Source organism: Scyliorhinus torazame, chromosome 29 (assembly GCF_047496885.1).
Source record: "Scyliorhinus torazame isolate Kashiwa2021f chromosome 29, sScyTor2.1, whole genome shotgun sequence".
In the NCBI taxonomy this organism is placed as follows: Eukaryota; Metazoa; Chordata; class Chondrichthyes; order Carcharhiniformes; family Scyliorhinidae; genus Scyliorhinus; species Scyliorhinus torazame.
Genome location: NC_092735.1, coordinates 39,862,005 through 39,989,485, shown reverse-complemented (window position 1 = coordinate 39,989,485; position 127,481 = coordinate 39,862,005). Strand labels below are relative to the sequence as shown.

The 127,481-nt window shown below is 51.6% G+C and overlaps 2 protein-coding genes across 7 annotated transcripts in view; both read left to right on the top strand.

The window, feature by feature from the left end:
* The first annotated feature begins 24,953 nt into the window (after positions 1 to 24,953).
* Positions 24,954 to 93,114, top strand: LOC140404096 (pleckstrin homology domain-containing family A member 7-like). Of its 5 annotated transcripts, none has more exons than XM_072492495.1 (21): positions 24,954 to 25,055; positions 26,847 to 26,951; positions 28,612 to 28,684; positions 29,379 to 29,479; positions 31,880 to 31,992; positions 42,414 to 42,875; positions 51,797 to 52,868; positions 53,317 to 53,406; positions 59,119 to 59,226; positions 61,405 to 61,479; positions 62,300 to 62,380; positions 63,838 to 63,987; positions 66,577 to 66,675; positions 78,115 to 78,223; positions 80,606 to 80,703; positions 81,057 to 81,359; positions 82,049 to 82,201; positions 83,805 to 84,086; positions 84,657 to 84,787; positions 89,855 to 89,985; positions 91,669 to 93,114. In XM_072492495.1, the coding sequence occupies exons 1-21, from the start codon at positions 24,963 to 24,965 to the stop codon at positions 92,088 to 92,090; spliced, it is 4,251 nt and encodes a 1,416-aa protein (XP_072348596.1). In that variant the 5' UTR covers positions 24,954 to 24,962; the 3' UTR covers positions 92,091 to 93,114. The 5 variants fall into 5 exon arrangements, with proteins under 5 accessions (XP_072348596.1, XP_072348595.1, XP_072348598.1 ...); XM_072492494.1 differs by having other exon boundaries at positions 59,119 to 59,241; XM_072492497.1 differs by lacking the exon at positions 53,317 to 53,406.
* Positions 93,115 to 107,664: 14,550 nt separating this feature from the next.
* The window catches only part of LOC140404094 (trans-1,2-dihydrobenzene-1,2-diol dehydrogenase-like), a 27,741-nt gene continuing 7,924 nt past the window's right edge, over positions 107,665 to 127,481 (top strand). Inside the window, exons 1-3 of one of the 2 annotated variants that reach the window (XM_072492490.1) lie at positions 107,665 to 107,820; positions 113,666 to 113,777; positions 119,369 to 119,532. In XM_072492490.1, coding sequence (XP_072348591.1) covers positions 107,731 to 107,820; positions 113,666 to 113,777; positions 119,369 to 119,532 — 366 coding nt within the window. In that variant the 5' untranslated portion in view covers positions 107,665 to 107,730. The remainder of the gene's footprint in view (positions 107,821 to 113,665; positions 113,778 to 119,368; positions 119,533 to 127,481) is intronic. The other variant, XM_072492491.1, reaches the window with a different exon arrangement.

Genomic DNA, 127,481 nt, shown 5'->3' with positions numbered 1-127,481 from the left:
AGAAATACTGCGTTCTGATCTTTAACCTGATTTGTGGTGTGCGAGGAGCTCCAGGAACCTTCCCACCTTATTTTTGGAAGTTTCCTGCCTTTTTGGAAAAAGGGTGACAATCATAGAAAATAGAAGAGTCCAGCGCAGTACAGGCCCTTCGGCCCACGATGTTGTGCCAACCACTTATCCTCATCTAAGATCAACCTAACCTACACCCCTTCAATTTACTGCTGTCCATGTGCCTGTCTAAGAGTCGCTTAAATGTCCCAAATGACTCTGACTCCACCACCTCTGCTGGCAGTGCATTCCACACACCCACCACTCTCTGTGTAAAGAACCGACCTCTGACATCTCCCCTATACCTTCCTCCAATCACCTTAAAATGATATCCGCTCGTGACAGCCATTCTGGCTATCCACTCTATCCATGCCTCTCATCACCTTGTACACCTCTATCAAGTCACCTCTCTGCCTTCTTCGCTCCAGTGAGAAAAGCCCTAGCTCCCTCAACCTTTCTTCATAAGACATGCCCTCCAGTCCAGGCAGCATGCTGGTAAATCTCCTCAGTACCCTCTCCAAAGCATCCACATCCTTCCTATAATGAGGCGACCAGAACTGGACACAATATTCCAAGTGTGGTCTAACCAGGGTTTTATAAAGCTGCAGCAAAACCTCGCGGCTCTTAAACTCAATCCCCTGTTAATGAAAGCTAACACACCATACGCCTTCTTAACAACCCTATCAACCTGTGTGGTACCTTTGAGGGATCTATGTACGTGGACTCCAAGATCCCTCTGTTCCGCCACACTTCCAAGAATCTTGCCTTTAACCCTGTATTCAGCATTCAAATTCGACCTTCCAAAATGAATCACTTCATATTTATCAAGGTTGAACTCCATCTGCCACTTCTCAGCCCAGCTCTGCATCCTGTCAATGTCCTGTTGTAACCTGCAACAGCCCTCGACACTATCTACAACCCCCCCAACCTTCGTGTCATCGGCAAACTTACTAACCCACCCTTCCACTTTCTCATCCACCTTTTATAAGGCTTCACTACTATACACTTTCTCATCCAAGTCAGTTAAAAAAAACACAAAGAGCAGAGGTCCCAGAATAGATCCCTGCGGGACACCACTGGTCACCGACCTCCAGGCGGAATACTTTCCATCCACTACCACTCGCTGTCTACTTTCGGCCAGCCAATTCTGTATCCAGACAGCCAAATTTCCATGTATCCCATGCCCCCTGACTTTCTGAATGAGCCTACCATGGGGAACCTTATCAAATGCCTTACTGAAATCCATATACACCACATCCACTGCCCGACCTTCATCAATGTGTCTCGTCACATCCTCAAAAAATTCAATGAGGCTTGTGAGGCATGACCTGCCCCTCTCAAAGCCATGCTGACTATCTTTAATCAAACTATGTTTTTCTAAATAATCATAAATCCTATCTCAGAATCCTTTCCAGTATTTTGCTCACTACAGATGTAAGACTGATGGGTCTGTAATTCCCAGGGATTTCCCTATTCCCTTTCTTGAACAGGGGAACAACATTCTCCTCCCTCCAATCATCCGTTTTTTTTGTTTGCAATGAGTGCTGAATTTGGTGCTTTTTGAGTGCTATAGTGAGAGTTTGGTGACCGAGGGAGTATAAGGCTTCATTTTTATCTAAAGTTTAGTCTTTCTTTTATTTAGTTAATTAACTTAAAAGTTGCTGTTTGGTTTAGAAGAAGGTGAATTTTCAATAAGCTTTAAACAGGCTTCTACTTGTAGGCACTTGCAGCTGGAGCTTGTTAATTAGTTAATTGGATTAGGCCAGTTTTTCAGAGGCTAGATTCACAGTATAAAAGTGATCCCCTACAGTGCAGACTTTGTTTGCACTGAGTGCTGAATTTGGTGCATTTGAGTGCTATAGTAAGAGTTTGGTGACCGAGGGAGTGCTGAATTTGGTGCTTTTTGAATGCTATAGTAAGAGTTTGGTGACCGAGGGAGTGCTGAATTTGGTGCTTTTTGAGTGCTATAGTAAGAGTTTGGTGACCGAGGGAGTGCTGAATTTGGTGCTTTTTGAATGCTATAGTAAGAGTTTGGTGACCGAGGGAGTGCTGAATTTGGTGCTTTTTGAGTGCTATAGTAAGAGTTTGGTGACCGAGGGAGTGCTGAATTTGGTGCATTTTGAGTGCGATAGTGAGAGTTTGGTGACCGAGGGAGTTAGGTGAGGAGGGAGTAAGGTGCTCCTTTCATTTTGTTTCCGACATCCGCAAAGAGTGAGAAGAGAGCCAGGAGTTTACAGAAAGTGTAGCTGACTGGGAGCAGAGTCGGAGGGCGGAGATCTAGTTAGTCCACACAGCAGCTATATTCTGTAAGGTAAGAGGGGATGGAGGCTAGGCCAGTTGCATGCTCCTCCTGTAGGATGTGGGTGGTGAGGGATACCACCGGTGTCCCCACTGACTATACCTGCGGGAAGTGCACCCAACTTCAGCTCCTCAAAGACCGTGTTAGGGAACTGGAGCTGAAGCTGGATGAACTTCGGATCATCCGGGAGGCAGAGGGGGTGATTGAGAAGAGTTACAAGGAGGTAACCACACCCAAGGTACAGGACAAGAATAGCTGGGTTACAGTCAGGGGGAAAAAAACAAACAGGCAGAAAGTGCAGGGATCCCTCGTGGCCATTCCCCTTCAAAACAAGTATACCGTTTTGGATGCTGTTGGGGGGGATGACCTACCGGGGGAAGGCCCTAGCGGCCAGGTCTCTGGCACTGAGTCTGGCTCTGGGGCTCAGAAGGGAAGGGGGGAGAATAGAAAAGCAATAGTTGTAGGAGATTCAATGGTTAGGGGAATAGATAGGAGATTCTGTGGTCGCGAGCGAGACTCCCGGAAGGTATGTTGCCTCCCGGGTGCCAGGGCCAGGGATGTCTCGGATCGTGTCTTCAGGATCCTTAAGGGGGAGGGGGAGCAGCCAGAAGTCGTGGTGCACATTGGTACCAATGACATAGGTAGGAAAAGGGGTGTGGAGGTAATAAACAAGTTTAGGGAGTTAGGCTGGAAGTTAAAAGCCAGGACAGACAGAGTTGTCATCTCTGGTTTGTTGCCGGTGCCACGTGATAGCGAGGCTAGGGATAGGGAGAGAGTGCAGTTGAACACGTGGCTGCAGGAATGGTGTAGGAGAGAGGGCGTCAGGTATTTGGATAATTGGAGCGCATTCTGGGGAAGGTGAGACCTGTACAAGCAGAACGGGTTGCATCTGAACCAGAGGGGCACCAATATCCTGGGAGGGAGGTTTTCTAGTACTCTTTGGGAGGGTTTAAACTAATTTGGCAGGGGAATGGGAACCGGATTTGTAGTCCAGCAACTAAGGTAGCCGATATTCAGGACGCCAAAGCGTGTAATGAGGCAGTGGGGAAGGGAACACTGACAAAGGAGAGTACTTGCAGGCACGGAGATGGGTTGAAGTGTGTATACTTCAACGCAAGAAGCATCAGGAATAAGGTGGGTGAACTTAAGGCATGGATCGGTACTTGGGACTACGATGTGGTGGCCATCATGGAAACTTGGATAGAAGAGGGGCAGAAATGGTTGTTGGAGGTCCCTGGTTATAGATGTTTCAATAAGATTAGGGAGGGTGGTAAAATAGGTGGGGGGGGGGTGGCATTATTAATTAGAGATAGTATAACAGCTGCAGAAAGGCAGTTTGAGGAGTATCACCCTATTGAGGTAGTATGGGTTGAAGTCAGAAATAGGAAAGGAGCAGTCACCTTGTTAGGAATTTTCTATAGGCCCCCCAATAGTAGCAGAGATGTGGAGGAACAGATTGGGAAACAGATTTTGGAAAGGTGCAGAAGTCATAGGGTAGTAGTCATGGGCGACTTTAACTTCCCAAATATTGAGTGGAAACTCTTTAGATCAAATAGTTTGGATGGGGTGGTGTTTGTGCAGTGTGTCCAGGAAGCTTTTCTAACACAGTATGTAGATTGTCCGACCAGAGGAGGGGCAATATTGGATTTAGTACTGGGTAATGAACCAGGGCAAGTGATAGATTTGTTAGTGAGGGAGTATTTTGGAGATAGTGACCACAATTCAGTGACTTTCACTTGAGTAATGGAGAGGGATAGGTACGTGCAACAGGGCAAGGTTTACAATTGGGGGAAGGATAAATACGATGTTGTCAGACAAGAATTGAAGTGCATAAGTTGGGAACATAGGCTGTCAGGGAAGGACACAAGTGAAATGTGGAACTTGTTCAAGGAACAGGTGCTACGTGTCCTTGATATGTATGTCCCTGTCAGGCAGGGAAGAGATGGTCGAGTGAGGGAACCATGGTTGACAAGAGAGGTTGAATGTCTTGTTAAGAGGAAAAAGGAGACTTATGTAAGGCTGAGGAAACAAGGTTCAGACAGGGCATTGGAGGGATACAAGATAGCCAGGAGGGAACTGAAGAAAGGGATTAGGAGAGCTAAGAGAGGGCATGAACAATCTTTGGCGGGTAGGATCAAGGAAAACCCCAAGGCCTTTTACACATATGTGAGAAATATAAGAATGACTAGAGCGAGGGTAGGTCCGATCAAGGACAGTAGCGGGAGATTGTGTATTGAGTCTGAAGAGAGAGGAGAGGTCTTGAACGAGTACTTTTCTTCTGTATTTACAAATGAGAGGGGCGATATTGTTGGAGAGGACAGTGTGAAACAGATTGGTAAGCTCGAGGAAATACTTGTTAGGAAGGAAGATATGTTGGGCATTTTGAAAAACTTGAGGATAGACAAGTCCCCCGGGCCTGACGGGATATATCCAAGGATTCTATGGGAAGCAAGAGATGAAATTGCAGAGCCGTTGGCAATGATCTTTTCGTCCTCACTGTCAACAGGGGTGGTACCAGGGGATTGGAGAGTGGCGAATGTCGTGCCCCTGTTCAAAAAAGGGACTAGGGATAACCCTGGGAATTACAGGCCAGTTAGTTTTACTTCGGTGGTAGGCAAAGTAATGGAAAGGGTACTGAAGGATAGGATTTCTGAGCATCTGGAAAGACACTGCTTGATTAGGGATAGTCAGCACGGATTTGTGAGGGGTAGGTCTTGCCTTACAAGTCTTATTGAATTCTTTGAGGAGGTGACCAAGCATGCGGATGAAGGTAAAGCAGTGGATGTAGTGTACATGGATTTTAGTAAGGCATTTGATAAGGTTCCCCATGGTAGGCTTATGCAGAAAGTAAGGAGGCATGGGATAGTGGGAAATTTGGCCAGTTGGATAACGAACTGGCTAACCGATAGAAGTCAGAGAGTGGTGGTGGATGGTAAATATTCAGCCTGGATCCCAGTTACCAGTTACCGCAGGGATCAGTTCTGGGTCCTCTGCCGTTTGTGATTTTCATTAATGACTTGGATGAGGGAGTTGAAGGGTGGGTCAGTAAATTTGCAGACGATACGAAGATTGGTGGAGTTGTGGATAGTGAGGAGGGCTGTTGGCGGCTGCAAAGAGACATAGATAGGATGCAGAGCTGGGCTGAGAAGTGGCAGATGGAGTTTAACCCTGAAAAGTGTGAGGTTGTCCATTTTGGAAGGACAAATATGAATGCGGAATACAGGGTTAACGGTAGAGTTCTTGGCAATGTGGAGGAGCAGAGAGATCTTGGGGTCTATGTTCATACATCTTTGAAAGTTGCCACTCAAGTGGATAGAGCTGTGAAGAAGGCCTATGGTGTGCTCGCGTTCATTAACAGAGGGATTGAATTTAAGAGCCGTGAGGTGATGATGCTGCTGTACAAAACTTTGGTAAGGCCACATTTGGAGTACTGTGTACAGTTCTGGTTGCCTCATTTTAGGAAGGATGTGTAAGCTTTGGAAAAGGTGCAAAGAAGATTCACCAGGATGTTGCCTGGAATGGAGAGTAGGTCTTACGAGGAAAGGTTGAGGGTGCTAGGCCTTTTCTCATTAGAACGGAGAAGGATGAGGGGCGACTTGATAGAGGTTTATAAGATGATCAGGGGAATAGATAGAGTAGACAGTCAGAGACTTTTTCCCCGGGTGGAACAAACCATTACAAGGGGACATAAATTTAAGGTGAAAGGTGGAAGATATAGGAGGGATATCAGAGGTAGGTTCTTTACCCAGAGAGTAGTGGGGGCATGGAATGCACTGCCTGTGGATGTAGTTGAGTCGGAAACATGAGGGACCTTCAAGCAGCTATTGGATAGGTACATGGATTACGGTAAAATGATATAGTGTAGATTTATTTGTTCTTAAGGGCAGCACGGTAGCATAGTGGTTAGCACTGTGGCTTCACAGCTCCAGGGTCCCAGGTTCGATTCCCCGCTGGGTCACTGTCTGTGCGGAGTCTGCACGTCCTCCCCGTGTCTGCGTGGGTTTCCTCCGGGTGCTCCGGTTTCCTCCCACAGTCCAAAGATGTGCAGGTTAGGTGAATTGGCCAATGATAAATTGCCCTTAATGTCCAAAATTGCCCTTGGTGTTGGGTGGAGGTGTTGAGTTTGGGTAGGGTGCTCTTTCCAGGAGGCGGTGCAGACTCGGGGGGCCGAATGGCCTCCTTCTGCACTGTAAATTCAATGATAATCTATGATTAATCTAGGACAAAGGTTCGGCACAACATCGTGGGCCGAAGGGCCTGTTCTGTGCTGTATTTTCTATGTTCTATGTACTCCAGTGGAGAGTGAGGACACAAAGATCATCGCCAACGGCACAGCAATCTCCTCCCTCACTTCCCGTAGTCACCTTGGGTATATCCCGTCAGGCCCAGGGGACTTATCTATCCTGATGCTTTTCAAAATTTCCAGCACATCCTCCTTCTTAATATCAACCTGTTCGAGTCGATTAACCTGGTTCACACTGTTCTCACAAACAACAAGGTCCCTCTTGCTAGTGAATACTGAAGCAAAGTATTCATTTAGGGCCTCCCAAATAAAAATTGGCAAGTCATGTTGCAGCTGTATAGAACCTTAGTTAGGCCACACTTGGAGTATAGTGTTCAATTCTGGTCATCACACTACCAGAAGGATGTGGAGGCTTTAGAGAGGGTGCAGAAGAGATTTACCAGAATGTTGCCTGGTATGGAGGGCATTAGCTATGAGGAGCGGTTGAATAAACTCGGTTTGTTCTCACTGGAACGAAGGAGGTTGAGGGGAGACCTGATAGAGGTCTACAAAAGTATGAGGGGCATAGACAGGGTGGATAGTCAGAGACTTTTCCCCAGGGTAGAGGGGTCAATTACTAGGGGGCATAGGTTTAAGGTGCGAGGGGCAAGGTTTAGAGGAGATGTACGAGGGAAGTTTTTTACACAGAGGGTAATGGATGCCTGGAACTTGCTGCCGGAGGAGGTGGTGGAAGCAGGGACAATAGTGACGTTTAAGGGGCATCTTGACAAATACATGAATAGGATGGGAATAGAGGGATACGGACCCCGGTAGTGCAGAAGAGTTTAGTTTAGACGGACAGCATGGTCGACGCAGGCTTGGAGGGCCGAAGGGCCTGTTCCTGTGCTGTACTTTTCTTTGTTCTTTGTTCTCCCCTATGTCCTCAGACTCAAGGCACAAGTTCCCTCCACTATCCCTGATCGGTCTCTTACTTCTCACATAAGTGTAGAACGCCTTAGGGTTTTCCCTAATCCTTCCCACCAGGGCTTTTTCATGCCCCCCTTCTAGCTCTCCTCAGTCCATTTTTGAGTTCCTTCCTGGCTGCCTTGTAACCCTCTAGATCCAAGTCAAATCCTCGCTTCCTCAACCTAACGTAAGATTCCTTCTTCCTCTTGACTAGAAGCTCCACTTCTCTTGTCATCCAAGGCTCCTTCACCTTACCATTCCTTTCTTGTCTCAGTGGGACAAAACTATCCAGCACTCGCAGCAAGTGCTCCCTAAACAACCCCTCACGCACTTCCCTCCAAGAAGACGCCGCCATTACCGAGAAACACTTCAGAATGCTGTGCTGCTAGCTCGTGAGCAAAGGCACATCTTAATTGTTAGTTCCAAAGAACAACTCCGATTCCCTCGACCGACAACCGCTTCCTCAGCTTATTCTCATTCACACCAAACACAACCTGATCCCGAATCAGGGAAGATTCCACCGCAGAGAAATTACAGGTTTTAGCTTTTAACTTTAAATTCGTGATGAACTGATCTAAGGACCTTCCAGACTTCTGTGAATGTGATCTAAACACATAGCGTTCACAAATGTCATTCTTTCTGGGGTTGCAATGGGCGGTAAATCTTTGAATGACTTAATTTAAATGTTTACTATCTTTTAATCATTCGCAAATTTAAACGTATTAAGCACAGTAATTGCTTCGGGCCCTGCCGCTGTTAGGAGCATCGCTTACTTGAATCTAAATGATTGCCTAAATTTACTGCAGTAAGAAACAGATTAAATTGTTGTTTAAACACATGCCAGTTACTGTCCACATTACCATGAAAGCTGAGACTTGGTGGCTTCAATTACTCCATGGTATAAATTCTGCAGTCTGGAAAATCCTCAAATCTCTGCGGCAGGTTGATAGTTTTTCTTTTTCTCAGTGTTTAATACCTTCAAGTCCTGGTACCATGTAATGTTCTTGTTGGGTGGCCTGATTTATTACAAGAACACTTGTAGTTAAAGTTATAAACAATTTATTAACATTAACTGAGGTTAACTATACAACACAACAGATGAACAACAGCAAATTCATGCCCATGCAAGCTCTCCCTTTTACTCCTCCAGCCAGTGTTTGGTCAGCTGACTTTACATTCACTTATATACTAGTGAGACTCCTAGTGGTCAGCCAGTGAATTACAATACAACCATGATTTCACTATGTGGAGATGCCGGCGTTGGACTGGGGTGAGCACAGTACGAAGTCTTACAACACCAGGTTAAAGTCCAACAGGTTTGTTTCAAATCACTAGCTTTCGGAGCGCTGCTCCTTCCTCCGAAAGCTAGTGATTCGAAACAAACCTGTTGGACTTTAACCTGGTGTAAAACTTCGTACTATGATTTCACTACACAGTAAAATACCGAAACCCCAGGATCAATTAGTTTGTGAAGGGGTCAGTTAGTTTTTTGGGGGTCAGTTAGTTTTTGGGGGGTCAGTTAGTTATTGGAGGTCAGTCAGTTTGTGGAGAAGTCGGTTAGTTTGTGGGGGGGCCGGTTAGTTTGTGGAGGGGCCGGTTAGTTTGTGGGGGGGCCGGTTAGTTTGTGGAGGGGCCGGTTAGTTTGTGGAGGGGCCGGTTAGTTTGTGGAGGGGCCGGTTAGTTTGTGGAGGGGCCGGTTAGTTTTTTTGGGGGTCAGTTAGTTTGTGGAGGGGCCGGTTAGTTTGTGGGGGGGCCGGTTAGTTTGTGGGGGGGCCGGTTAGTTTGTGGAGGGGCCGGTTAGTTTGTGGAGGGGCCGGTTAGTTTTTTGGGGGGTCCGGTTAGTTTGTGGAGGAGCCGGTTAGTTTGTGGAGGGGCCGGTTAGTTTGTGGAGGGGCCGGTTAGTTTTTTGGGGGGTCAGTTAGTTTGTGGAGGAGCCGGTTAGTTTGTGGAGGGCCGGTTAGTTTGTGGAGGGCCGGTTAGTTTTTTGGGGGTCAGTTAGTTTGTGGAGGGCCGGTTAGTTTGTGGAGGGCCGGTTAGTTTGTGGAGGGCCGGTTAGTTTGTGGGGTCAGTTAGTTATTGGGGGGGTCAGTTGGCCGTCGATGTGATGCAAGGTGATGCTCGCGGCCTGGATCAATCTCAGGTCTGGTTGGAGCAGCTCGCGGCCCTGACCTCTCACCTCCGTGTGAGATATAACCACTTGTCTTCCTGTTTTTGAATTCTATTTATTGAAGTTTTACATTTTAAGAAACAACACAATAAATCGCAGAAATGGTCCAACAGACACAAGAAGAGATCAATGTTAAACATCCACGAACACAGAGGGGACGGAACAAAACACAACTGGGTCAATTTAATCTGAGAAATCACTTCATTCCTCGAAAAGCCCCAGCAGAGAAGAGAAAAGAGAAACACCTCCCTCACCCCCTCCTCACCCCCTCCTCACCCCCCTCACCCCCTCACCCCCTCCTCACCCCCCTCACCCCCCTCACCCCCTCACCCCCTCCTCACCCCCCTCACCCCCTCACCCCCTCCTCACCCCCCTCACCCACCTCACCCCCTCCTCACCCCCCTCACCCCCTCCTCACCTCCCTCACCCCCTCACCCCCTCACCCCCCTCACCCCCTCCTCACCCCCCTCACCCCCCTCACCCCCTCCTCACCTCCCTCACCTCCCTCACCCCCCTCACCCCCCTCACCCCCCTCACCCCCTCCTCACCTCCCTCACCCCCTCCTCACCTCCCTCACCCCCTCCTCACCTCCCTCACCCCCTCCTCACCCCCCCTCACCCCCTCCTCACCCCCCTCACCCCCTCCTCACCTCCCTCCACCCTCCTCACCTCCCTCACCCCCTCACCCCCTCCCTCACCCCCTCACCCCCTCCTCACCCCCCTCACCCCCTCCTCACCTCCCTCACCCCCTCACCCCCTCCCTCACCCCCTCACCCCCCTCCTCACCTCCCTCACCCCCTCCTCACCTCCCTCACCCCCTCCTCACCCCCTCCTCACACCCCTCACCCCCTCCTCACCTCCCGCACCCCCTCCTCACCTCCCTCACCCCCTCCTCACCCCCTCACCCCCCTCCTCACCTCCCTCACCCCCTCCTCACCTCCCTCACCCCCTCACCCCCTCCTCACCTCCCTCACACCCTCCTCACCTCCCTCACCCCCTCCTCACCCCCTCACCCCCTCCTCACCCCCTCCTCACCTCCCTCACCCCCTCCTCACCTCCCTCACCCCCCTCACTCTATCCTCACCCCCCTCACCTCCCTCACCCCCCCCACCCCCTCACCCCCTCCTCACCCCCCTCACCCCCTCCTCACCCCCCACCCCTTCACTCCCTCACCCCCCTCACCCCCTCCTCACCTCCCTCACCCCCTCACCCTCTCACCCCCCTCACCCCCTCCTCACCCCCGCACCCCCTCCTCACCTCCCTCACCCCCTCCTCACCTCCCTCACCCCCTCCTCACCTCCCTCACCCCCTCCTCACCTCCCTCACCCCCTCACCTCCCTCCTCACCCCCTCCTCACCTCCCTCACCCCCTCACCCCCTTCACCTCCTTCACCCCCTTGCCCCCTCACCCCCCTCACCTCCCTCACCTCATCACCTCCCCTCACCCTCTCACCCCCTCACCTCCCTCACCCCCTCCTCACCTCCCTCACCTCCCTCACCCCCTCAGCCCCTCAACCCCTCACCCCCTCCTCACCCCCTCAACCCCCCCTCACCTCCTCACCCCCTCACACCCCCTCACCTCCCTCACCCCTTCACCTCCTCACCCCCTCACCCCCCTCACCCCCTCCTCACCTCCTCCTCACTTCCCTCACCTCCTCAATCCCTCACCCCCCTCACCTCCTCACCCCCTCACCTCCCTCACCCCCCTCACCCCCCTCTCATCCCCTCCTCACCTCCCTCACCTCCTCAATCCCTCACCCCCCTCACCCCCTCACCTCCTCACCTCCCTCACCCCCCTCCCGCCCCTCACCCCCCTCAACCCCTCAACCCCTCAACCCCTCACCCCCTCACCTCCCTCCTCACCCCCTCCTCACCTCCCTCACCCCCTCACCCCCTTCACCTCCTTCACCCCCCTTGCCCCCTCACCCCCTCACCTCCCTCACCTCCCCTCACCCCCTCACCCCCCTCCTCACCTCCCTCACCTCCTCACCCCCTCAGCCCCTCACCTCCTCACCCCCTCCTCACCCCCTCAACCCCCCCTCACCTCCTCACCCCCTCACCCCCTCCTCACCTCCCTCACCTCCTCACCCCTTCGCCCCCCTCACGCCCTCACCTCCTCACCCCCTCACCTCCTCACCCCCTCACCCCCCTCACCCCCTCCTCACCCCCTCCTCACTTCCCTCACCTCCTCAATCCCTCACCCCCCTCACCTCCTCACCCCCTCACCCCCCCCTCACCCCCCCCTCACCCCCTCCTCACTTCCCTCACCTCCTCAATCCCTCACCCCCCTCACCTCCTCACCCCCTCACCTCCATCACCCCCCTCACCCCCCCTCACCCCTCCTCACCCCCCCTCACCCCCTCCTCACCTCCCTCACCTCCTCAATCCCTCACCCCCCTCACCCCCTCACCTCCTCACCTTCCTCACCCCCTCACGCCCCTCACCCTCCTCACCCCCCTCAACCCCTCACCTCCCTCCTCACCCCCTCCTCACCTCCCTCACCCCCTCACCCCCTTCACCTCCTTCACCCCCCTTGCCCCCTCACCCCCTCCCCTCACCTCCTCACCTCCCCTCACCCCCTCACCTCCCTCCTCACCTCCCTCACCTCCTCACCCCCTCAGCCCCTCACCTCCTCACCCCCTCCTCACCCCCTCAACCCCCCCTCACCTCCTCACCCCCTCACCCCCTCCTCACCTCCCTCACCTCCTCACCCCTTCACCCCCCTCACCCCCTCACCTCTTCACCCCCTCACCTCCTCACCCCTCCTCACCCCCTCCTCACTTCCCTCACCTCCTCAATCCCTCACCCCCTCACCTCCTCACCCCCTCACCTCCCTCACCCCCCCTCACCCCCTCCTCACCCCCTCCTCACCTCCCTCACCTCCTCAATCCCTCACCCCCTCACCCCCCTCACCCCCTCACCTCCCTCACCCCCCTCACGCCCCTCACCCTCCTCAACCCCTCAACCCCCTCACCCCCTCTCCTCCCTCACCCCCTCAGCTCCTCAACCCCTCACCTCCTCCCCCCTCACCCCCTCACCTCCCTCACCCCCTCATCTCCCTCACCCCTCTCAACCACCTCACCTCCCTCACCCCCTCACCTTCCTCACCACCCTCACCCCCCTCACCTCCCTTACCTCCACTCCCTCCCCTCATTCCCCTTACGTCCCTCACCACCCTCAGCCCCTCACCCCCCTCACCCCCTCACCCCCCTCGCCTCCCTCACTCCCCTCACCCACCTCACCTCCCTCACCCCCTCACCCCTTCATCTCCCTCCCCTCCCTCACCCCCTCACCTCCTCACCTCCCTCACCCCCTCACCTCCCTCACCTCCCCTCACCTCCCTCACCCCTCACCCTCCTCATCCACTCACACCCCTCACCTCCCTCACCCCCTCACCGCCTCCTCACCCACTCACCCCCCTCACCTCCATTACCCCCTCACTTCCCTCACCTCCACTCATCTCCCTCACCACCCTCAACGCCTCACCCGCTCACCTCCACTCACCCCTTCACCTCCCTCACCCCTCACCCCCTCACCTCCACTCTCCCCTCACCTCCCTCACCCCTCACCTCCCTCACCCCCCTCATCCCCCTCACCCCCCTCACCTCCCTCACCCCTCACCCCCTCACCTCCACTCTCCCCTCACCTCCCTCACCCCTCACCTCCCTCACCCCCCTCATCCCCCTCACCCCCCTCACCTCCCTCACCCCCTCACCTCCACTCACCCCCTCACCCCCTCACCTCCATTCTCATCACACTTCCCTCACCCCTCACCCCCCTCACCCCCTCACCTCCCTCATCCCCTCACCCCCTCACCTCCACTCACCTCCCTCACCCCCTCACCTCCCTCACCCCCACTCACCCCCTCACCTCCCTCACCACTCATCTCCCTCACCCCCTCACCTCCCTCACCCCCTCTCACCTCCTCACCTCCCTCATCCCCTCACCTCCACTCACCTCCCTCACCCCCCTCACCCCCACTCACCCCCTCACCCCTCATCTCCCTCATCCCCTCACCACCCTCACCTCCACTCACCTCCACTCACATACACATCCCTCAACTCCAACAACATACACCTCCCTCAACGCCGAATCACTGAGTGTCTTTAAGACAGAGATAGATAGGATCTTGATTAATAAGGGGATCAGGGAGAAGGCAGGAGAATGGGGATGAGAAAATATCAGCCATGATTGAATGGCGGAGCAGACTTGATGGGCCGAGTGGCCTAATTCTGTTCCTATGTCTTACGGTCTCATGGCTACATCACGCTCCATCGAAGCTGATGTGTCCGACAATCAGAATGACTAAAGCTTGGCCACCAAGCTTCAAACTCAGTCAGGAGCTTGCCTCTCACTTCGGTCAGAAACCGGAGACACGGGCGGCACGGTGGCGCAGTGGTTAGCACTGCTGCCTCACGGCGCCGAGGTCCCGGGTTCGATCCCGGCCCCGGGTCACTGTCCGTGTGGAGTTTGCACATTCTCCCCGTGTCTGCGTGGGTTTCGCCCCCACAACACAAAGATGTGCAGGTTAGGTGGATTGGCCACGCTAAATTGCCCCTTAATTGGAAAAAATAATTGTTTACTCTAAATTGAGAAAAAGAAGAAACGAAGAAAAAAAAAGAAACCGGAGACACGGACATTCCATGCCTGGCCCCCCCAAGTCCATCAGGACATGCGATGCACCGTGCAGCCGGATTCTGTCAGGACATGCGATGCACCGTGCAGCCGGATTCTGTCAGGACATGCGATGCACCGTGCAGCCGGATTCTGTCAGGACATGCGATGCACCGTGCAGCCGGATTCTGTCAGGACATGCGATGCACCGTGCAGCCGGATTCTGTCAGGACATGCGATGCACCGTGCAGCCGGATTCTGTCAGGACATGCGATGCACCGTGCAGCCGGATTCTGTCAGGACATGCGATGCACCGTGCAGCCGGATTCTGTCAGGACATGCGATGCACCGTGCAGCCGGATTCTGTCAGGACATGCGATGCACCGTGCAGCCGGATTCTGTCAGGACATGCGATGCACCGTGCAGCCGGATTCTGTCAGGACATGCGATGCACCGTGCAGCCGGATTCTGTCAGGACATGCGATGCACCGTGCAGCCGGATTCTGTCAGGACATGCGATGCACCGTGCAGCCGGATTCTGTCAGGACATGCGATGCACCGTGCAGCCGGATTCTGTCAGGACATGCGATGCACCGTGCAGCCGGATTCTGTCAGGACATGCGATGCACCGTGCAGCCGGATTCTGTCAGGACATGCGATGCACCGTGCAGCCGGATTCTGTCAGGACATGCGATGCACCGTGCAGCCGGATTCTGTCAGGACATGCGATGCACCGTGCAGCCGGATTCTGTCAGGACATGCAATGCACCGTGCAGCCGGATTCTGTCAGGACATGCAATGCACCGTGCAGCAGGATATCAACGAATTGCAGGCGGGCCTTTATGAGGCAATGTCCTCAATCAAATTCTTCTGCACCTCGCACACGGCTACGTCGCGGTTCCTCAAGGTGCTCTCCAAATCCCTACAACAAGGAACTGAGATCACCATCCTGAACAACACTCTCAGAGTGGTCATCATCCTGATTACACTGCCCAGGGACATGCCCGCTCCTCGGAAACAACGCCACTGTGAGCTGGACCCCACCCCAGCCAACCCCGACGCCCCCATTCACACGAGGATTCTTTACGTTTCAACTCAGCTCATCGTGAAACTCCAGCCAGGATCATCCGGGGACAAGTATATATTCCGAGAAAAGACAATTATGAAATGTGCACCAGGATAAAATGAAGGGCATTGTCTGTGTGGAATTGGCACGTTCTCCCCGGGTTTGCCTGAGTCTCACCCCCACAATCCAAAGATGTGCAGGTTGGACGGATTGGCCGCACTACATTACCCCTCAATTGGAAAAACAATAATTTGGTACTCTAAATTTATTTTTAAAAAAGGATTAAAAGACGAGCAGAGCCAGAACTCGGGAAACGCTGCCACTCTCACATCACTTATCTTTCTAACCGAGGGAGATCTCTATAGTCCCTTGTGGTCTCGGATTAATTCCCAAGGAGACTTGGATGTCCAGGGTAGGAAGGAAACTGAGGAAAACTTCACATCCTAATGGGAATTGGACTTTAGAATGTTACCAGGCGGGTCATTGTTACTGGGATCAGTGCTGGGGAAGGGAGCAGGTGTATTAGGGATTGAGGAATATGGGGAGAAGGTGCGGATGGCTGTCATATTTATTTTCTTAAAATATTTTGGGATCTCGCTCATTCCCAGGGCCTGAACTCAAGCTGGCCTCAATCGAGACAAAATCTGATCCCGCTTGACCCAATGGCAGAAATCTGTTGGTCAGCGGCTATTACAATGAAGTAGGTATGTTGGTATCCTGTATATCCTGCCTCTGAGCTAAGGTCTTGATGTTCTAACACAGCGAGAACATCTGTCCAGGCCTGGGGCCTTCCTCCTTCATTACAACTCCCAAAGCAGAGCGGATACGTGGGGGTCTGGCCTGGACTCACCTGGAGGAGCAGGTGTGAATACTGGGTAGGGGCTTGTTGGCAGTGGAATATCGCTCCACTGATCTCTCTCCCTCCCTCCATCCATCCCTCTCTCTCTCTTTCCCACACTCCATCCCTTCCCCTCCCTCCCCCTCTCTCTCCCTCCTTCTCTCTCCCCCTCCAGCACCAGCAATGCTGGCTGAAGTCCAATTATTCTGTTTGGAGTTTGCAGTGACACAATGCTGAATAGCTGGTGGGACGAGTGAAACAGGGACAGCTCTGTCAACCCAGCTGATTGAATACAAGGAAGAGTTAGGCGAACAGCTACTGGCGATTAACACTTTCACTGACACATTTTGTCCGCTTCCCTTTCAAAGCTTTCGCACTAAGAGTTCCATTGTGAACATTACCAGATTGTGCAGCTCGAGCCGTGAATTCCATCCAGTGACTAAAGGTTTCCCCTCAATCTCGGCCTTTCAATGACAAAGGCCAGTGCAATAAGTTACAACACTGTCCCTTCAGCCCAGTCAATGGGCCGGTGCCAGAACGAAGGTTAAAGGCGGCTCTCAATGATGCACTGGTCTCAAGAATGTCATTCTTTCAACCCGAGGAAACAAGTTTCAATCAAAGGCAAAGACCAAAGTTTCCCTTGAACAACAGTTAAAGGTTCCGGGTTGGGTTACAGCTTCAGTATTCAGTGGGAGATTGTCCATTCAGCAGGAAGGGTGGCCGGGGTGAGTGGGAGAACAGTTCCCCATTGCAGGGCGCCATGTGAAGCAGTCAGTCTGTCACCCGCTGCGGTAACGCTGAGGGGGTGAGACGGAAATCTCAGCGATTAGACGCGGACAGCAAACTGCCGAAAGTCACTGCTGGATCAAACATTAAACGTCAGCAGGTGTTGAGCAGTGTTTCTCAAATTATTTCCGGGGACCCACTTTTACCAACGGGTCGAGATTCGGGGCCCTTTGCCAGCCCACCTTCACGACCCACGACACCTGAGCTTAACTACACACCATTTTCTCTTACCTTTAATGTGACAGGTGGGCCTGCTCGGGCCTCACGATCTCACTTGCTTTGTCGTTCAATGTTACATTTCTGCTACTGGTGTCAGCTGATGGTTTAAGTTCTCACTGCATCCTTGAAAAAAATCAAGAGGTTTGCCGTCGAACTCGCCGTGCTTAGTCTTCAAATGCCTTTTAAGATTTGAGGGTTTTAAACTTTCATTTGCCAGTACTTCCCTGCATACAGCACACATGGGCATTGCGTCCTGATTTGCATCGGCACAATTAACATACCTCAAGAAACCATCTTTATTCTGCTTTGTTCCGGATTTCAGCTTCTTCTTAATTGTTTGTTCATCAGAGACCCTGGAGTTCTGGATACAGCTCACACCAGCACCGCTCTGTCCCGCCATGGACTCTCCCGAGCAGCTCTCTCCAGCAGATTCAGTTGTGAGATCCTGGTCTGTTTGTGTCTCTGGCCCTCTCTTCAGTTCTTCACAAAGTCCTCTTGCTTGTTGGCAGTTACAAAATGGAGGAATCTCTCCTCCGTGATTTTGCACCCCGAGCACGGTGCGTGTGACCTGCACTTTGCTGCCGCTTCTGGCGGGAAGACTCCATTGTTTTTTTTTTAAATCTGGTCTTGGGACCCGCTGGGCTCTGGGCCTGGGCCCTACTAGATCAGCTGGGGGGGCATGCAAGCTGACTACGGCCGGCATTTTGAAAAGCCGGTCGCGGCCATTGGGCACTTCTTCCTGCAATCGGGAATGCCGCGGTCAATCAGTCCGCACCTCTCCCGGCACCCGTCCGCGGGGTCGTGACAGTGAGTTTGAAAATGACAGTGTTAGAGGAGCAATGAGATAACAAATCTCAGATTTGTAGAGGATTCACAGAATCAACCTGCCAGCAATCACTGTCACACAGGAAAGATCTCGCAACCATGTGGCAACTTTCAGACCCTCACAGCTTCACAAAGTGCTTTACAACAAACGAATCGCATCTTCAGAGTGTCGTCACTGTTGTAATGCAGAAAGATCCCACACACAGAAATGTACTAACTAGGAATCTGTCGTTGTGACATAGATTCGAGTAAATAGTCAGGACCTGGAGACACAAAAATTCCCCCAGTACTGACCCTCTGACAGTGCGGCGCTCCCTCAGTACTGACCCTCTGACAGTGCGGCACTCCCTCAGTACTGACCCTCTGACAGTGCAGCACTCCCTCAGTACTGACCCTCTGACAGTGCAGCACTCCCTCAGTACTGACCCTCTGACAGTGCGGCACTCCCTCAGTACTGACCCTCTGACAGTGCGGCACTCCCTCAGTACTGACCCTCTGACAGTGCAGCACTCCCTCAGTACTGACTCTCTGACAGTGCGGCACTCCCTCAGTACTGACCCTCTGACAGTGCGGCACTCCCTCAGTGTTGACCCTCTGACAGTGCGGCACTCCCTCAGTACTGACCCTCTGACAGTGCAGCACTCCAGCAGAGGGCAGTAGAGCGGAGCTGCTGATTGGCTGTTGCGGGGGAAATTTGCATCTGTGCATTGTGGTCACCGCAACTTGAAGGTGGTTTGTGGAGGAGCTTGCTGAGAAGGGGAGTAAATTTTTTTTAAACTTACTGCAGGGAGTTTCCAGCTGAATCCAGTCGGACTGAGGACAGAGTGACTGCTGGGTAAGTAGTAAAGATTTAAATTGTTTGCGCAGGCCCATATCCTGGGGGGAAATTTGCGAATGCTCTTCGGGAGGGTTTAAACTAGTTCAGCAGGGGCTTGGGAACCTGAATTGTAGCTCCAGTATACAGGAGGTTGAGAGTGGTGAGGTCATGAGTAAGGTTTCAAAGTTGCAGGAGTGTACCGGCAGGCAGGAAGGTGGTTTGAAGTGTGTCTTCTTCAATGCCAGGAGCATCCGGAATAAGGTGGGTGAACTTGCGGCATGGGTTGGTACCTGGGTCTTCGATGTTGTGGCCATTTCGGAGACATGGATAGAGCAGGGACAGGAATGGTTGTTGCAGATGCCGGGGTTTAGATATTTCAGTAAGCTCAGGGAAGGTGGTAAAAGAGGGGGAGGGGTGGCATTGTTAGTCAAGGACAGTATTACAGTGGCAGAAAGGACGTTTGATGAGGACTCGTCTACTGAGGTAGTATGGGCTGAAGTTAGAAACAGGAAAGGAGAGGTCACCCTGTTAGGGTTTTCTATAGGCCTCCGAAAAGTTCCAGAGATGTAGAGGAAAGGATTGCAAAGATGATTCTGGATAGGAGTGAAAGCAACAGGGTAGTTATTATGGGGGACTTTAACTTTCCAAATATTGACTGGAAACGCTATAGTTCGAGCATTTTAGATGGGTCCATTTTTGTCCAATGTGTGCAGGAGGGTTTCCTGACACAGTATGTAGCTAGGCCAACGAGAGGCGAGGCCATATTGGATTTGGTACTGGGTAATGAACCAGGACAGGTGTTAGATTTGGAGGTAGGTGAGCACTTTGGTGATAATGACCACAATTCAATTACGTTTACTCTTGTGATGGAAAGGGATAGGTATATACTGCAGGGCAAGAGTTATATCTGGGGAAAGGCAATTATGATGCGATGAGGCAAGACTTAGGATGCATCGGATGGAGCGGAAAACTGCAGGGGATGGGCACAATGGAAATGTGGAGCTTGTTCAAGGAACAGCTACTGAGTGTCCTTGATAAGTATGTACCTGTCAGGCAGGGAGGAAGTGGTTGAGCAAGGGAACCGTGGTTTACTAAAGCAGTTGAAACACTTGTCAGGAGGAAGAAGGAGGCTTATGTAAAGATGAGACGTGAAGGTTCAGTTAGGGCGCTCGAGAGTTACAAGTTAGCTCGGAAGGACCTAAAGAGAAAGCTAAGAAGAGCCAAGAGGGGTCATGAGAAATCTTTGGCAGGTAGGATCAAGGATAACCCTAAAGCTTTTTATAGATATGTCAGGAATAAAAGAATGACTCAGGTAAGAGTAGGACCAGTCAAGGACAGTAGCGGGAAGTTGTGCTTGGAGTCCGAGGAGATAGGACAGGTGCTAAATGAATATTTTTCGTCAGTATTCACACAGGAAAAAGACAATGTTGTTGAGGAGAATACTGAGATTCAGGCTACTAGACTAGAAGGGCTTGAGGTTCATAAGGAGCAGGTGTTAGCAATTCTGGAAAGTGTGAAAATAGATAAGTCCCCTGGGCCAGATGGGATTTATCCTAGGATTCTCTGAGAAGCTAGGGAGGAGATTGCTGAGCCTTTGGCTTTGACCTTTAAGTCTTCTTTGTCTACAGGAATATGCCAGAAGACTGGAGGATAGCAAATGTTGTCCCCTTGTTCAAGAAGGGGAGTAGGGACAACCCCGGTAACTATAGACCAGTGAGCCTTACTTCTGTTGTGGGCAAAGTCGTGGAAAGGTTTTTAAGAGATAGGATGTATAATCATCTGGAAAGGAATAATTTGATTAGAGATAGTCAACACGGTTTTGTGAAGGGTAGGTCGTGCCTCACAAACCTTATTGAGTTCTTTGAGAAGGTGACCAAACAGGTGGATGAGGGTAAAGCAGTTGATGTGGTGTATATGGATTTCAGTAAAGCGTTTGATAAGGTTCCCCACGGTAGGCTACTGCAGAAAATACGGAGGCATGGGATTCAGGGTGATTTAGCAGTTTGGATCAGAAATTGGCTAGCTGGAAGAAGACAAAGGGTGGTGGTTGATGGGAAATGTTCAGACTGGAGTCCAGTTACTAGTGGTATACCACAAGGATCTGTTTTGGGGCCACTGCTGTTTGTCATTTTTATAAATGACCTGGAGGAGGGGCGTAGAAGGATGGGTGAGTAAGTGCGGAAGAATGTTACAAGTTACAGAGGGACATAGATAAGCTGCAGCGCTGGGCTGAGAGGTGGCAAATGGAGTTTAATGCAGAAAAGTGTGAGGTGATTCATTTTGGAAGGAATAACAGGAAGACAGAGTACTGGGCTAATGGTAAGATTCTTGGTAGTGTGGATGAGCCGAGAGATCTCGGTGTCCATGTACATAGATTACTTAAAGTTGCCACCCAGGTTGAAAGGGTTGTTAAGAAGGCGTACGGTGTGTTAGCTTTTATTGGTAGAGGGAATGAGTTTCGGAGCCATGAGGTCATGTTGCAGTTGTACAAAACACTGGTGCGGCCGCATTTGGAGTATTGTGTGCAATTCTGGTCGCCGCATTATAGGAAGGATGTGGAAGCATTGGAAAGGGTGCAGAGGAGATTTACCAGAATGTTGCCTGGTATGGAGGGAAGATCTTATGAGGAAAGGCTGAGGGACTTGAGGCTGTTTTCGTTAGAGAGAAGAAGGTTAAGAGGTGACTTAATTGAGGCATACAAGATGATCAGAGGATTGGATAGGGTGGACAGTGAGAGCCTTTTTCCTCGGATGGTGATGTCTAGCACGAGGGGACATACCTTTAAATTGAGGGGAGATAGATATAGGACAGATGTCAGAGGTAGGTTCTTTATTCAGAGAGTAGTAAGGGCGTGGAATGCCCTGCCTGCAACAGTAGTGGACTCGCCAACATTAAGGGCATTCAAATGGACATTGGATAGACATATGGACGATAAGGGAATAGTGTAGATGGGCTTTAGAGTGGTTTCACAGGTCAGCGCAACACCGAGGGCCAAAAGGCCTGTACTGCGCTGTAATGTTCTATGTTCACTCCCTCAGTACTGACCCTCTGACAGTGCAGCACTCCCTCAGTACTGACCCTCTGACAGTGCAGCACTCCCTCAGTACTGACCCTCTGACAGTGCGGCACTCCCTCAGTACTGACCCTCTGACAGTGTGGCACTCCCTCAGTACTGACCCTCTGACAGTTCAGCACTCCCTCAGTACTTACCTTCTGACAGTGCAGCACTCCCTCAGTACTGACCCTCTGACAGTGCAGCACTCCCTCAGTACTAACCCTCTGACAGTGCAGCACTCCCTCCAGTACTGACCCTCTGACAGTGCAGCACTCCCTCAGTACTGACCCTCTGACAGTGCGGCACTCCCTCAGTACTGACCCCTCTGACAGTGCAGCACTCCCTCAGTACTGACCCTCTGACAGTGCGGCACTCCCTCAGTACTGACCCTCTGACAGTGTGGCACTCCCTCAGTACTGACCCTCTGACAGTTCAGCACTCCCTCAGTACTTACCTTCTGACAGTGCAGCACTCCCTCAGTACTGACCCTCTGACAGTGCAGCACTCCCTCAGTACTAACCCTCTGACAGTGCAGCACTCCCTCAGTACTGACCCTCTGACAGTGCAGCACTCCCTCAGTACTGACCCTCTGACAGTGCGGCACTCCCTCAGTACTGACCCTCTGACAGTGCAGCACTCCCTCAGTACTGACCCTCTGACAGTGCGGCAACTCCCTCAGTACTGACCCTCTAACAGTGCAGCACTCCTCAGTACTGACCCTCTGACAGTGCAGCACTCACTCAGTACTGACCCTCTGACAGTGCGACACTCCCTCAGTACTGACCCTCTGACAGTGCGACACTCCCTCAGTACTGACACTCTGACAGTGCGGCACTCCCTCCGTACTGACCCTTTGACAGTTCAGCACTCCCTCAGTACTGACCCTCTAACAGTGCAGCACTCCTCAGTACTGACCCTCTGACAGTGCGGCACTCCCTCAGTACTGACCCTCTGACAGTGCAGCACTCCCTCAGTACTGACCCTCTGACAGTGCAGCACTCACTCAGTACTGACCCTCTGACAGTGCAGCACTCCCCTCAGTACTGACCCTCTGACAGTGCAGCACTCACTCAGTACTGACCCTCTGACAGTGCAGCACTCCCTCAGTACTGACCCTCTGACAGTGCAGCACTCCCTCAGTACTGACCCTCTGACAGTGCAGCACTCACTCAGTACTGACCCTCTGACAGTGCAGCACTCCCTCAGTACTGACCCTCTGACAGTGCGACACTCCCTCAGTACTAACCCTCTGACAATGCAGCACTCCCTCAGTACTTTGCGTTTGATAAAGTTTCCCATGGCAGGTTGATGGAAAAAGTGAAGTCGTATGGGGTTCAGGGTGTACTAGCTAGATGGATAAAGAACTGGCTGGGCAACAGGAGACAGAGAGTAGTGGTGGAAGGGAGTGTCTCAAAACGGAGAAAGGTGACTAGTGGTGTTCCACAGGGATCCGTGCTCGGACCACTGTTGTTTGTGATATACATAAATGATCTGGACGAAGGTATAGGTGGTCTGATTAGCAAGTTTGCAGATGATACTAAGATTGGTGGAGTTGCAGATAGCGAGGAGGACTGTCAGAGAATACAGCAAAATATAGATAGATTGGAGAGTTGGGCAGAGAAATGGCAGATGGAGTTCAATCCAGGCGAATGCGAGGTGATGCATTTTGGAAGATCTAATTCAAGAGCGGACTATACGGTCACTGGAAGAGTCCTGGGGAAAATTGATGTACAGAGAAATCTGGGAGTTCAGGTCTATGGGGCGGGATTCTCCACCCCCACGCCGAAGTGGCCGCGCCGTCGTGAACGCCGTCGAGGTTCACGACGGAGCGGAACGGCCCCCGGTCCCGACCGATTCAGGCCCTGACAATGGGCCAGTATCGGGGCCGCGTCATCTACCCGCGCCAGGCCTTGTCGCCCGCGTAAAAGCGGCGCCGCATAGATGACGCGGCCGGGCACCGCATAACGAGCGTCATCTGCGCATGCGCGGGTTGCCGTCCTCTCTAAGTCCGCCCCGCAAGAAGATGGGGGACGGATCTTGCGGGGCCGCGGAAGGAAGGAGGTCCTCCTTCAGAGAGGACGGCCCGACGATCGGTGGGCACCGATCGCGGGCCACCCCACATTCCAGGTAAAGCCCGGTGCAGGATCCCCCCTCGCCCCCCCAGCGATCACGCACCGCCCACGACTGCAGCGACCAGGTGTGGACGGCGCCGGGGGGAACCCGCCGTTTAGGCCTCGCCGCTCGGCCCACTGGGCCTGAGAATAGCGGGGGGTGCCGGAGAATCGCCATTTTGGGTACCTCCGGCAATTCTCCGGCCTGCGGCCCGCGAAACCCGACCGGCCCGTTCTCGCCGCTTGGGAGAATCGCGGGAGGGCGTCGGACCGGCGTCCCCAGAAATTTTGGCGGCCCAGGCGATTCTCCCAACCGGCGTGGGAGTGGAGAATCGCGCCCCTGGTACCCTGAAGGTGGCAACGCAGGTCGATAGAGTGGTCAAGAAGGCATACAGCATGTGTCATAATAGCCACGCGTGTATATAATGAGATGCAGACAGGCAGTGATTGGCACACAGGATGACCAGTAAGCACACAACACAGTGCAGCCAATCACCAGACAGGACACGACCACTATAAAGCCAGAGGGCACTAGGTTTCCCGCTCTCTCGGGACCAGCCACTGAGACAGTCAGAGTCCACGAGCTAGCACAGTACAAACACCATGTGGTAGCTAGTAAGTCTGGTCAGGCTAGTACAAGGTCTCCAGTTCAATATAGTGTCGACCCACAGCTGAATATGGATGTTAGTTCTATCGTTCAATAAAACTGTGTCGGATCTTCCCCAGTGTGAGAGGTCTGTTTCTCGCATCGCTGCATCAAGTGCAGTCCACACCAAACCGACCTGCCTAACACATCAGGGTCAGTTCCCTGCCTCACACACCAGTTCCCTTCCGCAGAGAGTTGGTGACCAGGAGAGCGGCGAGCGAGGATTGTGTTTTAGTGCCTGATGTTAATGAGGTTTCTCTCTGGGTTTTCAGGCTGATTGTCCTGATGGCTGCGTTTACCGAGAGGTCTCGCAGTGGATTGAGCCAAACGTCCAGTATGGTCACCATCTCGTCCATCAACACCTCATTTGGGTCAAAGGTTAGTGAGTGTCCACAGGGAAATCTGGGGCCTTGTGCCCCCTTCCCCATCCCCTGATTCCTCCTCCCCAGGATTCTCCTTCCTACCCAGCACCCCCTCCCCACCCCGGCACTCCCTCCCCACCCGAGCACCCCCTCCCCACCCCAGCACTCCCTCCCTTACAAATATTCAACTCTTTCAGCGCTGACGGAGTCAGATTGTGGGGGGTGATGGGGGTGGGGGGTGATGGGGGTGGGGGGGGGTGATGGGGGTGGGGGGGTGATGGGGGTGGGGGTGATGGGGTGTGGATGAGATGAGGGTGTGGGGTGATGGGGTGGGGATGATTGGGGCAGGGGTGGGGGGATGGGGTTGGAGGGGATCATGGGGGTGATGGGGTGCGGGGTTGATGGGGATGAGGGGTGATGGGGGGGCGATGGGGTGGGGGGTGATGGGGTGGGGGGGTGATGGGGGTGGGGGGTAATGTTGGGGGAGGGGTGGGAGGGGGTGGGAGGGGTGATGGGGGCTGATGTGGGGTGGGGGGGGTGATGGGGGTGATGTCGGAAGGAGGGGTGGGGATGGTAGGGGGTGGGGGTGATGGGGGGTGATGTCGGAGGGAGGGATGGGGTGATGGGGAGATGAGGGTGGGGGTGATGGGGGTGGGGGGTGATGGGGGTGAAGGGGGTGAGGGGGTGATGGGGGGGTGATGTCATAGGGAGGTGTGGGGTGATGGGGGTGGGGGGTGATGTCGGAGGGAGGGATGGGGTGGGGGGTGATGAGGGTGGGGGTGATGAGGGTGGGGGTGATGGGGGTGAAGGGTGTGGGGGGATGATGGGGGTGATGTCGTAGGGAGGGGTGGGGTGATGGGGGTGGGGGGTGATGGGGGTAGGGGGTGGGGGGTGATGGGGGTGGGGGGGTGATGGGGGTAGGGGGTGATGGGGTGATGGGGGTGGGGGGTGATGGGGGTGGGGGGTGATAAGAACATAAGAACTAGGAGCAGGAGTAGGCCATCTGGCCCCTCGAGCCTGCTCCGCCATTCAATGAGATCATGGCTGATCTTTTGTGGACTCAGCTCCACTTTCCGGCCCGAACACCATAACCCTTAATCCCTTTATTCTTCAAAAAACTATCTATCTTTATCTTAAAAACATTTAATGAAGGAGCCTCTACTGCTTCACTGGGCAAGGAATTCCATAGATTCACAACCCTTTGGGTGAAGAAGTTCCTCCTAAACTCAGTCCTAAATCTACCTCCCCTTATTTTGAGGCTATGCCCCCTAGTTCTGCTTTCACCCGCCAGTGGAAACAACCTGCCCGCATCTATCCTATCTATTCCCTTCATAATTTTATATGTTTCTATAAGATCCCCCCTCATCCTTCTAAATTCCAACGAGTACAGTCCCAGTCTACTCAACCTCTCCTCGTAATCCAACCCCTTCAGCTCTGGGATTAACCTAGTGAATCTCCTCTGCACACCCTCCAGTGCCAGTGCGTCCTTTCTCAAGTAAGGAGACCAAAACTGAACACAATACTCCAGGTGTGGCCTCACTAACACCTTATACAATTGCAGCAGAACCTCCCTAGTCTTAAACTCCATCCCTCTAGCAATGAAGGACAAAATTCCATTCGCCTTCTTAATCACCTGTAAACAACAGTGCCAGAACCTCGAGTCAGAGAATTTTCCAAAGAGCCGCTGAGGTGTTTCCCAATCAGTTCAGGAGAACCTGGCCCCAGAGCTTTCAGGAATTGGCCGCAGTGGTCTCCAGCCTAACAATTATCCATTGCCCAGCTTGACCCTTCATTTGTGTTTCCTTAGCCTCTTCGTACAATGAAGAAAGTTCACACGTTCGCCAAGAGAGACCAGGCGATAAAACGAGACCCAAACTCCGTGACGGTGATGCGGGGCTGGCTCCACAAACAGGTACCGGGTGGGTGAGGGAGGTGGGAGGGGAGGAGCTGGGGAAAGGGGCAGAGGTGAGGAGCGATAGTGAGGTGGAGGGGGGGGGGGGGGGGGGTGTTCACGAGGTTGGGGTGAGTTTATGAAGGGTGAATGTGGGGAGTGGGATCACGGGAAATGGTTGTGGATTGCCGGCCAGGTGGCCAGTTTGAAACCAAATCATCTCCATTAAAACACTGATGTCACTTAATTCAGCAGAGTGCAGGGAGCTGGTTCCAGCGCCGGCGGAATGGACACAAGAGACTCCCAGAGCAAATTTCAAACATGGAGACTGGGCTCCCTCTGGTGGCTTACAGAGTACGGTGCAGCCCAGAAACTCCAGAATGCTGGGCCTGGCACAGAGAATTTCCAGAGAGAGTCAGCACCTTCAGGAACTGTCTCCCAGTGAGAGTCAGCACCTTCAGGAACTGTGTCCCAGTGAGAGTCAGCACCTTCAGGAACTGTGTCCCAGTGAGAGTCAGCACCTTCAGGAACTGTGTCCCAGTGAGAGTCAGCACCTTCAGGAACTGTGCCCCAGTGAGAGTCAGCACCTTCAGGAACTGTCCCCCAGTGAGAGTCAGCACCTTCAGGAACTGTCCCTCAGTGAGAGTCAGCACCTTCAGGAACTGTGTCCCAGTGAGAGTCAGCACCTTCAGGAACTGTCCCCCAGTGAGAGTCAGCACCTTCAGGAACTGTCCCCCAGTGAGAGTCAGCACCTTCAGGAACTGTGTCCCAGTGAGAGTCAGCACCTTCAGGAACTGTGTCCCAGTGAGAGTCAGCACCTTCAGGAACTGTGCCCCAGTGAGAGTCAGCACCTTCAGGAACTGTCCCCCAGTGAGAGTCAGCACCTTCAGGAACTGTCCCTCAGTGAGAGTCAGCACCTTCAGGAACTGTGTCCCAGTGAGAGTCAGCACCTTCAGGAATTGTCCCCCAGTGAGAGTCAGCACCTTCAGGAACTGTCCCCCAGTGAGAGTCAGCACCTTCAGGAACTGTCCCCCAGTGAGAGTCAGCACCTTCAGGAACTGTATCCCAGTGAGAGTCAGCACCTTCAGGAACTGTCTCCCAGTGAGAGTCAGCACCTTCAGGAACTGTCCCCCAGTGAGAGTCAGCACCTTCAGGAACTGTATCCCAGTGAGAGTCAGCACCTTCAGGAACTGTCCCCCAGTGAGAGTCAGCACCTTCAGGAACTGTCCCTCAGTGAGAGTCAGCACCTTCAGGAACTGTGTCCCAGTGAGAGTCAGCACCTTCAGGAACTGTGCCCCAGTGAGAGTCAGCACCTTCAGGAACTGTCCCCCAGTGAGAGTCAGCACCTTCAGGAACTGTCCCCCAGTGAGAGTCAGCACCTTCAGGAACTGTCCCCCAGTGAGAGTCAGCTCCTTCAGGAACTGTCCCCCAGTGAGAGTCAGCACCTTCAGGAACTGTGTCCCAGTGAGAGTCAGCACCTTCAGGAACTGAACCCAGTGAGAGTCAGCACCTTGTGGTGATGGTGGGTAATAAATGAAAGGCAGGGGCCTCCTACGTGATTGTACAGTGTCTCTGCGTTGAGTGGTAACATTGGCTGATGATCATTTGACAGTAATCAGCGCATCATTTCCTCTGGCTACAGAGTCTGATGAATGATTTGAAATGTTTCTCTGTGCTTCAGGATAGCTCTGGCCTTAAGTTGTGGAAGAGAAGATGGTTTGTGCTGTCTGACTTCTGTCTCTTTTATTACAGAGGTAATTAAACCTTCCCTGCTCACTGTCTGCCCGCTGTCTGCCCAGTCTGCCCGCTGTGTGCCCCGTCTGCCCGCTGTCTGCTCGCTGTGTGCCCAGTCTGCCCGCTGTCTGCTCACTGTCTGCCCGCTGTCTGCTCACTGTCTGCCCAGTCTGCCCGCTGTCTGCTCACTGTCTGCCCAGTCTGCCCGCTGTCTGCTCACTGTCTGCCCGCTGTCTGCTCGCTGTGTGCCCAGTCTGCCCACTGTCTGCCCCGTCTGCCCGCTGTCTGCTCGCTGTCTGCTCACTGTCTGCCCCATCTGCCCGCTGTCTGCTCGCTGTCTGCTCGCTGTGTGCCCAGTCTGCCCGCTGTCTGCTCGCTGTCTGCCCGCTGTCTGCTCACTGTCTGCCCCGTCTGCCCGCTGTCTGCTCGCTGTCTGCTCGCTGTCTGCCCCGTCTGCCCGCTGTCTGCTCGCTGTCTGCCCGCTGTCTGCTCGCTGTCTGCCCGCTGTCTGCTCGCTGTCTGCCCCCTGTCAGCCCACTGTCTGCCCCGTCTGCCCGCTGTGTGCCCAATGTCAGCCCAATGCCCAGTCAGCCCCCTGGCTGCTCACTGTCTGCCCAATGTCTGCCACTTCCTGTGGGAAGATGAGGATACGATCTTTCCCTGGATAAAAGGGTTTCTTGGGAGAGCTGATTCTCTGTGTTTTTTGCTCCACAGATAGTCGGGAAGAGAGAATCCTGGGGAGTATTCCAATGCCCAGTTACATCATCACTGCCGCTGATCCACAGGATCGGAAAACACGGAAATTCACTTTCAAAGTTCAGGACAAGTCAGATTTTCAATTGGAAACATGGAGGGGGGGTGCGGGGGGGGAGGGGGTGGGGGGGGGAGGGGGCGGGGTGGGGGGTACGGGGAGGGGTGCGGGGGGGAGGAGGTGGGGGGAGGGGAGGGGTACGGGGAGGGGTGCGGGGGATGGGGTGCGGGGAGGGGTGCGGGGGGAGGGGGCGGGGGGCAGGGGAGGGGGCGGGGGGGTGGGAGGGGAGCGGGGGGTGGGGGAGGGGGTGGGTTGTGGGGGCTGGGGGAGGGGGGTAGGGGAGGGGAGTGGGGGAGGTGTGCGGGGAGGGGTGCGAGGGGGAGGGGTGCAGGGGGAGGGGTGTGGGGGAGGGGTGCGGGGGGCGGGTGCGTGGGAGGGGTGCGGGGGAGGGGTGCGGGAGGGGAAGGGTGCGAGGGGGAGGGGTGCGGGAGGAGGGTGCGGGGGGAGGGGTGCGGGGGGGGACGGGTGCGAGGGGAGGGGTGCGGGGGGGAGGGTGTGGGGGGAGGGTGCGGGGGGGAGGGATGCGAGGGAGAGGGGTGCGGGGAGGGGTGCCGCGGGGGAGGGGTGCGGGGAGGGGTGCAGGGGTGCGGGGGGAGGGGTGCCGGGGTGCGGGGGGAGGGGTGCGGGGGAGGGGTGCAAGGGGAGGGGTGCGGGGGAGGGATGCGAGGGGGAGGGGTGCGGGGGGTGGGTGCGGGGGGAGGGATGTGAGGGGGACGGGTGCGGGGAAGCGTGCGGGGGGACGGGTGTGGGTGGGAGGGGTGCGAGGGGGAGGGGTGCGGGGGGTGGGGTGCCGGGGGGCAGGGGGGCAGAGGTGCGGGGGGAGGGGGTGCGGAGGGAGGGTGCGAGGAGGAGGGGTGCGGGTGTAGGGTGCGGGGGGAGGGTGCCGGGGGGCAGAGGTGCGGGGGGGGGGAGGGGTGCGAGGGGAGGGGTGCGGAGGGAGGGTGCGAGGGGGAGGGGTGCGGGGGTAGGGTGCGGGGGGAGGGGTGCCGGGGGGCAGAGGTGCGGGGGGGAGGGGTGCGAGGGGAGGGGTGCGGAGGGAGGGTGCGAGGGGAGGGGTGCGGGGGGAGGGGTGCCGGGGGGCAGAGGTGCGGGGGAGGGGTGCCGGGGGGCAGGGGTGCGGAGGGAGGGTGCGAGGGGGAGGGGTGCGGGGGTAGGGTGCGGGGGAGGGGTGCCGGGGGGCAGAGGTGCGGGGGGGGGGAGGGGTGCGAGGGCAGGGGTGCGGAGGGAGGGTGCGAGGGGGAGGGGTGCGGGGGTAGGGTGCGGGGGGAGGGGTGCCGGGGGGCAGAGGTGCGGGGGGGAGGGGTGCCGGGGGGCAGGGGGGGGAGAGGTACGGGGAGGGGTGGGGGAGGGTCAGAAGAATGTGACAGAGTGGGAGAGGACATTGGTGACGGTGGGTCTGAGGAAGGTGGGAACGGGGTTGGGATGGTTCCGTTTGCCATAATCATGGGGCTGGACTCTCCGAATTTGCGGTTATGTCCAGAGAAAGTGTCTGGCCTTCCGATGAACAGTCGCCGTTGCCCCTGCACCGATGCTCCGCCCAGTGGGGGGGCTCGCCACGTAAAGCCCCCAGCTTTACCTGTGGATACGGACACAGAATGACTGGCCGCGCGAGGACCCGGCCTGCCGGATTGTGCACCCCTGAGACCCCCTCACCACCCCCGGACCACCCCCTAGCAGTCCCCCCCCGATGTCCCCCCTGCCAGCAGAACGGCTCCCCCCTCCACCACCGACTGTGGCGACGCTCGACACAGTCCTCAACCGCCACGCGAGGTCCCCGGAAATTGAGAGGACACGCGACCGACGGTGTCGGGAAGTCGACACGTCGGGGGCGGAGAATCTGAAAAACAGCGCCGCCCCGATTTCTCCGGCCAATCACCGAACGCGATTTTGTGTCGGCAATCTGAGAATCCTGTGCGTGATTTCTGAATCACTCGGGGGTAAAACCTGTGAGATTCGTGGAAATAACTCCACATTTCTGTCAGAATTGGGTTCCGGGTCTAATCAGGAAAATCAGCAACTCCCGGGTCTCTGAGTCTCCGGGTCCAGTGATGGAGTCTCTGGGGAAATTCCTGGGATTTCTGTGTGGGATTAGTTACTTTCTCCTCCCACGTGGACTTTGCAATTCTCGCAAAGGGTGAACCGGGCAGATCAGTCAGGGTGAAGTGGGAACTCCAGTCTTTAGGGTTAGGATTAGAACGTGGAACTGACCTAATAACCGAAACACAGTAATCAATGTTTTTACTGAGATTTATCGATTTTTGCTGTGATGTGACTTCTTGAAGCAATGCTCCATTATCCATCATTCCTGGTTGAATGTCAAGAAGGATGTGAGGAGAGAGGGTTATAACAGAGAAAGGAAACATTCAATAGTGAACACTGTTTAATCTGATTTCCTGTCCTTCAGGCTGAACACTCAGGAATGAGAACCTATTATTTCAGCGCTGACACTCAGGAGGATATGAATGGATGGATCAGAGCTCTGATCCACTCCGCACGTGTGGAACCTGAATACACCAGGTCAGGAGTTCAAACACTTGTAATTATTGTCAAATCCAGAAATTTCCCAATGCCTTCCCAATCTTTCCTGTTGTAGAGTCCCAATGGATCAAACCCCTTCCCATTCATTCCTAATGTACAGAATCCCAATGAATCAAACCCCTTCCCATTCACTCCCACTGTACAGAATCCCAATGGACCCAAACCCCTTCCCATTCACCCCCACTGTACAGAATCCCAATGGATCAAACCCCTTCCCATTCACCCCCACTGTACAGAATCCCAATGGATCAAACCGCTTCCCATTCACTCCCACTGTACAGAATCCCAATGGATCAAACCGCTTCCCATTCACTCCCACTGTACAGAATCCCAATGGATCAAACCACTTCCCATTCACTCCCACTGTACAGAATCCCAATGGATCAAACCGCTTCCCATTCACCCCTCTGTAGAGAATCCCAATCGATCAAACCCTTTCCCATTCACTCCCACTGTACAGAATCCCAATGGATCAAACCCTTTCCCATTCACTCCCACTGTACAGAATCCCAATGGATCAAACCCTTTCCCATTCACTCCCACTGTACAGAATCCCAATGGATCAAACCCTTTCCCATTCACTCCCACTGTACAGAATCCCAATGGACCCAAACCCCTTCCCATTACCCCCCCTGTACAGAATCCCAATGGATCAAATCCCTTCCCATTCACCCCCACTGTACAGAATCCCAATGGATCAAACCACTTCCCATTCACTCCCACTGTACAGAATCCCAATGGATCAAACCGCTTCCCATTCACTCCCACTGTACAGAATCCCAATGGATCAAACCCTTTCCCATTCACTCCCACTGTACAGAATCCCAATGGATCAAACCGCTTCCCATTCACCCCCACTGTACAGAATCCCAATGGATCAAACCCTTTCCCATTCACTCCCACTGTACAGAATCCCAATGGATCAAACCCTTTCCCATTCACCCCCACTGTACAGAATCCCAATGGATCAAACCGCTTCCCATTCACTCCCACTGTACAGAATCCCAATGGATCAAACCCCTTCCCATTCACTCCCACTGTACAGAATCCCAATGGATCAAACCCTATCCCATTCACTCCCACTGTACAGAATCCCAATGGATCAAACCCCTTCCCATTCACTCCCACTGTACAGAATCCCAATGGATCAAATCCCTTCCCATTCACTCCCACTGTACAGAATCCCAATGGATCAAACCCTTTCCCATTCACTCCCACTGTACAGAATCCCAATGGATCAAACCCTTTCCCATTCACTCCCACTGTACAGAATCCCAATGGATCAAACCGCTTCCCATTCACCCCCACTGTACAGAATCCCAATGGATCAAACCCCTTCCCATTCACCCCCACTGTACAGAATCCCAATGGATCAAACCCTATCCCATTCACTCCCACTGTACAGAATCCCAATGGATCAAACCCTTTCCCATTCACTCCCACTGTACAGAATCCCAATGGATCAAACCCTTTCCCATTCACTCCCACTGTACAGAATCCCAATCGATCAAACCGCTTCCCATTCACTCCCACTGTACAGAATCCCAATGGCTCAAACCCTTTCCCATTCACTCCCACTGTACAGAATCCCAATGGATCAAACCGCTTCCCATTCACCCCCACTGTACAGAATCCCAATGGATCAAACCCTTTCCCATTCACTCCCACTGTACAGAATCCCAATGGATCAAACCCTTTCCCATTCACCCCCACAGTACAGAATCCCAATGGATCAAACCGCTTCCCATTCACTCCCACTGTACAGAATCCCAATGGATCAAACCCCTTCCCATTCACTCCCACTGTACAGAATCCCAATCGATCAAACCCTTTCCCATTCACTCCCACTGTACAGAATCCCAATGGATCAAACCCCTTCCCATTCACTCCCACTGTACAGAATCCCAATGGATCAAACCCCTTTCCATTCACTCCCACTGTACAGAATCCCAATGGATCAAACCGCTTCCCATTCACTCCCACTGTACAGAATCCCAATGGATCAAACCCTTTCCCATTCACCCCCACTGTACAGAATCCCAATGGATCAAACCCTTTCCCATTCACCCCCACTGTACAGAATCCCAATGGATCAAACCCTATCCCATTCACTCCCACTGTACAGAATCCCAATGGATCAAACCCCTTCCCATTCACTCCCACTGTACAGAATCCCAATGGATCAAATCCCTTCCCATTCACTCCCACTGTACAGAATCCCAATGGATCAAACCCTTTCCCATTCACTCCCACTGTACAGAATCCCAATGGATCAAACCCCTTCCCATTCACTCCCACTGTACAGAATCCCAATGGATCAAACCCTTTCCCATTCACTCCCACTGTACAGAATCCCAATGGATCAAACCCTTTCCCATTCACCCCCACTGTACAGAATCCCAATGGATCAAACCCCTTCCCATTCACCCCCACTGTACAGAATCCCAATGGATCAAACCCTTTCCCATTCACTCCCACTGTACAGAATCCCAATGGATCAAACCCTTTCCCATTCACCCCCACTGTACAGCATCCCAATGGATCAAACCCTTTCCCATTCACCCCCACTGTACAGAATCCCAATGGATCAAATCCCTTCCCATTCACTCCCACTGTACAGAATCCCAATCGATCAAACCGCTTCCCATTCACTCCCACTGTACAGAATCCCAATGGATCAAACCCCTTCCCATTCACTCCCACTGTACAGTATCCCAATCAATCAAACCGCTTCCCATTCACTCCCACTGTACAGAATCCCAATGGATCAAATCCCTTCCCATTCACTCCCACTGTACAGAATCCCAATCGATCAAACCGCTTCCCATTCACTCCCACTGTACAGAATCCCAATGGATCAAACCGCTTCCCATTCACTCCCACTGTACAGAATCCCAATTGATCAAACCCTTTCCCATTCACTCCCACTGTACAGAATCCCAATGGATCAAATCGCTTCCCATTCACTCCCACTGTACAGAATCCCAATGGATCAAACCCCTTCCCATTCACTCCCACTGTACAGAATCCCAATGGATCAAACCCTTTCCCATTCACTCCCACTGTACAGAATCCCAATGGATCAAACCCCTTCCCATTCACTCCCACTGTACAGAATCCCAATGGATCAAACCCTTTCCCATTCACCCCCACTGTACAGAATCCCAATCGATCAAACCCCTTCCCATTCACTCCCACTGTACAGAATCCCAATGGATCAAACCCTTTCCCATTCACTCCCACTGTACAGCATCCCAATGGATCAAACCGCTTCCCATTCACTCCCACTGTACAGAATCCCAATCGATCAAACCCTTTCCCGTTCACTCCCACTGTACAGAATCCCAATGGATCAAACCGCTTCCCATTCACTCCCACTGTACAGAATCCCAATCGATCAAACCCCTTCCCATTCACTCCCACTGTACAGAATCCCAATGGATCAAACCCTTTCCCATTCACTCCCACTGTACAGAATCCCAATGGATCAAACCCTTTCCCATTCACTCCCACTGTACAGAATCCCAATGGATCAAACCCTTTGCCATTCACCCCCACTGTACAGAATCCCAATGGATCAAACCCTTTCCCATTCACCCCCACTGTACAGAATCCAAATGGATCAAATCCCTTCCCATTCACTCCCACTGTACAGAATCCCAATCGATCAAACCGCTTCCCATTCACTCCCACTGTACAGAATCCCAATCGATCAAACCGCTTCCCATTCACTCCCACTGTACAGAATCCCAATGGATCAAATCCCTTCGCATTCACTTCCACTGTACAGAATCCCAATCGATCAAACCGCTTCCCATTCACTCCCACTGTACAGAATCCCAATGGATCAAACCGCTTCCCATTCACTCCCACTGTACAGAATCCCAATCGATCAAACCCTTTCCCATTCACTCCCACTGTACAGAATCCCAATGGATCAAACCGCTTCCCATTCACTCCCACTGTACAGAATCCCAATGGATCAAACCCTTTCCCATTCACTCCCACTGTACAGAATCCCAATGGATCAAACCCCTTCCCATTCACTCCCACTGCACAGAATCCCAATGGATCAAATCCCTTCCCATTCACTCCCACTGTACAGAATCCCAATGGATCAAATCCCTTCCCATTCACTCCCACTGTACAGAATCCCAATGGATCAAACCCTTTCCCATTCACTCCCACTGTACAGAATCCCAATGGATCAAACCGCTTCCCATTCACTCCCACTGTACAGAATCCCAATTGATCAAACCCTTTCCCGTTCACTCCCACTGTACAGAATCCCAATGGATCAAACCGCTTCCCATTCACTCCCACTGTACAGAATCCCAATCGATCAAACCCCTTCCCATTCACTCCCACTGTACAGAATCCCAATCGATCAAACCCTTTCCCGTTCACTCCCACTGTACAGAATCCCAATGGATCAAACCCCTTCCCATTCACTCCCACTGTACAGAATCCCAATCGATCAAACCCTTTCCCGTTCACTCCCACTGTACAGAATCCCAATGGATCAAACCGCTTCCCATTCACTCCCACTGTACAGAATCCCAATGGATCAAATCCCTTCCCATTCACTCCCACTGTACAGAATCCCAATGGATCAAACCGCTTCCCATTCACTCCCACTGTACAGAATCCCAATGGATCAAACCCTTTCCCATTCACTCCCACTGTACAGAATCCCAATGGATCAAACCCTTTCCCATTCACCCCCACTGTACAGAATCCCAATGGATCAAACCCTTTCCCGTTCACTCCCACTGTACAGAATCCCAATGGATCAAACCCTTTCCCATTCACTCCCACTGTACAGAATCCCAATGGATCAAACCGCTTCCCATTCACTCCCACTGTACAGAATCCCAATTGATCAAACCCTTTCCCGTTCACTCCCACTGTACAGAATCCCAATGGATCAAACCGCTTCCCCTTCACTCCCACTGTACAGAATCCCAATCGATCAAACCCCTTCCCATTCACTCCCACTGTACAGAATCCCAATCGATCAAACCCTTTCCCGTTCACTCCCACTGTACAGAATCCCAATGGATCAAACCCCTTCCCATTCACTCCCACTGTACAGAATCCCAATCGATCAAACCCTTTCCCGTTCACTCCCACTGTACAGAATCCCAATGGATCAAACCGCTTCCCATTCACTCCCACTGTACAGAATCCCAATGGATCAAACCCTTTCCCATTCACCCCCACTGTACAGAATCCCAATGGATCAAATCCCTTCCCATTCACTCCCACTGTACAGAATCCCAATGGATCAAACCGCTTCCCATTCACTCCCACTGTACAGAATCCCAATGGATCAAACCCTTTCCCATTCACTCCCACTGTACAGAATCCCAATGGATCAAACCCTTTCCCATTCACCCCCACTGTACAGAATCCCAATGGATCAAATCCCTTCCCATTCACTCCCACTGTACAGAATCCCAATGGATCAAACCCTTTCCCATTCACTCCCACTGTACAGAATCCCAATGGATCAAATCCCTTCCCATTCACTCCCACTGTACAGAATCCCAATCGATCAAACCGCTTCCCATTCACTCCCACTGTACAGAATCCCAATGGATCAAACCCTTTCCCATTCACTCCCACTGTACAGAATCCCAATGGATCAAACCCTTTCCCATTCACCCCCACTGTACAGAATCCCAATGGATCAAACCCCTTCCCATTCACTCCCACTGTACAGAATCCCAATGGATCAAACCCTATCCCATTCACTCCCACTGTACAGAATCCCAATGGATCAAACCCCTTCCCATTCACTCCCACTGTACAGAATCCCAATGGATCAAATCCCTTCCCATTCACTCCCACTGTACAGAATCCCAATCGATCAAACCGCTTCCCATTCACTCCCACTGTACAGAATCCCAATCGATCCGGCTCTTTATTATTTAATCCTGTTACTTGGTATCAAACGTTTTGCAATTTGCTGCCAGGTTTCAGGCGTCAGGCAGCTGAAGGGACAAAGTCCTGGGTAAGGCGACCAAAACTGTGCATCGTACTCCAGCTGCACATTCACCAATACTCAGTATCAGTGTAAAATCACCATAGTCCCAAAGACCATGAGCTGCTTTCCCCTTTGAGGGGGAGAGCTGACTGGTGGTGATTTAACCCGAGTGTCACCCACACCTCAGGCGAGGGGCGAGGTTGAGAAGGCGGGGCCTTCAGGAATAACCTCAGCCGGTATGGGGATTGAACCCACGCTGCTGGCCCCACTCTGTATTGTCGAAAAACCTCTTCTATTATTTTACTCTAATCTCTTTGCAATGTAGGCTGACATACCATTTACCTTTTTAATTGCCTACTGTACCTGAATATTGACTTCCTGTGATCCTTGTGCAGGACTAGATAGCGTAGACAGGAGGAAACATTTCCCCTTGGTGGAGGGGCCAATGACCACGGGGGCAGAGATTTAAGGTGAGGGGCAGGAGGGTTCGAGGGGATGTGAGGAGAAACCTTTTCCCCCCGGAAGGGGGTGGGAGTCTGGAGCCCGCTGCCGGAGAGGGGGGTGGAGGCTGAGAGCCTCAGAACGTTTCAGGATTTAGATGTGCCCCTGCGATCCCAGGACTATGGGTCGAGTGCTGGAAAATGGGATTGGAATAGTTAGGTGGTGGGTTTTGACCGGCACAGACGGGATGGGCCGAACGGGATTTCCTGCACAGTCGACCTCAATGACATGTAGGTCCCAGTTTCAATTTCTCAGGCTGTCAACTTTAAAATACATTCTGCTCCGAAAGGGGATAATTTCCCACTTCTCCACATTTTACTGCGATGTCTATTTTGTGGCAGCATTTTATATTCAGTTTAAAATAAACAATTTGGCTTTTCGCTCCCATCTCCTGGAACCATTACAGTTACTTTTCCACCTAGCTTTGTTACATCAGTAAACTCGGATACATTGCCCTAAATCCCTTCATTAAATCTCTTCACCGGGAATCCCAGAATGTGAAGTTAGCTCGTTAGGACTGAGATGAGAACTTCTTCATTCAGAGCATGGTGGATCTTTGGAATTCTCCACTGCGAGAGGGAGTTTGATCCATCATTGATTATATTCAATAAGTAGTCCTACAACACCAGGTTAAAGTCCAACAGATTTGTTTCGAATCACTAGTTTTCGGAGCGCTGCTCCTTCCTCAGATGAGTGAGGAAGGAGCAGCGCTCCGAAAGCTAGTGATTCGAAACAAACCTGTTGGACTTTAACCTGGTGTTGTAAGACTTCTTACTGTGCTCACCCCAGTCCAACGCAAGCATCTCCACATCATGATTATATCCAAGACTCAGGTTAGAGGGGCTGAATGGCCCACTCCTGGGGCGTCATTCTCCGACCCGGCCGTTGGCCGCCGTGAATCCCGCCCCCAGTCCCCGCCGAAGTCTCCGGTACCGGAGATTGGGCGGGGGCGGGAATCGGGCCGCGCCGGTTGGCGGGACCCCCCCGCTGGATTCTCCGGCCCGGATGGGCCGAAGTCCCGCCCAGAAATTGCCTGTCCCGCCGGCGTAAATCAAAGCTGGTATTTACCGGCGGGACCAGGCGGCGTGGGCGGGCTCCGGGGTCCTGGGGGGGGCGCGGAGCGATCTGACCCCGGGGGGTGCCCCCACGGTGGCCTGGCCCGCGATCGGGGCCCACCGATCCGCGGGCGGGCCTGTGCCGTGGGGGAACTCTTTCCCTTCCGCCTCCGCCACGGCCTCCACCATGGCGGAGGCGGAAGAGACTCTCCCCACTGCGCATGCGCGGGAAACTGTCAGCGGCCGCTGACGCTCCCGCGCATGCGCTGGGAAACTGACAGCGGCCGCTGACACTCCCGCGCATGCGCCGCATTTCCGCGCCAGCTGGCGGGGCAAAAAACGCCATTTCCGCCAGCTGGCGGGGCGGAAATCCCTCCGGCGTCGGCCTAGCCCCTCAATGTTGGGGCTCGGCCACCCAAAGATGCGGAGCATTCCGCACCTTTGGGGCGGCGCGATGCCCGACTGATTTGTGCCGTTTTGGGCGCCAGTTGGCGGACATCGCGCCGTTTCCGGAGAATTGCGCCCCTGATGTGGGTTTGAGAGGAGGAAGAGTATGTAGGTCGTGGTGTTTGAACTTTAGAGTTAAGGCTGTAGAGTTAATAAAATCACAGGAGCTCGTGGAGATTGCCAGTTAAAAGCAGTTTACTGACACCGAGCAAGGCTCCTATTGGTCGATTTACATTTTGCGATATTTATCACGTTGAATATAATCTGTTTCTCCATGTTGAGGATCAGCTTGTCTTTAACATCAGATTTTAACAGCTCTGCCCAATTATCTATCGGTCCCCAGGCAAAGTTCCCAAACTTGTGATCCCGGGTGATGCCTGATGAACTGGCTCCCTTTCCTTATTCAACCACTTTGGGGGGTCACAACAAGATTCATTTCAAACAGATTCCTTCTTTTAGGGATCATTTTCCCAGTCTAACTCGACCAGGCTCAGGTTAAAGTAAGAGTGGGGGGGAGTCCGGTGGATGATGTAGGTGGTGCTGGGGGGGGGGGTCCGGTGGATGATGTAGGTGGTGCTGGGGGGGGGAGTCCGGTGGATGATGTAGGTGGTGCTGGTGGGGGGGGGGGGTTCCGGTGGATGATGTAGGTGGTGCTGGGGGGGGGGGAGAGAGTCCGGGCCCAGGTTCGATCCCGGCTCTGGGTCACTGGCCGTGTGGAGTTTGCACATTCTCCCCGTGTCTGCGTGGGTTTCGCCCCCACAACCCAAAGATGTACAAGGGTGGGTGGATTGGCCACACTAAATTGTCCCTTAATTGAAAAAAATTTATTGGGTACTCTAAATTTATTTTAAAAATAAAAAAAGTATATAGACAAATCAGTCTTTGACTTGTCAGTGGAACCTTGCACTGTTCGGGATTCCAGTAGTGCTGACTGCAGTAGTTGAATAGTTTTTTTTTTTAATTTAAATTATTTTTATTCACATTTTTGTCAAAAACATGATTTTTGCATAACCATACGCAACAATTAACAGAACAAAATAAATGTTAACCGTATATACAAAGAAAAGAACAATACAACGTAAGGATCCCCCCCCCCCCCCCACCCCGGGATGCTGCTGTTGACCTTTACTGCTCTCCTAGAAAGTCGAGGAACGGCTGCCACCTCCGGAACCCGCCATGGACCCTCTCAAGGCAAAACTTTATTTTCTCGAGACTGAGAAACCCAGCCATGTCACTAACCCAAGTCTCCACACTCGGGGGCTTCGAGTCCTTCCACATTAACAGGGTCTCTGGGCTACCAGGGGGGCAAAGGCCAGGACGTCGGCCTCTTTCGCTTCCTGAACTCCCGGATCCTCTGACACTCCAAAGATCGCTACCTCCGGACTCGGCACCACCCGCGTGTCTAAGCTCTTGGACATTGCCTTAGCAAAACCCCGCCAGAATCCCTTAAGAGTCGGGCATGCCCAGAACACATGGGCATGATCTGCAGGGCTTCCCGCACACCTCGCACATTTATCCTCAACACCAAAGAACTTGCTCATCCTGGTTGCCGTCATGCGTGCCCGGTGGACCACCTTAAACTGGATTAAGCTAAGCCTGGCACATGATGAGGAGGAATTGACCCTATTTAGGCGTCCGCCCACAGGCCCGCATCCAGCTCCCCACCTAGCTCCTCCTCCCATTTGCCCTTAAGCTCCTCTACTGGGGCTTCCTCCGCCTCCTGAAGTTCCCGGTAGATGTCCGAAACCTCCCCCAGGTACCACCCTATCCTGCGTGGGGGTAGCAGCGGGAATGATACCACCCGTTTTTTCAGAAAGGCGCTGAATAGTTGGTTTTGATATTCCAGTGTTCCGTGGTTTAAGTGAGAATCTGCCCTCTTTCCTTTTCAGCTGTGGCTTTGCTGACTTGGCCGTCTTCAGCAATCAGAGAGAGATACCTGCAAAACTTGTAGGAGTAATGCTGGCGGCCTTTCCTCCTGTGTCACATACTGACGCACCCAGTGTGAGTCGACATTGACCACGTTTTGCAGTTGGTCTTTATCCCAGTCTTTGTATATTCCTGGAAGTTGAGATCTACAAACCGGTCTTGGACATTCCTGCGGAGATTATAATCCGCTCCCATTATCTCCACAGGAGATAGTAGTTACTTTCAGTATGGCTTCTGTGCTCTTGATGTATCCTTGGCTGGAGACAGGGGGTGATTCCATTGTCTCTCTCTCTTAGCACCAGCCACCAGCAATTCACCCAGTGATCTGGTTGCCATCCACAGCCATCTTTGGCCTCTATGTCCATTTGTAAAACCACTGGTCGTATTTAAGAGCTCAGTATATTGGGACGTAATTTGGAGTTTTCTTCACCTTCACAACACAGTTTATTCACCCTTTAAATGTTTGCTTTTTGTTTTTCCAGCGTCACCTCGATGAAAGCTCCAAAGCGAGTTCCACAGGAACAGCGATATTCCAGCTTTGAGGATTTCACAAATGCTGGCTTGCTCCAGGACCGGGGAAATGCCCAAAGCGCCGAATCACTGGAAATCGCCAAACTGTCAGCGCCAATGCAGCAAGTGGGCTGCAGGAGTGAAATGATGGAAAGGAAATTGGAGAAGGTCAGACAGGACCTGCTGGCGCCAACCGATAGTCACAGAGATGACCCACGTTTAACCATCTCCCTCGAGCAGCTGACCCCCCCACCACACAATGGTACTGTCCCCCCGTCCACTCCCACAAGTGGGGTTCAGAACAGCGCGTTCAGATTTGAGGGGGGTGCCAAGCCTGGGGTTGAGTACGTGGACCCACAGAGAAGCTCATTGTGTAATGTTGAGCAATGGGTTCGTTCCCAGAAAGAGCAACTCCCTGAGGAACAGGAGGATGAGTAAGTAGACGAGAATGCTGCTTGAATCCTTTTTAAAATCAATTTACAGTACCCAATTATTTTTTTTCCAATTAAGGGGCAATTTAGCGCGGCCAATCCACCTACCCTGCACATCTTTGGGTTGTGGGGGTGAAACCCACGCAGACATGGGGAGAATGTGCAAACTCCACACGGACAGTGACCCAGGGCCGGGATCGAACCCGGGACCTCGGCGCCGTGAGGCAGTAGTGCTAACCACTGCGCCACCTTGCTGCTTGAATCCTGATGTACAACCTCCCCAGTACAACTGCAGAGTAATTGCAAAAATCAGCGAGAAAGAGTCCAGGTTTATTGCCTGATCCCTGGTCTCATCGCCATTGGGTATTTGAAAGGTTTCTTCAGCAAATGGATGAAGAGAGTATCTTCAAAACCTGAGAAAGGCCAGTTCGAGCCCGAGCCAAAGTGACTGAATCTTCATTCCGACACCTTGAGATTGTACGGAGGAGGCTGGTGTTTGGATTGGATTGGATTTGTTTATTGTCACGTGTACCGAGGTACAGTGAAAAGTATTTTTCTGCGAGCAGCTCAACAGATCATTAAGTACATGGGAAGAAAAGGGAATAAAAGAAAATACATAATAGGGCAACACAACATATACAATGTAACTACATAAGCACTGGCATCGGATGAAGCATACAGGGTGTAGTGTCAATGAAATCTGTCCATAAGAGGGTCATTTAGGAGTCTGGTGACTGGGGAAGAAGCTGTTTTTGAGTCTGTTCGTGCGTGTTCTCAGACTTCTGTATCTCCTGCCCGATGGAAGAAGTTGGAAGAGTGAGTAAGCCGGGTGGGAGGGGTCTTTGATTAAGCTGCCCGCTTTCCCCAGGCAGCGGGAGGTGTAGATGGAGTCAATGGATGGGAGGCAGGTTCGTGTGGTGGACTGGGCGGTGCTCACGACTCTCTGAAGTTTCTTGCGGCCCTGGGCCGAGCAGTTGCCATACCAGGCTGTGATGCAGCCCGATAGGATGCTTTCTATGGTGCATCTGTAAAAGTTGGTAAGGGTTAATGTGGACATGCCGAATTTCCTTAGTTTCCTGAGGAAGTATAGGCGCTGTTGTGCTTTCTTGGGGGTAGCGTTGACTGTCAGGAGAAGAAGGTTCACTGACAAAAGTAAGATCAATAAAATGCGGAGATGATAGGTCACAAGAGGGATCAGAAATCAATTGAATAAACTCCTGTTTCAGGAACTTCTTTTGACTGAGGAGTTCTTATCAGCCTCAGCACAGAAAGGTCAACACCCCTCACAACAATCTGGCTTCAGGTCAGAAGTTCAGTACTGAGGGAGTGCCGCACTGTCAGAGGGTCAGTACTGAGGGAGTGCCGCACTGTCAGAGAGTCTGCACTGAGGGAGTGCCGCACTGTCAGAAGGTCAGTACTGAGGGAGTGCCACACTGTCAGAGGGTCAGTACTGAGGGAGTGCCGCACTGTCAGAGGGTCAGTACCGAGGGAGTGCCGCACTGTCAGAGGGTCAGTACTGAGGGAGTGCTGCACTGTCAGAGGGTCAGGACTGAGGGAGTGCTGCACAGTCAGAGGGTCAGTACTGAGGGAGTGCTGCACAGTCAGAGGGTCAGTACTGAGGGAGTGCTGCACTGTCAGAGTATCAGGACTGAGGGAGTGCTGCACTGTCAGAGGGTCAGGACTGAGGGAGTGCTGCATTGTCAGAGGATCAGGACTGAGGGAGTGCTGCACTGTCAAAGGGTCAGTACTGAGGGAGTGCCGCACTGTCAGAGGGTCAGTACTGAGGGAGTGCGCACTGTCAGAGGGTCAGTACTGAGGGAGCGCCGCACTGTCAGAGGGTCAGTACTGAGGGAGTGCCGCACTGTCTGAGGGTCAGTGCTGAGGGAGTGTCGCACTGTCAGAGGGTCAGTACTGAGGGAGTGCCGCACTGTCTGAGGGTCAGTACTGAGGGAGTGCCGCACTGTCAGAAGGTCAGTACTGAGGGAGTGCCGCACTGTCAGAGGGTCAGTACTGAGGGAGTGCCGCATTGTCAGAGGGTCAGTACTGAGGGAGTGCCGCACTGTCAGTGGGTCAGTACTGAGGGAGTGCCGCACTGTCAGAGGGTCAGTACTGAGGGAGTGCCGCACTGTCAGAGGGTCAGTACTGAGGGACGGCTGCACTGTCAGAGGGTCAGTACTGAGGGAGTGCCGCACTGTCAGAGGGTCAGTACTGAGGGAGTGCCACACTGTCAGAGGGTCAGTAATGAGGGAGTGCCGCACTGTCAGAGGCTCAATACTGAGGGAGTGCTGCACTGTCAGAGGGTCAGTACTGAGGGAGTGCTGCACTGTCAGAGGGTCAGTACTGAGGGAGTGCTGCACTGACAGAGGGTCAGTACTGAGGGACGGCCGCACTGTCAGAGTATCAGGACTGAGGGAATGCTGCACTGTCAGAGGGTCAGGACTGAGGGAGTGCTGCACTGTCAGAGGGTCAGGACTGAGGGAGTGCTGCACTGTCAGAGGGTCAGTACTGAGGGTTGCTGCACTGTCAGAGGGTCAGTACTGAGGGTGTGCTGCATTGTCAGAGGGTCAGTACTGAGGGTTGCTGCACTGTCAGAGGGTCAGTACTGAGGGAGTGCCGCACTGTCAGAGGGTCAGTACTGAGGGAGCGCCGCACTGTCAGAGGGTCAGTACTGAGGGAGTGCCGCACTGTCTGAGGGTCAGTACTGAGGGAGTGTCGCACTGTCAGAGGGTCAGTACTGAGGGAGTGCCGCACTGTCTGAGGGTCAGTACTGAGGGAGTGCCGCACTGTCAGAGGGTCAGTACTGAGGGACTGCTGCACTGTCAGAGGGTCAGTGCTGAGGGAGTGCTGCACTGTCAGAGGGTCAGGACTGAGAGAGTGCTGCACTGTCAGAGGGTCAGTACTGAGGGAGTGCTGCACTGTCAGAGGGTCAGTACTGAGGGAGTGCCGCACTGTCAGAGGGTCAGTACTGAGGGAGTGCCGCACTGTCTCAGGGTCAGTACTGAGGGAGCGCCGCACTGTCAGAGGTTCAGTACTGAGGGAGTGCCGCACTGTCAGAGGGTCAGTACTGAGGGAGTGCTGCACTGTCAGAGGGTCAGTACTGAGGGACGGCTGCACTGTCAGAGGGTCAGTACTGAGGGAGTGCCGCATTGTCAGTGGGTCAGTACTGAGGGAGTGCCGCACTGTCAGAGGGTCAGTACTGAGGGAGTGCTGCACTGTCAGAGGGTCAGTACTGAGGGACGGCTGCACTGTCAGAGGGTCAGTACTGAGGGAGTGCCGCACTGTCAGAGGTTCAGTACTGAGGGAGTGCCACACTGTCAGAGGGTCAGTAATGAGGGAGTGCCGCACTGTCAGAGGGTCAGTACTGAGGGAGTGCCGCACTGTCAGAGGCTCAATACTGAGGGAGTGCTGCACTGTCAGAGGGTCAGTACTGAGGGAGTGCCGCACTGTCAGAGGGTCAGTACTGAGGGAGTGCCGCACTGTCAGAGGGTCAGTACTGAGGGAGTGCCGCACTGTCAGAGGGTCAGTACTGAGGGAGTGCTGCACTGTCAGAGGGTCAGTACTGAGGGAGTGCTGCACTGTCAGAGGGTCAGTACTGAGGGAGTGCTGCACTGTCAGAGGGTCAGTACTGAGGGAGTGCTGCACTGTCAGATGGTCAGTACAGAGGGACGGCCGCACTGTCAGAGGGTCAGTACTGAGGGAGTGCTGCACTGTCAGAGGGTCAGGACTGAGGGAGTGCTGCACTGTCAGAGGGTCAGTACTGAGGGTTGCTGCACTGTCAGAGGGTCAGTACTGAGGGTGTGCTGCATTGTCAGAGGGTCAGTACTGAGGGTTGCTGCACTGTCAGAGGGTCAGTACTGAGGGAGTGCCGCACTGTCAGAGGGTCAGTACTGAGGGAGCGCCGCACTGTCAGAGGGTCAGTACTGAGGGAGTGCCGCACTGTCTGAGGGTCAGTACTGAGGGAGTGTCGCACTGTCAGAGGGTCAGGAGTGAGGGAGTGCCGCACTGTCAGAGGGTCAGTACTGAGGGAGTGCTGCACTGTCAGAGGTTCAGTGCTGAGGGAGTGCTGCACTGTCAGAGGGTCAGGACTGAGAGAGTGCTGCACTGTCAGAGGGTCAGTACTGAGGGAGTGCCGCACTGTCAGAGGGTCGGTACTGAGGGAGTGCTGCACTGTCTCAGGGTCAGTACTGAGGGAGCGCCGCATTGTCAGAGGGTCAGTAATGAGGGAGTGTTGCACTGTCAGAGGGTCAGTACTGAGGGAGTGCTGCACTGTCTCAGGGTCAGTACTGAGGGAGCGCCGCATTTTCAGAGGGTCAGTACTGAGGGAGTGTTGGACTGTCAGAGGGTCGGTACTGAGGGAGTGCTGCACTGTCAGAGGGTCAGTACTGAGGGAGCGCCGCACTATCAGAGTGTCAGTACTGAGGGAGTGTTGCACTGTCAGAGGGTCGGTACTGAGGGAGTGCCGCACTGTCAGAGGGTCAGTACTGAGGGAGTGCTGCACTGTCAGAGGGTCAGTACTGAGGGACGGCTGCACTGTCAGAGGGTCAGTACTGAGGGAGTGCCGCACTGTCAGAGGGTCAGTACTGAGGGAGTGCCACACTGTCAGAGGGTCAGTAATGAGGGAGTGCCGCACTGTCAGAGGCTCAGTACTGAGGGAGTGCTGCACTGTCAGAGGGTCAGTACTGAGGGAGTGCCGCACTGTCAGAGGGTCAGTACTGAGGGAGTGCCGCACTGTCAGAGGGTCAGTACTGAGGGAGTGCCGCACTGTCAGAGGGTCAGTACTGAGGGAGTGCTGCACTGTCAGAGGGTCAGTACTGAGGGAGTGCTGCACTGTCAGAGGGTCAGTACTGAGGGTGTGCTGCATTGTCAGAGGGTCAGTACTGAGGGTTGCTGCACTGTCAGAGGGTCAGTACTGAGGGAGTGCCGCACTGTCAGAGGGTCAGTACTGAGGGAGTGCCGCACTGTCAGAGGGTCAGTACTGAGGGAGTGCCGCACTGTCTGAGGGTCAGTACTGAGGGAGTGTCGCACTGTCAGAGGGTCAGGAGTGAGGGAGTGCCGCACTGTCTGAGGGTCAGTACTGAGGGAGTGCCGCACTGTCAGAGGGTCAGTACTGAGGGAGTGCTGCACTGTCAGAGGTTCAGTGCTGAGGGAGTGCTGCACTGTCAGAGGGTCAGGACTGAGAGAGTGCTGCACTGTCAGAGGGTCAGTACTGAGGGAGTGCCGCACTGTCAGAGGGTCAGTACTGAGGGAGTGCTGCACTGTCAGAGGGTCAGTACTGAGGGTGTGCTGCATTGTCAGAGGGTCAGTACTGAGGGTTGCTGCACTGTCAGAGGGTCAGTACTGAGGGAGTGCCGCACTGTCAGAGGGTCAGTACTGAGGGAGTGCCGCACTGTCAGAGGGTCAGTACTGAGGGAGTGCCGCACTGTCTGAGGGTCAGTACTGAGGGAGTGTCGCACTGTCAGAGGGTCAGGAGTGAGGGAGTGCCGCACTGTCTGAGGGTCAGTACTGAGGGAGTGCCGCACTGTCAGAGGGTCAGTACTGAGGGAGTGCTGCACTGTCAGAGGTTCAGTGCTGAGGGAGTGCTGCACTGTCAGAGGGTCAGGACTGAGAGAGTGCTGCACTGTCAGAGGGTCAGTACTGAGGGAGTGCCGCACTGTCAGAGGGTCGGTACTGAGGGAGTGCTGCACTGTCTCAGGGTCAGTACTGAGGGAGCGCCGCATTGTCAGAGGGTCAGTAATGAGGGAGTGTTGCACTGTCAGAGGGTCAGTACTGAGGGAGTGCTGCACTGTCTCAGGGTCAGTACTGAGGGAGCGCCGCATTGTCAGAGGGTCAGTACTGAGGGAGTGTTGCACTGTCAGAGGGTCGGTACTGAGGGAGTGCTGCACTGTCAGAGGGTCAGTACTGAGGGAGCGCCGCACTATCAGAGTGTCAGTACTGAGGGAGTGTTGCACTGTCAGAGGGTCGGTACTGAGGGAGTGCTGCACTGTCAGAGGGTCAGTACTGAGGGAGCGCCGCACTATCAGAGGGTCAGTACTGAGGGAGTGCCGCACTATCAGAGTGTCAGTACTGAGGGAGTGTTGCACTGTCAGAGGGTCGGTACTGAGGGAGTGCTGCACTGTCAGAGGGTCAGTACTGAGGGAGCGCCGCACTATCAGAGGGTCAGTACTGAGGGAGTGCCGCACTGTCAGAGGATCAGTACTGAGGGAGTGCTGCACTGTCGGGAGGTGCTGTCTTCTGATGAGATGCTATAGTCTGTGTGTGACTTCTCCTGTGGATGTGAGTTTGAATAATCACGGTTTTAATGCAGTGCGGAGGAGTGTTCTCCCCCAGTGTCCTGGATCCAACGATTATTCCTCAATCACTATCACAAATTAGATTCTCCGGTCGCTATCACATTGCTGCCTGTGGGATCTTGCTGTGCACCTTACTGCTGGGTTCCCGAAATTGTAACAGTGGCTGCCCAGTAGAAGTATTTTGTTGGCGGTGCAGATGCTGCCTGTTCTGAAAGGCAGGTTTCTGATTGGCGAGTGTAGCTGTGGCGAATGCCCAATCGCAGCCTCAGACTGGAAGATCCCAGTGTCCGATGACAAGAACCACCGTTAACTATCGAGCAGTGCTGACCTGTGTCCCTCTCTGGTTTCGCTTCCTGTTGCTGTTTTCACAAGTTGACCACAGGAGAGCTAACAGGACGGTGACACAACACCAATCACAAACTACAAAATAGACGCTGATGATTGATTAACCTGAGCTGCAGGGAGTTACTGGAATTATTTATTGAGGTAATTTTTAAGCCAGAATCCTGCCAGTCTGGTTGAAGCAAGCGAGCTGGAGATGATCTTTAACCCGGTAAAATAGCTGAAAATTCACCAACAACGATAACTATTGATCACAGACCCCAAATTTCCTGGTTTAGGAAATGAAAATCCACAAGTCACAGACTCCAGCATCAACGGTCTCACCATAATTCATAAACATGATCATCAGAAGCAGGATATCCCCCAGACTGGGCACAGACTGGGCAACGAGGTGGTGAGGAGGGTCAGGGTGAGGTGGACAAGGGAGTGGCATGGGTGAGGGTCAGGGTGTGGGGGGGGGGGGGGGTGCGAGGGGTGGGCAGGGTAATGAGGGGGTGGGAGTGGGGGTCAGATCACTGAAATTCCGCGAATGATTGAGTGAATTAATCCTCTGGTTGGAAGAGTTTGAACTGGAGTCCGACGACAGTCCACCATGTAAATCATTGCCCTTCCGCAGTGAGGTCCTGCCTGGAGTGTTGCTGCCAATTACAGGTCACGGTTTGATCAAGTTTACTGACTATCCAATTCACAGCACATCACCATTAACTGACTCTATGTTCCCCCCATCCTGCCTCTCATCTCTACCCAGAAAACATTCTCACCTCAGGCACTAAACCTGAGGCACAGTAGGACAAGTGGTTAGCACTGTTGCTTCGCAGCACCAGAGTCCCGGGTTCGATTCCCCACTGGGTCACTGTCTGTGCGGAGTCTGCACTTTCTCCCCGTGTCTGCGTGGGTTTCCTCCGGGTGCTCCGGTTTCCTCCCACAAGTCCCGAAAGACGTGCTGTTGGGTGAAATGGACATTCTGAATTCTCCCTCAGTGTACCCGGACAGGCGCCGGAATGTGGCGATTTTCACAGTAACTTCATTGCAGTGTTAATGTAAGCCTGCTTGTGATAATAAAGATTACTATTATTAAACATCAGCAGAAAGATTCCATTTGTGAGGCAATTCCTGTCAAACTCAGGGTCCTGAGGCTAATTGTGGTTTTTATACTGACCGGTTGGTTAAGAATGGTCAGTACTGACCGGTTGGTTAAGAATGGCTAGTACTGGGGCTGGTTTAGCACAGGGCTAAATCGCTGGTTTTTAAAGCAGGCCAAGGCAGGCCAGCAGCACGGTTCGATTCCCATACCAGCCTCCCCGAACAGGCGCCGGAATGTGGCAACTAGGGGCTTTTCACAGTAACCACATTGAAGCCTACTTGTGACAATAAGCGATTTTCATTTCATTTCATTTCCAACTGACCATTACTGACCAGTGGATTGATTGAGGGATTTGCAGAACAGAGTCTAGGTTAACTGTTGTGATGAGTTACTGCAGGATATCAGATCGACTGAGAGGCAGCTGTTCAGAGTGAGTCACATTGTTTAACACTGACCGCACTCTCTAAATAACAGCAATTAAACTAAGCCTTGTTAAGGGGTTTACAGTCACATTATTCTGGTGTGTGAGATTAACAGGATAGTGGGAGATTTTTGCATTTTACTGCCATTTCCTGCAGTACTGACTGTACTGTGGGTTTGTGTGTCCCACGGTTTCGCTCTGTGAAAGCCCATTCTGTACATATCAATAGAGGGTAAAGGATAATAAGACTGGTTGATCATAAGATGCATCACAATTCAGCCTGTTTCTGTGCATAATCCCAGCAGACATCAGTATCTCAGTGATATTTTCCCTCTTCATCTCCCTAATGTGTGGCACTGAGTCTAAATGTGTCTCGGTATGGTGCGCCTGAGTTTAGCTCAGTTGACTAGACAGCTGGTTTGTGATGCAGAACAGGGCCAGCAGCGTGGGTTCAATCCCCGCACCGGCTGAGGTTATTCCTGAAGGCCCCGCCTTCTCACCCTTGCCTGAGGTGTGGTGACCCTCGGGTTAAATCACCACCAGTCAGCTACCCCCCTCAAAGGGGAAAGCAGCCTATGGTCACCTGGGACTATGGCGACTTCACCTTTAGTAGTTACGATTAATCAGCATTAACCATCCCACCCTCCTCAGGAATTGGGATTTCAGGTCAAACCTCAAGGAATCTGAAATGACCATGGCCATTGCAGGTCAGAGAGTAAAGATTGATGCTAGTTATGGAACTAAAACATGCTAACTGTTATTGTTTGCTTGTTTGATTTTGTAACAGGCACCATGTGATGAATACTAGGTCTGGCCATCTGTATGAATACCTTGTTGATGGTTATCCAATATCATCAGTCAACTCCCATCTCTATGGGGAGCATTCAATCCCCATCGGCATCAGCTCAGGACACATGCAGCAAAATCCCAGTTATTATCTCAATCAGGAGCAGGGATTACAGCAGGAAGCTCCCTCACCAATCAGCATCTATCACAACAGACTCTTCCCATCCAACACTCCAGATCTCATCAGCTCCCGATCTATCAGATCTCTGCGCTCTAATTCTCTGCCCATTACATCTGACACTCCAAGGTACCAGGTACTGCGAAGATCACACACTCCAGACGATCGATACGTGATCCTATCGGAGCGGCAACATTGCCATCTTAGTCAAACTCCATCTGAGAGAATTTCCCTGGGGTCACTGGACAGGATCCAAATGGCCCAGAATTCGTCAGTGACATCCAAACCTCCTGTCGCAATTTCAAGGTCTTCACAAAGAGCCCGGTCTCCCTCGGAGAAATCAGAACCCAGATCTCATGAAGATATCTCCCACACAACACCGTCCCAGAAGGCCGGCCGAGCTTTGATGAGGCCTCACACTCCAGTTGGGAGGATTGACATCCTTCCAACCCCAGAGCTCTCTCCAGTGATGAGAAGCGGCTACCTTCAGATTCCACAGTCATTCGCCGGACCCCACAGTCTGCCAACCAATTTCCCTCTGCCACCCACAGAGGAACAGCCCGGAGAATATCACATCGCTCAAGGCCAAACACTGAACAGCCCTTATTCAAGATCACATCAACTCTGTGTACTGCCATCTGAGGAACATTATACTTTCCTGTCAAACAAATATCATGGTCCATTCCGAATCCAGCAAAGATCGCCAACACCATTTGAAAGGATGACTGTAGTCCCCCTCGAGGAACCAGACATTGAAGGCTTGAGTGTCACAATCCCAAGCAGACGTTCAGGGAATTACAGACCACATACTCCAGTGGAGAGATTAACTGTTTTGCCCGGGAAAGACCATCACAAAGAGATGTCTCTCAGCAGACCCAGGACACCAGGGACACGGGTAAAGTATAAAAAGATGAAAAATCTTCAATGAATTTGGAAGATGTTTAGACTATTGACTCAACTCGTTATTAATGACAATAAATCATAGTATCTCTCTCTCCCTGTCACTCCCATTGTCTCTTTCTCTCTGTCTCTATCTCTCCATCTCTCTTCCCCCCACTCTGTTTCCTGCGTTCTCTCTCTATCCATCTTTGTCTGTACCTCTGTCAATTTATGTCTGTGTCTAATTCTCCCCTCTGTCTTTCTCTTTTTCCCTCTTTCTATATACCTCTCACCCTCTTTCTATCTCATCCTCTCTCTCTTTGTATCTTTCTCTACCTCTCTCCATCTCTCTCTCCCCTTCTTTTTCTCTGTCTCACCCTCTCTCTGCATCTCTTTCTCTTGAACTCTGTCTCTCTCTCTCGCTCCGTGCCATCCCTCCACCTCTCTGTCTTTCTGATATTAAGGAGCCTTTGACCTACCAAAATAGATGTTTTCCACCTCCTTCATCTCATACTTCCCGAACAATCAGAACTCTGAGATTATCTGGAAAATCGGTGAGTTCCCAGGATTCCTATTTTAATTTGCGGTGAGATCTGTTGTGATTGATTGTGGAGGAAGAAGCTGGTGAGACGCGGGGTTTGGACTTAACAAACAGGGCCGCAACCAGGCTGGAACCAGGGACTGTGTAAACACAGGCTGGAACCAGGGACTGTGTAAACACAGGCTGGAACCAGGGACTGTGTAAACACAGGCTGGAACCAGGGACTGTGTAAACACAGGCTGGAACCAGGGACTGTGTAAACACAGGCTGGAACCAGGGACTGTGTAAACACAGGCTGGAACCAGGGACTGTGTAAACACAGGCTGGAACCAGGGACTGTGTAAACACAGGCTGGAACCAGGGACTGTGTAAACACAGGCTGGACACAGAGGGGGAGGGGAGAGAGAGGGTGTTAGGGGAGGGACAGAGGGGACAGACAGCGGTAGAGGGAAAGGGGGAGAGAAGAGAGTGAGGGAGGATGGGGAAGAGTGGGGAGAGGGAGAGGGGGAGCGAGATGAAGGTGGTAAATGCAACCCCACTATTTAAGAACAGTAAGAAGTCTCACAACCCCAGGTTAAAGTCCAACAGGTTTGTTTCAAACACTAGCTTTCGGAGCACTGCTCCTTCCTCAGGTGAATGAAGAGGTTTGTAAGACTTCTTACTGTGCTTACCCCAGTCCAATGCCGGCACCTCCACATCATTACTATTTAAGGAGGGAGGGAGAGGGAGAATGGAGAACTACAGGGTCGTTATCCTTTTTAAAATAAATTTAGAGTACCCAATTCATTTTTTCCAATTAAGGGGGATTTAGCGCGGCCAATCCACCTACCCTGCACATCTTGGGGTTGTGGGGGCGAAACCCACGCAGACACGGGGAGAATGTGCAAACTCCACACGGACAGTGACCCAGAGCCGGGATCGAACCTGGGACTCGGCACCGTGAGGCAGCAGTGCTAACCACTGCGCCACCGTGCTGCCCCAGGGTCGTTATCCTGACATCAGCAATCGGGGCTGTCAGTGCCAAATCATGTTGAATAAACCGGGCAGCACGGTGGCGGACGAGAACCACAAACATTATTTGTTAATTTGTAAAACTGTGAGAAAGGAGACTTCACCCCAGGCGCGAGGACTCTTTCCGATACGTATCTTTTATGTTAAAACAAATTTTAATTTAAACACACAATTTGCACATTGACATCAACAAAATAGCTTTACAATGAACAATCAAACAGTTCTTAAATAAAAGGAAAAACTTGAACTTACGATTTACACCTGCCACAAACTCTAATTATACAACCCAATACAGTTCAAATGCCACTTATAAATAAAGTTAACAAACAGGTTCATTGTGGTCTTCTGTGTAGATGCTTTTAAAGAGAGTTCCTTTCAAGAGCAGATCCAGTACACTTCTGTTTTGTGAGACTCAAATCCTATGACAAACTGCAAAACTACAGAGAGACCTGCTCCTCCTATTAATTATGTCATCTGTATCCCGCTAAGTTCCATGACCTGCTTAGCTAGAACTAAACACCACTCCCCCATCCCCCATAAATTACCTACACGCCAAGACATCTCCAGCAATCAAAACACAATTTCATTAGTCTGTTATCTATAACCAAGTAGGTAGTTAAAACCAATGATTACCCCACTCATTTATGACTCCTTAATTACAGCTTAAGTGTGGATACCTTAACCTAGGTTCTTTGATAATATACAATAAGCGGGCAGCATAATCAAAGATCCCTCCCACTCGGCTTACTCACTCTTCCAACTTCTTCCAGCGGGCAAGAGATACAGAAGTCTGAGAACACGCACGAACAGACTCAAAAACAGCTTCTTCCCCGGTTACCAGACTCCTAAAGGACCCTCTTATGGACTGACCTCGTTAACACTACACCCTGTATGCTTCATCCAATGCCGGTGCTTATGTAGTTACATTGTGTACCTTGTGTTGCCCTATTATGCATTTTCTTTTTCTTTTCTTTTCATATACTTAATGATCTGTTGAGCTGCTCGCAGAAAAATACTTTTCACTGTACCTCGGTACACGTGACAATAAACAAATCCAATCCAATCCAATCCTAATATTACTGCAACAATTGTATACCTTAATCCTGGATTTAAAACTATTACTCCAACAGATATAAAGTATAATATATAACAATTTCTACATTTGCCATAAAGTTAGTGAACACAATTATGGGACATGGGGTTGGAGGATTGCGAATTAACAGACAGAAAACAGAGAGTGGGAATACTGTGGTTCTCAGGATGTCAGACTGTGAATTGTGAGGTATGGCAAGGGGCAGTGCTGGCCCCAGCAACTCACAATCTACATCAATGATTTGGACGTAGGGATTAAGTGTAATATTTCCAAGTTTGCAGACGGCACAAAATGAGGTGGGAATGTGAATTGTGAGGAGAGTGTGGGGAGGGGGACAGTGTGGGGAGGGGGAGAGTGTGGGGAGGGGGAGAGTGTGGGGAGGGGGAGAGTGTGGGGAGGGGGAGAGTGTGGGGCGGGGGAGAGTGTGGGGTGGGGGAGGGGGAGAGTGTGGGGAGGGGGAGGGTGTGGGGAGGGGGAGGGTGTGGGGAGGGGGATAGTGTGGGGAGGGGGATAGTGTGGGGAGGGGGATAGTGTGGGGAGGGGGAGAGTGTGGGGAGGGGGAGAGTGTGGGGAGGGGGAGAGTGTGGGGAGGGGGAGAGTGTGGGGAGGGGGAGGGGGAGAGTGTGGGGAGGGGGAGGGGGAGAGTGTGGGGAGGGGGAGAGTGTGGAGAGGGGGAGGGTGTGGGGAGGGGGAGAGTGTGGGGAGGGGGAGAGTGTGGGGAGGGGGAGAGTGTGGGGCGGGGGAGAGTGTGGGGCGGGGGAGAGTGTGGGGCGGGCGAGAGTGTGGGGCGGGGGAGGGGGAGAGTGTGGGGAGGGGGAGGGTGTGGGGAGGGGGAGGGTGTGGGGAGGGGGAGGGTGTGGGGAGGGGGAGAGTGTGGGGAGGGGGAGAGTGTGGGGAGGGGGAGAGTGTGGGGAGGGGGAGAGTGTGGGGAGGGGGACGGGGAGAGTGTGGGGAGGGGGAGAGTGTGGGGAGGGGGAGGGTGTGGGGAGGGGGAAGGTGTGGGGAGGGGGAGGGTGTGGGGAGGGGGAGAGTGTGGGGAGGGGGAGAGTGTGGGGCGGGGGAGAGTGTGGGGCGGGGGAGAGTGTGGGGCGGGGGAGAGTGTGGGGCGGGCGAGAGTGTGGGGCGGGGGAGGGGGAGAGTGTGGGGAGGGGGAGGGTGTGGGGAGGGGGAGGGTGTGGGGAGGGGGAGGGTGTGGGGAGGGGGAGAGTGTGGGGAGGGGGAGAGTGTGGGGAGGGGGAGAGTGTGGGGAGGGGGAGAGTGTGGGGAGGGGGACGGGGAGAGTGTGGGGAGGGGGAGAGTGTGGGGAGGGGGAGGGTGTGGGGAGGGGGAGGGTGTGGGGAGGGGGAGGGTGTGGGGAGGGGGAGAGTGTGGGGAGGGGGAGAGTGTGGGGAGGGGGAGAGTGTGGGGAGGGGGAGAGTGTGGGGAGGGGGAGGGGGAGAGTGTGGGGAGGGGGAGGGGGAGAGTGTGGGGAGGGGGAGGGGGAGAGTGTGGGGAGGGGGAGAGTGTGGGGAGGGGGAGAGTGGGGAGGGGGAGAGTGTGGGAGGGGGAGAGTGTGGGGAGGGGGAGGGGGAGAGTGTGGGAAAGGGGAGAGTGGGGAGGGGGAGAATGTGGGAGGGGAGGGGTAGAGTGTGGGGAGGGGAGGGGGAGAGTGTGGAGAGGGGGAGAGTGGGGAGGGGGAGAGTGTGGGGAGGGGGAGGGGGGAGTGTGGGGAGGGGGAGAGTGTGGGGAGGGAGGGGGGAGAGTGTGCAGAGGGGGAGGGGGGAGAGTGTGGGGAGGGAGAGGGGGAGAGTGTGGGGAGGGGGAGAGTGTGGGGAGGGGGAGAGTGTGGGGAGGGGGAGAGTGTGGGGGAGAGTGTGGGGAGGGGGAGAGTGGGGAGGGGGAGATTGTGGGAGGGGGAGGGGGAGAGTGTGGGGAGGGGGAGAGTGTGGGGAGGGGGAGAGTGGGGAGGGGGAGAGTGTGGGAGGGGGAGGGGGGAGTGTGGGGAGGGGGAGAGTGTGGGGAAGGGGAGAGTGTGGGGAGGGGAGGGGAGGGGAGAGTGTGGAGAGGGGGAGAGTGTGGGGAGGGGGGAAGAGTGTGGGGAGCGGGAGGGGGAGAGTGTGGGGAGGGGGAGAGTGTGGGGAGGGGGGAGGGGGAGAGTGTGGGGGGGTGGAGAGTATGGGGAGGGGGAGAGTGTGGGGAGGGGGAGACTGTGGGGAGGGGGAGACTGTGGGGAGGGGGAGGGGGAGAATGTGGGGAGGGGGAGATGTGGGGAAGGGGGAGAGTGTGGGGAGGGGGAGAGTGTGGGGAGGGGGAGAGTGTGGGGAGGCGGATAGTGTGGGGAGGGGGAGACTGAGGGGAGGGGGAAGGGGGAGAGTGTGGAGAGGGGAAGAGTGTGGGGAGGGGCAGAGTGTGGGGAGGGGAGGGGGAGAGTGTGGGGAGGGGGAGGGGAGCGGGAGAGTGTGGGGGGTGGAGAGTGTGGGGAGGGGGAGACTGTGGGGAGGGGGAGACTGTGGGGAGGGGGAGGGTTAGAATGTGGGGAGGGGGAGAGTGTGGGGAGGGGGAGAGTGTGGGGACGGGAAGAGTGTGGGGACGGGAAGAGTGTGGGGAGGGGGAGAGTGTGGGGAGGGGGAGAGTGTGGGGAGGGGGAGAGTGTGGGGAGGGGGAGAGTGTGGGCGGGGAGAGTGTGGGGAGGGGAGAGTGTGGGGAGGGGAGAGTGTGGGGAGGGGAGAGTGTGGGGAGGGGGAGAGTGTGGGGAGGGGGAGAGTGTGGGGAGGGGGAGAGTGTGGGGAGGGGGAGAGTGTGGGGAGGGGGAGAGTGTGGGGAGGCGGATAGTGTGGGGAGGGGGAGACTGTGGGGTGGTGGAAGGGGGAGAGTGTGGAGAGGGGAAGAGTGTGGGGAGGGGCAGAGTGTGGGGAGGGGAGGGGGAAGAGTGTGGGGAGGGGGAGGGGAGGGGGAGAGTGTGGGGGGTGGAGAGTGTGGGGAGGGGGAGACTGTGGGGAGGGGGAGACTGTGGGGAGGGTGAGGGTTAGAATGTGGGGAGGGGGAGAGTGTGGGGAGGGGGAGAGTGTGGGGAAGGAGTGGGGAGAGGGGGAGAGTGTGGGGACGGGAAGAGTGTGGGGACGGGAAGAGTGTGGGGACGGGAAGAGTGTGGGGAGGGGGAGAGTGTGGGGAGGGGGAGAGTGTGGGGAGGGGGAGAGTGTGGGGAGGGGGAGAGTGTGGGGAGGGGGAGAGTGTGGGGAGGGGAGAGTGTGGGAGGGGAGAGTGTGGGGAGGGGAGAGTGTGGGGAGGGGGTGAGTGTGGGGAGGGGGAGAGTGTGGGGAGGGGGAGAGTGTGGGGAGGGGGAGAGTGTGGGGAGGGGGAGAGTGTGGGGAGGGGGAGAGTGTGGGGAGGGGAGAGTGTGGGGAGAGGAGAGTGTGGGGAGGGGAGAGTGTGGGGAGGGGAGAGTGTGGGGAGGGGGAGAGTGTGGGGAGGGAGTGGGGGGGAGTGGGGAGAGGGTGGAGGGAATACAGGTGGGATGAGAGGGGGAGGAGAAGGTTGACTTCACCGGAAGGGAAGACAATCCGAGACAATGACCCAGTGACTGACTTTACATTTGATGATCATGGATTGAAATTGTTTCAGGGATTTTCTCCTGTGTTGCAGGGAACGAGTTCCAGCTTCACTGAATTTCCTCTTCGACCTCCACCCTCACCGCGACCCAGTCCCAATGCACTGCTGTCAGCTGTCAAGAGATTGTCCCTCAGCTCTTCCGTAAATATCCTGCCAGTGCGCATCAAACGACAAGAAATAGAGGGAGGGAAACTGAGGAGAGAGATAGAGACAGAGAGAGGGAGACAGAGAATCAGAGTGTCTAACTGACTGACGAGACACTGAGGGATTCGGATGGTCAGACCAGGAGTGGGGGTTGGGGAGAGAAATTAAAAATGCCAGGAAAATGTTCATGTGTATTTGGGGTTTTGTAAAGTAAGGAAATAATGACAATGCATTAATGAAGTAATCAACATAGTATTCATTAGGCCGCAGTTAGCAAACTACATAGACTGTACCACTAATAATGTAGGGTAATGTTTGTTAGGGTGCTGCATATTTGGATACTGTGTGTTAGGCTATTGTGTGTTAGGGTACTGTGTGTTGGGGTACTGTGTATTAGGATGTGTGCGGGGCTACTCTATGTTAGGGTACTCTGTGTTGGGGTACTGCGTGTTAGGTACTGTGTGTTAGGGCCGCGTGTTAGGACACCGCGTGTTAGGGCACCGCGTGTTAGGGCCACGTGTTAGGGCACCGTGTGTTAGGGTACCGCGTGTTAGGGCACCGCGTGTTAGGGTATTGTGCTTTAGAGCAGAACCGGTTAGGGTACTGTGTGTTTGGGTGCCGTGAATTAGGGTGTGTGCGAGAGTACTCTCTGTTAGGGTTCTCTGTATTGGGGTAGTGTGTGTTAGAGTACTGCGTATTAGGTACTGCATGTTACGGTTCTGTGTGTGTTAGAGTACTGTGTGTTAGGCAATTGTGTGTTTTAGAGTACTGTGTGTTAGGGTATTTTGTGTTAGGCTACTCTGTGTTCGGGTATTGTATGTTACTGTACTGCATGTTAGGGTACTGTGTGTTAGAGTATTGTGTTTTAGGGCACTTTGTATCAGGGTACTGTGTGTTCTGGTACTGCATTTAGGGTACTGCAAGTTAGGGGACTACAAGTTAGGGTACTGTGTGTTACGGTACGATGTGTTAGGGTACTGTGTGTTAGGGTACTGCATGTTAGGGTACTGCATGTTAGGGTACTGCATGTTAGGGTACTGCGCATTAGGGTACTGCATGTTAGGGTACTGCATGTTAGGGTACTGCGCATTAGGGTACTGCATGTTAGGGTACTGTGCGTTAGGGTACTGCGCGTTAGGGTACTGCATGTTAGGGTACTGCGCATTAGGGTACTGCATGTTAGGGTACTGTGCGTTAGGGTACTGCATGTTAGGGTACTGTGCGTTAGGGTACTGCGCGTTAGGGTACTGCATGTTAGGGTACTGCGCATTAGGGTACTGCATGTTGGGGTACTGCGCGTTAGGGTACTGCGCGTTAGGGTACTGCATGTTGGGGTACTGCGCGTTAGGGTACTGCGCGTTAGGGTACTGCATGTTAGGGTACTGCGTGTTAGGGTACTGCGCGTTAGGGTACCATGTATCAGGGTACTGCAGATTAGGGTACTGCGGATTAGGGTACTGCATGTTAGGGTACTGTGTGTTAGGATACTGCGTGTTAGGGTACTGTGCATTAGGATACTATGTATTAGGGAACGGTGTGTTAGGGAACTGTGTGTTAGGGAACTGTGTGTTAGGGTACTGTGTGTTAGGGAACTGTGTGTTAGGGTACTGTGTGTTACGGTACAGTGCGTTAGGGTACTGTTTGTTAGGGTAAAGTGTACTAAGGTACTGTGTGTTAGGGTACTGTGTACTAGGATAGTACTGGACACTGTGTGTTAGGGTACTGTGTACTAAGGTACTGAGTACTAGGGTACTGTGTACTAGGGTACTGTGTACTAGGATACTCTGTACTCGGGTACTATGTTTTGGGGTACTGTGTATTAGGGTACTGTGTACTAGGGTACTGTATACTAGGGTACTGTGTACTAGGGTACTGTGTATTAGAATACTGTGTATTATGGTACTGTGTATCAGGTACTGTGTATTAGGGTACTGTGTACTAGGGTGCTGTGTATTAGGGTACTGTGTATTAGGGTACTGTGTATTAGGGTACTGTGTACTAGGGTACTGTGTATTAGGGTACTGTGTATTAGGGTACGGTGATTTAGGGTACTGTGTACTAAGGTACTGTGTATTAGGGTACTGCGTGTTGTCGTAATCCACTCGGTTTGAGTTGAAGCACAGAACACGTCGGATGAGATCACGATGAGAAGCTCACAGCAATTTTCTCTTGTAGGTATATGGGCAAAACACACTGGACCCCATCAAATATACACTGGGCCCCGTCAAAATGGCAGAAAATGAAGTTGACGTAAGTCTCCATTATAGCTACATTGCATCATTTTACAATCCACCTTGAAGAAATACTCCTCCTCAGCAAGAACATTTACACAGTCAAACACTCCCAGGACAGGTACAGCACGGGGTTAGATACTGAGTAAAGCTCTCTCTACACTGTCCCCATCAAACACTCCCAGGACAGGTACAGCACGGAGTTAGATACAGAGTAAAGCTCCCTCTGCACTGTCCCCATCAAACACTCCCAGGACAGGTACAGCTCGGAGTTAGATACAGAGTAAAGCTCCCTCTACACTGTCCCCATCAAACACTCCCAGGACAGGTACAGCACGGGGTTAGAGACAGAGTAAAGCTCCCTCTGCACTGTCTCCATCAAACACTCCCAGGACAGGTACAGCACGAGGTTAGATGCAGACTAAAGCTCCCTCGACACTGTCCCCATCAAACACTCCCATGACAGGTACAGCACGGGGTTAGATACAGAGTAAAGCTCCCTCTACGCTGTCCCCAGCAAACACTCCCAGGACAGGTGCAGCACGGGGTTAGATATAGAGTAAAGCTCCCTCGACACTGTCCCCATCAAACACTCCCAGGACAGGTACAGCACGGGGTTCGATACAGAGTAAAGCTCCCTCTACACTGTCCCCATCAAACACTCCCAGGACAGGTACAGCACGGGGTTAGATACAGAGTAAAGCTCCCTCTACACTGTCCCCATCAAACACTCCCAGGACAGGTACAGCATGGGGTTAGATGGGGAATTGTACATTCAATGGGGGATATTCTCCTTAAGGTATTCTTGTTTGATGTCACTCCTCATTCTGTGTCCACAGGTGTTGCTGACCAGGTTGTGTGGGCAGGACCGATTGCTACAGGGGCTGGTCAATGAAGCCACTCAACTGAAAGCAGAGAAGGTGTGTGAGGAACACCGTCAACCCTGCAGACCGATCCGCCCCTCATCCCACTCAATTCCTCTTCCTCCTGTCCCTTTCCCCTTCCTCCCTCACTGTATCCCACTCCGCCTGGTTTTGGGTGATCCTGCCTGCTTGCCAGAGAGGAAATGCAGTGAAGGTTCACCAGAGCAATTCCTGGGTAGGCAGGATTGTCGTACGAGGGGGGCCTGTATTGACAGGAGTTTTGTCGAATGAGGGGGGTTCTCATTGAAACATAATTCAGACCTTCCCCAAATCTGAGGAAATTTGGAAAATTGAAACCACTGCATCAACGATCTCACTAGTCACGTCTCTAAAGAATGGCCTTCACCAGGATTCGGGTTCTTGTGAGCGTCAGTTCCAACAACTTACTCAGGACCATTTCTCCAGTGACTGTAATTTTCCTGAGTTCCTCCCTCCCTTCCATTTCCTGGTTTATAGCTGCTTCAGGAATGTTGTGGTATTCTCTGTAGTGAAGCGTGATGCAAAATATCTGTTCAATTCATCTGCCATCGCCTTGCTGTCCAGCATCAATTCTCCAGATTCACTTCCTATAGGACCAATGCTCACTTTGTTTGACCCGATAGTTCAGGCACAGTCAAGGTACATTCCCTCGAAAGAAAAGTTTAGACAACAAATGCAAAGCTCCCTAGATGAAAAAAGAAATAGAGATTAAGACGCAGAAGAAAGAGTGTGCCGATGACAGCTTTCTGGTAGATTACAACCGAAACCCAGGCTGAATATAGCTTAGAGGGAACTGCAGGAGATGAATAAGAGAAGCAATGATAGAGAATGAAAAGAGTCTGCCAGCGGACACAGAAAGGAAGGAAGTTATAAGAAGCATATTAAAAGGATAAGAGAGGAGTGCAGAGGTTTGAGGAAGTGTTCCAGAACTAGGGAGCTGGGCAGCTGAAGTCGGGGGCAAATAAACCAGAGGTCCACAAGAGGCCAGACGTGGAGGAACACGGGTACCTCAGAGTCGAGAGAAGGTTACAGAGAGAGAGAGGTCCATTTACATAGAATTTACAGTGCAGAAGGAGGCCATTCGGCCCATCGAGTCTGCACCAGCTCTTGGAAAGAGCACCTTACCCAAGGTCAACACTTCCACCCTATCCCCATAACCCAGTAACCCCACCCAACACCAAGGGCAATTTTGGACTCTAAGGGCAATTTATCATGGCCAATCCACCTAACCTGCACATCTTTGGACTGTGGGAGGAAACCGGAGCACCCGGAGGAAACCCACGCACACACGGGGAGGACGTGCAGACTCCGCACAGACAGTGACCCAAACCGGAATCGAACCTGGGACCCTGGAGCTGTGAAGCAATTGTGCTATCCACAATGCTACCGTGCTGCCCTTGGAAGGGAGGGCTTAAGTGGGTCTACCTGATAATGTGTGAAAAATGTTCTTCATGTGTCTCTTGGACTTTTTCTAGGACAAACTGGAAGGTGTTTGGGAAGCAGCGCATTGTCAGATGATGGACTTTAAGAGACACCCGAATATTGTGGAGCAGTTAACGTTCCAACAGAGGATTCTTCAGGAGGATCTGATCCAAATCCGTGCCAGACTCTGTGACCTGTCCATGGTAAATCTAACACTCGGCAGAATCACCGGCTTCAGCTGCGGGATAAGTTCAGAACATGCACCAGTTTCCAGGAACAGAATCAAGCACATTTCTGAAACCTTCAGCCTCAACAGCTCTCAGTTCCAAGAGGCAGATTATGTGCTGAAGGCCCTCACTGGGTGCTGAAGGCCCACACTGGGTGCTGAAAGCCCACACTGGGTGCTGAAAGCCCACACTGGGTGCTGAAGGCCCACACTGGGTGCTGAAGGCCCACACTGGGTGCTGAAAGCCCACACTGGGTGCTGAAGGCCCACACTGGGTGCTGAAAGCCCACACTGGGTGCTGAAGGCCCACACTGGGTGCTGAAGGCCCACACTGGGTGCTGAAGGCCCACACTGGGTGCTGAAGGCCCACACTGGGTGCTGAAAGCCCACACTGGGTGCTGAAAGCCCACACTGGGTGCTGAAAGCCCACACTGGGTGCTGAAAGCCCACACTGGGTGCTGAAGGCCCACACTGGGTGCTGAAGGCCCACACTGGGTGCTGAAGGCCCACACTGGGTGCTGAAGGCCCACACTGGGTGCTGAAGGCCCACACTGGGTGCTGAAGGCCCACACTGGGTGCTGAAAGCCCACACTGGGTGCTGAAAGCCCACACTGGGTGCTGAAGGCCCACACTGGGTGCTGAAGGCCCACACTGGGTGCTGAAGGCCCACACTGGGTGCTGAAAGCCCACACTGGGTGCTGAAGGCCCACACTGGGTGCTGAAGGCCCACACTGGGTGCTGAAGGCCCACACTGGGTGCTGAAGGCCCACACTGGGTGCTGAAAGCCCACACTGGGTGCTGAAAGCCCACACTGGGTGCTGAAAGCCCACACTGGGTGCTGAAGGCCCACACTGGGTGCTGAAAGCCCACACTGGGTCCTGAAAGCCCACACTGGGTGCTGAAGGCCCCCACTGGGTGCTGAAGGCCCTCACAGGGTGCTGAAAGCCCACACTGGGTGCTGAAAGCCCACACTGGGTGCTGAAGGCCCACACTGGGTGCTGAAGGCCCACACTGGGTGCTGAAGGCCCACACTGGATGCTGAAAGCCCACACTGGGTGCTGAAAGCCCACACTGGGTGCTGAAGGCCCACACTGGGTGCTGAAGGCCCACACTGGGTGCTGAAGGCCCACACTGGGTGCTGAAAGCCCACACTGGGTGCTGAAGGCCCACACTGGGTGCTGAAAGCCCACACTGGGTGCTGAAGGCCCACACTGGGTGCTGAAGGCCCACACTGGGTGCTGAAGGCCCACACTGGGTGCTGAAGGCCCACACTGGGTGCTGAAAGCCCACACTGGGTGCTGAAAGCCCACACTGGGTGCTGAAAGCCCACACTGGGTGCTGAAAGCCCACACTGGGTGCTGAAGGCCCACACTGGGTGCTGAAGGCCCACACTGGGTGCTGAAGGCCCACACTGGGTGCTGAAGGCCCACACTGGGTGCTGAAGGCCCACACTGGGTGCTGAAGGCCCACACTGGGTGCTGAAGGCCCACACTGGGTGCTGAAAGCCCACACTGGGTGCTGAAAGCCCACACTGGGTGCTGAAGGCCCACACTGGGTGCTGAAGGCCCACACTGGGTGCTGAAGGCCCACACTGGGTGCTGAAAGCCCACACTGGGTGCTGAAGGCCCACACTGGGTGCTGAAGGCCCACACTGGGTGCTGAAGGCCCACACTGGGTGCTGAAGGCCCACACTGGGTGCTGAAAGCCCACACTGGGTGCTGAAAGCCCACACTGGGTGCTGAAAGCCCACACTGGGTGCTGAAGGCCCACACTGGGTGCTGAAAGCCCACACTGGGTGCTGAAAGCCCACACTGGGTGCTGAAGGCCCCCACTGGGTGCTGAAGGCCCTCACAGGGTGCTGAAAGCCCACACTGGGTGCTGAAAGCCCACACTGGGTGCTGAAGGCCCACACTGGGTGCTGAAGGCCCATACTGGGTGCTGAAGGCCCACACTGGATGCTGAAAGCCCACACTGGGTGCTGAAAGCCCACACTGGGTGCTGAAGGCCCACACTGGGTGCTGAAAGCCCACACTGGGTGCTGAAAGCCCACACTGGGTGCTGAAGGCCCACACTGGGTGCTGAAAGCCCACACTGGGTGCTGAAGGCCCACACTGGGTGCTGAAGGCCCACACTGGGTGCTGAAATCCCACACTGGGTGCTGAAAGCCCACACTGGGTGCTGAAGGCCCACACTGTGTGCTGAAGGCCCACACTGGGTGCTGAAAGCCCACACTGGGTGCTGAAGGCCCACACTGGGTGCTGAAAGCCCACACTGGGTGCTGAAAGCCCACACTGGGTGCTGAAGGCCCACACTGGGTGCTGAAGGCCCACACTGGTGCTGAAGGCCCACACTGGGTGCTGAAGGCCCACACTGGGTGCTGAAGGCCCACACTGGGTGCTGAAGGCCCACACTGGGTGCTGAAGGCCCTCACTGGGTGCTGAAAGCCCACAGGTAGTGCTGAAAATGCATTTTCGTGACATCCACCTCGTTTTGTCAGGTGTCTGCCTGAATATTCACAAGTTCTCTCATATTCAAAATGCTGAAACCTATTTCTGTTCTGAGGCAGGAAATAGAACAATCCTGGAATGAATATGAATTCTTGGAGAATGAGCTGCAGAGATTCCGGTCCAGTCGAGAGCTGCTCACACGATACGGGTCTCCACAGGTACCGTGTACAATTGCATCTATTCATTTGTGAACTGGATCCGGGACTAAGCACCGGCTTCCTGGGTCTCTGATTGAAAACAGACAGTGGGGTTCATCAGTATCTCACTCAGACACCCCCACAACACACACCCACACAGAGACCCTCACCCAGACACCCCCACAACTCACACCCACACAGAGACCCTCACCCAGACACCCCCACAACTTACACCCACACAGAGACCCTCACTCAGACACCCCCACAACACACACCCACACAGAGACCCTCACCCAGACACCCCACAGCACACACCCACACAGAGACCCTCACCCAGACACACCACAACACCCACCCACACAGAGACCCTCACCCAGACACCCCCACAACTCATACCCACACAGAGACCCTCACCAAGACACCCCCACAACACCCACCCACACAGAGACCCCCAAAGACACCCTCACCCTGACACCCCACAACACACACCCTCACAGAGACCCCCATGGAGACCCTCACTCAGACACACCCACACAAAGACCCTCGCACAGACACCCCCACAACTCACACCCACACAGATACCCTCACCCAGACACCCCAACAACAAACACCCACACAGAGACCCTCAAAGAGACCCTCACCCTGACACCCCACAACACACACCCACACAGAGATCCTCACAGAGACCCTCACACCCAACACCCACCCACACAGAGACACTCACTCAGACACACCCACACACAGACCCTCACACAGACACCCCACAACACACACACACACAGAACAGACCCACACAGAGACCCTCACTCAGACACCCACACACACCCACAGACCCTCACCCAGACACCCCCACAACACACACCCACACAGAGACCCTCACACAGACACCCGCACAACACCCACCCACACAGAGACCCTCACCCAGACACCCTCACAACACACACCCACACAGAGACCCTCACAGACCCTCACCCTCACACCCAACACCTACCCACACAGAGACCCTCACAGGGACCCTCACCCTCACACCCAACACCCACCCACACAGAGGCACTCACTCAGACATACCCACACACAGACCCTCACACAGACACCCCACAACACACACACACAGAACAGACCCACACACAGACCCTCACACAGACACCCCCACAACACACACACACACACACACACAGACCCTCACTCAGACACACCCACACACAGACCCTCACTCACACACACCCACACACAGACCCTCACACAGCCCCTCACACAGCCACACAACACCCACCCACACAGAGATCCTCAAAGAGACCCTCACCCTGACACCACACAAAACACACCCACACCCACACCCTCACCCTGCCAACCCCACAACAAACACACACACAACACCCACCCACACAGAGACCCTCATTCAGACACAAACACCCTCACTCAGACAACCCCACAACACACACCCACACAGAGACCCTCACAGAGACCCTCGCCCTGACATCCCACAACACACACCCACACAGATACCCTCACAGAGATCCTTGCCCTGACACCCCGCAACACACACCCACATCAGACCCTCACTCAGACACCCCCACACAGAGACCGTCACACAGACACCCCCACACAGAGACCGTCACACAGACACCCCCACAACACCCACCCACACAGAGACCCTCACTCAGACACACCCACACATAGACCCACACATAGACCCACACACACACCCACACAGACACCCTCACTCAGACACACCCACACATAGACCCACACATAGACCCACACACAGACCCTCACACAGACACACCCACATATATTTGTTTCCCTTAAAAGACACTTTATTCCAAACCAGTTGCAATATTTGCTCCTCACAGTTTATATTGAACATTACTGAGAACGGAACCCAGTTCCTGTTCTGCCCGGACAGACTGTGACTCTCCGAGAGATCTCAATACGAGGGATTTACACCGTTCACTGTGCCCTGCTGAACTAACCAACTGGGTCTGAGACCGTGACCTTCCCCCATTGCCCCCTGCAGCCCCTACCCCGAACTTCACTGCATCCCTCAGCACGAAGCCCTGGCTTTAGAATGTTCCGGTCTGCAACACCCAGTCGGGGGTAACTCTGCCCTGGAGACCAACAGGTTCCAGACCCAAGAGCGAATTTCTATTTCATTGAATATCCTCCAGCAGCAGCTGATGTTTCTCTCGGTGTGTGACATAGATACGTACACATATACACACACACATCTATACACACGCATACACACACACACACATCTATACACACGCATACACACACACACACATCTATACACACGCATACACACACACACACATCTATACACACGCATATACACACACACAACTATACACACGCATATACACACACACACATCTATACACACGCATACACACACACACACATCTATACACACGCATACACACACACACACATACACACACACACATCTGTACACACGCATACACACACACATCTATACACACGCATACACACAGACACATATACACACACACATCTATACACACGCATATACACACACACACATCTATACACACGCATACACACACACACACATACACACACACACATCTATACACACGCATACACACACACATCTATACACACGCATATACACACACACACACCTATACACACGCATATACACACACACATCTATACACACGCATACACACACACACACATCTATACACACGCATATACACACACACACATCTATACACACGCATATACACACACACACATCTATACACACGCATATACACACACACACATCTATACACACGCATATACACACACACACATCTATACACACGCATATACACACACACACATCTATACACACGCATATACACACACACACATCTATACACACGCATATACACACACACACATCTATACACACGCATATACACACACACATCTATACACACGCATATACACACACATCTATACACACGCATATACACACACATCTATACACATGCATATACACACACACATCTATACACACATATACACACACACACACATCTATTCACACGCATATACACACACACATCTATACACACGCATATACACACACACACATCTATACACACGCATACACACACACATCTATACACACGCATATACACACACACATCTATACACACGCATATACACACACAATCTATACACACACACACATCTATACACACGCATATACACACACACACATCTATACACATGCATACACACACACACATTTATACACACGCATATACACACACACATCTATACACACGCATATACACACACACATCTATACACACGCATATACACACACACATCTATACACACGCATATACACACACACACATCTATACACACGCATATACACACACACACATCTATACACACGCATATACACACACACATCTATACACACGCATATACACACACACATCTATACACACACATATACACACACACACATCTATACACACGCATATACACACACACATCTATACACACGCATATACACACACGCACATCTATACACACGCATATACACACACACACATCTATACACACATATACACACACACACATCTATACACACGCATACACACACACACATCTATACAGACGCATATACACACACACACATCTATACACACGCATATACACACACACACATCTATACACACGCATATACACACACACAACTATACACACGCATATACACACACACACATCTATACACACGCATATACACACACACATCTATACACACGCATATACACACACACACATCTATACACACGCATATACACACACACACATCTATACACATGCATACACACACATCTATACACACGCATATACACACACACACATCTATACACACGCATATACACACACACACACATCTATACACACGCATACACACACACATCTATACACACGCATATACACACACACACATCTATACACACGCATATACACACACACACATCTATACACACGCATATACACACACACACATCTATACACATGCATATACACACACACACATCTATACACACGCATATACACACACACACATCTATACACACACACACATCTATACACACGCATATACACACACACACATCTATACACACGCATATACACACACACACATCTATACACACGCATATACACACACATCTATACACACGCATATACACACACACATCTATACACACGCATATACACACACACATCTATACACACGCATACACACACATACATCTATACGCACGCATATACACACACACATCTATACACACGCATATACACACACAATCTATACACACGCATATACACACACACATCTATACACATGCATATAAACACACTATCTATACTCACGCATATAAACACAATATCTATATACACGCATATACACACACACACATCTATACACACGCATATACACACACACACATCTATACACACGCATATACACACACAAACATCTATACACACGCATATACACACATCTATACACACGCATATACACACACACATCTATACACACGCATATACACACACACATCTATAAGCACGCATATACACACACACATCTATACACACGCATATACACACACACATCTATACACACGCATATACACACACACATCTATAAGCACGCATATACACACACACATCTATACACACGCATATACACACAGACACACACATCTATACACACATATACACACACACACACATCTATTCACACGCATATACACACACACATCTATACACACGCATATACACACACACACATCTATACACACGCATACACACACACATCTATACACACGCATATACACACACACATCTATACACACGCATATACACACACAATCTATACACACACACACATCTATACACACGCATATACACACACACACATCTATACACATGCATACACACACACACATTTATACACACGCATATACACACACACACATCTATACACACGCATATACACACACACATCTATACACACGCATATACACACACACATCTATACACACGCATATACACACACACACATCTATACACACGCATATACACACACACACATCTATACACACGCATATACACACACACATCTATACACACGCATATACACACACACATCTATACACACACATATACACACACTCACATCTATACACACGCATATACACACACACATCTATACACACGCATATACACACACGCACATCTATACACACGCATATACACACACACACATCTATACACACACATATACACACACACACATCTATACACACGCATACACACACACACATCTATACAGACGCATATACACACACACACATCTATACACACGCATATACACACACACACATCTATACACACGCATATACACACACACAACTATACACACGCATATACACACACACACATCTATACACACGCATATACACACACACATCTATACACACGCATATACACACACACACATCTATACACACGCATATACACACACACACATCTATACACATGCATACACACACATCTATACACACGCATATACACACACACACATCTATACACACGCATATACACACACACACACATCTATACACACGCATACACACACACATCTATACACACGCATATACACACACACATCTATACACACGCATATACACACACACACATCTATACACACGCATATACACACACACACATCTATACACATGCATATACACACACACACATCTATACACACGCATATACACACACACACATCTATACACACACACACATCTATACACACGCATATACACACACACACATCTATACACACGCATATACACACACACACATCTATACACACGCATACACACACACATCTATACACACGCATATAAACACAATATCTATACACACGCATATACACACACACACATCTATACACACGCATCTACACACACACACATCTATACAGACGCATATACACACACACATCTATACACACGCATATACAAACACACACATCTATACACATGCATATAAACACACTATCTATACACACGCATATAAACACAATATCTATACACACGCATATACACACACACACATCTATACACACGCATATACACACACACATCTATACACACGCATATACACACACATCTATAAGCACGCATATACACACACACATCTATACAGACGCATATACACACACACACATCTATACACACGCATATACACACACACACATCTATACACACGCATATACACACACACAACTATACACACGCATATACACACACACACATCTATACACACGCATATACACACACACATCTATACACACGCATATACACACACACACATCTATACACACGCATATACACACACACACATCTATACACATGCATACACACACATCTATACACACGCATATACACACACACACATCTATACACACGCATATACACACACACACACATCTATACACACGCATACACACACACATCTATACACACGCATATACACACACACACATCTATACACACGCATATACACACACACACATCTATACACACGCATATACACACACACACATCTATACACATGCATATACACACACACACATCTATACACACGCATATACACACACACACATCTATACACACACACACATCTATACACACGCATATACACACACACACATCTATACACACGCATATACACACACACACATCTATACACACGCATATACACACACATCTATACACACGCATATACACACACACATCTATACACACGCATATACACACACACATCTATACACACGCATACACACACATACATCTATACGCACGCATATACACACACACATCTATACACACGCATATACACACACAATCTATACACACGCATATACACACACACATCTATACACATGCATATAAACACACTATCTATACTCACGCATATAAACACAATATCTATATACACGCATATACACACACACACATCTATACACACGCATATACACACACACACATCTATACACACGCATATACACACACAAACATCTATACACACGCATATACACACATCTATACACACGCATATACACACACACATCTATACACACGCATATACACACACACATCTATAAGCACGCATATACACACACACATCTATACACACGCATATACACACACACATCTATACACACGCATATACACACACACATCTATAAGCACGCATATACACACACACATCTATACACACGCATATACACACAGACACACACATCTATACACACATATACACACACACACACATCTATTCACACGCATATACACACACACATCTATACACACGCATATACACACACACACATCTATACACACGCATACACACACACATCTATACACACGCATATACACACACACATCTATACACACGCATATACACACACAATCTATACACACACACACATCTATACACACGCATATACACACACACACATCTATACACATGCATACACACACACACATTTATACACACGCATATACACACACACACATCTATACACACGCATATACACACACACATCTATACACACGCATATACACACACACATCTATACACACGCATATACACACACACACATCTATACACACGCATATACACACACACACATCTATACACACGCATATACACACACACATCTATACACACGCATATACACACACACATCTATACACACACATATACACACACTCACATCTATACACACGCATATACACACACACATCTATACACACGCATATACACACACGCACATCTATACACACGCATATACACACACACACATCTATACACACACATATACACACACACACATCTATACACACGCATACACACACACACATCTATACAGACGCATATACACACACACACATCTATACACACGCATATACACACACACACATCTATACACACGCATATACACACACACAACTATACACACGCATATACACACACACACATCTATACACACGCATATACACACACACATCTATACACACGCATATACACACACACACATCTATACACACGCATATACACACACACACATCTATACACATGCATACACACACATCTATACACACGCATATACACACACACACATCTATACACACGCATATACACACACACACACATCTATACACACGCATACACACACACATCTATACACACGCATATACACACACACATCTATACACACGCATATACACACACACACATCTATACACACGCATATACACACACACACATCTATACACATGCATATACACACACACACATCTATACACACGCATATACACACACACACATCTATACACACACACACATCTATACACACGCATATACACACACACACATCTATACACACGCATATACACACACACACATCTATACACACGCATACACACACACATCTATACACACGCATATAAACACAATATCTATACACACGCATATACACACACACACATCTATACACACGCATCTACACACACACACATCTATACAGACGCATATACACACACACATCTATACACACGCATATACAAACACACACATCTATACACATGCATATAAACACACTATCTATACACACGCATATAAACACAATATCTATACACACGCATATACACACACACACATCTATACACACGCATATACACACACACATCTATACACACGCATATACACACACATCTATAAGCACGCATATACACACACACATCTATACACACGCATATACACACACACATCTATACACACGCATATACACACACACACATCTATACACACGCATATACACACACACATCTCTACACACGCATATACACACACACATCTATACACACGCATATACACACAGACACACACATCTATACACACGCATATACACACACACATCTATACACACGCATATACACACAGACACACACATCTATACACACGCATATACACACAGACACACACATCTATACACACGCATATACACACACACACACATCTATACACACGCATATACACACACACCATTTCACCAGATTACGAAATATGTTGGGGGCGATTCTCCGGTATTGAGGCCGAGTGTTCGCGCCGTAGTGAAGGCCGTCGCGTTTCACGGTGGCGCAAACAGGGCCCGGGCACGACCTATTCTGGCCCCCACACGCCGCTCCAGCGTCCTTACGCGGCACCAAATGTGCGCCGTGCCAACCCGCGCATGCGCAGTTGGGCCGCGCCATCCTGCACATGCGTGGGGAACATCTTACGCACGCCGGCCCCTCACCAAAATGCGCCGGTGTTCTGGGGCCACACGGGGAAGGAGGTAGGCCCGGGGAGAAGAGGCCGGCCCACCGATCAGTGGGCCCCGATCGCGGGCCAGACCCCATCGGAGGCCACCCCAGTGAAGGAGCCCCCCTTCCCCCCCCCCACAGGCCACCCCCCCCCCCCCACAGGCCACCCCCCCAGCGTTCCCGCAGAGTTCCCGCCGGCAGCGACCAGGGGTGGACGGCACCGGCGGGAACCTGTCGTGTCGTAGCGGCCGCTCGGCCCATCCGGGCCGGAGAATCGCCGCTCGCCGGTTCTCCGAGCGGCCCGGTGCGAAACCAACTGGTTTCCGGGGGGAGGGATAATCGCGTGTGGGGGTAGGTACACCCATCGTGCGGTTAGGGAGGGACTTCCAGGATTCTGACCCAGTGATTGGGTTATGGAATGAGATTGGCTGATTAAACTGGGTAAATTTGATTGATAAATTTAGCAGAGACGTGTGATTGGTAGCTTGGAATCAGTCCGTGTGATTGGTAGATTGGAATCAGTCCCTGTGATTGGTGGATTGGAATCAGTCCATGTGATTGGTGGATTAGAATCAGTCCCTGTGATTGGAGGATTTGAATTAGTCCGTGTGATTGGTAGATTGGAATCAGTCCCTGTGATTGGTGGATTAGAATCAGTCCCTGTGATTGGAGGATTTGAATTAGTCCGTGTGATTGGTAGATTGGAATCAGTCCCTGTGATTGGTGGATTGGAATCAGTCCGTGTGATTGGTGGATTAGAATCAGTCCCTGTGATTGGAGGATTTGAATTAGTCCGTGTGATTGGTGGATTGGAATCGGTCCATGTGATTGGTAGATTACATGGACTGCCCGTGTGATTGGTAGATTCAATGGCAGATGCAGTATAATTTGGATAAGTGTGAGGTTATTCATTTTGGAAGCAAAAACAGGAAGGCAGATTCCTACCTGAATGGTTGTAAATTGGGAGAGGGGAGTGTGCAGCGGGACCTGGGTGTCCTCGTACACCAGTCGCTGAAGGTAAGCATTCAGGTGCAGCAGGCGGTAAAGAAGGCTAATGGTATGTTGGCCTTCATCGCGAGAGGTTTCGAGTACAGAAGCAGGGATGTCTTGCTGCAATTACACAGGGCCTTGGTGAGGCCACACCTGGAGTATTGTGTGCAGTTTTGGTCTCCTTCTCTGAGGAAGGATGTTCTTGCTCTCGAGGGAGTGCAGCGAAGGTTTACCAGACTGATTCCAGGGATGGCGGGACTGTCATAGGAGGAGAGATTGACTCGGTTGGGATTGTTCTCGTGGAGTTCAGAAGAATGAGGGAGGATCTTGTAGAAACTTATTAAATTCTAACAGGACTAGACAGGGTAGATGCAGGAAGATGTTACCAATGATGGGTGTGTCCAGAACCAGGGGTCACAGTCTGAGGATTCGGGGTAAACCATTTCGGACAGAGATAAGGAGACATTTCTTCACACAGAGAGTGGTGAGCCTGTGGGATTCATTACCACAGGAAGTAGTTGATGCTAAAACATTGAATATATTCAAGAGGCGGCTGGATACAGCACTTGGGGCGAATGGGATCAAAGGCTATGGGGAGAAAGCAGGATTAGGCTGTTGAGTTGGATGATCAGCCATGATGGTGATGAATGGCGGAGCAGGCTCGAGGGGCCAAAAGGCCTCCTCCTGCTCCTATCGTCTATGTATCTACGTATTACAATCAGTCCATGTAATTGGTAGATAAGAATCGGTCCCTGTGATTGGAGGATTAGAATCAGTCCATGTGATTGGTAGATTAGAAAGTATCCGTGTGATTGGTAGATTAGGATCAGTCCCTGTGATTGGAGGATTAGAATCAGTCCATGTGATTGGTGGATTGGAATCAGTTCCTGTGATTGGAGGATTGGAATCAGTCCATATGATTGGTAGATAAGAATGGAGAGGGATCATCTGATAACGTTTCACTTTTACAAGAGGTGATTGGTTATTTGGCAAAATAACTGCACTTTTTCTGATACGTATGTCACCGTTAACCAATCAGGAGCGAGGAGAGGCCCAGCGTGATGTCTGGATGATCGAGGATATGATCCTGGGCCTGAGCAGCAACAGGAAGAGCTTCCAGGATGCAATAGGATCAACTCAACAACCAGGTATCAAACCAGCAGTCCTGAATACAGACTTGGCCAGCAATAGACTGACCACCCAGACTGGACACTGACCAGCCAGACCCAGACTGACTGGACACTGACCACCCAGACCCAGACTGACTGGACACTGACCACCCAGACCCAGACTGATTGGAAACTGACCACCCAGACCCAGACTGATTGGAAACTGACCACCCAGACCCAGACTGATTGAAATGACCACCAAGAAAAACGATTAGGTACTCTAAATGTTTTGTTAAAAGTATTTAGATGTGCAGCAGCGATGTCGGGCAACACAGGGCTATGGGCCGAGTGCTGGGAAATGGGATTAGAATACTCGGGCCCGGGTTTCTGACCAGCGCAGGTGGGAGGGGCTGAAGAGCCTTTTCTGTGCTACAGACCTCGATGACTGTAAATTTGTCAAGTCATCCTGACTCTGACTGGGGACGGGTCCCACACACACTGACTCTCACTGGGGTACGGGTTCCACACACACTGACTCTCACTGGGGTACGGGTTCCACACACACTGACTCTCACTGGGGTACGGGTTCCACACACACTGACTCTCACTGGGGTACGGGTTCCACACACACTGACTCTCACTGGGGTATGGGTTCCACACACACTGACTCTCACTGGGGTATGGGTTCCACACACACTGACTCTCACTGGGGTATGGGTCCCCCACACACTGACTCTCACTGGGGTATGGGTCCCACACACACTGACTCTCACTGGGGTACGGGTCCCACACACACTGACTCTCACAGGGGTACGGGTCCCACACACACCGACTCTCACTGGGGTACGGGTTCCACACACACTGACTCTCACTGGGGTACGGGTCCCACACACACTGACTCTCACTGGGGTACGGGTTCCACACACTGACTCTCACTGGGGTACGGGTCCCCCACACACTGACTCTCACTGGGGTACGGGTTCCACACACACTGACTCTCACTGGGGTACGGGTTCCACACACACTGACTCTCACTGGGATACGGGTCCCACACACACTGACTCTCACTGGGGTACGGGTCCCACACACACAGACTCTGACTGGGGTCCGGGTCCCACACTCACTGACTCTCACTGGGGTACGGGTCCCACACACACTGACTCTCACTGGGGGCCGGGTCCCACACACACTGACTCTCACTGGGGTCCGGGTCCCACACTCACTGACTCTCACTGGGGGCCGGGTCCCACACACACTGACTCTCACTGGGGTACGGGTCCCACACACACTGACTCTCACTGGGGTACGGGTCCCACACTCACTGACTCTCACTGGGGTACGGGTCCCACACACACTGACTCTCACTGGGGTACGGGTTCCACACACACTGACTCTCACTGGGGTACGGGTCCCACACACACTGACTCTCACTGGGGTCCGGGTCCCACACACACTGACTCTCACTGGGGTACGGGTCCCACACACACTGACTCTCACTGGGGTACGGGTCCCACACACACTGACTCTCACTGGGGTACGGGTCCCACACACACTGACTCTCTCTGGGGTAGAGGTCCCACACACACTGACTCTCACTGGGGTACGGGTCCCACACACACTGACTCTCACTGGGGTACGGGTCCCACACACACTGACTCTCACTGGGGTACGGGTCCCACACACACTGACTCTCACTGGGGTACGGGTCCCACACACACTGACTCTCTCTGGGGTAGAGGTCCCACACACACTGACTCTCACTGGGGTACGGGTTCCACACACACTGACTCTCACTGGGGTACGGGTTCCACACACACTGACTCTCACTGGGGTAGAGGTCCCACACACACTGACTCTCACTGGGGTACGGGTCCCACACACACTGACTCTCTCTGGGGTACGGGTTCTACACACACTGACTCTCACTGGGGTACGGGTCCCACACACACTGACTCTCTCTGGGGTACGGGTTCCACACACACTGACTCTCACTGGGGTCCGGGTCCCACACTCACTGACTCTCACTGGGGGCCGGGTCCCACACACACTGACTCTCACTGGGGTACGGGTCCCACACACACTGACTCTCACTGGGGTACGGGTCCCACACACACTGACTCTCACTGGGGTACGGGTCCCACACACACTGACTCTCACTGGGGTCCGGGTCCCACACACACTGACTCTCACTGGGGTCCGGGTCCCACACACACTGACTCTCACTGGGGTCCGGGTCCCACACACACTGACTCTCACTGGGGTAGAGGTCCCACACACACTGACTCCATTGATTGATACATGCGCTATGTTGAATGTTGTGGAAATATTGTTGTTTTTTTTTAATCCCTTTTTAACCGATGATTTATGTTTTTATTTCCTCCCCATCCTCCGTAATGTCATTTCAAACCTCCCCTGTCCTAGAACATCTCTCTGAAGTTCAGAGTGACTCCCTGCAAACTCCATTTGGACTAACACCACAGCCATCTTCAACCTCCAGGCAGTCGCTGCCCCATGAACAGGTGCGTGAAACCAGTGCTTGAACGATTGACTGCTTCCCAAACCTTCAGTCAGCGATTATTGGTTACTGGTTATTGACAACAGGATTTATTGCGTTTGTGTGAAGGTAGGTGAGGTTCAAGGGTACAGCAAGAAGCTGTATAAATGAAATGGACGGACTTAGGCAAAGGATAGGTCGCTGGGGTTGAGCGCAATGGAGGCAAGGTGGGTAGATGGATTTGAGGGTTTAGGGATAGGTGAGGCTGAGGATATTTGGCGAAGGTGGGGTTGTTCGGGGCTGTTTAGCACAGGGCTAAATCGCTGGGGTTGTTCTGTTTAATTCTATTCTTTGTTATTTTTGTGCTGTGTCGTGAAGGTTCTGGATGATGTCCCGTGCAGACCACCACTCCCTCAAGTGTTACATTGCAATCATTCTGAAACAGTTTCTCCACCAAACCAATCCGAACAGAAGCACCCACAGGGGGAGAGGAACGCTGACGTCCAGGGGGAGAGGAACGCTGACGTCCAGGGGGAGAGGAACGCTGACGTCCAGGGGGAGAGGAACGCTGACGTCCAGGGGGAGAGGAACGCTGACGTCCAGGGGGAGAGGAACGCTGACGTCCAGGGGGAGAGGAACGCTGACGTCCAGGGCAGTCCACAGACAAGTTCAAACTATAAGGTATTTTGTTTTTCCTTTATTCGTTCTTGCGTCGTCGCTGGGCTGGGCCGGCATTTATTGCCCATCCCCGAGGGTATTTAAGAGTGAAACACAAAGCTGTGGGTCCGGAGTCACATGTAGGCCAGACCGGGTAAGGACGGCAGATTTCCTCCCCTAAAGGACACTAGTGAACCAGATGGGTTTCTATGACAATCGGCAATGGTTTCATGGCCATCATTAGACCTTTAATTCCAGATTTTTATTGAATTCAAATTTCACCATCTGCCCTGGTGGGATTCGAACCCAGGACCGCAGAGCAGGACTCTGGGTCTCTGGATTAACAGTCCAGTGACAATACCACTGAGCCACTGCCTCCCCTTATCTCAACCTCTTCTGCCTAAATCCCTCTTCTGAACGTTCCTGATGAATCTGCTTCCAGAGGAGCACCTTCCAAATCACAACAACTCATTTAAAAAAACGTTTTTTAAAAAATCTCTTCATCTCCCCCATTTATCTTCAATCTGTGATTACCCAATAATCAACTCCACCAGAATCCTCCCTGATGTTACTCTCCTGCCCTCATCTTGTGGGGAGCTGATGAAACAGTTCTTGTCACAGACTCCACAATAAGAAAGTGAAAGGTCTGAGAGTCATTGAAAGCAAAGAGTAAAGTCTGGGGTGTGACACTTCTTCTGCCTCTGTGATGCCAGAGCCAACGGCCGCTGACAGCTGAAGGTATTCGCAGAAAAGGAAAGATGAGTGCAGAAGAACAGCTGGAACGAATGAAGCGACACCGGGAAGCTCATCGTCAGGACCGGCCCAAGACAAGTATCCCGCCCCAAAGAGGTGTGACTGTGTCACCAGTGAGTATGACCTTGGTTAACATTCGCTAACAGGATGATTGCAGTGTCTCTCCATTCTGTGCTGACACTATTCCATCGGGAATACTTAGTGAGCAGCTGGAACTCTCGGGTTCCTCCTGTTCCCAGTGGCTGAGGTTTCTACACAATTATATTGTTCAAGCTTTGAGATCATGTCGAAGCAGCAGGTTAATGTACCTTCCGATAACCACAGAGACTTCCTATAAATACCATAACTTCCGATAACCGCAGACTTCCTATAACTACCATAACTTCCAATAACCACAGAAACTTCCTATAACTACCATAACTTCCGATAACCACAGAGACTTCCTATAACTACCATAACTTCCGATAACCACAGAGACTTCCTATAACTACCATAACGTTCGATAACCAAAGAAACTTCCTATAACTACCATAACTTCTGATAACCACAGACTTCCTATAACTACCATAACTTCCGATAACCACAGAGACTTCCTATAACTACCATAACTTCCGATAACCACAGAGACTTCCTATAACTACCATAACTTCCGATAACCACAGAGACTTCCTATAACTACCATAACTTCCGATAACCACAGAGACTTCCTATAACTACCATAACGTTTGATAACCACAGAGACTTCCTATAACTACCATAACTTCCGATAACCACAGAGACTTCCTATAACTACCATAACTTCCGATAACCACAGAGACTTCCTATAACTACCATAACTTCCGATAACCACAGAGACTTCCTATAACTACCATAACGTTTGATAACCACAGAGACTTCCTATAACTACCATAACTTCCGATAACCACAGAGACTTCCTATAACTACCATAACTTCTGATAACCACAGAGACTTCCTATAACTACCATAACTTCCACTAACCAGAGACTGCAGATCAGTCAATATTCTCTCCAAATGTTTGCACAATCCTGCGAGTTATTTCAATGGTCGAGTGTTGAACTGGATCAACACAAACCTGTTAACAGAAGCGACCAGAGGGTATGTTTTACAACTTGGTTTGGGTTTTCTTTTTTTTTTAAATATAAATTTAGAGTACCCAATTCATTTTTTCTAATTAAGCGGCAATTTAGCGTGGCCAATCCACCTACCCTGCACATCTTTGGGTTGTGGGGGCGAGACCCACGCAAACACGGGGAGAATGTGCAAACTCCACACGGACAGTGACCCGGGGCCGGGATTCGAACCTGGGACCTCGGCGCCGTGAGGCAGCAGTGCTAACCACTGCGCCACCGTGCTGCCCCGGTTTGGATTTTCTTAATCCAAAGCAAGATCATTGAGGAAGTTTGAATTGATAGGGAGTGAGTAAATTGGCTTCACATTAAGACCTGTTGTAATATCCCTCACGGGGTCTACGGGGTGGGAACGATGATCTTCCCGTGATCCTTGTGGAATTCGAGTTGCCCAGCTAGGGGAGGGGACCCGTACTAACCTCTGTATGAAAGGTTGCCAATCAGAACAGAACCCGGTTGGAATCTATCAGGTCGTGTACATCTCGTGTTGTAAATGAAACTGTTTCTTTATTTTACTCTGCGTGCGCTCCCAGTGTCCTTATTAAAACCATATTTGTTGACTTGTCAGAGAGGAGCATTGACAGGGGCATCAAAACTCAACTCCACAACCCTCGTGACCAACAGACCAGTGACCTGCCATCCAACGGGTGCCCACCTCACTGCCAGTGTGATACCCTCTCGGTCCAGACCAGGAATTACCCCAACTGCTCCCACAAAACCAGCGCCTGCACCTGAGCCACCGTATACTCGGAATATAACTGCATCAAGTAAATTGGTGGCAAAGCTCCCAGCACCACCAGTGAGAGCGGAAAGCCAGACCCATGAACATAGTCGCATTGTCAGAAAAGAGGTGAGAATTTGTTGATGATAGGCCCATGTTCTGGCTGCATGTGAAACATACGCCCACCAGCAGGAGGCAATGGGCTACATTTAGTGGTGTGAACCCAGCTAAGGTGGGTCTCGTGCAACGAGATTGACACTGGGGCCTTGGGATTTGTGTGCACAGTAACAGACCAGCGGATGCCATTATTTATTAGGCACTGCCACAGAACACGGTCAACAATGACTGAAGGACCAGTTCATACAATTAGGCTCCTAGCCACAAGTGGACTGGGAATGGGAGAGAGTTAAAGTGAGTTGGGAGTGGCGAGAGTGAGTTAAGGCTCATAGAGTGAGTGATAAGAGAGGTAGAGAGTGAGTGGGAATAGGAAAAGGTGTGGGTGTGAGTGAGACCTGTGAAGAAACAAACTGGTGCACTGCGGAGATAGGGTGGAGGTGAGGGCTTAAGTGGGGTGCTCGTTCCCTGGGCCAGTGCAGAATTGATGGGCTGAATGGCCTCCTTCTGCACTGTAAATTCTATGGTTTGGACTGGTTGATTTAGGAGCTGCCCAAAAAATGTAACAAGTTACTTCACTTACAGTATGAACCCAGTAAAGTTGTCATAACAACCCGATATATCGATGTGGATCCGGAGACGGCTCTCAGCTCAGAGCAACTGCAGGAGAAGCAAAGAACAGTGGAGAAAATCAAGACCATGATTGCAAAGACCAGGTGAGGAATCACAATCAGACAAGGTGGAGGCCATTGGGCCCATTATCCTGGTGCTGCCTCTTTTATCGGGCTATCCAATGAATTCCATTCCCTGCTGTCCTCGCATTGCCCTACGGATTTCTCCTTTTCAAGGATTGATCCAATTTCCTTTTGAAAGTTATTATTGAATCTTAGCCCTCTCAACTGGGAGGGGGACAATCCAGGGACAGTCATGTCTGCAGCAACCACTTCACCGACTGTGTTGAAATATTAAGTAGTTGTTTGGTAATGCGAGGGCCCCAAAGTCAAACCTCCTCCTGCTCCTAGTACCCATGTTCATATGTTTGTATGTATGTTTGTATGACTATGCATAGTGAGAGGGACAACCAGGAGCTCTTGATACTTTCTAATATCTAGCCTCCCCAAACGCACTCTCGGGAAGGTTTCTTTGTCACTGATGCTTCAGACTGACTCTCTTTTGTTCTAGTTTCTGGGTTTAATTGTAGTCTGATCCCTGTTGTAACAACACCAATTTTCTTTCTTAATCTGAAGGTAAATTCAATCCCCTAACCTGGCCACCAGGTTGCACACACACCATAAACGCCTCACTATCAAAATCACTCCATGAATGACTGGACAAACACAGCCCCCCCCCCCCTCCCAGACTACAGAACTAACATTCTCCCAAACCGGTTCATGTTACCAGGGTTCAGGGTGGGTTCTTGTTCCTGTTATTATTGGGGTTTTATCATAGAATTTACAGTGCAGAAGGAGGCCATTCGGCCCATCGAGTCTGCACAGGCTCTTGGAAAGAGCACCCTACCCAAGGTCTACACCGCCACCCTATCCCCATAACCCAGTAACCCCACCCAACACTAAGGGCAATTTTGGACACTAAGGGCAATTTATCATGGCCAATCCACCTAACCCGCACATCTTTGGACTGTGGGAGGAAACCGGAGCACCCGGAGGAAACCCACGCACACACGGGGAGGATGTGCAGACTCCGCACAGACAGTGACCCAAGCCAGAATCGAACCAGGGACCCTGGAGCTGTGAAGCAATTGTGCTATCCACAAGGCTACCGTGCTGCCCTTAAGTCGGGGAGGGTTCCTGTTATTTTTGGGGTGGGTTCCTGTTATTATTGGGGTTCGGGGTGGGTTCCTGTTATTTTTGGGGTGGGTTCCTGTAATTATTGGGGTTTGGGGTGGGTTCCTGTTATTATTGGGGTTCGGGGTGGGTTCCTGTAATTATTGGGGTTTGGGGTGGGTTCCTGTTATTATTGGGGTTCGGGGAGGGTTCCTGTTATTATTGGGGTTCGGGGAGGGTTCCTTGTTATTATTGGGGTGCGGGTGGGTTTCTGTTATTATTGGGGTTCGGGGTGGGTTTCTGTTATTATTGGGGTTCGGGGTGGGTTTCTGTTATTATTGGGGTTTGAGGTGGGTTCCTGTTATTATTGGGGTTTGGGGTGCGTTCCTGTTATTATTGGGGTTCGGGTGGGTTTCTGTTATTATTGGGGTTTGGGGTGGGTTCCTGTTATTATTGGGGTTTGGGGTGCGTTCCTGTTATTATTGGGGTTCGGGTGGGTTTCTGTTATTATTGGGGTCCGGGTGGGTTTCTGTTATTATTGGGGTTTGAGGTGGGTTCCTGTTATTATTGGGGATCGGGGTGGGTTTCTGTTATTATTGGGGTTCAGGGAGGGTTCCTGTTATTATTGGGGTTCGGGGAGGGTTCCCGTTATTATTGGGGATCACAATGGGTTCCTGTTATTATTGGGGTTCGGGGAGGGTTCCTGCACCTGCTATTATTGGGGTTTGGGGAGGGTTCCTGTTATTATTGGGGTTCGGGTGGGTTTCTCTTATTATTGGGGTTCGGGGTGGGTCTCTGTTACTATTGGGGTTTGGGGTGGGTTCCTGTTATTATTGGGGTTTGGGGTGGGTTCCTGTTATTATTGGGGTTCGGGGTGGGTTCCTGTTATTATTGGGGTTTGGGGAGGGTTCCTGTTATTATTGGGGTTCAGGATGGGTTCCTGTTATTATTGGGGTTCGGGGTGGGTTTCTGTTATTATTGGGGTTCGGGGTGGGTTCCTGTTATTATTGGGGTTTGGGGAGGGTTCCCGTTATTATTGGGGTTCGGGGAGGGTTCCTGTTATTGTTGGGGTTTGGGGAGGGTTCCTGTTATTATTGGGGTTTGGGGTGGGTTCCTGTTATTATTGGGGTTTGGGGAGGGTTCCTGTTATTATTGGGGTTCGGGGAGGGTTCCTGTTATTATTGGGGTTCGGGGAGGGTTCCCGTTATTATTGGGGATCAGGATGGGTTCCTGTTATTATTGGTGTTCGGGGAGGGTTCCTGCACCTGCTATTATTGGGGTTCGGGGAGGGTTCCTGTTATTATTGGGGATCAGGATGGGTTCCTGTTATTATTGGTGTTCGGGGAGGGTTCCTGTTATTATTGGTGTTCGGGGAGGGTTCCTGTTATTATTGGGGTTCGGGGAGGGTTCCTGTTATTATTGGGGATCACGATGGGTTCCTGTTATTATTGGGGTTCGGGGAGGGTTCCTGCACCTGCTATTATTGGGGATGGTTCCTGTTATTATTGGGGTTCGGGGTGGGTTCCTGTTATTATTGGGGTTCGGGGAGGGTTCCCGTTATTATTGGGGATCAGGATGGGTTCCTGTTATTATTGGGGTTTGGGGTGGGTTCCTGTTATTATTGGGGTTTGGGGTGGGTTCCTGTTATTATTGGGGTTTGGGGAGGGTTCCTGTTATTATTGGGGTTCAGGATGGGTTCCTGTTATTATTGGGGTTCGGGGTGGGTTTCTGTTATTATTGGGGTTTGGGGTGGGTTCCTGTTATTATTGGGGTTCGGGGTGGGTTCCTGTTATTATTGGGGTTTGGGGAGGGTTCCCGTTATTATTGGGGTTCGGGGAGGGTTCCTGTTATTGTTGGGGTTTGGGGTGGGTTCCTGTTATTATTGGGGTTTGGGGAGGGTTCCCGTTATTATTGGGGATCAGGATGGGTTCCTGTTATTATTGGTGTTCGGGGAGGGTTCCTGCACCTGCTATTATTGGGGTTCGGGGAGGGTTCCTGTTATTATTGGGGATCAGGATGGGTTCCTGTTATTATTGGTGTTCGGGGAGGGTTCCTGTTATTATTGGGGTTCGGGGAGGGTTCCCGTTATTATTGGGGATCACGATGGGTTCCTGTTATTATTGGGGTTCGGGGAGGGTTCCTGCACCTGCTATTATTGGGGAGGGTTCCTGTTATTATTGGGGTTCGGGGTGGGTTCCTGTTATTATTGGGGTTCGGGGAGGGTTCCCGTTATTATTGGGGATCAGGATGGGTTCCTGTTATTATTGGGGTTTGGGGAGGGTTCCTGTTATTATTGCGGTTCGGGGAGGGTTCCCGTTATTATTGAGGTACGAGGTGGATTCCTCTGCCTGTTATTATTGGGGTTCAGTGTGGGTTCCTGTTATTATTGGTGTTCGAAGTGGGTTCCTGTTATTATTGTGGTTCTGGGTGGACTCCTGTTATTATTGGGGTTCGGGGTGGACTCCTGTTATTATTGTGGTTCGGGGTGGACTCCTGTTATTATTGGGGTTCGGGGTGGGTTCCTGTTATTATTGGGGTTCGGGGTGGGTTCCAGTTATTATTGGGGTTCGGGGAGGGTTCCCGTTATTATTGGGGATCAGGATGGGTTCCTGTTATTATTGGTGTTCGGGGAGGGTTCCTGTTATTATTGGGGTTCGGGGAGGGTTCCCGTTATTATTGGGGATCAGGATGGGTTCCTGTTATTATTGGTGTTCGGGGAGGGTTCCTGCACCTGCTATTATTGGGGTTCGGGGAGGGTTCCTGCTATTATTGGGGATCAGGATGGGTTCCTGTTATTATTGGTGTTCGGGGAGGGTTCCTGTTATTATTGGGGTTCGGGGAGGGTTCCCGTTATTATTGGGGATCACGATGGGTTCCTGTTATTATTGGGGTTCGGGGAGGGTTCCTGCACCTGCTATTATTGGGGTTTGGGGAGGGTTCCTGTTATTATTGCGGTTCGGGGAGGGTTCCCGTTATTATTGAGGTTCGAGGTGGATTCCTCTGCCTGTTATTATTGGGGTTCAGTGTGGGTTCCTGTTGTTATTATTGGTGTTCGCAGTGGGTTCCTGTTATTATTGTGGTTCTGGGTGGGTTCCTGTTATTATTGGGGTTCGGGAAGGGTTCCTGTTATTATTGGGGTTCGGGAAGGGTTCCTGTTATTATTGGGGTTCGGGGAGGACTCCTGTTATTATTGGGGTTCGGGGTGGACTCCTGTTATTATTGGGGTTCGGGGAGGGTACCTGTTATTATTGGGGTTCGGAGGGGGTTCCTGTTTTTATTGGGGTTCGGAGGGGGTTCCTGTTATTATTGGGGTTCGGGTAGTGTTCCTGTTATTATTGGGGTTCGGGGAGGGTTCCTGTTATTATTGGGGTTCGGAGGGGGTTCCTGTACTTGTTATTTTGGGGGTTCGGAGGGGGTTCCTGTACCTGTTATTTGTTGGGGTTCGGGGTGGACTCCTGTACCTGTTTGTTGGGGTTCGGGGTGGACTCCTGTTATTATTGGGGTTCAGGATGGGTTCCTGTGATTATTGGGGTTTGGGGTGCACTCCTGTTATTATTGGGGTTCGGGGTGGGTTCCTGTACCTGTTATTATTGGGGTTCGGGGTGGACTCCTGTTATTATTGGGGTTCGGGGGGGGTTCCTGTACCTGTTATTTGTTGGTGTTCGGGGTGGGTTTCTGCGATTATTGGGGTTCGGGGTGGACTCCTGTTATTATTGGGGTTCGGGGGGTGGCTGTACCTGTTATTATTGGGGTTCGGAGAGGGTTCCTGTACCTGTTATTTGTTGGTGTTCGGGGTGGGTTTCTGCGATTATTGGGGTTCGGGGTGGACTCCTGTTATTATTGGGGTTCGGGGGGTGGCTGTACCTGTTATTATTGGGGTTCGGAGAGGGTTCCTGTACGTGTTATTTGTTGGGGTTCGGGGTGGATTTCTCTACACAACCAAATCCGAATCTGCCCTTTCTGGAGATGAGTTCACATTGCATTTCTTTGCAATTTTAGTCCCGGTGTAGCTGAGAGCTGGTCCCCCGCATGCCGATCCCTGCACCCGGGAGAAAGAGAGAGGGAGCGGATTCTTCATCTCTCATACACTCTTGCAACAGAAGCAGCGCAGCGCAGGAGAGTCCTGACAGGTAATACACACAGGGCCAAATCCACTGCTTTCTGTAACCGGTGTCCAAGCCCATTCTGATGGGAACACTCGCCCCCACAACCCAAAGATGTGGGTGGATTGGCCACGCTAAATTGCCCCTTAATTGGAAAATAAAGTTCACTTGAAATCTTTGACGTTCTCTGTAGTTGGCAAAAAAGTGATTGGAATTGTGAACTCCAAACATGGAAACGAGATTGAGGGGAAAGCCTGGTAACGGGATTTGTTTTGTATATTTACAGACAGCCAATCTGTGCTGTACCTGCCCTGTACTGAAACAAAACACAAGCTGCTCTGATTATCATTTTTTTAAATGTATGTTATGGCAAATTTTTTTCAAAAAAATTACAGCACATAAACCCCCCCCCCCCCCCCCCCCCCCCGCCCCCCATGAAACAAGCTTCCCAACACTCAGCTATACAGTTCAGTTTGAACAATCCCCATCAAACACTCCCAGGACAGGTACAGCACGGGGTTAGATACAGAGTAAAGCTCCCTCTACACTGTTCCCATCAAACACTCCCAGGACAGGTACAGCACGGGGTTAGATACAGAGTAAAGCTCCCTCTGCACTGTCTCCATCAAACACTCCCAGGACAGGTACAGCACGGGGTTAGGTACCGAGTAAACCTCCCTCTACACTGTCCCCATCAAACACTCCCAGGACAGGTACAGCACGGGGTTAGATACAGAGTTAAGCTCCCTCTACACTGTCCCCATCAAACATTCCCAGGGCAGGTACAGCACGGGGTTAGATACAGAGTAAAGCTCCCTCGACACTGTCCCCATCAAACACTCCCAGGTCAGGTACAGCACGGGGTTAGATACAGGGTAAAGCTCCCTCTACACTGTCCCCATCAAACACTCCCAGGGCAGGTACAGCACGGGGTTAGATACAGAGTAAAGCTCCCTCGACACTGTCCCCATCAAACACTCCCAGGACAGGTACAGCACGGGGTTAGATACAGAGTAAAGCTCCCTCTACACTGTGCCCATCAAACACTCCCAGGACAGGTACAGCACGGCGTTAGATACAGAGTAAAGCTCCCTCGACACTGTCCCCATCAAACACTCCCAGGACAGGTACAGCACGGGGTTAGATACAGAGTAAAGCTCCCTCTACACTGTCCCCATCAAACACTCCCAGGACAGGTACAACACTGGGTTAGATACAGAGTATAGCTTCCTCCTTTACTGTACAGACAAAGCATGGGTAAGATACCGAGGGACTATGGTACTTACTGGGCATTATATTCAGTCACTGTGACCGGCACCAGTAAAGGACAATATTATACAACGATCACCACAAAGATGGAGGCCATTCAGCCCCTCCTGTCCATGGATTCTCTGCAACTCGCAAAATGCCTCACTCGCCTTTTCCATCAACCCTGAGCAATAAACATGAAAACTTTCAAGTTAAATCCTCAATGTCCTTTCGAATGCGGGAAGTGTTCCCCATGCCCCACCATCCCTCCACGTGATGCCAGTCTGACACTATTGTTCTCTGAAACGGTTGGCAGCTCTGTCAGTTCATGTGGAATATTAGACGTGAGGCAGAGGGTTGATGTGGAAGTCCATGCTGCAGTCTTGTTATCTTTCATTGCTTTATCTTGCTTTCAAGGTAGAAAATGTGATGTCTGATATTCTTATTTTATTTTCCTTTTAGCTAAAGCTTTAGCCGAGTTCCAGGAACAGGAAGAGGTGATGGACAATCAGACTTTACAGAGCAAAGGATCTCAGTCCAAGCCACAGGAAAATGGACTTGTCTTCAATTTTGGACCCGAGAGAGAAACAACCAACCCAAATTCAGAATATCGTCAAGAATCAGCCAATCCAGGTGCAGGGCAAAATAGCCCCCGGGGAAAAAACAACCAGTATTCAACAAAGGAAAGCATCCCCACCAATCAAAGGTCAACACTAGCGATCGAACCAGCCAATCTCAGATTGGGAGAACAGAAGGGTTCCACCAATCTGGACTTGTCACAGGAGGTGGAGGGAATGAATGGGAGTTCACCAAGAAGGCTCCTCCGGGACATTAGTCCAATTGTGATGGAAGGTTCCACAAATCCCAGCCTGAACCAGGAGTAGCTGATTGGAGAGGATCTAACAAATGAGCCAGATTGTGTTTGGAAATAAAACAAACCATGAGGACATTGGTCCAGCCATTCTCAGTGACTGTTGCTGGTGGGGAGATGTCCCTAACTCCAAGAGGCTCATCGAATCACCAGCAAGGGGTGGTGGTGGGGTCTTCATTTGCAGATGATCAGTTTGGGACCAGAATCTGGTGACAAACTCTGTCAAAGCAACATTTTAACAACATGATACACCGACAGGGAGGACAGGGTGAGCCATGATCCAAAATCCTCAACTTCACTCACTCGCTGTCGGTGTTGGTTCAATGTCTGTGATGCAGGAAGATCTGAATGTGGACCTGATCGAGCCCAGACATTTCAACATCATTACCAATCAGTTTCTCATGTGACATATTGGTGCCAGATTTATCTCTGGGTCCATCCAGTCTTGGGAACGTATCTGGAAATGAGTTAATTGTAAAACAAAACTGTTACAGATAAGGGGGAGGGAATCTCTAAATAATAGTTCGTAAATTCACAGAATTGGATTCTGATTGCAGGAAATTCCTTTTTTAAATGTTGGTGAAGATTCAATCTGGCACCATTCTCACAGCCTGAGCTCCCTGTCCAGCTATGGTCCTCTCGCTGTGGAAGAAATGTACAGGAATTGGGTTCATTCTGAACTTGGTTAATATAGACCATCCTCCCCCTGTCAACTCTGCCTTGGCTGCTGTTGGCTGGCAGTGCCATGGGTACAATCCTGTGGCCCGTCACCACCCCCACTCTAATCCCTCAGCACCCTGTAATGATCACTGCAACCTCTATGCAAAACTACCCAAATTCAGAACTAATTTCCACTAAACTTAATAAATTGCACTAAACTAAAATTTAAAAGTTAATCAGTATTTATGCATATAATCTATATCAATAATAATTAACAGGAAGCAGGAAATTAGCTGAATTCAAAAAAGTCTTCACATTTCAAGTCCATGATCTTTGATCAGAACTGGAAACAATAAATATCTGAAGCAAATTCAGAGGCAGGGCTGGGGGTGGGTGGGGGGGGGGGAGGGTGGGGATGATAACAAACGTCTGAGAAGGTGGACGGTCAGAGATTAAAGGACAAAGGGATGATGGAGCGAGGCAAAAGGAGATGGCAATGGAACAAGTTAAGAAACGGGAAATGTGTCCAGAGGAAGTGTAGATTGTAAAGCAGAATTATTACCGAGATCTGCTGTCTGGGAAAACTGGAGTTGTGGCTATGATTTGAAGTTGTTAAACATAATGTGGAGAGTAGAAGGTGCTGGGTCAAAGGAGGAGATGCTGTTCCTCGAGTTTGCCTGCAGTGAAATAACCCAAGAGTTTGATTGTGATGCTGGAGATTCCAAATGAAACTCAACTGAAGGAGCCATTTTTGAAATGTATCTTTCTTGGGATGTGGAGATTGCTGGTGAGGCCAGCATTGACTACCCAACACATTCTGTCCTTGAGAAAGTGTGCTTTTAAACCAGAGATGATGCAGGAACAGTGATGTATTTCCAAGTCAGGGTGGAACTTGCAGATGGCGGTGTTTGCATGTATCTGTTGCCCAAAGTGGTAGAGACGGGTTTGAGGGGTGCTGCAAAGGATTGTGCTGAGTTGCTGCAATCCACCTTGTCGATGGTACATACCCAGGGAGAATCTTCCAAATATCTGCTGCTGCAGTTTGCATTGCAGGAATGTTTTTGCTTCTGATCATTCATTCGTGTACATCACCTGACAAACCTTTAACGTATCAGACATTAGTTACAAGGCGGTTGACAGGCAGGGGAGATGGTTGACGGGCAGGGGAGATGGTTGACGGGCAGGGGAGATGGTCGACGGGCAGTGGAGGTGGTTGACAGGCGGGGAGATGGTTGACAGACGGAGGATGTGGTTGACAGGTGGCGGAGATGGTTGACGGGCGGTGGAGGTGGTTGACGGGCGGTGGAGGTGGTTGACGGGCGGTGGAGGTGGTTGACGGGCGGGGGAGGTGGTTGACGGGCGGGGGAGGTGGTTGACGGGCGGGGGAGGTGGTTGACGGGCGGGGGAGGTGGTTGACGGGCGGGGGAGGTGGTTGACGGGCGGGGGAGGTGGTTGACGGGCGGGGGAGGTGGTTGACGGGCGGGGGAGGTGGTTGACGGGCGGGGGAGGTGGTTGACGGGCGGGGGAGGTGGTTGACGGGCGGGGGAGGTGGTTGACGGGCGGGGGAGGTGGTTGACGGGCGGGGGAGGTGGTTGACGGGCGGGGGAGGTGGTTGACGGGCGGGGGAGGTGGTTGACGGGCGGGGGAGGTGGTTGACGGGCGGGGGAGGTGGTTGACGGGCGGGGGAGGTGGTTGACGGGCGGGGGAGGTGGTTGACGGGCGGGGGAGGTGGTTGACGGGCGGGGGAGGTGGTTGACGGGCGGGGGAGGTGGTTGACGGGCGGGGGAGGTGGTTGACAGATAGATGTGGTTGACAGGCGGGGGAGATGGTTGACAGATAGATGTGGTTGACAGACGGAGGATGTGGTTGACGGGCGGTGGAGGTGGTTGACGGGCGGTGGAGGTGGTTGACGGGCGGTGGAGGTGGTTGACAGGCTGGGATGCAGGCAGAAACATTTTGTTCTTTGGGCAGGTGGAGAATGAGAGAATCAGGCCGGATGGAAGTTGTTTTTTGGATAAGTTGTGAGACATGATTTAAGGGGTGAGAGCAAAATGTCAAAGAATCACACGAGGGGTGTGAGAAAGTGGATTAGTTGACGTGGTGCGGTTACTGTAGGGAAACTTAAATAGTCCCACACAGAGGTACTTCTGAAAATACTTGGGCTCATTTTAACAAAGCTGCCATTCTATTGAGTTAGAGGTTCACACGATGGTTTGTGTTAGATGTTCTGGGTTAGAGATGGTCCACAATCCCGTCACCCTTAGTAACCATGAGTGAATTTACGCTACTGCTTCTGATACGGTTGTTTTTGGGCCTACCCAACTGTCCTTGCCCACCCCATTCCGTGAAGGAGAAGAGAGACGAGTAGCAGATCGCCAGTCTTTCTGTGTTTCGTGTCCAGTCATACAGCCCAGAGTCTCCTCTTCCTGTTGTGATAGGTCCAGCCTCTGTTCCACTCTGCACACTCCATACACAGACGTGGAAAAGATTGTACTTTTGATACTGGAGGGGAAACTGTCGGTACTGTGATGGGCGGGGCGCTGGGCTGTTTCTGAATGGGGGAGTGGGTGTCTTCACTCCATCCATCTTGTTTTTGTCAAATTGAGAACAAGAAAATAGAGAACTTGCGACAAAAAAAGCTGACTGACATATGACCATACAAAGTACTAAAGTGTCCTCTGCCTTTGCTGAAAATGAAGTTAATGTTTCCCATCTTTGAACTGATGGAAATTAAAGCCATTCTGACACTTTGAAATCCTTACAAAAGTGAAATTATCAAATTGTTTCCCACCACTCAACCAATCTAAACTTATTGAGAGTTATATTTCAACCCTTAATTTTACTCAGTCTTGTGTTTAATGAATTTGTTCTTGGGATGTGGGAGACTGAAAATTTCTATTTATTGCCTATTCCGGATGCCAAGGAGATAGTTGTCCGCCTGCTTCATGTGCTGCTGTAGTCCTTGGGCAGATGGTATTGATCAAGGTTAAGGGGAAATGGCTGAACTTTCTCTTGTTCAAAATGGTCATCGGCCACCTGGTATGTTGTCTGTCACTTACCAGCACGAGTACTGACGTTATTCAAGCTCCACTATAGGCCGGCACTGCTGCTTAAATATCAGGCCTTGTGGAATGGAAATGAACACTGAAATCTGACAAAGACACCCAGTCATTATCACTGCTTCTCTCCCTTTGAGTCACTCGTGACACAGAAAGAAGTTCACATACAATACCCCTGAAATACGGCGCTTCTTTCATTTTAATACATAATAAGATATCACAAACAGCAATGAAGTCCTGACCAGTTAAGCTATTCTTTGGTGATGTTGGTTGGGTCAGGGTTCGAAAGTACTAACCGGGTTAGGGTTAGAAAGTACTAACCGGGTTAGAGTTTGAAAGTACTAACCAGAACTCCCTGTTGACAGTTTTCCTACTGTAATTCATTGATCCTGCTGGAAAGCATCTGCAAGGAAATTGGACAGATACCTAGAAGTGGGAAAATGTGCAGAGCTTTGGGGAAAGAGTGACGCTGTGCTAAATATCGGTTTGCACTTTCAAACAGCTTGCACAGGCACAGTCGGCCAACTGACTTGCTTTGGTGCCATATTATTTCATGATTCGTTGAGTAGGTTCAATAGTAAATATCTCGGTCAAACGCTACAGATTGTAACCATCTAGGCTCAAACATGAAGAATGACCATTTGGACCAAGAACCAACGTGTCTCAGAGCTCAAGGAACTGGACCTCAAAATTAGTCTGAAAGCTGGTTTTTTTGAAAGAAAGATTTGTATCCAACAACCTCACATTCCTGCTACCCCACAAGGTGCTCCACTAACCCACCAACAAATACTACAGGAAAATTACAGGCATACATACCACAACACAGTTACTGAGTGAGCAGCACAGGAGCCACCAGAGTTAAGAATCATTCTGACCATTTGAATAAGCGTTTTTATAAATTACCCTTCAGACAAAGTTTTAACTGTACACCACTTAAAGAAAGACCTACATTTATACATCTCCCCCTCTGAGTAATGCTGATCCAGTCCCAGACTAAAATCACTGCCTAGATCTCTGGGTCCGGAGATGAATTTGCTTTCTGCAGTATTCAGGTTGTTGTTTTGAGAACTCACAATACCTTTTCTCGAAATATAAACAGCATAAATCAGCAGGCATGGGCACTATATCACTGAACTTCAAACAAAGTCCCAAGATCGTGAATGGTTCCCCCACAGATTAACAGATTTGTGGAACAGACTTTGTGGAAGGTTAGTTAAAGGTGAATGAATTAACTCGATTAAATGAACGCTGCACAAATATTTGGGATTGAATATTAGAAGGAGAAACTAATGATCAAATATGTGATGCTGTGGACTGTGTGACCATGTGATTGAGGAGACAGTATTTCTGACAGGTTGGGATTTGAGGAAGGAATCTCAGGGTGTTCCTGTCCCACATGTTCTGACTGTGACTGTCAATTTCACCAGGTCATCAGCTTCCGTGTTGAGCTATTGAGTTTTTTGCAGGCGGGACTTTGAGGCAAACACACTAAAGACTTTCAGATGCTGAAGGGAATGATCAAACTGGATCTGAGGGAACGGCTGCTGATCCTTCTATCCCTGGGGACATAAAATTAAACAGTTCTCCCATTTCCACCCAATGGGGAACTGAGTCAGGAGGTTTCCAGGAAGGCCAATCACATAAACAGTGCGAATGGGATCAAGAAATTTAGACTGGGTGAGTGGGTGGGATATTAAAGGTTATGGGGAGCGAGGGGGAGAGTGGGATTAGACGGGGAGGGATATTAAAGGGTGTGGGGAGTGAGTGGGATTAGACTGGGTGGGATATTAAAGGGTGAGGGGAGAGTGGGATTAGACTGGGTGGGATATTAAAGGGTGTGAGGAGTGAGGGGGAGAGTGGGATTAGACTGGGTGGGATATTAAAGGGTGTGGGGAGTGAGGGGGAGAGTGGGATTAGACTGTGTGGGATATTAAAGGTTATGGGGAGTGAGTGGGATTAGACTGGGTGGAATATTAAAGGTTATGGGGAGTGAGGGGGAGTGAGGGGGAGAGTGGGATTAGACTGGGTGGGATATTAAAGGGTGTGGAGAGTGAGGGGGAGAGTGGGATTAGACTGGGTGGGATATTAAAGGGTGTGGAGAGTGAGGGGGAGAGTGGGATTAGACTGGGTGGGATATTAAAGGGTGTGGAGAGTGAGGGGGAGAGTGAGATTAGACTGGGTGGAATATTAAAGGGTGTGGGGAGTGAGGGGGAGAGTGGGATTAGACTGTGTGGGATATTAAAGGTTATGGGGAGTGAGTGGTATTAGACTGGTTGGAATATTAAAGGTTATGGGGAGTGAGGGGGAGAGTGGGATTCGACTGGGTGGGATACTAAAGGGTGTGGGGAGTGAGTGGGAGAGTGGGATTAGACTGGGTGGGATATTAAAGGTTATGGCGAGTGAGTGGGATTAGACTGGGTGGGATATTAAAGGGTGTGAGGAGTGAGGGGGAGAGTGGGATTAGACTGGGTGGGATATTAAAGGGTGTGGGGAGTGAGGGGGAGAGTGGGATTAGACTGGGTGTGATATTAAAGGTTATGGGGAGTGAGGGGGAGAGTGGGATTAGACTGGGTGGAATATTAAAGGGTGTGAGGAGTGAGGGGGAGAGTGGGATTAGACTGGGTGGGATATTAAAGGGTGTGGGGAGTGAGGGGGAGAGTGGGATTAGACTGGGTGGGATATTAAAGGTTATGGCGAGTGAGTGGGATTAGACTGGGTGGGATATTAAAGGGTGTGAGGAGTGAGGGGGAGAGTGGGATTAGACTGGGTGGGATATTAAAGGGTGTGGGGAGTGAGGGGGAGAGTGGGATTAGACTGGGTGTGATATTAAAGGTTATGGGGAGTGAGGGGGAGAGTGGGATTAGACTGGGTGGAATATTAAAGGGTGTGAGGAGTGAGGGGGAGAGTGGGATTAGACTGGGTGGGATATTAAAGGGTGTGGGGAGTGAGGGGGAGAGTGGGATTAGAGTGGGTGGGATATTAAAGGTTATGGGGAGTGAGTGGGATTAGATTGGGTGGGCTATTAAAGGGTGTGGGGAGTGAGGGGGAGAGGGGGATTAGACTGTGTGGGATATTAAAGGTTATGGGGAGTGAGTGGGATTAGACTGGGTGGAATATTAAAGGTTATGGGGAGTGAGGGGGAGAGTGGGATTAGACTGGGTGGGATATTAAAGGGGGTGGACAGTGAGGGGGAGAGTGGGATTAGACTGGGTGGGATATTAAAGGGTGTGGAGAGTGAGGGGGAGAGTGGGATTAGACTGGGTGGGATATTAAAGGGTGTGGAGAGTGAGGGGGAGAGTGGGATTAGACTGGGTGGGATATTAAAGGGTGTGGAGAGTGAGGGGGAGAGTGGGATTAGACTGGGTGGGATATTAAAGGGTGTGGAGAGTGAGGGGGAGAGTGAGATTAGACTGGGTGGGATATTAAAGGGTGTGGGGAGTGAGGGGGAGAGTGGGATTAGACTGTGTGGGATATTAAAGGTTATGGGGAGTGAGTGGGATTAGACTGGTTGGAATATTAAAGGTTATGGGGAGTGAGGGGGAGACTGGGATTAGACTGGGTGGGATATTAAAGGTTATGGCGAGTGAGGGGGAGAGTGGGATTAGACTGGGTGGGATATTAAAGGGTGCGGGGCGTGAAGGGAGACTGGGATTAGACTGGGTGGGATATTAAAGGGTGCAAGGAGTGAGGAAGAGAGTGGGATTAGACTGGGTGGGATATTAAAGGGTGCAAGGAGTGAGGAAGAGAGTGGGATTAGACTGGGTGGGATATTAAAGGGTGTGGGGAGTGAGTGGGATTAGACTGGGTGGAATATTAAAGGTTATGGGGAGTGAGGGGGAGAGTGGGATTAGACTGGGTGGGATATTAAAGGGTGTGGGGAGTGAGGGGGAGAGTGGGATTAGACTGGGTGGGATATTAAAGGATGCGGGGCGTGAGGGGAGACTGGGATTAGACTGGGTGAGCTATTAAAGGGTGCAAGGAGTGAGGAAGAGAGTGGGATTAGACTGGGTGGGATATTAAAGGGTGTGGGGAGTGAGGGGGAGGGTGGGATTAGACTGGGTGGGATATTAAAGGTTATGGGGAGTGAGTGGGATTAGACTGGGTGGAATATTAAAGGTTATGGGGAGTGAGGGGGAGAGTGGGATTAGACTGGGTGGGATATTAAAGGGTGTGGGGAGTGAGGGGGAGAGTGGGATTAGACTGGGTGGGATATTAAAGGGTGTGGGGAGTGAGGGGAGAGTGGGATTAGACTGGGTGGGATATTAAAGGGTGTGGGGAGTGAGGGGAGAGTGGGATTAGACTGGGAGGGATATTAAAGGGTGTGGGGAGTGAGGGGAGAGTGGGATTAGACTGGGTGGGATATTAAAGGGTGCGGGAGTGAGGGGGAGAGTGGGATTAGACTGGGTGGGATATTAAAGGTTATGGGGAGTGAGGGGGAGAGTGGGATTCGACTGGGTGTGATATTAAAGGGTGTGGAGAGTGAGGGGGAGAGTGGGATTAGACTGGGTGGGATATTAAAGGGTGTGGGGAGTGAGGGGAGAGTGGGATTAGACTGGGTGGGATATTAAAGGGTGTGGGGGAGAGTGGGATTAGACTGGGAGGGATATTAAAGGGTGTGGGGAGTGAGGGGAGAGTGGGATTAGACTGGGTGGGATATTAAAGGGTGCGGGGAGAGTGGGATTAGACTGGGTGGAATTATAAAGGTGTGAGGAGTGAGGGGGAGAGTGGGATTAGACTGGGTGGGATATTAAAGGGTGCGGGGAGTGAGGGGGAGAGTGGGATTAGACTGGGTGTGATATTAAAGGGTGTGGAGAGTGAGGGGGAGAGTGGGATTAGACTGGGTGGGATATTAAAGGGTGTGAGGGGGAGAGTGGGATTAGACTGGGTGGGATATTAAAGGTTATGGGAAGTGAGGGGGAGAGTGGGATCAGACTGTGTGGGATATTAAAAATTATGGGGAGTGAGTGGGATTAGACTGGGTGGGATATTAAAGGGTGCGGGGAGTGAGGGGGAGTGAGTGGGATTAGACTGGGTGGGATATTAAAGGTTATGGGGAGTGAGGGGGAGAGTGGGATTAGACTGGGTGGGATATTAAAAATTATGGGGAGTGAGTGGGATTAGACTGGGTGGGATATTAAAGGGTCTGGGGAGTGAGGGGGAGAGTGGGATTAGACTGTGTGGGATATTAAAGGTTATGGGGAGTGAGTGGGATTAAACTGGGTGGGATATTAAAGGGTGCGGGGAGTGAGTGGGATTAGACTGGGTGGGATATTAAAGGGTGTGGGGAGTCAGGGGGAGCGTGGGATTAGACTGGGTGGGATATTAAAGGGTGCGGGGAGTGAGGGGGGAGTGGGATTAGACTGGGTGGGATATTAAAGGGTGCGGGGAGTGAGGGGGAGAGTGGGATTAGACTGGGTGGGATATTAAAGGGTGCGGGGAGTGAGGGGGAGAGTGGGATTAGACCGGGTGGGATATTAAAGGTTATGGGGAGTGAGTGGGATTAGACTGGGTGGGATATTAAAGGGTGTGGGGAGTGAGTGGGAGAGTGGGATTAGACTGGGTGTGATATTAAAGGGTGTGGAGAGTGAGGGGGAGAGTGGGATTAGACTGGGTGGGATATTAAAGGGTGTGAGGAGTGAGGCGGAGAGTGGGATTAGACTGGGTGGGATATTAAAGTGTGTGGGGAGTGAGGGGGAGCGTGGGATTAGACTGGGTGGGATATTAAAGGGTGCGGGGAGTGAGGGGGGAGTGGGATTAGACTGGGTGGGATATTAAAGGGTGCGGGGAGTGAGGGGGAAAGTGGGATTAGACTGGGTGGGATATTAAAGGGTGCGGGGAGTGAGGGGGAGAGTGGGATTAGACTGGGTGGGGTATTAAAGGTTATGGGGAGTGAGTGGGATTAGACTGGGTGGGATATTAAAGGGTGTGGGGAGTGAGTGGGAGAGTGGGATTAGACTGGGTGTGATATTAAAGGGTGTGGAGAGTGAGGGGGAGAGTGGGATTAGACTGGGTGGGATATTAAAGGGTGTGAGGAGTGAGGGGGAGAGTGGGATTAGACTGGGTGGGATATTAAAGGGTGCGGGGAGTGAGGGGGAGAGTGGGATTAGACTGTGTGGGATATTAAAGGTTATGGGGAGTGAGTGGGATTAGACTGGGTGGAATATTAAAGGGTGTGGGGAGTGAGTGGGAGAGTGGGATTAGACTGAGTTGGATATTAAAATGTGTGGGGAGTGAGGGGGAGAGTGGGATTAGACTGGGTGGGATATTAAAGGGTGTGGAGAGTGAGGGGGAGAGTGGAATTAGACTGGGTGTGATATTAAAGGGTGTGGAGAGTGAGGGGGAGAGTGGGATTAGACTGCGTGGGATATTAAAGGTTATGGGCAGTGAAGGGGAGAGTGGGATTAGACTGTGTGGGATATTAAAAATTATGGGGAGTGAGTGGGATTAGACTGGGTGGGATATTAAAGGGTGTGGGGAGTGAGGGGGAGAGTGGGATTAGATTGGGTGGGATATTAAAGGGTGCGGGGAGTGAGGGGGAGAGTGGGATTAGATTGGGTGGGCTATTAAAGGTTGTGGGGAGTGAGGGGGAGAGTGGGATTAGACTGGGTGGGATATTAAAGGTTGTGGGGAGTGAGGGGGAGAGTGGGATTAGACTGGGTGGGATATTAAAGGGTGTGGAGAGTGGGGGGGAGAGTGGGGTTAGACTGGGTGGGATATTAAAGGGTGTGGCGAGTGAGGGGGAGAGTGGGATTAGACTGGGTGGGATGTTAAAGGGTGTGGGGAGTGAGGGGAGAGTGGGATTAGACTGGGTGGGATATTAAAGGGTGTGGGGAGTGAGGGGAGAGTGGGATTAGACTGGGAGGGATATTAAAGGGTGTGGGGAGTGAGGGGAGAGTGGGATTAGACTGGGTGGGATATTAAAGGGTGCGGGAGTGAGGGGGAGAGTGGGATTAGACTGGGTGGGATATTAAAGGTTATGGGGAGTGAGGGGGAGAGTGGGATTCGACTGGGTGTGATATTAAAGGGTGTGGAGAGTGAGGGGGGAGAGTGGGATTAGACTGGGTGGGATATTAAAGGGTGCGGGGAGTGAGGGGAGAGTGGGATTAGACTGGGTGGGATATTAAAGGGTGTGGGGAGTGAGGGGAGAGTGGGATTAGACTGGGAGGGATATTAAAGGGTGTGGGGAGTGAGGGGAGAGTGGGATTAGACTGGGTGGGATATTAAAGGGTGCGGGGAGTGAGGGGGAGAGTGGGATTAGACTGGGTGGAATTATAAAGGTGTGAGGAGTGAGGGGGAGAGTGGGATTAGACTGGGTGGGATATTAAAGGGTGCGGGGAGTGAGGGGGAGAGTGGGATTAGACTGGGTGTGATATTAAAGGGTGTGGAGAGTGAGGGGGAGAGTGGGATTAGACTGGGTGGGATATTAAAGGGTGTGAGGGGGGAGAGTGGGATTAGACTGGGTGGGATATTAAAGGTTATGGGGAGTGAGGGGGAGAGTGGGATCAGACTGTGTGGGATATTAAAAATTATGGGGAGTGAGTGGGATTAGACTGGGTGGGATATTAAAGGGTGCGGGGAGTGAGGGGGAGTGAGTGGGATTAGAATGGGTGGGATATTAAAGGTTATGGGGAGTGAGGGGGGAGAGTGGGATTAGACTGGGTGGGATATTAAAAATTATGGGGAGTGAGTGGGATTAGACTGGGTGGGATATTAAAGGGTGTGGGGAGTGAGGGGGAGAGTGGGATTAGACTGTGTGGGATATTAAAGGTTATGGGGAGTGAGTGGGATTAAACTGGGTGGGATATTAAAGGGTGCGGGGAGTGAGTGGGATTAGACTGGGTGGGATATTAAAGGGTGTGGGGAGTCAGGGGGAGCGTGGGATTAGACTGGGTGGGATATTAAAGGGTGCGGGGAGTGAGGGGGGAGTGGGATTAGACTGGGTGGGATATTAAAGGGTGCGGGGAGTGAGGGGGAGAGTGGGATTAGACTGGGTGGGATATTAAAGGGTGCGGGGAGTGAGGGGGAGAGTGGGATTAGACCGGGTGGGATATTAAAGGTTATGGGGAGTGAGTGGGATTAGACTGGGTGGGATATTAAAGGGTGTGGGGAGTGAGTGGGAGAGTGGGATTAGACTGGGTGTGATATTAAAGGGTGTGGAGAGTGAGGGGGAGAGTGGGATTAGACTGGGTGGGATATTAAAGGGTGTGAGGTGTGAGGCGGAGAGTGGGATTAGACTGGGTGGGATATTAAAGTGTGTGGGGAGTGAGGGGGAGCGTGGGATTAGACTGGGTGGGATATTAAAGGGTGCGGGGAGTGAGGGGGGAGTGGGATTAGACTGGGTGGGATATTAAAGGGTGCGGGGAGTGAGGGGGAAAGTGGGATTAGACTGGGTGGGATATTAAAGGGTGCGGGGAGTGAGGGGGAGAGTGGGATTAGACTGGGTGGGGTATTAAAGGTTATGGGGAGTGAGTGGGATTAGACTGGGTGGGATATTAAAGGGTGTGGGGAGTGAGTGGGAGAGTGGGATTAGACTGGGTGTGATATTAAAGGGTGTGGAGAGTGAGGGGGAGAGTGGGATTAGACTGGGTGGGATATTAAAGGGTGTGAGGAGTGAGGGGGAGAGTGGGATTAGACTGGGTGGGATATTAAAGGGTGCGGGGAGTGAGGGGGAGAGTGGGATTAGACTGTGTGGGATATTAAAGGTTATGGGGAGTGAGTGGGATTAGACTGGGTGGAATATTAAAGGGTGTGGGGAGTGAGTGGGAGAGTGGGATTAGACTGAGTTGGATATTAAAATGTGTGGGGAGTGAGGGGGAGAGTGGGATTAGACTGGGTGGGATATTAAAGGGTGTGGAGAGTGAGGGGGAGAGTGGAATTAGACTGGGTGTGATATTAAAGGGTGTGGAGAGTGAGGGGGAGAGTGGGATTAGACTGCGTGGGATATTAAAGGTTATGGGCAGTGAAGGGGAGAGTGGGATTAGACTGTGTGGGATATTAAAAATTATGGGGAGTGAGTGGGATTAGACTGGGTGGGATATTAAAGGGTGTGGGGAGTGAGGGGGAGAGTGGGATTAGATTGGGTGGGATATTAAAGGGTGCGGGGAGTGAGGGGGTGAGTGGGATTAGACTGGGTGGGATATTAAAGGGTGCGGGGAGTGAGGGGGAGAGTGGGATTAGATTGGGTGGGCTATTAAAGGTTGTGGGGAGTGAGGGGGAGAGTGGGATTAGACTGGGTGGGATATTAAAGGTTGTGGGGAGTGAGGGGGAGAGTGGGATTAGACTGGGTGGGATATTAAAGGGTGTGGAGAGTGGGGGGGAGAGTGGGGTTAGACTGGGTGGGATATTAAAGGGTGTGGCGAGTGAGGGGGAGAGTGGGATTAGACTGGGTGGGATATTAAAGGTTATGGGGAGTGAGGGGGAGAGTGGGATTAGACTGGGTGGGATATTAAAGGGTGTGGGGAGTGAGGGGGAGAGTGGGATTAGATTGGGTGGGATATTAAAGGGTGTGGGGAGAGAGTGGGATTAGACTGGGTGGGATATTAAAGGGTGTGTGGAGTGAGGGGGAGAGTGGGATTAGACTGGGTGGGATATTAAAGGGTGTGGGGAGTGAGGGGGAGAGGGGGATTAGATTGGGTGGGATATTAAAGGGTGCGGGGAGTGAGGGGGAGAGTGGGATTAGATTGGGTGGGATATTAAAGGGTGCGGGGAGTGAGGGGGAGAGTGGGGTTAGACTGGGTGGGATATTAAAGGTTATGGGGAGTGAGGGGGAGAGTGGGATTAGACTGGGTGGGTTATTAAAGGTTATGGGGAGTGAGGGGGAGAGTGGGATTAGATTGGGTGGGATATTAAAGGGTGTGGGGAGTGAGGGGGAGAGTGTGGTTAGACTGGGTGGGATATTAAAGGTTATGGGGAGTGAGGGGGAGAGTGGGATTAGACTGTGTGGGATATTAAAGGTTATGGGGAGTGAGTGGGATTAGATTGGGTGGGATATTAAAGGGTGTGGGGAGTGAGGGGGAGAGTGGGATTAGATTGGGTGGGATATTAAAGGTTGCGGGGAGTGAGGGGGAGAGTGGGATTAGATTGGGTGGGATATTAAAGGGTGCGGGGAGTGAGGGGGAGAGTGGGATTAGATTGGGTGGGCTATTAAAGGGTGTGGGGAGTGAGGGGGAGAGTGGGATTAGACTGGGTGGGATATTAAAGGTTATGGGGAGTGAGGGGGAGAGTGGGATTAGATTGGGTGGGCTATTAAAGGGTGTGGGGAGTGAGGGGGGAGTGGGATTAGACTGGGTGGGCTATTAAAGGGTGCGGGGAGTGAGGGGGAGAGTGGGATTAGACTGGGTGGGATATTAAAGGTTATGGGGAGTGAGTGGGAGAGTGGGATTAGACTGGGTGGGATATTAAAGGTTATGGGGAGTGAGGGGGAGAGTGGGATTAGACTGGGTGGGATATTAAAGGTTATGGGGAGTGAGGGGGAGAGTGGGATTAGACTGGGTGGGATATTAAAGGTTATGAGGAGTGAGCAGGGCATTATTGGCATTTATTACCTAACTGCGCCTGAGAAGATGGTGTGGAGCTACCATCAATGGCTGTAGTCCATTCAACTTTTCTGTAGCAGGTTTGGGAAGTGGCTTGTTGGGCTATTGGGCAGGTTAGCTGTGCAGTTAACCAGATGGCAGACTGGGCATTAATCTGGCTAACATTTTCTGGGTAACTATTCAATACATCAGGACTGCCGAAAGTCTGTTATTCCGACTCAGAGACTGAGACCGTTGCAAAGGGCCCTGGGAGCAGAGAATTCCCCATCGGAAGTTGCAATTCCCAGAGCTCCACATGTCATGACTTCCACAGTGTCCTGACACACATCTCAGTCCTGTGTCCAATCTCCGCCTAAGCAGGGACTGGATGATTCGGGCCATTGTTGTGGGTCTGGAGTCACTTGTAGGCCAGACCCAGTAAAGATGTCAGATTTCCCTCACTGAGGAACATTAAACTCCTCCAGTGTTGTGAAACCATCCGACTGCTTTGCGACATTCAATACTGGATGAGCAGCAATCTCCTCTAACTATGGGGAAGACTGAAGCCATTCCCCACTCCAAACTCTGTTCCCTAACGACCAACTCCCCTCTTCTGCCATTGAATCAGTCTGTTCACAACCTTGATGTCATATTTGATCCTAAGATAAGCTTTTGACCTTACATTCCCATTACCGCTTATTTCCGAGTCCACATCACCGTCCTTCATCTGTGCCTCTGTCAATCTGCTCCGGAAACCCTCATTCTGCCTTGTTCCCGGTCTCCTGGATTATCCCTGCTCTCTGCTGGCTGCTCTCCCACATCTTACCCTCTGTCATCTGAAACTCTGCCTCTGCATCTCAACTCACTGCAAATCCTGTCCCCCATTAATGGGCTGAATGGTCTGTCCCGGGATTGGAACATTCAGCAAAGGAAAGGAATATAATAAATTGACACTGGTCCCAGGTAAACATCACAAAGACTGGGGGAGGGGGGCAGGAATTCCGATTCCCCAAAGACACGGGGCGGTAATGGGAATTCTGATTCTCCAAGGGCACAGGGTGGCAATGGGATTGGGAATGGGATGGGATTGAGAATGCGAATGGGGTGGGATTGGGAACACGAATGGGATGGGATTGGGAACGCGAATGGGAATGGGATGGGATTGCGAATGGGAATGGGAAGGGATTGGGAATGGGATTGGGAATGCTGATTCCCTTTCCCAGATGTGTGAGTGGCAGCTGCACATTTCAGAATTTGAGGAGTTTACAACCAAACTGACTCCAGGTTGACGCTGCGATGATTCATTAATTTGATTTGCGAAACATCCGTGTGGTTCAGTGATTTTTGCTGACGAGTCGCTAATCCTTCCTGACCCTATAAAGCAGCAGCAAGAGTTCCCTCCCCGGGCCCGGCACACTCAATGGCCACCAGTTGGGGCATCTGCGGAGCCGGCAGAATCAGCCATGATTTCGTGGTGGCTTTAAAAACCCTTCCTCCTGAGAGTCACCAGGTACAGAGAGAGGGAGTGTGGGAGAGAGGGAGCGTGTGGAAGAGAGAGAGAGTGTGTGGAAGAGAGAGAGAGAGGGAGTGTGGGAGTGTGAGAGTGAGGGAGAGTATGAAAGAGAGGGAGAGTGTCAGAGTGTGGGAGAGAGAGTGTGGGAGGGAGTGCGGGAGAGAGGGATGGAGGGAGATAGTGTGGGAGGGAGAGAGAATGCAGGAGGGAGTGAGTGTGGGAGGGGGGGAGAGAGCGTGTGGGAGGGAGGGAGAGAGAGAGCGTGTGGGTGGGAGGGAGAGAGAGAGAGTGCGGGAGGGAGAGAGTGCGGGAGGGAGGAAAAGAGAGAGAGTGTGGGTGGGAGGGAGAGAGAGAGAGAGTGAGGGAGGGAGAGAGTGCGGGAGGGAGGGAGAGAGAGTGCAGGGGGGAGGGAGGGAGAGAGATAGTGTGGGTGGGAGGGAGAGAGAGTGCGGGAGGGAGAGAGTTTGCGGGAGGGAGGGAGAGAGAGAGAGAGAGAGTGTGGGTGGGAGGGAGAGAGACTGCGGGAGGGAGGGAGAGAGTTTGCGGGAGAGAGGGAGAGAGAGAGAGAGTGTGTGTGGGAGGGAGAGAGAGAGAGTGAGGGAGGGAGAGAGTGCGGGAGGGAGGGAGAGAGAGATAGAGAGAGTGTGGTGGGAGGGAGAGAGAGTGCGGGAGGGAGGGAGAGAGTTTGCGGGAGGGAGGGAGGGAGTGCAGGAGGGAGGGAGGGAGAGAGAGTGGGAGGGGGGAGGGAGAGAGAGAGTGTGGGAGGGGGAGGGAGAGAGAGTGTGGGAGGGAGGGAGGGAGAGTGCGGGAGGGAGGGAGAGAGTGTGGGAGGGAGGGAGTGAGAGTGTGGGAGGGAGGGAGTGTGGGAGGGAGGGAGGGAGAGAGAGTGTGGGAGGGAGGGAGAGAGAGTGCAGGAGAGTGAGAGTGCAGGAGGGAGGGAGGCAGAGAGAGTGGGAGGGAGACAGAGTGGGGGAGGGGGGGAGAGAGTGAGGGAGGGAGAGAGAGTGTGGGGGAGAGAGAGTGTGAGAGAGAGTGTGAGAGAGAGTATGAAAGAGAGGGAGAGTGTCAGAGTGTGGGAGAGAGAGTGTGGGAGGGAGTGCGGGAGAGAGGGATGGAGGGAGATAGTGTGGGAGGGAGAGAGAATGCAGGAGGGAGTGAGTGTGGAGGGGGGGAGAGAGCGTGTGGGAGGGAGGGAGAGAGAGAGCGTGTGGGTGGGAGGGAGAGAGAGAGAGTGCGGGAGGGAGAGAGTGCGGGAGGGGGTGAGAGAGCGACAGAGTGAGGGAGGGAGAGAGAGTGCGGGAGGGAGGAAAGAGAGAGAGAGTGTGGGTGGGAGGGAGAGAGAGAGAGTGAGGGAGGGAGAGAGTGCGGGAGGGAGGGAGAGAGAGTGCAGGAGGGAGGGAGAGAGAGAGAGAGTGTGGGTGGGAGGGAGAGTGAGGGACAGAGGGAGGGAGAGAGAGAGAGAGAGTGTGGGTGGGAGGGAGAGAGACTGCGGGAGGGAGGGAGAGAGTTTGCGGGAGGGAGGGAGAGAGAGAGAGAGAGTGTGTGTGGGAGGGAGAGAGAGAGAGTGAGGGAGGGAGAGAGTGCGGGAGGGAGGGAGAGAGAGTGCGGGAGGGAGGGAGAGAGAGATAGTGTGGTGGGAGGGAGAGAGAGTGCGGGAGGGAGGGAGAGAGTTTGCGGGAGGGAGGGAGGGAGTGCGGGAGGGAGGGAGGGAGAGTGGGTGTGGGGGAGGGAGAGAGAAAGTGTGGGAGGGGGAGGGAGAGAGAGTGTGGGAGGGAGGGAGGGAGGGAGAGTGCGGGAGGGAGGGAGAGAGAGAGAGTGTGGGAGGGAGGGAGTGAGAGTGTGGGAGGGAGGGAGTGTGGGAGGGAGGGAGGGAGAGAGAGTGTGGGAGGGAGGGAGAGAGAGTGCAGGAGAGTGAGAGTGCAGGAGGGAGGGAGGGAGAGAGAGTGGGAGGGAGGGAGGAAGGGGGAGAGAGAGAGAGTGCGGGAGGGAGGGAGAGAGAGTGTGGGAAGGAGGGAGAGAGAGTGGGAGGTAGGGAGAGAGAGAGTGTGGGAGGGAGGGAGAGAGAGTGCGGGAGGGAGGGAGAGAGAGAGTGTGTGGGTGGGAGGGAGAGAGAGAGAGTGAGGGAGGGAGAGAGTGCGGGAGGGAGGGAGAGAGAGTGCAGGAGGGAGGGAGAGAGAGAGAGAGAGTGGGTGGGAGGGGAGAGTGAGGGACAGAGGGAGGGAGAGAGAGAGAGAGAGTGTGGGTGGGAGGGAGAGAGAGTGCGGGAGGGAGGGAGAGAGTTTGCGGGAGGGAGGGAGAGAGAGAGAGAGTGTGGGTGGGAGGGAGAGAGAGTGCGGGAGGGAGGGAGAGAGTTTGCGGGAGGGAGGGAGAGAGAGAGAGAGAGAGTGTGTGTGGGAGGGAGAGAGAGAGTGAGGGAGGGAGAGAGTGCGGGAGGGAGGGAGAGAGAGTGCGGGAGGGAGAGAGAGATAGAGAGAGTGTGGTGAGAGGGAGAGAGTGTGCGGGAGGGAGGGAGAGAGTTTGCGGGAGGGAGGGAGGGAGTGCGGGAGGGTGGGAGGGAGAGAGAGTGGCAGGGGGGAGGGAGGGAGGGAGAGTGCGGGTGGGAGGGAGAGAGAGAGAGAGAGTGTGGGAGGGAGGGTGTGAGAGTGTGGGAGGGAGGGAGTGTGGGAGGGAGGGAGGGAGAGAGAGTGTGGGAGGGAGGGAGGGAGAGTGTGGGAGGGAGGGAGAGAGAGTGTGCGAGTGTGGGAGGGAGGGATAGAGAGAGAGTGTGGGAGGGAGGGAGGGAGAGTGTGGGAGGGAGGGAGGGAGAGAGAGTGTGGGAGGGAGGGAGAGAGAGTGCAGGAAAGTGAGAGCGCAGGAGGGAGGGAGGGAGAGAGAGTGGGAGGGAGGGAGGAAGGGGGAGAGAGAGTGCAGGAGGGAGGGAGAGAGTGTGGGAGGGAGGGAGAGAGAGTGGGAGGGAGGGAGAGAGAGAGAGTGTGGGAGGGAGGGAGAGAGAGTGCGGGATGGAGGGAGAGAGAGAGAGTGTGGGTGGGAGGGAGAGAGAGAGAGTGTGGGAGGGAGGGAGAGTGCGAGAGGGAGGGAGAGACAGAGGGTGTGGGAGGGAGGGAGGGAGAGTGTGGGTGGGAGGGAGAGAGAGTGCAGGAGAGAGATAGTGCAGGAGGGAGGGAGACAGAGTGTGGGACGGAGGGAGAGAGAGAGAGAAAGTGTGGGTGGGAGGGAGAGAGATTGAGGGACAGAGGGAGGGAGAGAGAGAGTGTGGGTGGGAGGGAGAGAGAGAGAGTGTGGGTGGGAGGGAGGACGGGGGAGAGAGGGAGAGTGCAGGAGGGAGGGAGAGAGAGTGTGGGAGGGAGAGAGAGTGGGAGAGAGGGAGGAAGAGGGAGAGAGAGAGAGGGAGGGAGGGAGAGAGAGTGTGGGAGGGAGGGAGGGAGAGAGAGTGGGAGGGAGGGAGGGACAGAGAGAGTGTGGGAGGGAGAGAGAGTGTGGAAGGGAGGGAGAGAGAGTGTGGGAGGGAGGGAGGGAGAGAGAGTGCGGGAGGGAGGGAGGGAGAGAGAGTGGGAGGGAGGGAGGGAGAGAGAGAGTGTGAGAGGGAGGGAGAGAGAGTGCGGGAGGGAGGGAGAGAGAGAGAGAGTGGGTGGGAGGGAGAGAGAGAGAGTGTGGGAGGGAGGGAGAGTGCGAGAGGGAGAGACAGAGGGTGTGGGAGGGAGGGAGAGAGAGTGTGGGAGGGAGGGAGAGTGCGAGAGGGAGAGACAGAGGGTGCAGGAGGGAGGGAGACAGAGTGCGGGAGAGAGAGTGGGAGGGAGGGAGGAAGGGGGAGAGAGAGAGACTGCGGGAGGGAGGGAGAGAGAGTGTGGGAGGGAGGGAGAGAGAGTGGGAGGGAGGGAGAGAGAGAGAGTGGGAGGGAGGGAGGAAGGGGAGAGAGAGAGAGTGCGGGAGGGAGGGAGAGAGAGTGTGGGAGGGAGGGAGCGAGAGTGTGGGAGGGAGGGAGGGAGAGAGAGTGCGGGAGGGAGGGAGGGAGAGAGAGTGGGAGGGAGGGAGAGAGAGAGAGAGTGTGGGAGGGAGGGAGAGAGAGTGCGGGAGGGAGGGAGAGAGAGTGTGGGTGGGAGGGAGAGAGAGAGAGAGTGTGGGAGGGAGAGTGCAAGAGGGAGGGAGAGACAGGGTGTGGGAGGGAGGGAGAGAGAGTGTGGGTGGGAGGGAGAGAGAGTGCAGGAGAGAGAGAGTGCAGGAGGGAGGGAGACAGAGTGCGGGAGGGAGGGAGAGAGAGAGAGAAAGTGTGGGTGGGACGGAGAGAGATTGAGGGACAGAGGGAGGGAGAGAGAGAGTGTGGGTGGGAGGGAGAGAGAGAGTGGGAGGGAGGGAGGAAGGGGGAGAGAGAGAGAGTGCGGGAGGGAGGGAGAGAGAGTGTGGGAGGGAGGGAGGGAGAGTGTGGGTGTGAGGGAGGGAGAGTGCGGGAGGGAGAGAGAGAGAGTGTGGGAGGTTGGGAGGGAGAGTGCGGGTGTGAGGGAGGGAGGGAGAGAGAGAGAGTGCGGGTGTGAGGGAGGGAGAGAGAGAGTGTGCGATGGAGGGAGTCTGGGAGGGAGGGAGAGCGGGAGGGAGGGAGAGAGAGGTAGAGTGGGATGGAGAGAGTGTGGGAGGGTGAGAGAGAGAGTGTGGGAGGGAGGGAAAGAGTGATGGAGAAAGAGGGAAGGAAGCATGAGAGAAAGGAGGAGAGAAGCAGGGAGTGTGCAAGGTGTAAACAAAAGAAAGGAAAGGATAGAGCGAGTCAGAGATAGAGACAGAAAACAAATGGAGGAATAGAGAGGAAAGAAAGATGTGGAAAGGGATAAGGAGGGAGAGACAGACTTAAAGAGGTAGAAAGAATGAGAGGAGGGAGGCAGAGAGGGAGGGAGGCAGGAGGAGTGAGGGAGGGAAGGAGGGACAAACGGGGAGTGACGGAGGGAGACAGGGAGAGTGAAGGAGATGTGGAGTGAGGGAGATGGGAGTGAGCGAGGGAAGGAGACAGGGAGTGAGGGAGGGAGGGGGAATGAGGGAGACACGAGGAGTGAGGGAGACAGAGGGAGGGGTGAGTTCCTGTGTTGCTGTCTGGGTGTTTTGGGCTGAGGTGACTGGGGACATTCGGGGACAGGGGTCACTCCCACTTTGCTACAGTCCAGGGGTGAGATTAACCCTCCCCAGGGGACACTCGGGGTTAACCAGGATGGAGAATTCACCCCCCTCGTCCCAACCCCATTTTCACAGAATGGACAGTGCAGAAAATGGGCACTTGGCCTATCGAGTCTGCACCGACCTTCCGAAAGAGCATCCTACCTCGGCCTACTGCCCCCACCCTATCCCCGTAACCCCACCCAACCTTTTGGACACTAAGGGTAATTTATCGTGGCCAATCTACCCAACAGCACATCTTTGGACTGTGGAAGGAAACCGGAGCACCCGGAGGAAACCCACGCAGACACGGGGATAACGTGCAGACTCCGCACAGCCACCCGAGGCCGGAATTGAACCCGGGCCCCTGCCGCTGGGAGGCAGCAGTGCTAACCACTGTGCCACTGTGCTGCCCACTTTTCTGGATTCTTGTGGGCACCAATCAGGCGGGATCAGCGGGCAGTCTGTGGGAGGTATCCGGTTCCAGGCAAAGGAGCGATGCCCAACTCCCCCTCCTGTCGGCACCAAGAGCCAGTCGCAGTCCATTGTGATGCACCTGACAGCCAAAGTGCCGCCACTGTCAGAAATCAGGGCAATGTCCTGCCAGTTGTTCTGGAGTGGGTGGGGGGAGGGCAGTAACTCCACCAGGTTGGCCTCTGACTGTACCCGGGCAGTTTGGAGGCTGATTTCTTGTCTCTGTTCACAGGTAGTCGCTGTGGCCTCTCGGGATTCTTCACGAGCTCGCAGTTTTGCAAAAAAACATGAAATCCCCAAATCGTACGGTTCATATGAGGAGCTGGCAACCGATCCCAGTGTCGGTGAGCATTCCCATCACCCAGGCTCCTGGGCCACGGGTTCCGTATAGAGGTCTCTCTCTGCCCAGCTCTCTGTCTAACTGTTTCTGTGTTTGTCTCTGTAAAGATCCCAGAAAAATCCCAAACCTCAGCTAAATGGTTGTTATTTTTTTAAAATTTAGAGTGCCCAATTAATTTTTTCCAATTAAGGGGCAATTTAGCATGGCCAATCCACCTAGTTTGCCATCTTTGGGTTGTGGGGGTGAGACCCACGCAGACACGGGGATAAGGTGCAAACTCCACACGGACAGTGACCCAGAGCCGGGATTGAACCTGGGACCTCGGCGCCGTGAGGCCGCAGTGCTAACCACTGCGCCACCGTGCTGCCCTGCTAAATGGATGTTATCACGTGGGCAGTGTGAGACTAACAGCCTGACAACAATGTGACTGTAACTGTGACAATAATAGACTGATAGTAATCAGTAATATAGAGTGACAGTAACAGTGTGACAGTAACAGTGTGACAGTAACATAGAGACAGTAACAGTGTGGCAGTAACAGTGTGGCAGTAACAGAGTGACAGTAACAGAGTGACAGTAACAGAGTGACAGTAACAGAGTGACAGTAACAGAGTGACAGTAACAGTGTGACAGTAACATAGAGACAGTAACAGTGTGACAGTAACAGTGTGGCAGTAACAGAGTGACAGTAACAGTGTGACAGTAACAGAGTGACAGTAACAGTGTGACAGTAACAGAGTGACAGTAACAGTGTGGCAGTAACAGAGTGACAGTAACAGTGTGACAGTAACATAGAGACAGTAACAGAGTGACAGTAACAGTGTGACAGTAACAGAGTGACAGTAACAGTGTGACAGTAACAGTGTGACAGTAACAGAGTGACATTAACAGTGTGACAGTAACAGTGTGACAGTAACAGTGTGACAGTAACAGAGTGACATTAACAGTGTGACAGTAACAGTGTGACAGTAACAGTGTGACAGTAACAGAGTGACAGTAACAGAGTGACAGTAACAGTGTGGCAGTAACAGAGTGACAGTAACAGAGAGATAGTAACAGTGTGACAGTAACAGAGTGACAGTAACAGAGTGACATTAACAGTGTGACAGTAACAGTGTGACAGTAACAGTGTGACAGTAACAGAGTGACAGTAACAGAGTGACAGTAACAGTGTGGCAGTAACAGAGTGACAGTAACAGAGAGACAGTAACAGTGTGACAGTAACAGAGTGACAGTAACAGAGTGACAGTAACAGTGTGGCAGTAACAGAGTGACAGTAACAGTGTGACAGTAACAGAGTGACAGTAACAGAGTGACAGTAACAGAGTGACAGTAACAGAGTGACAGTAACAGTGTGACAGTAACATAGAGACAGTAACAGTGTGACAGTAACAGTGTGGCAGTAACAGAGTGACAGTAACAGTGTGACAGTAACAGAGTGACAGTAACAGTGTGGCAGTAACAGAGTGACAGTAACAGTGTGACAGTAACATAGAGACAGTAACAGTGTGACAGTAACAGTGTGGCAGTAACAGAGTGACAGTAACAGTGTGACAGTAACAGAGTGACAGTAACAGTGTGACAGTAACAGTGTGACAGTAACAGAGTGACATTAACAGTGTGACAGTAACAGTGTGACAGTAACAGTGTGACAGTAACAGAGTGACATTAACAGTGTGACAGTAACAGAGTGACATTAACAGTGTGACAGTAACAGTGTGACAGTAACAGTGTGACAGTAACAGAGTGACAGTAACAGAGTGACAGTAACAGTGTGGCAGTAACAGAGTGACAGTAACAGAGAGATAGTAACAGTGTGACAGTAACAGAGTGACAGTAACAGAGTGACATTAACAGTGTGACAGTAACAGTGTGACAGTAACAGTGTGACAGTAACAGTGTGACAGTAACAGAGTGACAGTAACAGAGTGACAGTAACAGTGTGGCAGTAACAGAGTGACAGTAACAGAGAGACAGTAACAGTGTGACAGTAACAGAGTGACAGTAACAGAGTGACAGTAACAGTGTGACAGTAACAGAGTGACATTAACAGTGTGACAGTAACAGTGTGACAGTAACAGAGTGACAGTAACAGTGTGACAGTAACATAGAGACAGTAACAGTGTGACAGTAACAGTGTGGCAGTAACAGAGTGACAGTAACAGTGTGACAGTAACAGAGTGACATTAACAGTGTGACAGTGACAGTGTGACAGTAACAGAGAGACAGTAACAGAGTGACAGTAACAGTGTGGCAGTAACAGAGTGACAGTAACAGTGTGACAGTAACAGTGTGACAGTAACAGAGTGACAGTAACAGTGTGACAGTAACAGAGTGACAGTAACAGTGTGGCAGTTACAGAGTGACAGTAACAGAGTGACAGTAACAGTGTGACAGTAACAGAGTGACAGTAACAGTGTGGCAGTAACAGTGTGACAGTAACAGAGTGACAGTAAGTGTGACAGTAACAGTGTGACAGTAACAGAGTGACAGTAACAGAGTGACAGTAACAGTGTGACAGTAACAGAGTGACAGTAACAGAGTGACAGTAACAGTGTGACAGTAACAGTGTGACAGTAACAGAGTGACAGTAACAGTGTGACAGTAACAGTGTGACAGTAACAGAGTGACAGTAACAGTGTGACAGTAACAGTGTGACAGTAACAGAGCGACAGTAACAGAGCGACAGTAACAGAGTGACAGTAACAGAGTGACAGTAACAGTGTGACAGTAACAGAGTGACAGTAACAGAGTGACAGTAACAGAGTGACAGTAACAGTGTGACAGTAACAGAGAGACAGTAACAGAGAGACAGTAACAGAGTGACAGTAACAGAGTGACAGTAACAGAGTGACAGTAACAGAGAGACAGTAACAGTGTGACAGTAACAGTGTGGCAGTAACAGTGTGACAGTAACAGAGTGACAGTAACAGTGTGACAGTAACAGAGAGACAGTAACAGTGTGACAGTAACAGAGTGACAGTAACAGAGTGACAGTAACAGAGTGACAGTAACAGTGTGGCAGTAACAGAGTGACAGTAACAGAGAGACAGTAACAGAGTGACAGTAACAGTGTGACAGTAACAGTGTGACAGTAACAGAGTGACAGTAACAGTGTGGCAGTAACAGTGTGACAGTAACAGAGTGACAGTAAGTGTGACAGTAACAGAGCGACAGTAACAGTGTGACAGTAACAGAGTGACAGTAACAGTGTGGCAGTAACAGAGTGACAGTAACAGTGTGACAGTAACAGAGTGACAGTAACAGTGTGACAGTAACATAGAGACAGTAACAGTGTGACAGTAACAGTGTGACAGTAACAGAGTGACAGTAACAGAGTGACAGTAACAGTGTGGCAGTAACAGAGTGACAGTAACAGTGTGACAGTAACAGAGTGACAGTAACAGAGTGACAGTAACAGTGTGACAGTAACAGTGTGACAGTAACAGTGTGACAGTAACAGTGTGGCAGTAACAGTGTGGCAGTAACAGAGTGACAGTAACAGAGTGACAGTAACAGTGTGGCAGTAACAGTGTGGCAGTAACAGAGTGACAGTAACAGTGTGGCAGTAACAGTGTGACAGTAACAGAGTGACAGTAACAGAGTGACAGTAACAGTGTGACAGTAACAGAGTGACAGTAACAGAGCGACAGTAACAGTGTGACGGTAACAGAGTGACAGTAACAGTGTGGCAGTAACAGTGTGACAGTAACAGAGTGACAGTAACAGAGTGACAGTAACAGTGTGACAGTAACAGTGTGGCAGTAACAGTGTGACAGTAACAGAGTGACAGTAACAGAGTGACAGTAACAGTGTGGCAGTAACAGAGTGACAGTAACAGTGTGACAGTAACAGAGTGACAGTAACAGTGTGACAGTAACAGAGCGACAGTAACAGTGTGACAGTAACAGAGTGACAGTAACAGTGTGGCAGTAACAGTGTGACAGTAACAGAGTGACAGTAACAGAGTGACAGTAACAGTGTGGCAGTAACAGAGTGACAGTAACAGTGTGACAGTAACAGAGTGACAGTAACAGAGTGACAGTAACAGTGTGGCAGTAACAGAGTGACAGTAACAGTGTGACAGTAACAGAGTGACAGTAACAGAGTGACAGTAACAGTGTGGCAGTAACAGAGTGACAGTAACAGTGTGACAGTAACAGAGTGACAGTAACAGTGTGGCAGTAACAGAGTGACAGTAACAGAGTGACAGTAACAGAGAGACAGTAACAGAGTAACAGTAACAGTGTGACAGTAACAGTGTGACAGTAACAGAGTGACAGTAACAGTGTGGCAGTAACAGTGTGACAGTAACAGAGTGACAGTAAGTGTGACAGTAACAGTGTGACAGTAACAGTGTGACAGTAACAGAGTGACAGTAACAGTGTGACAGTAACAGAGTGACAGTAACACAGTGACAGTAACAGTGTGGCAGTAACAGTGTGACAGTAACAGAGTGACAGTAAGTGTGACAGTAACAGAGTGACAGTAAGTGTGACAGTAACAGTGTGACAGTAACAGTGTGACAGTAACAGAGTGACAGTAACAGTGTGACAGTAACAGAGTGACAGTAACAGAGTGACAGTAACAGTGTGACAGTAACAGAGTGACAGTAAGTGTGACAGTAAGTGTGACAGTAACAGAGTGACAGTAACAGTGTGACAGTAACAGAGTGACAGTAACAGAGTGACAGTAACAGAGTGACAGTAACAGAGCGACAGTAACAGTGTGGCAGTAACAGTGTGACAGTAACAGAGTGACAGTAACAGTGTGACAGTAACAGAGAGACAGTAACAGTGTGACAGTAACAGAGTGACAGTAACAGAGTGACAGTAACAGTGTGGCAGTAACAGAGTGACAGTAACAGAGAGACAGTAACAGTGTGACAGTAACAGTGTGACAGTAACAGAGTGACAGTAACAGTGTGGCAGTAACAGTGTGACAGTAACAGAGTGACAGTAAGTGTGACAGTAACAGTGTGGCAGTAACAGAGTGACAGTAACAGAGTGACAGTAACAGAGAGACAGTAACAGTGTGACAGTAACAGTGTGACAGTAACAGTGCGACAGTAACAGAGTGACAGTAACAGAGTGACAGTAACAGTGTGACAGTAACAGAGTGACAGTAACAGAGTGACAGTAACAGTGTGGCAGTAACAGTGTGACAGTAACAGAGTGACAGTAACAGTGTGACAGTAACAGTGTGACAGTAACAGTGTGACAGTAACAGTGTGACAGTAACAGAGTGACAGTAACAGAGTCACACCCCCACCCTATCCTGTAACCCAGTAACCTCACCCAACCCCTTTGGACACTAAGGGGCAATTTATCATGGCCAATCCACCTAACCTGCACATCTTTGGACTGTGGGAGGAAACCGGAGCACCTGGAGGAAACCCACGCACACACGGGGTGGATGTGCAGACTCCACACAGTGACCCAAGCCGGAATCGAACCTGGGACCATGGAGTTGTGAAGCAGTCCTGCTAACCACTGTGCTACCACCCCCCCCCCCCCCCCCCCCGGTCGCACATCATGCTCCATCTGCCAACTTGTAATAGTCTGTGACTGTACCAATGTATTCCTCATTTGTCAGACATTGTCTATGTGGGAATCATTAATCCTGAGCACTTGAGAGTGGCTCTGCTGATGCTGAGAGCCGGGAAGAATGTTCTGTGTGAGAAGCCGATGGCCATGAACCTGCGGCAGGTTCAACAACTTGTCTGTGCGGCACGACACAGTGACCGCTTCCTCATGGAGGTGAGTTCATTCTCTTCATTTAACAAATGCTTTTCAAACTTTTAACTGAAGACAGCACAACCCGATTGAGAGCTGGAATTGTATTTCCCAATTCAGGTCCCCAGTGTCAGTGCCAGGCACTCTGAGCTCAGGTACGGTCAGGGTTAGAGCAAAGCTCCCTGAAAGTGTGAGTGTGCAAAAATACTGCAAATGCTGGAAATCTGAAACAGGAAAAATGCTGGAAAAACCCAGCAGGTCAGGCAGCGTTGGTGGAGAGAGAAACAGAGTTAGTGTTTCCAGCCCATGTGACTTGTCCAGAGCATGTCCCTCATTTTCAAGACAAAAAAATGTACCCCAGCCTCTTCAATATATTCAATGATGGAACTACTTTCGGGATTGAAAATTCCAAAGGTTCACAACCTTTTGAATGAAAAAAAAATTTCTGAGCTCAGTCTTAAATGATCAGACCCTTATTCAGAAACTGTGCCTCCTTGTTCCTGATTGGCCAGTTAGTGGAGGTGTAAACAACATCCCTGTGTCTACCCTGTCAAACCCCTTCATCATCTTCAATGTTTCAATTAGATCATCGCTTATTCATCGAAACTCCAGAGAATATAGACCCTACGTACTCAACTTCTCATCACTCTCTCACCCCAGGGTCCAATCCAGGAACTGTTGCTCTGTTTCCCCCAATACAAATATATTCTTCCTGAAACATGGGGGCCACAATCACACATGGTATTCAAGGTGTGGTCTTACCAAAGCCCCATCCAATTGTAGCAAGACAGCGTCATGCTAGTCTTCCAGTCTCCTTGCAATAAGAGGCAACATTGCTTTCCTAATCGCTTGCTGTACCTCTGTGCTAACGTTTTTTTGTCCTTTATACGAGTACATTCAAATCTCTCAACTTTTACAAGTTTCATGCCTTTTAAAAAATGTTCTGCTTTTCTATCCTGACGACCAAAGTGAGGACCGTCACACTTCCAGACATCATGCTCCATCTGCCAACTTGATGCCCACTCACTTAATCTTGATGCCCACTCTATCTCTTTGCATTCCCCTCGTTGCTTGCATTCCCACCTAGCTTTGTGTTGTCAGCAAACCCAGATATGTCATTTTCTGTCTCTTCATCTAAGTCATTGATATAGATTATAAATAGCTGAGACCACAGCACTGGGGCGGGATTCTCCGCCGGCGGGATTCTCCGTTTTGCGGGCGCCCAGGGTTTTCCCGACGGCGTGGGGCTGCCGCACACTGGGAAACCCCGCTGACCGGCCGGCGTAGCGGAGAATCCCGCCGTCTGGTCGGGGCAGAAGTGTGGCGGGGCGGGGAATCCCGCCGGCGGGGCGGGGCAGAAGTGTGGCGGGGCCGGACGGAGAATCCCGCCGGCGGGTCGGGGCAGAAGTGTGGCGGGGCGGGGAATCCCGCCAGCGGGGCGGGGCGGGGAATCCCGCCAGTGGGGCGGGGCAGAAGTGTGGCGGGGCGGGGCGGGGAATCCCGCCGGCGGGGCGGGGCAGAAGTGTGGCGGGGCGGGGTGGGGAATCCCGCCGGCGGGGCGGGGCAGAAGTGTGGCGGGGCGGGGCGGGGAATCCCGCCGGCGGGGCGGGGCAGAAGTGTGGCGGGGCGGGGAATCCCGCCGGCGGGGCAGAAGTGTGGCGGGGCGGGGCGGGGAATCCCGCCGGTGGGGCGGGGCAGAAGTGTGGCGGGGCGGGGAATCCCGCCGGTGGGTTGGGGCAGAAGTGTGGCGGGGCGGGGAATCCCGCCGGTGGGTCGGGGCAGAAGTGTGGTGGGGCGGGGCGGGGAATCCCGCCGGCGGGTCGGGGCAGAAGTGTGGCGGGGCGGGGAATCCCACCGGCGGGGCAGGGCAGAAGTGTGGCACCGTGGCGGAGAATCCCGCCCCTGATTCCTGCAGCACTCCATTAATTACTGTCTCACAACTTTACAATTCCCCATTTATCCTTGCTCTCAGCTTCCTGTTTGTTTACCTATCCAGACTCCCCTTTTTCCTGTTAGTTGGCCAGTCCTCTATCCTTGCTAATATATCACCCCCAACATCGTGAGTCCTTGTGGATTAATGATCTTTGTGGAACCTTATCAAAGGTTCCTTGATAACCTTATCATGAGGTCCTACAAGCTGAATTTAGGGAGTTAGGAGTTAAACTAAAAAGTAGGACCTCAAAGGTAGTAATCTCAGGATTTCTACCAGTGCCACGTGATAGTCAGAGTAGGAATGGCAGGATAGCTAGGATGAATACGTGGCTTGAGAGATGGTTCAAGAGGGAGGGTTTCAAATTCCTGGGACATTGGGACCGGTTCTGGGGGAGGTGGGACCTGTACAAATCGGACGGTCTGCATCTGGGTGGGACCGGAACCAATGTTCTCGGGGGTGTGTTTGCTAGTGCAGTTGGGGAGAGTTTAAACTAATGTGGCAGGGGGATGGGAACCGATGTAGGAAGTCAGTGGGGACAGAAACAAAAGGCAGGAAGGGAGAGTGTGTAAAGCATGACCAGAGAAAGCAGGGCAGAGAGCAAGGAAAGTCTACATTAAACTGCATTTATTTCAATGCAAGGGGCCTGACGGGCAAAGCAGATGAACTCAGGGCATGGACGGGCACATGGGACTGGGATATTATAGCTATGACTGAAACATGGCTAAGGCAGGGGCAGGACTGGCAGCTCAATGTTCCGGGGTACAGATGCTATAGAAAGGATAGAACAGGAGGTAAGAGAGGAGGGGGAGTGGCGTTTTTGATTAGGGAGAACATCACGGCAGTACTTAGAGGGGATATATCCGAGGGTTCGCCCACTGAGTCTATATGGGTGGAACTGAAAAATAAGAAGGGAGAGATCACCTTGGTAGGACTGTACTACAGGCCCCCAAATAGTCAGCGGGAAATTGAGGAGCAAATATGTAAGGAGATTACAGATAGCTGCAAGAATAATAGGGTGGTAGTAGTAGGGGACTTTAACTTTCCCAACATTGACTGGGACAGCCATAGCATTAGGGGCTTGGATGGAGGGAAATTTGTTGAGTGTATTCAGGAGGAATTTCTCATTCAGTATGTGGATGGACCGACTAGAGAGAGGGCAAAACTTGACCTCGTCTTGGGAAATAAGGAAGGGCAAGTGACAGAAGTGCTAGTGAGGGATCACTTTGGGACAAGTGATCATAACTCCATTAGTTTTAAGATAGCTATGGAGAATGATAGGTCTGGCCCAAGAGTTAAAATTCTTAATTGGGGCAAGGCCAATTTTGATGGTATCAGACAGGAACTTGCAGAGGTAGATTGGGGGAGACTATTGGCAGGCAAAGGGACGGCTGGTAAATGGGAGGCTTTTAAAAATGTGTTAACCAGGGTGCAGGGTAAGTACATTCCCTTTAGAGTGAAGGGCAAGGCTGGTAGAAGTAGGGAACGCTGGATGACTCGAGATATTGAGACTCTGGTCAAAAAGAAGAAGGAGGCATATGACGTACATATGCAACTGGGATCAAGTGGATCCCTTGAAGAGTATAGAGATTGTCGAAATAGAGTTAAGAGGGAAATCAGGAGGGCAAAAAGGGGACATGAAATTGCTTTGGCAAATATTGCAAGGGAGAATCCAAAGAGATTCTACAGATACATAAAGGGGAAAAGAGTAACTAGGGACAAAGTAGGGCCTCTTAAGGATCAACAAGGACATCTATGTGCAGAGCCACAAGAGTTGGGTGAGATCCTGAATGAATATTTCTCATCGGTATTCACGGTGGAGAAAGGCATGGATGTTAGGAAACTAAGGGAAATAAATAGTGATGTCTTGAGAAGTGTGCATATTACAGAGGAGGAGGTGCTGGAAGTCTTAAAGCGCATCAAGGTAGATAAATCCCCGGGACCTGATGAAATGTATCCCAGGATGTTGTGGGAGGCTAGGGAGGAAATTGCGGGTCCCCTAACAGAGATATTTGAATCATCGGCAGCCACAGGTGAGGTGCCTGAAGATTGGAGAGTGGCGAATGTTGTGCCCTTGTTTAAGAAGGGCAGCAGGGAAAAGCCTGGGAACTACAGACCAGTGAGCCTAAAGTCTGTAGTAGGTAAGTTGCTAGAAGGTATTCTGAGAGACAGGATCTACAAGCATTTAGAGAGGCAAGGACTGATTCGGGGCAGTCAGCATGGCTTTGTGCGTGGAAAATCATGTCTCACAAATTTGATAGAGTTTTTTGAGGGGGTGACCAAGAAGGTAGATGAGGGCAGTGCAGTAGACGTTGTCTACATGGACTTTAGCAAAGCCTTTGACAAGGTACCGCATGGTAGGTTGTTGCAGAAGGTTAAAGCTCACGGGATCCAGGGTGAGGTTGCCAATTGGATTCAAAATTGGCTGGACGACAGAAGGCAGAGGGTGGTTGTAGAGGGTTGTTTTTCAAACTGGAGGCCTGTGACCAGTGGTGTGCCTCAGGGATCGGTGCTGGGTCCACTGTTATTTGTGATTTATATTAATGATTTGGATGAGAATTTAGGAGGCATGGTTAGTAAGTTTGCAGATGACACCAAGATTGGTGGCACAGTGGATAGTGAAGAAGGTTATCTAGGATTGCAACGGGATCTTGATCAATTAGGCCAGTGGGCCGACGAATGGCAGATGGAGTTTAATTTAGATAAATGTGAGGTGATGCATTTTGGCAGACTGAATCAGGCCAGGGCCTACTCAGTTAATGGTATGGCGTTGGGGAGAGTTATAGAACAAAGAGATCTAGGAGTACAGGTTCATAGCTCCTTGAAGGTGGAGTCGCAGGTGGACAGGGTGGTGAAGAAGGCATTAGGCATGCTTGGTTTCATTGGTCAGAACATTGAATACAGGAGTTGGGACGTCTTGTTGAAGTTGTACAAGACATTGGTACGGCCACACTTGGAATACTGTGTGCAGTTCTGGTCACCCTATTATAGAAAGGATATTATTAAACTAGAAAGAGTGCAGAAAAGATTTACTAGGATGTTGCCGGGACTTGATGGTTTGAGTTATAAGGAGAGGCTGGATAGACTGGGACTTTTTTCCCTGGAGCGTAGGAGGCTTAGGGGTGATCTTATAGAGGTCTATAAAATAATGAGGGGCATAGATAAGGTAGATAGTCAACATCTTTTCCCAAAGGTAGGGGAGTCTAAAACTAGAGGGCATAGGTTTAAGGTGAGAGGGGAGAGATTCCGAAGGGCGCAGAGGGGCAATTTCTTCACTCAGAGGGTAGTGAGTGTCTGGAATGGGCTGCCAGAGGTAGTAGTAGAGGCGGGTACAATTGTGTCTTTTAAAAAGCATTTAGATAGTTACATGAAGGAGAGGTGTTGAATGAATACTTTTCTTCAGTGTTCACCAAGAAGAGGGGCCATGTTTTTGAGGATGAGAGTGTGATTCAGGTGGGTAGGCTGGAGGAGGTAGATGTTCTGAGGAAGGATGTATTAGCAATTTTGAAAAACCTTAGGGTCGACAAGTCCCCTGGGCCAGATGGGATATATCCAAGGATTCTTTGGGAGGCAAGAGATGAGATTGCAGTGCCTTTGGCGTTGATCTTTGGGTCCTCACTGTCCACGGGGATAGTGCCAGAGGACTGGAGAGTGGCAAATGTTGTTCCTCTGTTCAAGAAAGGGAATAGGAATGACCCTGGTAATTATAGGCCGGTTAGTCTTACTTCGGTGGTCGGTAAGTTAATGGAAAAGGTCCTGAAGGATAGGATTTATGACCATTTGGAAAGATGCAGCTCAATCCGGGATAGTCAACACGAATTTGTGAAGGGTAAGTCTTGTCTCACAAATTTGATTGAATTCTTTGAGGAGGTAACTAAGTGTGTAGATGAAGGTAGAGCAGTTGATGTCGTATACATGGATTTTAGTAAGGCGTTTGATAAAGTTCCCCATGGTCGGCTTATGAAGAAAGTAAGGAGGTGTGGGATAGAGGGAAATTTAGCCAATTGGATAAGTAACTGGCTATCACAAAAGGGTGGTGGTGGATGGAAAATATTCAGACTGGAGACCAGTTACCAGTGTTGTACCACAGGGATCAGTGCTGGGTCCTCTGCTATTTGTGATTTTTATCAATGACTTGGTGGAGGGGACTGATGGGTGGGTCAGTAAATTTGCTGATGACACCAGATTGGTGAAGTAGTGGATGAGGTGGAGGGCTGTTGTAGGCTGCAAAGAGACATTGATAGGATGCAGAACTGGGCCGAAAAATGGCAGATGGAGTTTAACCCTGATAAGTGTGAGGTGATTCATTTTGGTAGAAAAAATTTAAATGCGGATTACAGTGTCAACGGCAGAGTTGTGAGGAATGTGGAGGAACAGAGAGAACTTGGGGTTCATGTCCACAGATCTCTGAAGGTTGCCACTCAAGTGGATAGAGCCATGAAGAAGGCCTATAGTGTGTTAGCGTTTATTAACAGGGGGCTTGACTTTAAGAGCCGTGGGGTTATGCTGCAACTGTACATGACCCTGGTGAGACCACATTTGGAGTATTGTGTGCAGTTCTGGTCATCTCACTATAGGAAGGATGTGGAAGCATTGGAAAGGGTGCAAAGGAAATTTACCAGGATGCTGCCTGGTTTGCAGGATAGGTCTTATGAGGAAAGGTTGAGTGTGCTCGGACTTTTCTCTTTGGAGCGGAGGAGGATGATAGGTGACTTAATAGACGTTTATAAGATGATGAGAGGGATAGATAGAGTGGACGTTCAGAGACTATTTTCTCGGGTGGATGTAGCTGTTACAAGGGGGCATAACTATTAAGGTTCAGGGTGGGAGATATAGGAGGGATGTCCGAGGTAGGTTCTTTACTCAACGAGTGGTTAGGGTGTGGAATGGACTGCCTGCTGTGATAGTGGAGTCGGACACTTTAGGAATTTTCAAGCAGTTATTGGATAGGCACATGGAGCACACCAGAATGACAGGGAGTGGGATAGCTTGATCTTGGTTTCGGACAATGCTCGGCACAACATCGAGGGCCGAAGGGTCTGTTCTGTGCTGTACTGTTCTATGTTCTATGGGTAAGATGGGTATAGAGGGTTATGGGCCAAGTGCGGGCAACTGGGACTAGCTTAATGGTAAAAACTGGGCGGCATGGACTGGTTGGGCCGAAGGGCCTGTTTCCATGCTGTAAACTTTTATGATTCTATGATTCTATGAAATGCCCTTTGGAAATCCAAATATACAAAGAACAAAGAAAATTACAGCACAGGAACAGGCCCTTCGGCCCTCCCAGCCTGCGCCGATCCAGATCCTTTATCTAAACCTGTCACCTATTTTCCAAGGATCTACTTCCCTCTGTTCCCCGCCCGTTCATATATCTGTCTAGATGCATCTTAAATGATGCTATCGTGCCCACCTCTACTACCTTCGCTGGCAAAGCGTTCCAGGCACCCACCACCCTCTGCGTAAAAAACTTTCCACGCACATCTCCCTTAAACTTTCCCCCTCTCACCTTGAAATCGTGACCCCTTGTAATTGACACCCCCACTCTTGGAAAAAGCTTGTTGCTATCCACCCTGTCCATACCTCTCATAATTTTGTAGACCTCATCAGGTCCCCCCTCAACCTCCGTCTCTCCAACAAAAACAATCCTAATCTACTCAGCCTTTCTTCATAGCTAGCACCCTCCATAACAGGCATTATCCTGGTGAACCTCCTCTGCACCCTCTCTAAAGTATCCACATCCCTCTGGTAATGTGACGACCAGAACTGCACGCAGTATTCCAAATGTGGCCGAACCAAAGTCCTATACAACTGTAACATGACCTGCCGACTCTTGTACTCAATACCCCGTCCGATGAAGGCAAGCATGCTGTATGCCTTCTTGACCACTCTATCGACCTGCGTTGCCACCTTCAGGGTACAATGGATCTGAACTCCCAGATCTCTCTCTACATCAATTTTCCCCAGGACTCTTCCATTGACTATATAGTCCGCTCTTGAATTAGATCTTCCAAAATGCATCACCTCGCATTTGCCTGGATTGAAC

What these genes read in the sequence shown, in the direction of transcription:
- LOC140404096 (XM_072492494.1), top strand. Translation starts at nt 24,963, where the DNA reads ATGGCTGCGTTTACCGAGAGGTCTCGCAGTGGATTGAGCCAAACGTCC. An exon ending in ACACCTCATTTGGGTCAAAG is followed by an intron (nt 25,056 to 26,846) that starts GTTAGTGAGTGT and finishes GTGTTTCCTTAG; the next exon opens with CCTCTTCGTACAATGAAGAA. An exon ending in AGGATCAACTCAACAACCAG is followed by an intron (nt 78,224 to 80,605) that starts GTATCAAACCAG and finishes CCCCTGTCCTAG; the next exon opens with AACATCTCTCTGAAGTTCAG.